Source organism: Heptranchias perlo, chromosome 12 (assembly GCF_035084215.1).
Source record: "Heptranchias perlo isolate sHepPer1 chromosome 12, sHepPer1.hap1, whole genome shotgun sequence".
Lineage (NCBI taxonomy): Eukaryota > Metazoa > Chordata > Chondrichthyes > Hexanchiformes > Hexanchidae > Heptranchias > Heptranchias perlo.
In genome coordinates, this window is record NC_090336.1 from 34,014,338 (window position 1) to 34,158,516 (window position 144,179).

Consider the following 144,179-nt stretch of genomic DNA (forward strand, 5'->3'; position numbering starts at 1 on the left):
CTGAGGTAAGGAGCGGACCTGTTTGGAGTCAGGGGCAGTGTGTCGGAGCGTCTGAGGTAAGGAGCGGACCTGTTTGGAGTTGGGGGCAGTGAGTCGGAGTGTCTGAGGTAAGGAGTGGACCTGTTTGGAGTCGGGGGCAGTGAGTCGGAGTGTCTGAGGTAAGGAGTGGACCTGTTTGGAGTCAGGGGCAGTGTGTCGGAGTGTCTGAGGTAAGGAGCGGACCTGTTTGGAGTCAGGGGCAGTGTGTCGGAGTGTCTGAGGTCAGGAGCGGACCTGTTTGGAGTCAGGGGCAGTGTGTCGGAGTGTCTGAGGTAAGGAGCGGACCTGTTTGGAGTCGGGGGCAGTGTGTCGGAGTGTCTGAGGTAAGGAGTGGACCTGTTTGGAGTCGGGGGCAGTGTGTCGGAGTGTCTGAGGTAAGGAGCGGACCTGTTTGGAGTCAGGGGCAGTGTGTCGGAGTGTCTGAGGTAAGGAGCGGACCTGTTTGGAGTCAGGGGCAGTGTGTCGGAGTGTCTGAGGTAAGGAGTGGACCTGTTTGGAGTCGGGGGCAGTGTGTCGGAGTGTCTGAGGTAAGAAGCGGACCTGTTTGGAGTCAGGGGCAGTGTGTCGGAGTGTCTGAGGTAAGGAGCGGACCTGTTTGGAGTCAGGGGCAGTGTGTCGGAGTGTCTGAGGTAAGGAGCGGACCTGTTTGGAGTCGGGGGCAGTGTGTCGGAGTGTCTGAGGTAAGGAGCGGACCTGTTTGGAGTCAGGGGCAGTGTGTCGGAGTGTCTGAGGTAAGGAGCGGACCTGTTTGGAGTCGGGGGCAGTGTGTCGGAGTGTCTGAGGTAAGGAGCGGACCTGTTTGGAGTCAGGGGCAGTGTGTCGGAGTGTCTGAGGTAAGGAGTGGACCTGTTTGGAGTCGGGGGCAGTGTGTCGGAGTGTCTGAGGTAAGGAGCGGACCTGTTTGGAGTCGGGGGCAGTGTGTCGGAGTGTCTGAGGTAAGGAGCGGACCTGTTTGGAGTCGGGGGCAGTGTGTCGGAGTGTCTGAGGTAAGAAGCGGACCTGTTTGGAGTCGGGGGCAGTGTGTCGGAGTGTCTGAGGTAAGGAGTGGACCTGTTTGGAGTCGGGGGCAGTGTGTCGGAGCGTCTGAGGTAAGGAGTGGACCTGTTTGGAGTCGGGGGCAGTGTGTCGGAGTGTCTGAGGTAAGGAGTGGACCTGTTTGGAGTCAGGGGCAGTGTGTCGGAGTGTCTGAGGTAAGGAGTGGACCTGTTTGGAGTCGGGGGCAGTGTGTCGGAGTGTCTGAGGTAAGGAGTGGACCTGTTTGGAGTCAGGGGCAGTGTGTCGGAGCGTCTGAGGTAAGGAGCGGACCTGTTTGGAGTCAGGGGCAGTGTGTCGGAGTGTCTGAGGTAAGGAGCGGACCTGTTTGGAGTCAGGGGCAGTGTGTCGGAGCGTCTGAGGTAAGGAGCGGACCTGTTTGGAGTCGGGGGCAGTGTGTCGGAGTGTCTGAGGTAAGGAGCGGACCTGTTTGGAGTCGGGGGCAGTGTGTCGGAGTGTCTGAGGTAAGGAGCGGACCTGTTTGGAGTCAGGGGCAGTGTGTCGGAGTGTCTGAGGTAAGGAGCGGACCTGTTTGGAGTCGGGGGCAGTGTGTCGGAGTGTCTGAGGTAAGGAGCGGACCTGTTTGGAGTCGGGGGCAGTGTGTCGGAGTGTCTGAGGTAAGGAGCGGACCTGTTTGGAGTCAGGGGCAGTGTGTCGGAGTGTCTGAGGTAAGGAGTGGACCTGTTTGGAGTCGGGGGCAGTGTGTCGGAGTGTCTGAGGTAAGGAGCGGACCTGTTTGGAGTCGGGGGCAGTGTGTCGGAGTGTCTGAGGTAAGAAGCGGACCTGTTTGGAGTCGGGGGCAGTGTGTCGGAGCGTCTGAGGTAAGGAGTGGACCTGTTTGGAGTCAGGGGCAGTGTGTCGGAGTGTCTGAGGTCAGGAGCGGACCTGTTTGGAGTCAGGGGCAGTGTGTCGGAGCGTCTGAGGTAAGGAGCGGACCTGTTTGGAGTCGGGGGCAGTGTGTCGGAGTGTCTGAGGTAAGGAGTGGACCTGTTTGGAGTCAGGGGCAGTGTGTCGGAGTGTCTGAGGTAAGGAGCGGACCTGTTTGGAGTCGGGGGCAGTGTGTCGGAGTGTCTGAGGTAAGGAGCGGACCTGTTTGGAGTCAGGGGCAGTGTGTCGGAGTGTCTGAGGTAAGGAGCGGACCTGTTTGGAGTCGGGGGCAGTGTGTCGGAGTGTCTGAGGTAAGGAGTGGACCTGTTTGGAGTCAGGGGCAGTGTGTCGGAGCGTCTGAGGTAAGGAGTGGACCTGTTTGGAGTCAGGGGCAGTGTGTCGGAGTGTCTGAGGTAAGGAGCGGACCTGTTTGGAGTCGGGGGCAGTGTGTCGGAGTGTCTGAGGTAAGGAGTGGACCTGTTTGGAGTCGGGGGCAGTGTGTCGGAGTGTCTGAGGTAAGGAGCGGACCTGTTTGGAGTCGGGGGCAGTGTGTCGGAGTGTCTGAGGTAAGGAGCGGACCTGTTTGGAGTCAGGGGCAGTGTGTCGGAGTGTCTGAGGTAAGGAGTGGACCTGTTTGGAGTCGGGGGCAGTGTGTCGGAGTGTCTGAGGTAAGGAGTGGACCTGTTTGGAGTCAGGGGCAGTGTGTCGGAGCGTCTGAGGTAAGGAGCGGACCTGTTTGGAGTCGGGGGCAGTGTGTCGGAGCGTCTGAGGTAAGGAGCGGACCTGTTTGGAGTCGGGGGCAGTGTGTCGGAGTGTCTGAGGTAAGGAGTGGACCTGTTTGGAGTCGGGGGCAGTGTGTCGGAGTGTCTGAGGTAAGGAGCGGACCTGTTTGGAGTCAGGGGCAGTGTGTCGGAGCGTCTGAGGTAAGGAGTGGACCTGTTTGGAGTCAGGGGCAGTGTGTCGGAGTGTCTGAGGTAAGGAGCGGACCTGTTTGGAGTCGGGGGCAGTGTGTCGGAGCGTCTGAGGTAAGGAGTGGACCTGTTTGGAGTCAGGGGCAGTGTGTCGGAGTGTCTGAGGTAAGGAGCGGACCTGTTTGGAGTCGGGGGCAGTGTGTCGGAGTGTCTGAGGTAAGGAGCGGACCTGTTTGGAGTCAGGGGCAGTGTGTCGGAGTGTCTGAGGTAAGGAGTGGACCTGTTTGGAGTCAGGGGCAGTGTGTCGGAGTGTCTGAGGTAAGGAGTGGACCTGTTTGGAGTCGGGGGCAGTGTGTCGGAGTGTCTGAGGTAAGGAGCGGACCTGTTTGGAGTCGGGGGCAGTGTGTCGGAGTGTCTGAGGTAAGGAGCGGACCTGTTTGGAGTCAGGGGCAGTGTGTCGGAGTGTCTGAGGTAAGGAGTGGACCTGTTTGGAGTCAGGGGCAGTGTGTCGGAGCGTCTGAGGTAAGGAGCGGACCTGTTTGGAGTCGGGGGCAGTGTGTCGGAGTGTCTGAGGTAAGGAGTGGACCTGTTTGGAGTCAGGGGCAGTGTGTCGGAGTGTCTGAGGTAAGGAGCGGACCTGTTTGGAGTCAGGGGCAGTGTGTCGGAGTGTCTGAGGTAAGGAGTGGACCTGTTTGGAGTCGGGGGCAGTGTGTCGGAGTGTCTGAGGTAAGGAGCGGACCTGTTTGGAGTCGGGGGCAGTGTGTCGGAGTGTCTGAGGTAAGGAGTGGACCTGTTTGGAGTCGGGGGCAGTGTGTCGGAGTGTCTGAGGTAAGGAGTGGACCTGTTTGGAGTCAGGGGCAGTGTGTCGGAGTGTCTGAGGTCAGGAGCGGACCTGTTTGGAGTCAGGGGCAGTGTGTCGGAGTGTCTGAGGTAAGGAGTGGACCTGTTTGGAGTCGGGGGCAGTGTGTCGGAGTGTCTGAGGTAAGGAGCGGACCTGTTTGGAGTCGGGGGCAGTGTGTCGGAGTGTCTGAGGTAAGGAGCGGACCTGTTTGGAGTCGGGGGCAGTGTGTCGGAGCGTCTGAGGTAAGGAGCGGACCTGTTTGGAGTCGGGGGCAGTGTGTCGGAGTGTCTGAGGTAAGGAGTGGACCTGTTTGGAGTCGGGGGCAGTGTGTCGGAGCGTCTGAGGTAAGGAGCGGACCTGTTTGGAGTCAGGGGCAGTGTGTCGGAGTGTCTGAGGTAAGGAGCGGACCTGTTTGGAGTCAGGGGCAGTGTGTCGGAGTGTCTGAGGTAAGGAGTGGACCTGTTTGGAGTCGGGGGCAGTGTGTCGGAGCGTCTGAGGTAAGGAGTGGACCTGTTTGGAGTCAGGGGCAGTGTGTCGGAGAGTCTGAGGTAAGGAGCGGACCTGTTTGGAGTCAGGGGCAGTGTGTCGGAGTGTCTGAGGTAAGGAGTGGACCTGTTTGGAGTCGGGGGCAGTGTGTCGGAGTGTCTGAGGTAAGGAGCGGACCTGTTTGGAGTCGGGGGCAGTGTGTCGGAGTGTCTGAGGTAAGGAGTGGACCTGTTTGGAGTCGGGGGCAGTGTGTCGGAGCGTCTGAGGTAAGGAGCGGACCTGTTTGGAGTCGGGGGCAGTGTGTCGGAGTGTCTGAGGTAAGGAGCGGACCTGTTTGGAGTCGGGGGCAGTGTGTCGGAGCGTCTGAGGTAAGGAGCGGACCTGTTTGGAGTCGGGGGCAGTGTGTCGGAGTGTCTGAGGTAAGGAGTGGACCTGTTTGGAGTCAGGGGCAGTGTGTCGGAGTGTCTGAGGTAAGGAGCGGACCTGTTTGGAGTCAGGGGCAGTGTGTCGGAGTGTCTGAGGTCAGGAGTGGACCTGTTTGGAGTCAGGGGCAGTGTGTCGGAGCGTCTGAGGTAAGGAGCGGACCTGTTTGGAGTCAGGGGCAGTGTGTCGGAGCGTCTGAGGTAAGGAGCGGACCTGTTTGGAGTCAGGGGCAGTGTGTCGGAGTGTCTGAGGTAAGGAGCGGACCTGTTTGGAGTCGGGGGCAGTGTGTCGGAGTGTCTGAGGTAAGGAGCGGACCTGTTTGGAGTCGGGGGCAGTGTGTCGGAGTGTCTGAGGTAAGGAGCGGACCTGTTTGGAGTCAGGGGCAGTGTGTCGGAGTGTCTGAGGTCAGGAGTGGACCTGTTTGGAGTCAGGGGCAGTGTGTCGGAGTGTCTGAGGTAAGGAGCGGACCTGTTTGGAGTCGGGGGCAGTGTGTCGGAGTGTCTGAGGTAAGGAGCGGACCTGTTTGGAGTCGGGGGCAGTGTGTCGGAGTGTCTGAGGTAAGGAGCGGACCTGTTTGGAGTCGGGGGCAGTGTGTCGGAGTGTCTGAGGTAAGGAGCGGACCTGTTTGGAGTCGGGGGCAGTGTGTCGGAGCGTCTGAGGTAAGGAGCGGACCTGTTTGGAGTCGGGGGCAGTGTGTCGGAGTGTCTGAGGTAAGGAGCGGACCTGTTTGGAGTCGGGGGCAGTGTGTCGGAGTGTCTGAGGTAAGGAGTGGACCTGTTTGGAGTTGGGGGCAGTGTGTCGGAGTGTCTGAGGTAAGGAGTGGACCTGTTTGGAGTCGGGGGCAGTGTGTCGGAGTGTCTGAGGTAAGGAGTGGACCTGTTTGGAGTCGGGGGCAGTGTGTCGGAGTGTCTGAGGTAAGGAGCGGACCTGTTTGGAGTCGGGGGCAGTGTGTCGGAGTGTCTGAGGTAAGGAGCGGACCTGTTTGGAGTCAGGGGCAGTGTGTCGGAGTGTCTGAGGTAAGGAGTGGACCTGTTTGGAGTCAGGGGCAGTGTGTCGGAGTGTCTGAGGTAAGGAGCGGACCTGTTTGGAGTCGGGGGCAGTGTGTCGGAGAGTCTGAGGTAAGGAGCGGACCTGTTTGGAGTCAGGGGCAGTGTGTCGGAGTGTCTGAGGTAAGGAGTGGACCTGTTTGGAGTCGGGGGCAGTGTGTCGGAGTGTCTGAGGTAAGGAGCGGACCTGTTTGGAGTCAGGGGCAGTGTGTCGGAGTGTCTGAGGTAAGGAGCGGACCTGTTTGGAGTCAGGGGCAGTGTGTCGGAGTGTCTGAGGTAAGGAGTGGACCTGTTTGGAGTTGGGGGCAGTGAGTCGGAGCGTCTGAGGTAAGGAGCGGTCCTGTTTGGAGTCGGGGGCAGTGTGTCGGAGTGTCTGAGGTAAGGAGCGGACCTGTTTGGAGTCAGGGGCAGTGTGTCGGAGTGTCTGAGGTAAGGAGTGGACCTGTTTGGAGTCGGGGGCAGTGTGTCGGAGTGTCTGAGGTAAGGAGCGGACCTGTTTGGAGTCAGGGGCAGTGTGTCGGAGCGTCTGAGGTAAGGAGCGGACCTGTTTGGAGTCAGGGGCAGTGAGTCGGAGTGTCTGAGGTCAGGAGTGGACCTGTTTGGAGTCAGGGGCAGTGTGTCGGAGTGTCTGAGGTAAGGAGCGGACCTGTTTGGAGTCGGGGGCAGTGTGTCGGAGCGTCTGAGGTAAGGAGTGGACCTGTTTGGAGTCAGGGGCAGTGTGTCGGAGCGTCTGAGGTAAGGAGCGGACCTGTTTGGAGTCGGGGGCAGTGTGTCGGAGCGTCTGAGGTAAGGAGCGGACCTGTTTGGAGTCAGGGGCAGTGTGTCGGAGCGTCTGAGGTAAGGAGCGGACCTGTTTGGAGTCGGGGGCAGTGTGTCGGAGCGTCTGAGGTAAGGAGCGGACCTGTTTGGAGTCGGGGGCAGTGTGTCGGAGTGTCTGAGGTAAGGAGTGGACCTGTTTGGAGTCGGGGGCAGTGTGTCGGAGTGTCTGAGGTAAGGAGTGGACCTGTTTGGAGTCAGGGGCAGTGTGTCGGAGTGTCTGAGGTAAGGAGCGGACCTGTTTGGAGTCAGGGGCAGTGTGTCGGAGTGTCTGAGGTAAGGAGTGGACCTGTTTGGAGTCGGGGGCAGTGTGTCGGAGTGTCTGAGGTAAGGAGTGGACCTGTTTGGAGTCAGGGGCAGTGTGTCGGAGCGTCTGAGGTAAGGAGCGGACCTGTTTGGAGTCAGGGGCAGTGTGTCGGAGTGTCTGAGGTAAGGAGCGGACCTGTTTGGAGTCGGGGGCAGTGTGTCGGAGCGTCTGAGGTAAGGAGCGGACCTGTTTGGAGTCGGGGGCAGTGTGTCGGAGAGTCTGAGGTAAGGAGCGGACCTGTTTGGAGTCAGGGGCAGTGTGTCGGAGTGTCTGAGGTAAGGAGTGGACCTGTTTGGAGTCAGGGGCAGTGTGTCGGAGCGTCTGAGGTAAGGAGTGGACCTGTTTGGAGTCAGGGGCAGTGTGTCGGAGTGTCTGAGGTAAGGAGCGGACCTGTTTGGAGTCGGGGGCAGTGTGTCGGAGTGTCTGAGGTAAGGAGCGGACCTGTTTGGAGTTGGGGGCAGTGTGTCGGAGTGTCTGAGGTAAGGAGCGGACCTGTTTGGAGTCAGGGGCAGTGTGTCGGAGTGTCTGAGGTAAGGAGTGGACCTGTTTGGAGTCAGGGGCAGTGTGTCGGAGTGTCTGAGGTAAGGAGCGGACCTGTTTGGAGTCGGGGGCAGTGAGTCGGAGTGTCTGAGGTAAGGAGCGGACCTGTTTGGAGTCGGGGGCAGTGTGTCGGAGCGTCTGAGGTAAGGAGCGGACCTGTTTGGAGTCGGGGGCAGTGTGTCGGAGTGTCTGAGGTAAGGAGTGGACCTGTTTGGAGTCGGGGGCAGTGTGTCGGAGTGTCTGAGGTAAGGAGCGGACCTGTTTGGAGTCGGGGGCAGTGTGTCGGAGCGTCTGAGGTAAGGAGTGGACCTGTTTGGAGTCGGGGGCAGTGTGTCGGAGTGTCTGAGGTAAGGAGCGGACCTGTTTGGAGTCGGGGGCAGTGTGTCGGAGCGTCTGAGGTAAGGAGTGGACCTGTTTGGAGTCGGGGGCAGTGTGTCGGAGTGTCTGAGGTCAGGAGTGGACCTGTTTGGAGTCAGGGGCAGTGTGTCGGAGTGTCTGAGGTAAGGAGCGGACCTGTTTGGAGTCAGGGGCAGTGTGTCGGAGCGTCTGAGGTAAGGAGCGGACCTGTTTGGAGTCAGGGGCAGTGTGTCGGAGCGTCTGAGGTCAGGAGTGGACCTGTTTGGAGTCAGGGGCAGTGTGTCGGAGTGTCTGAGGTCAGGAGTGGACCTGTTTGGAGTCGGGGGCAGTGTGTCGGAGTGTCTGAGGTCAGGAGTGGACCTGTTTGGAGTCGGGGGCAGTGTGTCGGAGTGTCTGAGGTAAGGAGCGGACCTGTTTGGAGTCGGGGGCAGTGTGTCGGAGCGTCTGAGGTAAGGAGTGGACCTGTTTGGAGTCAGGGGCAGTGTGTCGGAGTGTCTGAGGTAAGGAGCGGACCTGTTTGGAGTCGGGGGCAGTGTGTCGGAGTGTCTGAGGTAAGGAGTGGACCTGTTTGGAGTCGGGGGCAGTGTGTCGGAGTGTCTGAGGTAAGGAGCGGACCTGTTTGGAGTCGGGGGCAGTGTGTCGGAGTGTCTGAGGTAAGGAGTGGACCTGTTTGGAGTCGGGGGCAGTGTGTCGGAGTGTCTGAGGTAAGGAGTGGACCTGTTTGGAGTCGGGGGCAGTGTGTCGGAGTGTCTGAGGTAAGGAGCGGACCTGTTTGGAGTCGGGGGCAGTGTGTCGGAGTGTCTGAGGTAAGGAGTGGACCTGTTTGGAGTCGGGGGCAGTGTGTCGGAGTGTCTGAGGTAAGGAGTGGACCTGTTTGGAGTCGGGGGCAGTGTGTCGGAGCGTCTGAGGTAAGGAGTGGACCTGTTTGGAGTCGGGGGCAGTGTGTCGGAGCGTCTGAGGTAAGGAGCGGACCTGTTTGGAGTCGGGGGCAGTGTGTCGGAGTGTCTGAGGTAAGGAGCGGACCTGTTTGGAGTCAGGGGCAGTGTGTCGGAGTGTCTGAGGTAAGGAGTGGACCTGTTTGGAGTCGGGGGCAGTGTGTCGGAGTGTCTGAGGTAAGGAGTGGACCTGTTTGGAGTTGGGGGCAGTGTGTCGGAGTGTCTGAGGTAAGGAGCGGACCTGTTTGGAGTCGGGGGCAGTGTGTCGGAGTGTCTGAGGTAAGGAGTGGACCTGTTTGGAGTCGGGGGCAGTGTGTCGGAGCGTCTGAGGTAAGGAGCGGACCTGTTTGGAGTCGGGGGCAGTGTGTCGGAGTGTCTGAGGTAAGGAGCGGACCTGTTTGGAGTCGGGGGCAGTGTGTCGGAGTGTCTGAGGTAAGGAGTGGACCTGTTTGGAGTCGGGGGCAGTGTGTCGGAGTGTCTGAGGTAAGGAGTGGACCTGTTTGGAGTCGGGGGCAGTGTGTCGGAGTGTCTGAGGTAAGGAGTGGACCTGTTTGGAGTCGGGGGCAGTGTGTCGGAGCGTCTGAGGTAAGGAGTGGACCTGTTTGGAGTCGGGGGCAGTGTGTCGGAGTGTCTGAGGTAAGGAGTGGACCTGTTTGGAGTCGGGGGCAGTGTGTCGGAGTGTCTGAGGTAAGGAGTGGACCTGTTTGGAGTCGGGGGCAGTGTGTCGGAGTGTCTGAGGTAAGGAGTGGACCTGTTTGGAGTCGGGGGCAGTGTGTCGGAGCGTTGGACTAAATGAAGAGTTTGGGGCTTCAAGGAGCGAGGTAAGAGAATCAAGAGTGATGTCAGCACAAGGGAAGGAGCTGATTGGATGCTCGCTGGTGAGGGTTTCTTTTTCTGGTGAGTGTCTTTTTTTTTAAGTCTTTCGTTTATTTCCAGTTAAGTTTAGTTAATCCAATAAATAGAAGCATGGCAGGGCAGCTCACACCCATGGAATGTGCATCCTGTGCCATGTGGGAACTCCAGGATACTTCCAGTGTTATGGTCAACCATACGTGCAGGAAGTGTCGTCAGCTGGAGGAGCTCGAGCTCTGGGTTTTGGAGCTTGAGCAACAGCTGGCGTAACTGCCCTGCATCCGCGAGGCTGAGAGCTACGTGGATAGCACGTTTCAGGAGGTGGTTACCCCACAGCTTAAGAGAGTGCAGGCAGAGAGGGACTGGGTGACTGCCAGACACACAATGAGGACCATGCAGGAGTCCCCTGAGTGCATCTCACTCTCTAACCAATACTTGTGGGGGAGAGGGTTCCTCTGCGGAGTGCAGCCAGAGCCAAGACCAAAGCACCATTGGTGGCTCAGCTGTACAGCAGGGGAGGAGAAAGGTCAGGAGAGCAATAGTGATAGGGGATTCCATAGTTAGGGGAGCAGACAGGCGTTTCTGCGGCCGCAGACGTGATTCCAGGATGATATGTTGCCTCCCTGGTTCCAGGGTCAAGGGTATCACTGAGCGGCTGCAGAACATTCTGGAGGGGGAGGGTAAGCAGCCAGAGGTCGTGGTCCATATCGGTACCAATGACATAGGTGGAAAGTGGGATGAGGTCCTACAGGCAGAGTTTAAGGAGTTAGGAACGAGATTAACAAGCAGGACCTCAAAGGTAGTAATCTCCGAATTACTCCTGGTGCCACACGCTAGGAAGTGTAGAAATAGCAGGATAGGGCAGATGAATGCATGGCTGGAGAGATGGTGCAGGGGGGAGGGCTTCAGATTCCTGGGGCATTGGGACCAGTTCTGGGGGAGGTGGGACCTGTGCAGGCCGGACGGATTGCACCTCAACGGAGCTGGGACCAATGTCCTCGCGGGGGGGGTTTGCTCGTACCGGGGTGGGGGGGGGGAATAAAATAATTTGGCAGGGGGATGGGCACCAGGATGTAGTATTGGAAAGGGGAAACCAGGAGCACAAAGGATCAGGAGAGAAGGATAGCCCTAGAGTAAGAAATAGTAAGGTATTAAGTGGGGTCAGAACAAGAGAGCGTACAAGAAAGTCTAAGACGGGTTTGCGGTGCATGTGTGTAAATGCACGAAGCGTGGTAAATAAGGTTGGTGAGCTGCAGGCACAAGTAGCCACATGGGAATATGATGTTGTAGCAATAACGGAGACCTGGCTCAAAAAAGGGCAGGATTAGGTACTAAATATTCCTGGATACAAGGTGTTCAGGAAAGACAGGGAAGGAAAGAAGTTTGGCCGGGGGGTGGAGGTTGGCAGTATTGATTAAGGAGAGTGTTGCAGTGCTGGAGAGAGAGGATGTCCTGGAGGGGAAAAGGACAGAATCTATTTGGTTAGAGTTAAGGAACAATAGAGGTGCTATCACACTACTGGGGGTATTCTATAGGCCACCAACTAGTGGGAAGGATATAGAGGAGCAAATTTGCAGGGAAATTACAGAGAGGTGAAAAAGCCATAGAATCGCGCTAACGGGGGATTTCAACTACCCTAATATAGTCTGGGATAACAATAATATAAGGGGCAAAGAAGGGGAGGAATTTTTGAAATGTGTTCAGGATAACTTTCTCAACCAGTACGTTTCTGGCCCAATGAGGAAGGAGGCATTGCTGGACTTGGTTCTAGGGAATGAGACAGGCCAAGTGGAGCAAGTGTCAGTGGGGAGCAGCAACCATAATATCATAAGGTTTAGAATAGCTATGGAAAAGGACTCTGACAACTCTAAAGTGAAAATACTCAATTGGAGGAGGGCTAATTTCAGTGAGATGAGAACAGATCTGGTCCGGGTAAATTGGAATCAAAGATTGGCAGGCAAAACTGTAATTGAACAGTGGGCGGCTTTAAAGAGGAGATGATTCGGGTACAGACAGGGTACATTCCAATAAGGGAGAAAGGTAGGGCACCTAAAGCCAGAGCTCCCTGGATGACAAAGGAGATAGAGAATAAGATGAAGCAGAATAAAGCAGTGTATGACAGATGTCAGGTTGATAATACAAGTGAGAACCAGGCAGAATATAGAAAGTTCAGAGGGGAAGTGTAAAAGGAAATAAGAGGGGCTAAGAGAGAGTATGAGAATAGACTGGCGGCCAACATAAAAGGGAATACAAAAGTCTTCTACAGACATGTTAACAGTAAACGGGTAGTAAGAGGAGGGATGGGGCCGATTAGGGACCATAAAGGAGATCTACTCATGGAGGCAGTGGGCATGGCTGAGGTACTAAATGAATACTTTGCATCGGTCTTTACCAAGGAGGAAGATGATGCCAGAGTCTTGGGAAAGGAAGATATACTTAAGATACTAGATGGGCTAAAAATTGAGGAAGAGGCTAGCTGTACTTAAAATAGATAAGTCACCCAGTCCGGATGGGATGCACCCTAGGATGTTGAAGGAAGTAACAGGGGAAATCGCGCAGGTGCTGGCCACAATCTTCCAGACATCCGTAGATACAGGGATGGTGCCAAAGGACTGGAGAATTGCAAATGTTACAACCTTGTTCAAAAAAGGGCGCAAGGGTAAACCCAGCAACTATAGTCGTCAGTTTAACCAGGACAGAATTAGCAGTCACTTGGACAAGTGTGGATTGATTAGGGAAAGCCAGCACGGATTTGTTAAAGGCAAATCATGTTTAACCAACTTGATAGAGTTTTTTTATGAGGTAACAGAGAGGGTAGATGAGGGCAATGCAGTTGATGTGGTGTATATGGACTTTCAAAAAGAGCCATATGGTAGGCTTGTCATCAAGGTTGTGGTACATGGAATAAAGGGGGCAACAGCAACATGGATACAGAATTGGCTAAATGACAGGAAATAGAGAGTAGTGGTGAACGGTTGTTTTTCGGACTGGAGGGAGGTGTACAGTGGTGTTCCCCAGGGGTCGGTGCTGGGACCACTGCTTTTCTTGATATATATTAATGACTTGGACTTGGGAGTACAGGGCACAATTTCAAAATTTACAGATGACACAAAACTTGGAAGGGTAGTGAACAGTGAGGAGGATAGTGATAGACTTCAAAAGGATACAGACACTCTGCTGGCATGGGCGGACACTTGGCAGATAAAGTTTAACGCAGAAAAATGCGAGGTGATGCATTTCGGTACGAAAAATGAGGAGAAGCAATATAAACTAGAGGGCACAATTCTAAAAGGGGTAGAGGAACAGAGGGATCTGCGGGTATATGTGCAAAAATCATTGAAGGTGGCAGGGCAGGTTGAGAAAGCGGTTAAAAAAGCATACAGGGCTTTATAAATAGAGGCAACCTGGGCTTTATAAATAGAGGCATAGAGTACAAAAGCGAGTAAGTCATGATGAACCTTTATAAAACACTGGTTTGGCCACAACTGGAGAATTGCATCCAGTTCTGGGCACCGCACTTTAGGAAGGATGTGAAGGCCTTAAAGAGGGTGCAGAGGAGATTTACTAGAATGATTCCAGGGATGAGGGACTATAGTTACGTGGATAGACTGGAGAAGTTGGGATTGTTCTCCTTTCAACAGAGATGGTTGCGAGGAGATTTGATAGAGGTATTCAAAATCATGAAGGGTCTAGACAGAGTAGATAGAGAGAAACTGTTCCCATTGGCGGAAGGGTCAAGAACCAGAGGGCATAGATTTAAGGTGATTGGCAAAGGAACCAAAGGTGACATGAGAAAAATCTTTTTTTACACAGTGAGTGGTTATGATCTGGAATGCACTGCCCGAGGGGGTGGTGGAAGCAGATTCAATCATGGCCTTCAAAAGGGAACTGGATAAGTACTTGAAATGAAAGAATGTGCAGACGATGGGGATAGGGCGGGGCAGTGGGACTAGCTGGATTACTCGTGCATAGAGCCGGCACGGACTCGATGGGCCAAATGGCCTCCATCCGTGCTGTAACCTTCTATGATTCTATGATCTAGCGCCTTTAATGTAAAAAGAGTCCCAAGGCGCTTCATAGAAAGCGTAATCAGACAAAACTTAACATCAAAGAAGAAGATATTAGGTGGGATGACTGAAAGCTTGGTCAGAGGTGGGTCTTAAAAGAGGAGAGGGGGATGGAGAGGCAGAGAGGTGTAGGGAGGGAATTCCAGAGCTTAAGGCCTGGATGGCTGAAGGCAGGATCACTATTGGTGTGGTAAAGGGATTTTGGGATGCACAAGAGGCCAGAGTTGGAGAAGTGCAGAGTTCTCGGAAGGTTGTTGGTTTGGAGAAGGTTACAGGCATAGGGAGGGGCGAGGCTGCGAAGGGGTTTGATCACGAGGATAAGAATTTTTCAAGTAGGAGGCATTGGTGAACCCGGAGCTAATGCAGGTCAGCAAGGACAATGGTAATGGGCAAGGAGGACTCCGTGCGGGATAGGATGTGAGCAGCAGAATTTTGCATGAGATGAAGTTGATGGAGGGTGGAGGATGGGAGACTGGCCAGGAGAGCATTGGAATAGTTGAATATGGAGGTGACTCTTCCTGCTAGTGTGACATTTACTTCATGTAACATTTTTATATTCTGTTTTTTCTATCATGTCTGTCTGTCAAAGTTTTGTGACATGGTAAATTTACTATTACACAGCTCTATGTTCTATTTTATAGTTCTATTTGCTACACTTGCAGCCATGTGACTGACTCCCAGGTTGGAGCTTTGCTGCCTTGGTTCATTTCTCAACATCAACACAACATCCAGTCCGGCTGACCAACTCACAAGATTGAGAAGTATTTTGATAATTTTACATATATTCATCTGTTAATTCTCTTTTTCCATCATAAAATTCAACAGTGAAAAATATACTCCCATTCCCAATGGCCATCCTGCTCCCCCCCAGTGTTTTGGTGGCCTTGGCTACATCCTTCCACTTCCACTGCTTCTATTTAACCGCACACTCTCCAGAACAAGAGACACAGAGACAAAGAGAGAAAGTGAAAAGAATAGAGAGAGCGAGATAAACAAAGAGGAGTGAGAACCAGAAAAGGAAAAAGAAATAGAAGAGGAGGAAGAGACAAAAGAGAAGGAGCAGAGAGAGAAGGAAAGAAGGAGAAAGAAGGAGAGGGGGCAAAGGGGAAAAGATGAGAGGGAAAAATAGAGAGACAAAAAAAATGGAGAAACAGGAAAAGAACATGAAAGAGAGCAGACGCAAGAGGGGGTGAAAGAGAGAGATGGAAAGAGAGACAGAGTATATATATGAGTATGCAGAAAAAGAGAGACAGAGACAGATAGAGAGAATGTGAGAAAGAGTGCACAAGAGTATGAGAGCAGGTGACCTGTCGCTAACCCCCTACCTTTCCCCTCGGACCATTCCCAGCCTATTATTACTTTACTGCCATGTCATCTGGCCCACCCCTGACTGTAAACACCCCCTCTCCAACCCACCTCCGACTGTTATCGATTTCCCCAATTCATAATTTTCCTGTTCCCAGTCATCAGGTTCCACCCCCCACAAAGATTCGGTACCACCAGCACAGATCATGCTGTGCTGGTGGTATAATTATAAAAAGCACTTTAAATATTCTATTTGTTGATTGAGTGCCCATAGGTAAAGATAATAGCAGTGGATTTTTGCACAAAACCCTGTTTCAGGCCAGGATTCAAGCTGATGACTGGGAACAGATGAGGGCAGATTGGGCCTCATTTTCCTGGGCCTGTCTTCTCCCATTACTGTTGTACACCTGCACACACCTCACACTCCCAGACCCCGGGATCCCTTTTGCAGTACTGATAACCCTGTCCACCCCATCCCAGTGTCATCAGCCTGTCACACCCATCCCCTGTGATGACAGACCCTAGGGCCCTGTGTCCGCAATACTCCCAGACACTGGTACCTCCCCCAATGCTTCCAGTTCATGGGACCACAGTCGCCTGTGGTTCCAGACCATGGGATCCCTATTCCCAGGTCCCCAATGCTTCCAGAGCCTGAGGCCTTCCCCCTGTGCAGCCAGACTCCTGCTCTTTCACCAGTATAGACGCCAACACTCTCCCAATGCTGCCAGAATCTGCACCCACTATTGCCTTTGTTCCCAGACCCCTCTTTCCCACAGTGCTGCCACATTCTGGTCTCCTTCCCATTTCTACCAGGCCGCAGGAATCAACGAGTAAACTACCATCCACCTCCCAAGTGTTACCAAATTTCAGACTTTCCCTCCACAGTACTGCCATATCTCAGAACCACCCCTCAATTCAACCAAAGCGCAGTTATTCACATATCTAATGCTAAATCTCACCCTGTTCCATCCCCACTACTGCTAAACCCCACATAATTACATCCAATCTGCTACATGTTGCCTACCATTGTCCTCTGTGTCTTGGCTTTAGAAAAGCGAAGAGATAAAAATTGGATACATAAGATAAAGGAACCTACAACAGAAATCAAGGCCATTCATAGAAAAGTGGCCAAGATTCTTGGAATTCAATCCCTAAAACACCAGTAAAAATGTTGGCATCCCATATAATAAAAACAGAATTTGATCTCTCCGGGTTTCGCGCCTGGCAGCCAGCCTGATTGACAGGCTGGCTGCTGTCAGGAGCTGCAACACAAGATCGGGGGGTAAGGGGAAGATCCGGGGGGTGGGGGGGGGGGGGAAGAGAATGGAAGATCGGGGAGGTGAGGGGAAGATTGGGAGGACATGGGTGGGGTGAAGAGGGGGACATTGGGGGGGTGAAGAGGGGGACATCGGACATCGGAGCAGGGTGCAAAGATAGGTTCATTTTGTGATTTCCGCGATTTTCAGAGCCGCCCACCCCCAAACGCACCTGCAATTGTCCCCTAAGATTGGGCCCACCGTGTGCAACATCTGCTATTATAAAAATAAACACTAAAAAACATTTCAATTAAAAAGAAATTACTTCGTCTACCCCTTTCACTAATCTTTTATTATTTTACTTTTACTTCTATATAACACTTCTGCTAAAGCAGCAAGTTATTCCTAACGTCGATTCTAACTGCAAAATGTAGTCTTTAATGCCTGTGAACCCCATTTTCCCTTGCTAATTCAATTCTGCGATTAAAACTGTCCAATTTTTATTTTATTATATTCCCTGGCAATATTGCCAGACTACCAAGGAAGCCAGAACCTTTAGTTTCTGCAAGTACATAAGTGCACTCCAGCTTGTTACACCCTCAGCAAAGTCCCATTCGACCACTGGACACTGTACACAAAATCTGTCGCTATTTTAGACTATTCTCTCCACAAGTTTGAAGCATTTGATGCCAATTTCTGAAATGCATGAACAGACATTGAATGGCTGTGATTGCTTACTGTATTTTAAGTCACATTATCAAGGAAGTTCAATAAGACAGATTTTCAAGTATTCAGTTATCCAGAAAATCGATGTCAGATTTCTCTATTTTTCACCAATAAACTTGAATCCACAATAACAATGTGTAAGTAGAAATCTATGATCTCTAGAAATTTACTGCTTAACTACTTTCACTTTATGCAGTTGTTCTCTAAAAATATATTGTAAAACACAAAGGGACTGGATGGGGCTGAGCATGCATTCTGTTCACTGCTGTGACTGGGATTAGGATCCACCTCAAACCGATGGATGAAAACCACCTCTCTCACTTGGCTGCAAGAGCCCTGTGTGAAATGAATTTGGACAGTCTCAATCCAGCTCCAAACAAACATAAAGTGACCAGAATTTGGCACTTATTGGCAGCCTCATTCAGAAAGGCCACAGGGTGGTTGGGGTAGGAAATGGCAAATGTCATAGAATAGAATCATAGAAAGTTTACAGCATGGAATGATGCCATTCGGCCCATCAAGTCCACGCCGGCTCAATGCAAGAGCAATCCAGCTAGTCCCGCTCCCCCGCCCAGGCAGTAGGCAATAAGGTATATTGTTGGGGGAGAATAGAGGGAACTTTAATCTGCATCATACTGTACTTAGTGATTGGCTGGACAATCATATTGGCAAGGGTCCTATGAGGTCTACCTGCCCTCTCAGCCACAGGAAATACAGGGCCCCATACAGGGGGAATAATAGAAACAACACAAGTTTTATTGCAGCCCAAAAAAACAAATACGGTCAATATGGTACTTACTTTTCATAGCAAAAAATGCATAAGAAAGACTAAGCACTGAACCCGACATGCATCCCAAATTTTAGGCTAATTCTTTAATAATGAAATTTGGCCGTGTTTGGACCACTGTCAGGTTATCTGTCTCTTTATGATGCACATGTGCAGAAAGATCAAACATGTGACCATGTTCAGCCACTTTGTTGAGTGGGTGACTTGTATTCCAGTCCAGGTCAGAGATAGCACTGGTTAGACACAATGTAAAGTTTCCTGTGCGCACTTACAACTGTGTGCCATATTTTGTTTGCAATTTCCATGTCTCACAATGCTGATTTAATACCAATTAGCACCAAATTATGGGCAGTTTTTCCTATGAAGTTCCTGTTCACTGGCAACTGCGTCAAGACTGGCCAAGCTCATTTCACTTAGATCCTAGACAGCCAAAGAAACAAGACTTTTATTCCATCTGTTTGGGCTGAGAATGTTGCTGCTACATGGGGCTCATCTTTGAAATGGTGGCGAGTTGGCAGCGGGTGTGTGTGTGGGGGGGTGGGGGGGGTGGTGAAGGTGTGCTGGGCAAACCCAAATAAAAAAAAATTATCTTTTCCAACGCGATCGCATTGTAATTGGTGGTTGTTTCCGGGTTTTGTGCCCGGCAGCCAGCCAACAGGAGCTGCAACACTGAAGGTCGGGGTGGGGGGGTGCAGGGCGCGGGAGAAAGAGAGAGAGAGCGAGCGACGTCATCCGCGCTGGAACAGAGAGTGGGGGGCGCTGAAGATCGGGGGGGGGGTGGAGAGGAAGATCGGGGGAGAGGGGGAGATTGGGGCAGGGGGAGATCGGGGAGAGATATCGGTGGGGGCAGAGGGGGGCATCGGAGAGGGAGACATCGGCGGCTGGGAGGGGCATCGGAGAGGGAGACATCGGACATCGAAGCAGGGTAGAAAGGTTTCACCAGGCGTGAATCGGAAGCCGTGGGCAAGCCGCCCAGGTAGGTTTAAAATCATTTTAACTATCGACTATGTCAGAAATAAAGTACCTTAAGTACCTCAATGGTTCATTAATTATCATCCTGCCGGCTTTAATTGCCGGTGAGACTTCTGCATTCGTGAGGCGTGCACACACACAGACACATCTGTGGGGAACCTGGAAGTCAGCGGGTTGGAGCCGTGTTCCTCACCCGCTCGGGATTTCCCCAATTTTCACAGCCCCCACCCTCCGCCCCCAACTTCCTTTGAAAATCGGGGCCATGATGTCAAAACCTGCTTTTCACAATATGCAACCGTGAACTTGGTCAGACTGCAGGGTCACAGGTAGACAACTCTTATCTGGCCATGCAGAATAATATGTTTGTATTTAACGGAAACATATTGGCCATGTATATGGAATAATACATTTTTTAATAAGCTGATACCAACATCTACAGACCACAATTATTGCATTGCAAAAATCCATTACTGCGTAGTTACTACAACAATCCTGAATGTATAATCGAATTGCTCGGCCTTAACAGGAAATGATCAATAATCATACCAATGAGTGTGTTATTATATGCTGTGACGGTGGTGGCTAAGCCTTTGTGCCATTAATTTTATCGTAACTCATTTCTTCTGGTTGAACATATCAGGATTTAATGTTCCCATTCCCGTTCCTGTTCTGCATGACAAATTGTTTTAATAAACATATACCAGGTAATAATAAAGTAATAATAATCCAAGCAGTCACCTTATATCAATGCTGTTTAATCTCCCACGAGCCAACTGTTTACAGTGACAATTACAATACAGCAAAATTTTAACACACTAAACACAACAGACAGATTTAATATTGTTTTTGCAAATGTGATTAGTGTCCTCTCATGTTATTGTACTCTGGTGTTTACATTTCTCTCAAGGGTCGTAACTGGGTGTGCAGAATGTTTCCATCAGCCTTCTCTCCCTATCTTCAATACATAAAGCTACTTAATAAAATAAAACAGCACCGATTGTTAATATTCTGTGTATCAATCAACAATTTTAATTTTGAAAACAAATGTTCCATTCGTACAATCCCCCAAACCCCTCCCTTCTGAAGAACTCACATAAAAATGTTGAAAGTAATGAATGTCTGTTGTTTACAGCAGTAATTTCATGCTGCATTTCAATTATTGCTTATATTTATTTAAGCTGCTCCAGCTCCCAAGCCTATTCCAGTTGACTTAAAAGAATAGGATCAATTTCCACACCAGCCTTTGATGGGAAACACTGCTCATTCTGATGAACTGCAAAGCTCCCCGATGTTCTATGGCTCAAGTTTATGAAACTTTCATCTTTTGCATACATGCAATAAAATTGTTATTAAAAAAATATGTCTTCGTTTACAAAATAATTTGAATTACTGAATTAGCCATAAATAAAATCCAGAGTGTAAAGATGTTTATAGACTGTTAGACTATCACACTCAGGCAGTAATGAACTCAAAAGATGCGCATTTTGTGTGAATTCAGACTATCGCTTGATATTATAGCTCACAGCAAAGCCCGTGGAGAAATGAATAGTATTAGAATGAAATTGATGATAGGTGTACACTTCTGAGTTCATTATTGTCATTACCCAACCTCACATTCAATGATCAGTTAAAAGCAACGGTTGAGACTTGAAAGTGCTGCCCTTTGTTTTTTTTCTCCTTCTCTAATTCTCTCCCTGCCCCATTTTCTTTTCCATTGAAGTCAAACGGGCTGCCGATTTGCTATTGCCCATTTTGTGCTACAGCCCAAAACCAATTTCATCCCCTTGTCTCCTCTCCTCTCGGTACAGACTCACGCTGGGGTGCATGGAGCCGTTTATAGCTTTCGTCCCTGATCCTTTTTACATGTGTACCTGAACATTGAAACTCAGTGGGTTATTTTCCATGCTTGCATCACAGCCAAGACCGACATGCTGCTCACTCAACTTGGGGAGGGGAAGGGGAAATTTCCTCCATGTGTCATTTGTAGTGAAATCATAAAACACATTTAATAAAGAACACATTTATAATTTAGCTACAGTCAGAGAACAGAGAAAATCTTTCCTCATAGTTTCACATCAGCTGGAATGTTAGACATGATTGAGAGTTTATTACATCTATCACTGGCCCATGGGCAAGCTGTGAAACAAGGCCAGAATGAAGGTGTACAGGAGCACCCGTCAATAGATTTTTGTTAGGTAAGGGTATCAAGGGATATGGAACTAAGGCGGGTAAATGGAGTTGAGGTACAGATCAGCCATGATCTAATTGAACATAAGAACATAAGAAATAGGAGCAGGAGTAGGCCAATCGGCCCCTCGAGCCTGCTCCGCCATTCAATAAGATCATGGCTGATCTGATCCCAACCTCAAATCTAAATTCATGTCCAATTTCCTGCCCGCTCCCCATAACCCCTAATTCCCTTTACTTCTAGGAAACTGTCTATTTCTGTTTTAAATTTATTTAATGATGTAGCTTCCACAGCTTCCTGGGAAGGATTGAATGGCGGAACAGGCTCGAGGGGCTGAATGGCCTACTCCTGTTCCTTTGAACAGCACTCTGCTCAGCCCAACCTGACACTCTGGTAATGTAGCAAGAGTGGCCCTTCATTTGAAATTACTTTATAGCCCTGAAATTCCAAAAGACCTAAAAGGATAGATCAGAGTACTTTCTAAATGGTGAAAAGCTAGAAACAGTGGAGGTCCAAAGAGACTATGGGGTCCATGTACATAGATCATTAAAATGTCATGGACAGGTACAGAAAATAATCAAAAAGGCTAATAGAATAGGATTAGAATACAAGGGGGTAGAAGTTATATTACAGCTATACAAAGCTCTAGTTAGACCACACATGGAGTACTGTGTTCATATATTGACCTTGGAGAGAGTGCAGCGTAGATTTACTAGAATGATACCTGGACTCCAAGGCTTAAATTATGAGGAGAGATTATACAAATTAGGGTTGTATTCCCTGGAATTTAGAAGATTAAGGGGTGATTTGATCGAAGTTTTCAAGATATTAAGGGGAACTGATAGGGTAAATAGAGAGAAACTATTTCCGCTGGTTGGGGAGTCTAGGAATGGGGGACATAGCCTATATATTGGAGCCAGGACTTTCAGGAGTGAAGTTAGGAAACACTTCTACACGCAAAGGGTGGGAGAAGTTTGGAACTCTCTTCTGCAAACAGCAGTTTGATGCTAGCTCAATAGTTAATATTATATCTGAGATTGATTGATTTTTGTTAACTAAAGGTATTAAGGGATATGGGGCTAGGGCGAGTATATGGAGTTAGGTCACAGATCAGCCATGATCTCACTGAATGGTGGAACAGGCTCAAGGGGCTAAACGGCCTACTCCTGTCCCTATGTTCCTAGGACGATCCACCAGGCTCATGTTGGAACTCCGGTGGGAGTTCCCGGAAGAAACCCTTAAGAAACGGCACAAACAGTTTGTTTTCAGCTGCTTACGCCATCCCTTTGAGTGTATGCCGATCTCCTCTCAGAGCTCCAATGGGAGCTCAGTGGTATCCCTGTGGAATTTCCGGGCCTACAGATTTTTTATTGCTAATGTTGGTGAGAGCATAAAAATTTTAGCAATTTAAATACCGATTAAAAACTACAGCTTCCTTATGCAATACATATTCATTCAGATTTGTTCTTTCTAACAGAAATGGTTAGGCATCTCTCAGTTTAATTGTAATTATAACCAAATACTGATAGCATTATATCAGGGGGATAAGATGAAATTGTGAATCATATATTTACTAGATTTGATCGGTTTTAATCCAGCTATCACACCACCCCTCTCGCATATCAATGACCAGATTGGAAATATAAAACAAATTTGAAGAAATGAGTCCACTATATGGTTTTCATTATCTTTACCTCAATTTACTCCCCCTTCAGCTCCACCTTGCCACACACCATTTACCTTCTGAGAGGATGGAAAGCCAGATGCTGTCACACTAACTCTGGCTACTGCACAGTGTGCAAGAGGGGCTTGGGTGAGCTTGCAGCTCCCTCTTCCATTGACAGGCACAAGATTAGGAGCCTGCATTGGGATCGTGCCAACCTATTTTCATTTTATTGCAGCTCAAAAAAAATGCATGAGAAGGTTGCAAAATGCATGACTTGAGAATCAATGGTGATTGGTTTAAACAGAGTAAATTTATTAGCCTGGTACAAACCGGTTCTGATTTTTCTCTCTCTTTGATTCCAGTGTAAATTCTGGAACTAAGCCACCCTGCATCCACCAGTGCCCAGCACACATTCCTCCATGGCTTCAGTCAAAAATGCCACCTCAATGGAGTATATTTTCATGTGTGTAAAATTAAAGGTGATACTTTTAATAACACACCTGAAATTCTACCATTGGTTTATAATGACAGTTTAATAAAGAAATATTCTTTAACTTTACAAATTGTAGAAAATATATATCGCTAACCAGAGGACACAGGTAATTGGCAAAACAGTTAAAGGGGAGAGGAGGAGAATTTTTTTTACGCAAGTTGTTATGATCTGGAATGCACTGCCTGAAAGAGTGGTGGAAGCAGATTCAAAAGGGAAGTGGATTATATACTTGAAAAGGAAAATTTTGTAGGGCTATGGGAAAAGATCAGGGGAGTGACATTAATTGGATAGTTCTTTCAAAGAGTCAGTACAGGCACAATGGGCCGAATGGCCTCCTTCTGTGCTGTATGATTCTATATTCCAATGTTTCAAAGGACAAATGAGTGTTGACGGGAGGCGTATGGAAATAAATTAGCTAGATGGTTAGATTTTCCCTAGATACAAGCTAGAAATACTGCACTAACTGAACACGGAGAAGGAATAAGATGGGTGGATTTGAGTGCCATGCATGAGGATTGAACATACATGGTTGATGGTTCCTCACTATAACACTCACAAATAATATGTGTTGTTCCTAGCCTGCTCATTAATAAAGGGGCTGTCTAAAGCACTCTGTACACAGCCCAACTTTCTGTAGTGCTTCCAATTAGCGTTATAAAGAGATTTAACTCTACTGCAAGATCATATTGAGCTCAGGTAAGAATGATCCAAACTAAATGAAATCTCAGTCTAATGCAGTTCATGTGCTAATGGGTATTAAACACAAATCCTAATTGATACACTGGGACCAAAATTCGATAGCACCTTATAGTGGGCGTGAAATGGTCGTCACACTGGACTCGTGTGCCAGTAGAGAGACTTTAGGACAGTTGTCATTGGAATAAATCCATTGAGCTGAGTGTGCCAATGGGACGCCCCAACACAGCTCGCCGGTTCAGGCCTTTCAATTTCGAATATCGATTTGGCCCGCAAGTAAATCCAAGGGGGGAGGGGGGAGGCAACAGAAGGCAGGGAGAGGCGACTGTGGTACCACCAGCGGTCTACAGTATTAATGTGGAGGCAGGAGGAGCACTCCTACTCCTGGTTCCACGTTAAGGTAAGTTAAAAAAAATCCTGCTTGCCAGTTTCTTTGAAGGCCTCCAACAGTCACTTTAAGGGCAAGCTGTGAATACATTAAACGAATTTAGCAAACAAGTACCGAAATGGCCGCAGGAGTCACATTTCAATATAGAAATGAGGCCTGCGCTCATTTCAGGTGGGCACCAGGGCAGCCGAAAAAAAGGCCGAAACAAATTCGGTGACGGCCCAAGCATACATGCCAAACGGGCACAGGCCGTTGGTCTGCTAAATTCATCATCGTTGTGCCTGCTTTACACTTGCAAAATGGGCGCAACGATGACGAATTGATGCCCCACTGTCTTCTTAGTCACTGATAAACAGTAACAAGAGTCATTTTAAATTACTGATAAATTAATTTGTCATTTACACCAGCCTGATGCAAATCTCCTACTCTGTAGTTCAGATCAAATAAAGATTAGACTAAATAACTCTCCATCACATATCTGGGACATCTGTAGCAAAACTATCTAAATTCACAATAAATTTTGGCAGTTACACCACCAAGCACCCATGTTCCATGCAGAATAACTTGACCAGTACCATCAAACCTTATCGTAAACAAACCTTTCACCAGTCCAAAAATGAATAGAAATTCATATGTGTATGCCTTTAAAAAAAAATCTTGATGAGATGAAGCTTGATAAGGAAAACTACTGTTGATTCTCATAAGTTTGTGTAATGAGGTAAGCAAACCCTTTAACAAATTGTAGCATGTTTAAAATTTTATCCACTACAGGTCGAAGAAAAAGGATTTCTTTCCAGAGCAAAGTCTGCACTTGTTCAATATATTTATTATGCAATTACATTGACTCCTTACTCTCAAACTCTCTGATCCACATAACCTGTAATACAACACACATTGCTTATATCTCCCTCTCCAGCAGAGAAATGATGCACAACATCCATTTCGTGAAATGTCATGCAAAGCAACAGTTTTAATAGACAAGATCTGAGTTGGCTGATCTCACCCATGGTAGCAATTGGGATGCCACTATTGGATTCAGTACCGCTCGACTAAAGAGGGGGAAAAGTAGTGAGCGTTCCTCCTCCTGATCACTATCCAGGCATTCCTACTGGAACATGTGTTTGTCTGTGAACAGATGTGATGCAACAACAGAATCAGGCTTGGTTCCCGTGTCCCCCATGGTCAAATAGGCTGCTGACATTCGTTGTCCGGGCTCGCACATGAAGAATGGGCACTGGAGAGTTGTTGGCATCCACACCCAGCATGAGTCAGGGAGGAGAGAAAGCTGAAGGTGGTAAAATCTTCCCACCATAAAATACACGAACTTGGAGATACTGCACATTGTTATTGAGTGGCTGTGCAAGATATAAACCATGTAAAATACCTACCTGGTAACAAACCTTTTTCTGTATGGCTCCCAAATGCAGCTGTATAGAAAGGGTGCTAAATTTTATTATCCCAGACAATGTATGTAGATTCGTGGATTAATATCCAGTAGTTGAATGATGGGAAATGCGATAGCCACCCATTAAGTGCGGTATAATTACTTCACATCTGCATTCTTAACCATTATTATATATAAATATCCATTCAATCTATGTTTTCATACATATATATACCACTGAAGTTTTAATGGATGCCTGGTTGGCTGTTTTATTTTTGTTGTCACTTTACTTAATTTAAATGAAAATTAGGGCCTAGAAAATGTTTCGTTTTAATTGCTTATTATAGATGTGAATAACATTGATTTTGGCTGTGACCTCATTATAAGTCAGTCCTGTATCTTTTTGCTCCGCTCATAATTAGGTAATAGAGCCATTTTGTTGCACATTGCCACCTCCCCTCTTACTCAAAACATTCACACTATATGAAGCTGCTTCATACATCTGCACAACACTTCGAAAGAACCACACACTAACTCACTCCCACACTTCTTGCAGGACGTTGGCGAGCAACAACAGGGAGAGGACCAGAACTGGGGAAGGGCCAGCCAACATACAAAACCTGAGTGAAATGGAGGAAGCAGCCTTGGTGATAAATGGTGCAGGGAGGCCGCACAGCATCGGAGATAGCAGGGCTGGTGATCAAGTGCAGAGGGTGTTTGGCTATTTCTGTACCAACTCTTTTTCCTCAAACAATCACACATAGAGGCAGTGTTGGCATCGGGTGCTGCATTGCACTGCCACTCATCTGCTGCTGTTTACCCTTCCCATTACATGCCGATCCGTGTCCCCCTACCATTATTCCAGGTCCAGCTGAAGACTCGGGCCTTGCAGCTGTGGAGACAGAGGAAAACCACCCTCGTGAAGATGCAATGTCACTTGCTCCACCTTTCCAAGCACCAGCACAGAAAGTGGAACCCGGGGTGCTATAGATAGTCAGTTAGAGGGATCTGCACAGGATGATTCACACAGCACAGGGAAATAAGAGCTAGTGACAGTGGAAAGGAGACCAGGAGATGCCTTCTGCATCCTCCCCTTCCAACTGTTTTCTTCTTCCCCCTCTTCTCCCCCTCTTCTCCCCATCTCTACCGTCTATTCCTACCTCTCTACCTCTTCTCCACTCTTGTCCCCCTCCCCATTCCTCCTCTCCTATCCTCCTTTCCTTCCTCCCTCTTTCCTCTATTCCTTTGTCTCCTCTTCTCTCCTCCTCCAAAAGAGGAATTTCCTCTCTGCCACCCATCGATCTGGATGAGCCCGGTGTACAGGTCGCTGAACCAGTGGAAGTGGGGCCTTCTAGGCTTTCCAGGCTGGGGTTATGGTCTGACAGACATCCTTCACTGCACTACATGGATCGGCTGGCCCTGATAGAAAGGTGGCTGATCTACTTGTCTGCCCACATTTCTGGGGAAAAGTCTGCCAGTCGTTGTGCCAGGTAGCCAACCGGTAGCACATTTCCTGCACCCTCTCCTGTACTACGCACCTACGGCTGGTCCAGTTAAGCATCTGATCAAGACTGACCCCTCAAGATGTTGATGGTAGGGGGCTTGTCGATGATAATGTCATTGAAGTTCAGGGAGAAATGGCTGGGCTTTCTCTAGTTCGAAATGATCATTACCTGGTACTTATATGGCTCAAATGCTACCTGCCCAAGTCTGAATGTTATCCAGGCCCTGCTGTGGGCTGCCAAGGGTTCCATTATTGGAGGACTTATGACTGGACTTGAATACTGTGGGGTCATCAGTGAACAACCCCACACCAGGCCTTATGAGGGAAGGAAGGTCACTGATGAAGCAGCTGAAAATGGTTGGGCCCAGGATGCATCCTCAAGGAATTCCTGCAGCGATATCCTGGGGCTGGGATGACTGGCTTCCAACAACCACAACCATCTTCCTTTGTGTCAGGTATGACACTAGCCACTGGAGGATCTTCCCTTTGACCCCCATTTTGCTACTCAGTTAAATGCTGCTTCGATGTCAAGGGAAGCTACTCTCGCCTCTCCTCTGGCATTAAGCTCTTGCATCCCTGTCTAGACCAAAACTGTGAGGAATTCTGGAGCTGAGTAGTTCTGCCAGAGCCCGAGCTCTGCATCGGTGAGCAGATTGTTGGTAAAAGGTGTCACTTGATGGCATGTTGATGACTTTTTCCATCACTTTATTGATGATTGGAACGAGGCTGACAGGGTGGTAATTGGCCGGGTTAGATTTTTCCTGTTTTTGTGGCTAGGACATACCTGAGGGGTGACAGGCGTCACTACAGTGCATACGGGGAGCTGAGAGTTTCGTGAATAGCACGTTTCAGGAGGTGGTCACTCCGCAGCTACGGAGAGTTCAGGCGGAGAGGGAGTGGGTGACCACCAGACAGACTTGGGGGAATAGGCAGGCAGTACAGGAGTTCCCTGGGAGTGTGGCACTCACAAACCAGTATTCAATGTTGAATACCAGTGAGGGTGTTGACACCTCGGGGGAGTGCAGTCAGGAGCAAATCCACAGCATCGTGGGAGAGTCGGCAGTACAGGGGTGCAAAAGAAATGCAGTTTTTATCGGGAATTCGATAGTTAGGGGGATAAACAGACATTTCTGCAACCGTCGATGTGAATCCCGCATGGTGTGTTGCCTCCCTGGTGCCAGAGTGAAGGACGTCACAGAGAGTGCAGAACATTTTGAGGGGGTAATTGGAACAGCCAGGAGTCCATGTGGGAACCAATGACACGGGAAGGAAAAGGGTCGAAGTTCTGCAGTCAGAGTTTCAGGAGTTAGGGAGGAAGTTAAAAAGCAGGACCTCAAAGGTAGTAATCTCTGGATTACTCCCAGTGCCACACGCTAGTGAGAATAGGAATTGTAGGATAAGACAGGTTAATGCATAGCTGGAGCAATGGTGCAGGAGGGAGGGCTTTAGATTCCTGGGGCATTGGGGCCAGTTCTGGGGCAGGAGGGATCTGTTCAAGATGGACGGGTTGCACCTCAACAGAGCTGGGACCAATGTCCTCGCGGGGATGTTAACTAGTGCTGTGGGGGAGGGTTTAAACTAATTTGGCAGGAGGATGGACACCAGGATGAAAAGATTAGAGAGGGGAAAAAAGGTGCACAGAGGATTGATAGGGACAAGTAGCATTAGAGTAAAGAATAGTTCAGAAATAGGAGGGATCAGACAGGGGGCAAATGCGAGGCAATCTAAGATGAGTTCAGAGTGCGTTTGTATAAACGCACTTGGCGTGGTAAATAAGGTTGGTGAGCTGCAGGCTCAAGTCACCACATGGGACTATGATATAGTGGCAATAACAGAGACCTGGCTCAAAGAAGTGGAGGATTGGGTACTTAATATTCCTGGCTACAAGATATTCAGGAAAGATAGGGAAGGAAACAAAGGAGGGGGGGTGGGTAGCAGTATTTATCAAAAAAAGGGATGATGTAGTTGAGGGGTCAAAGCCAGAATCTATTTGGTTAGAATTAAGGAACGATAGAGGAGCTATTACACTACTGGATGTATTCTATAGGCCACCAAATGGTGGAAAGGAGATGGAGGAGAAAATTTGCAGGCAAATTATAGAAAGATGCAAGAACTTTAGAGTATTGATAATGGGGGACTTCAATTATCCCAATATAGACTGGGACAGTAACAGTGTAAAGGGCAAAGAGGGGGAGGAATTCCTGAAATGTGTTCAAGAGAACTTTCTGGAACAGTGTGTTTCCAGCCCAACCAGGAAGGAAACAGTGCTGGATCTACTTTAGGGGAATAAAGTGGGGCAGGTGGAGCATGTTTCAGTGGGGGCGCAATTGGGGAACGGTGATCATAATATCATTAGGTTTCGGATAGTTATGGAAAAGGATAAGGAACAATCAAATGTGAAAATGCTAAACTGCAGGAGGGCAAATTAAGTTAAAAAGGGATCTTTCCCAGGTGGATTGGAACCAAAAATTGGTAGGCAAAACAGGAATTGAACAATGGGAGGCCTTCAAGGAGGAGTTGGTTCGGGTACAGAGTAGACACATCCCTACGAGGGGGAAAGGAAGGCCATCCAAAGTTAGAACTCCCTGGATAACTAAAGATAGAGATTAAAATGAAACAGAGAAAGGAGGCTTATGACATAAGAACATAAGAAATGGGAGCAGAAGTAGGCCCTCGAGATTGTTCTGGATTCATTAAGATCATGGCTGATCTTCTACCTCAACAAATGTAAGGTTCATAAAACAGTAGAGAATCAGGCTGAATACAGAAAGTACAGAGGGAGAGTATGAGAATAGATTACCAGCTAACATAAAAGGGAACCCAAAAGTCTTTTATAAACATATAAATAGTAAAAGGGTAGTCAAAGGAAGGGTGGGACCGATTAGGGACAATAAACGAGATCTTCTTGTGCAGGCTGAGGTACAAAATGAATACTTCGCATCGGTCTTCACTAGAGAAGAGGATGCTGCCTTTGTAGCAGTAAAGGAGGAGGTAGCAGTGTTATTGGATAGGATAAAAATAGATAATGAGGAAGTACTTAATAGATTGGCAGAACTCAAAGTAAAAAGTCACCTGGTCCAGATGGGATGCATCCTAGGTTACTGAGGGAAGTAAGGGTAGAAATTGCGGAGGCTCTGGCCACAATCTTCCAATCCTCCTTAGATATGGGGATGGTGTCGGAGGACTGGAGCATTGCAAATATTACACCCTGTTCAAAAAAGGGGAGAGGGATAAACCCAACAATTACAGGCCAGTCAGCCTAACGTCAGAGGTGGGGAAATTTTAAAGACAATAATTTGGGACAAAATTAATTGGCACTTGGAAAAGTATGGGCTAATAAATAAAAGTCAGCATGGATTTTTTTTAAAGGAAAATCGTGTTTGACTAACTTGATTGAGTTCTTTGATGAAGTATCGGCGAGGGTTGATGAGGGTAGTGCGGTTGATGTGTAAATGGACTTTCAAAAAGTGTTTGATAAAGTACCACATAATAGACTTGTTAGCAACATTAAAGCCCATGGGATTAAAGGGACAGTGGCAGCATGGATACAAAATTGGCTAATGGACAGAAAGCAGAGAGTAGTGGTGAACGGTTGTTTTTCAGACTGGAGGGAATTATACAGTGGTATTAGGACCACCGGTCTTTTTGATGTATATTAATGACCTGAACTTGAGTATAGAGGGTATAATTTCAAAGTTTGCTGGTGACACGAAACTCGGAAATGTAGTAAAAAATGTGAAGGATAGTAACAGACTTCAGGAGGACATAGACAGACTGGTGAAATGGGCAGACACATAGCAGATTAAATTTAACGCAGAAATGTGTGAAGTGATGCATTTTGGTAGGAAGAATGAGGAGAGGTAATATAAACTAAATGGTACAATTTTAAAGGGGGTGCAGGAACAGAGAGACCTGGGGGTACACCTACACAAATCTTTGAAGGTGGCAGGACAAGTTGAGAAGGCTGTTAAAGAAAGCAAATGGGATCCTGGGCTTTATTAACAGAGGCATAGAGAACAAAAGCAAGGACGTTCTGCTAAACCTTTATAAGACACTGGTTAGGCCTCAGCTGGAGTATTGTGTTCAAATCTGGGCTTTACACACTTTAGGAAGGATGTCAAGGCCTTAGAGAGGGTGCAGAAGAGATTTACTAGAATGGTACCAGGGATGAGGGACTTCAGTTATGTGGAGAGACTGGAGAAGCTGGGGTTGTTCTCCTTAGAACAGAGAAGGTTAAGGGGAGATTTGATAGAGGTGTTCAAAATCATGAACGGTTTTGATAGAGTAAATAAGGAGAAACTGCTATGGGGAAAGAGCAGGGGATTGGGACTAATTGGATAGCTCTTTCAAAGAACCAGAACAGGTATGATGGGCCAAATGGCCTCCTCCTGTGCTGTACCTACTATGATACTATGAACATTGTTGGGTAGATGCTAGTCTTATAGCTGTATTGGAACAGCTCAGCTAGGGGAGCAGCTAGCTCTGGCACTCAGGTCTTCAGCACTATAGCCAGGATGCTGTCGGGGCTCATTGCCTTAGCTGTGCCCTGTGTTTTATGAGCTTATTTATAAATAAATATACCAGAGTGTTTGCAAATTACTTACCATTGCTGGTAAGTACTATTTCTTTAAATTTGGAAGTATAGCTTGGGCTTTTCTTTTAAACTACATCATAGAAACATAGATTTCTATTGCCAAAGATTTAATGTATGATATGTGCCAAGCCTGCTGCAGTATTTTAATTCAGAAGCCAATACATATTCATTTTTGTCCATGTTACAGCTTTACTGAAGTTTACTTCTCACATAGGAATTTGCATAATGAATGAAATTAGCTTACAAGGATAAGTGATAACTTTGCCAAAGTGATAAAGAAAACCGGGGGATAATAATTCACTTTGCTATGGCTCAGCAAATAGCTCACAAAAAATATGCCATTTGACCAGGCAGTGGGTTATACGCTGGTCCATGGGATTTAGGAGTCCGTGACTCGGAGCTATACCAAGGAGATAATAAAGATACAGCATTCAGAGTGCTGATAATTTCAGAAACAGCAGTGTTTAAAACTACAAAACAGTTAAAAATGTCACAAATAATGCCATCACAACCCTGAAAACTTCAAATTGATAATAACAGTCAAGAGATTCTTTTGTTTAGGTATTATAACTATTACTGGCTCCGAGGGCCTCATTAGGATGAGTCTGGTAATAAGCACCTCAGGGTTGGTAATGACCATAATGCCCTCCTAAATTATGCTATTGTAATAATAGTCTTTTGTGAACTTTGAGCTCTTCTGAAAAATAGGATAGACAATAAACCTCTTGTAGATAATCCTCTTTTAAATGCATTGTTTTCTCACTACTTTCCACTCAGTTCTCTTCAATAAAACCTTTTTTTTAGGTGGGGGAGCATAGTACTGTTAGGACCCCCAATTGCTTTTTACTAGTTTGAACCTTTTCCCGAATTTACAGATACAGAAATATTACAGATTTACCTTTTGCATGCCATTTACTATCTTCTTCACTTGATAAGATCACCTCTTAGTTTCTGCCTTTCAAGAATGAAAAAGTATAAAGCCTGGATTTGAACTCCCAGAGCGAGAGTGGAGACCGAGGCAAGTGGAGAACCATCTAGACCCCGACAGAGTGAGATTTTAACTCCCACAGGAAGGCAGCAGGATCAGAGGGGTAAGTCGCTACCCCACCAGGGCAGGGTTAAAATCAGGCTTCAAATTTCTCCAATATTTCCTCATACTTCACTGGGGATCAGCCTGTGGCTCGTCTCTGAACTGTCTCCAGAATTTCAATGCCTCATTTGTGTCTGGTTCTAGAACTGGACACAGTACTCAAGGTGCGGTCTGATTCGAGCAGTATATAATTCGAGGATGACTTCCTCTGACTTGAACTCTACTATATAGTCTAGCATTCAATTTTCTTAGTTGATTGCTGCAAATGTGACCAATTTGCACTGAATCTATGTTGATGTAAATTAGAAATGGTGATGGTCCCAATATCGATCCTTGCGACACCTCACTTTGCACTGCCTTCCCTTCCACCCTAGCAACTTCTCGAGCAAGTATCTGCATTTTCCTACCCTTCAGGCAATGGGGTATAAATTGGATAAGGGCCATTATTGGGCGTACGTAAGCGTGATGTGCTATTACCCCGCGCCCAATGACCCCTGCGCAGGCAGGACGCAGGTTTTGGCCGGCCCGAGGACTCACCTGCAATCAGCTTTCCATTCCAGGCCTTAACGTGGAATCAATGCAATTCGCACTTCTCACCACCAGGGGGAGCTCAATCTCTTAAAGAGAGGATGTTTCTTCAAAATCTCTTAAGGATAGCTGGTACCTGTTATTTGCTGAAAATAACAGTCTACTATATGCACGGAGTCTGAATGGAGATCAAACATTGTACATGTAAAACACTGATGCAGGTCCCATCCCTACGTTTACACACTGATGAGTTATGTTAAAACATTGAATAAAGGTTGCACACTACTAAATCCCACATCCTCCAATCTGCATGCTAGACCTCACCAATCTGCTGATCTGAGTTGGTACCAGGCCTGCTGATGCACTAGAGACCTTGGTGCAAGAGGTGGACAGAAGGAGGAACATCATATATCCGCAGTGGTGGGGGGGGGGGGGGGGGGGGGAGGGTGCAAGAGGCCCTCCGGACATATACCCAAAAGGCAGAAGGAGGCAGCATCATGAACATGGATGCAGTGCAGGAAGAAGTTCAATGATTTGACATGAGTGGTCAAGGCGCGTGAGGTCAACTGTCAAGTGGTGTCTCCCACCAACTGCACCGCGCACTACACCCACCATCCCCCACATACCAATGAACTCTTTCCATCAGTACTCAACTCTTCCAACCAGATACTTTCTCTCACCTTTACACATTACCACTGTTTCAAGCCGCCCACCCACAACTCACAGGCCACACACACTAGCTATTCAAACATGACAGGCACATCACCCAGACACACGTCCTGCTTTCTTGCAGGAGAAGGTGGTGCATATCAGGAGGCAGCAAGTGGCAGTGGCATTTAGTCCCTCGAGCCTGTTCTGCCATTCAATGAGATCATGGTGGACCTGTGACTTAACTCCATATACCCGTCTTCATCCCATATCCATTGGTTCACAGAAATCTATCAATCTCAGATTTAACATTCACAAGTGAGCTAGCATCAACTGCCGTCTGCAGAAGGGCGGTCCAAACGTCTCCCATCCTTTGCGTGTAGATGAATTTCCTAACTTCACTTGTGCACGTCCTGGCTCGAAATGTTAGGCTATGTCCCGGCGTCCTAGTATAGGAGACCTCCAAAAACAATTACAAATGTCTCGGCAGCCAGAAGCAATAATCCAGCCACTGACCTGTAAATCCTTCATGGTCCCTTTAAATAGTGCTGGTGGAGGGTCCTCTAGGCATTCTAAGACACATTCAGATGGTCGGGGTTAAGACTGTGCGTTGAGTTGAGCGTTAGGCACCATTTTGGGACTTATGACTTTAAATTACCGTTGCACACTGATTGAAGCCATTTTCTCCCTACTTTACATGATTTCAGTGTTCATTATCTGCACCTGCGCAAACTCCTATACCAAGATGGCCTCGGGCCTCGGATGTCAGAGAGGCCGTGTAGCGCCGAAACAATGGGCGCTACACGGCCCAATTTAGCGCCCAATGCCTTATCCATTCCCTGATTTACCCTGAATTCCCACAACTTTGAGCTAAAAGAATTGCCTTTCATGCAGACCCTTTATCACATACTTTTTGGAAGTCCATGTATACCGCATCATAGGACTTTCAACAGTTCACTTGGGATATCTTTTCCCCAAAACTCAGGGAGGCTGGTCTTTCAGGATCTTCTCCTTCAGGCCCCATATTGACAGCTGTTTATTCAGTTATTATTATACAGATTAACCTTTACTTTTCCTCCTGAAAATCCATTCCATTATTTTACATGCTACTGAAGTAAGACCATTCTTAGAGCATTTCTCATACACTCTCCACCATTCTCTCAATCCTTCAATTATCTCATTGCTGTCAGACTACTTGCTCAACATCCTCTTATTTGAGTCACAAATTCCTCCAGCTCAACATTGGGAAGACCAAAGCCATTTTGTTTGGCCCTTGCAACTAACTCTGCTCCCTTGCCACTGATTCCACCCCCCGCCCAGCCACACTGTTAAGTTGAACCTGACCATTCGCAATGTTGGCATTCTGTTCATATCTGTACTGAGCTTTAAATCCAGTCCTATCCATCAACAAACCGCTTATTTCCATCTCCACAACGTTGCTCGTCTCTACCCCTGCCTCAACACACCTACCACTGAAACCTTAATACATGCATATGTCACCTCCAGACTCAACTATTCTAATGTTGTCCTTGTTAGTCTCCATCCACCCTCTTAAGAACTCCAACTTGTCCAAACTCTGCGTGTGTATCATGTCCTGCACTAAGTTCCACTTGCCCATCACCTTCACCTCCGCTGACCTAAACCAGCTTCTAGTCTTCCAATTAATTCATTTCAAAATCCTTGTTCTTGTCTTTAAATCCCTACACAGCCTTGCCCAACCATAGCTCTCACTATCTCCTTATATCCCCTCCCAAATGCTTCCTTCCTCTGACTTTAGCTGTCCTTGCAAACCCCTTTCCCTTGACCCCACCAATGGTGGCAGAGTTTTCAGCCACTTCAATCCTACTCTTTTGACCTCCCACCTTAACCATCTCCACCTCTCTCTCCACCTTCAAAAACCCACCTCTTTGACCAAGTTTCTGGCCACTCCATCTAATCTCTCTCTTCCTGACTCAGTGTCCATTTTCCTTATGCCCATTTGTGAAGCACTTTGGGATATTTCTTTATGTTAAAGGAATTATATAAATGCAAGTTGTTGTTGTTACTTTCTATGGCTGCCTGGGATCTTCAAGCTCATGAATTCTTGAAACACATTGGACTCTAAACTCTGAATCCCTACTGACTACACCAGTACAAATTGTGTTAGGATCATTTGTAACAGTGTGCATACATCAAGTTTGAAATGCATGCAGCTTGTATGTATTTGAAGATGGCTACAACAAGAACAATTGCCCAATTACAGTAGCGATGTTGGAAACGTCTTAGTTTGGGATTTTTATACAACCACCATCTTTCTTAACAGCTTAACAATTCTCATTGATAGTTCTCATTGCTTATGATCTGAAACTTGTAGCTTTTCTGTATCCTGTCTCTGCAGAGGTGCAAACTGGAGTAACAAGTATTCCCTACTCTATGTTACCAAATTCTTTTGAAAATGGCCCATATTACCATCCAGACCAAAGGTTTACAGATGAAAGCAACAAAATTAAATAGCAATTATACAGTAATACAAAATATAAAAATAAGGTCAATACTAAAAGTATAATATATATAATCACATATTCAATGAGAAGATCCCTAAGGGGTGATGTCTGTGAGCTGATTAGCAGAGACTCTTTAGATTCTACAAACAAAGTACTATTTTCTGGCATGGTGATGTTCGTTGGTTTTGCCTTCTTTTAAAATTTTCTATCTCAGTGTGTTGTATCACATCACAACATAATACCTTCCTTGAGCAGGGAGACAGACTGAGCCTTTCATTTGATCAACTACTAGAATTCAGAACCTGTTTCAAACTCTAGTATTTAACCGCTTAGGTCAAAGTCAATACTTGCATTATCATCTTTTGAAAGTGGTGTTTTCCGGTCATACTCCATAATACTTCAAGTGCACACACAATTGACAACGGGGAAACCAATGTCACAAATACAATGATATATGTCATGACATACTTTCTGCATGACTATGTCAAACATGCAAATCCTTACAATGGAACAAAATACTCTCTTTCACATCAAAGGAACCAGACTACTAATTAAATCAAGGAAACTATCCCATTTGATCTTTTGATCAAAGGACATATTCTGATCTTTAAGAGAATGAAACAATCAATTAAAACTTAATTACACATTTCTATAGGGTGACTGTTAGGCCACCAAAATTCTTCAGTGCCTGATAACAGCAGGCTGTGGGACACAGATTTCACATTTTAATTTTTATTAACCTACAGCAGACACATGCAGTCACACAAATACATTACCACTTACATACTTGGATGCCCCAAGTAGTTTGAGAATCAAAGGGGGCGAAGTTGGCCTTCGCCAGTAGTGCAAAACGGGTGATAACAAATCGGAAGCCCGTTTTACACCACGCCCATTTTCCTTTCCTTTGATGTCAATGGGAAAAAAAATTCAGACGCAGTGTAAAACGTGCTGCCAATCCACTATCGCCCATTTCGTGTTATTGGAGAAGACCAAGACCAATTTCACCCCCACAGGATTAGGTAGAATAAGAGAGTGTATAGATTGGTGGAAGTTTGAACTTATGAATCAGTATGGTAACATAAAAATCAGCTCAGATAATGTGTCAATTCATTAACCAGAAATAAGATGCTCAGTAGTGTGCTTCCAGCTCAGTGTTTACTTCCCTGCCTCACGACTGTCATCGTTTCTTACTGGCCTCCTACTTATTTCAATGGAAGTTCTTTTTTTCAGCTTTGGGGTCAAAGTTTGTGCTTATGAAGATAAGCAATGTTAGTGCTGATGAACAGAACACTTTACTGTTCCAGACATCAAGGAGTAAATTTTTGTTTGAGTGTCACCGATGCAAAGTTTTGCACGCTGGGAGCGCACGAGATGGAAACTTACTCCCGAGTGTCAATATCAGTCATTCATGGGCCAGGTACAGCTCACAACCAACCACCAAATAAAACTCCTTATACTTGGTCTCAGCAATGTCAGTTAGCCTCGACCTCAGAAGAGTATCCCTACTGTACCAGTGCGGCACTTCTATTTCCACATCAGCCATCTACGTGGCCTCTCTGAGTGTGTTTTCAAATTAGAATTAGAAGCAGTTTTGTGCTGTGGGTCACTAGGGACTGAGTAGAGTCTCCCCAGAGTAATTTCAAATATTTTAGGGTTCTGTGTGTTGCATACCTCATTGTATGGACAGAGGAGCAGAGGGATCTTGGGTTACAGATACACAAATCACTAAAAGTTGCGACACAGGTTAATAAGGCCATGAAAAAAAGCAAACCAAGCACTGGGGTTCATTTCTAGAGGAATAGAATTGAAAAGCAGAGAAGTTATGTTAAACTTATATAGAATCTTGGTTCGACCACACTTGGAGTACTGTGAACAGTTCTGGTCTCCATATTGTAAAAAGGATATAGAGGCACTGGAGAAGGTGCAAAAAAAATTCACAAGGATGATGCCAGAACTGAGAGGATATATTTATCAGGAAAGGTTGAACAGGCTGGGGCTCTTTTCACTAGAAAAGGGACGGCTGAGGGGTGATCTGATAGAAGTCTTTAAGATACTGTGGAATTTGCTGCCCCAGGAAGCTGTGGAAGCTACATCATTAAATAAATTTAAAACAGAAATAGACGGTTTCCTAGAAGTAAAGGGAATTAGGGGTTACGGGGAGCAGGCAGGAAATTGGACATGAATTTAGATTTGAGGTTAGGATCAGATCAGCCATGATCGTATTGAATGGCGGAGCAGGCTCTAGGGTCCGATTGGCCTACTCCTGCTCCTATTTCTTATGTTCTTATGTTGGGCTCGATGTTACCAGGGCTGCGGGTTCGCGGCGGGGGGGCTATCGGGCACGTGGGTAACGCGCCCGGTTAAATTAGTCAGCCACCCGCGCGATCGCAGCCCAATTGGATCCACTTACCTGGTCTTCCGGGTTCCCCACTGCTGATCTGCGCGTCGGGCGGGCTGCGCATGCGCAGTAAGATCTGTCAGCTGGAGGAGCTCTATTTAAAGGGGCAGTCCTCCACTGACAGATGCTGCAACAAATAGAAAAAATTACAGCATGGAGCAGCCCAGGGGGAAGGCTGCTCCCAGTTTAATGATGCCTCACTCCAGGTATCAATACATGGGGTGAGGAGGAGGGGAGGACAGAGAACTTCCCCCCGGCGGGCGGGAGGAAGTGGCCTGCCTCTGCCACCAGGAAGGCCTGGCTCGAGGTGTCAGAGGAGGTCACCTGCACCATCAACATATCGCCCACCTGCATACAATGCAGGAGGCGCTCCAATGACCTCAGTAGGTCAGCCAAAGTGAGTACACTTACTCATTCCCCTACACTCCATCTGCCACATAACCGCCCCCACCCCACATCTCCTTCTGCACTGTCAACACTACTCTGTCACATCACTCCTCATACCCAGTCAAACCTCATCCTCATCTTACCTGCACTTACTCACCTCGCCAGTACTCATCCCGCCACTACCACTCAACCCAATCCTCATACAATCTCATGGCTCTATCTCATACTCACCCTCTCGTGCATCTCTTTCACAGTCAGCCTCATTCAACCTGCCACTACCTGTGCTGCAGCCACAGGGCATGCATCACATATGTGCAGTAGGCAGCGTAAGGCAAACGTGTCGTGAGCATGAAGGGGATGCACAAGGGTGTTTGAGGGTTTGCCATGGTTGTTACTTATATTGAATTTCTGACCAACTCACATTACATATTATATTGGCACCACTACTGCCACGTCTTTGCGAATCTTGTCTGGTTTGTGCAATAATGCCCTTTCCTGAGGATCATTGAAGACCCACAACTGATGCCACCCATTGTGTCACTGCAGAGTGGGTGTAGGTGTATTTGCAGGGCTCTTTTGTGCAGACGGCTGAGAGACGTGGGGATGTCCCCGGTGGCACCCTGGAAGGATGCGGAGGAGAAGTTGTTAAGGGCAGTGGTGACTTTGACTGCGACAGGTAAGAAGATGGTGCTCGGGCCAGCCAGGAGCAGCTTGGCATGAAGGAGGCTGCAGATGTCCACGACTACATGTCGAGTGACTCTGAGCCTCCGTGTGCACTGCTGCTCAGAGAGGTCCAGGAAGCTGAGCCTCGGTCTGTGGACCCTGTGGCGAGGGTAGTGCCCCCTGCGACGCATCTCTCTCTGCGGTAGCCCTCCCTCCTGCTGTACAGGTGGATGTGTCACAGCACTCTGTTGTGGAGCTCCACATGTCAGAGGTGGACGGCGTGGATGGCGAGGCTGGTGATGCTGTTCGCCCTCCGAGGAGGTCATGACTGCAGCTACGGCGGCCCCTATCCGGAAGATGTACATCTGAGGGGGTCCGCAAGGTAGGTACATGTCTCTGGACACTGGGGTAAGTGTGCAAGTTGGTGACTTTGATTGTCAGGAGGAGGGTGCTGGAGGCCAAACTTTGTCCCAAGTGACAGAGTGGCCTCCTGCAATGAGTGAGGGTTTCCCTCCCCCCCCCCCCCACCTGTCAAATGGACCTTTGCAGCTGCCACAGGCTGACAGCTGCAACAGGTCCATTTGAACTGGGAGTGTTTCCCCCAGTATGGGAAACGGTCCCAGTTTGCTATAAAATCCCACCTCTCCTCGCATAATCCCTTAATCAGGTCAGTTAATGACCTGAACAAGCAAAGTAAATACTGTCAAGTGGAACCCCGCTGGCTTTAATTGCCTGCGGGATTCCCACCAGCGCTCACGCTGGCGCATCAGTGGGGAACCCGGAAGTGGACGGGTTGGAGCTGGGCTCCGGTCCTGCTCCGGGATTCTCCGATTTTCGGAGCCCCCCGCCAGGAACGCACCCGATAGCGGGTGCTAAAATGATGCCCAATAAAAGGGTTTGATAGGGTAGACATAGACAAAATGTTGCCACTTGTGTGGGAGTCCAAAACTGGAAGTCATAAATATAAGATAGTCACTAATAAATCCAATAGGGTTAGGGTTAGGGTTACGCTGCAGAATGTGCTACAGAAGAATATAAGAACATAAGAAATTGGAGCAAGAGTAGGCCATACAGCCCCTCGAGCCTGCTCCACCATTTAATAAGATCAACTCCACTTTCCTGTCCTATTTCCATATCCCTGATGTCCAAAAATCTATCGATCTCAGTCTTGAATATATTCAATGACTGAGCATCCACATCCCTCTGGGGTAGAGAATTCCAAAGGTTCACAACCCTCTGAGTGAAGAAATTTTTCCTCATCTCGGTCCTAAATGGCCGACCCCTTATCTTAAGACTATGACCCCTCGTTCTAGACTCTCCAGCCAGGGGAATCAGCCTCTCAGCCTATACACTGTCAAACCCTCTAAGAATTTTATACATTTCAATGAGATCAACTCTCATTCTTCTAAACTCCAGAGAATATAGGCCCATTCTACTTAATCTCTCCTCACTGGACAATCCTCTCACCTCAGGAATCAATCTAGTGAACCTTCGTCGCACCTCCTCCAAAACAAATATATCCTTCCCGAGGTAAGGAGACCAAAACTGTACACAGTACTCTGGGCGTGGTCTCACTGGAGCCCTATATAATTGCAGCAAGACCTCCTTACTCTTATACTCCAATCCCCTTGCAATAAAGCTAACATACCATTTGCCTTCCTAATTGCTTGCTGTACCTGCATGTTAACTTTCTGTGATTCATGTACAAGGACACCCAAATCCCTCTGACTACCAACATTTCTTAATCCCAACCTTTGTCACCCTGCAACCACGTCTCAGTAATAGCTACTAGATCAAACCCATTTATCTCTCTCTGTGGCATTAATTCATCTATCTTGTTATGAATGCTTCATGCATTCAGATATAGCACCTTTAATTTTAACTTTTTACTATTTTTCCCTGATGCAACCTTAGTCACTAATGCTTTATTATCTTTGTTAAACTCTCTGTCCCTTCCTGACACACTGCTTGTTTTTATCCAAATCACTACTCTGCTCTACAGCCTTGACTTTTCTCTTTAGACTTATAAATTTACTCTTACCTGAACCCTCTCCACCTCTTATTAGTTTAAAGCCCTATCTGCCACCCTAGTTATTCGATTCGCCAGGACACTGGTCCCAGCCTGGTTTAAGTGGAGCCCGTCCCAATGGAACTGCTCTCTCTTTCCCCAGTACTGGTGCCAGTGCCCCATGAATTGAATTCCCTGCTTCCCACACCACTCTTTCAGCCACCCATGTAACCATCTAATCTGTTTGTCCCTATGCCAATTTGCGTGTGGCTCAGGTAGTAATCCAGAGATTATTACCTTTAAGGTTCTGCTTTTTAATTTGGACCCTCAAACTCGCTCAGCAGAGCCTCATTCCTAGTTCTACCTATGTTGTTTGTTCCTACATGGACCACGACAACTGGATCCTTTCCCTCTTACTTGAAGTGCTTTTCCAGTAGCGAGGAGATACGCTTAACCCAAGCACTCGGCAGGCAACACAGCCCGGTCGTGACTGCGGAGAACAGTATCTATGCCCCTGACTATACTATCCCTAACACTACCACATTCCTTTTTACTCCCTCCACTTGAATGGCCTCCTGCACCATGGTGCTGTGGTCAGTTTGCCCATCCTCCCTGCAGTCTTTGTTCTCATTCACACAGGTAGCAAGTACCTCGTACCTGTTGGACAAGGGCAAAGGCTCCTCCACCTCTGCATCTGGGGTCCCCTTACCTGCCTGACTCGCAGTCACATCCTCCTGTCTGTGACCACAAGGAGTAGTTAAGGCAAATAGCATAAATGCATTTAAGGGGAAGCTAGATAAGTACACGAGGGAGAAAGAAATAGAAGGATATGCTGATTGAGTTAGATGAAGTAGGGAGGGAGGAGGCCCGTGGGGGGCATAAACAGCAGCACAGACCAGTTGGCCTGTTTCTGTGCTGAAGACTCAATGTATTTTGATGTAAAGTCAGAAATGGTGGTGGCTTAAAGTTGGAAGGCACATGTTACAGCTTCCTGACCTCGGACAACAAACTTCCTGCCACAAAAATCAGCAGCAGGCTTGCTTTTAGGGATTTTAAGATTTGCCTTCTAAGGAGATATTGCTTACTCTTCTGGACTGCATTGGTGCTAAGAGATACCTAGTAGAGTTGCAGAACTAGGGACTCAGTCCCTAGAGAGTCTTGTCGATTACAATGGATGCATAATGTGTTCAGGGAAAAGATAAATCCCAATGCATAAAAGTACAAATCAAACAATATTGGAAGTAAAGTATAGAACTACTTAACTAGCTGTTAATCCCCATAATACCACCAAACCAATTAGATAGGATACAAGCCGGCCACAGGTCATCATGGGTCCAAGTTATGTTTGTTGATATACTTAAGTAACTGCATCCTACGTTCAGCTTGTGATGGGATGAGCTGGTGTGGGCAGGCGGAATAAGGCAATATTGTGATGATTTTATATCAGCAGGATAACATTTACAGTGATACAGAATTATTGTAAATGTTGTTGACTACCTTCAATTTCATCCACCTTTTTCAAGCCTTATGTTGGGTAATTCATACCATTGTTGAATGTACCATTACCACATTAGCATCTAGATAAACAATATTTTTAGTAATCAAATCATGATTTATAAAGTAACTGGAAAATACTGAAGACAAGTATTCTGGTAATTCCTCCTGTTAAAAAATTTTTGGCCACCGTTCCAACTTAAAGCTCCTTTATAAGGATGCTTTCACTATCTCATGTTTTTTCCTTTCCATATTTCTATATTTCATGTTTTATTCATGAGTTATTTCACAACCATTAATATTCTAAATATTTAGCTTACTTATTCCTTTAATTTTAATTTTTCTTCTTGTTTTATTCTTTTATATGTCCATTAATCTATCTTTTTTGCTATTTTTGTTTTTAATTTTTATCCCACTTGTATGTTTTGATTTTGTTTCTATTTTTTAATGTATTTCTTGTACACTGCAAATCAGCCTTTAAAGCATCACAGCATTTATGGTACTAACCACATTGGCTCCAGATTAATCAGCAGGTTACAGTTTTGTTTCCTCACATTTTATTTCCATTACTTTTTGATTTGTACTTTTCAACGTACGATTATTTCCATTTAATTTTCCTTTATTCTCCTAGTTTGTGAAATCACCAACTCCAACGGCGTTTTATCATGATGCTATTCTCCGGATATTTTAATGGACCAGTTACAGTGCAGATTCTGTGTCGATTTGACACAGAATCTGCAATGTGACTGTAGCAATCTCTCTGGGAATCGGCTCAACAGGAGTGTTGTGAGACCACTTCAAGGAGATGGTATCGCACCCATCCAGCTTCACACCTGCTGCAATCTAACTACAACCGCTGCAAAGCAAATGTCAAAAGAATTCCCAAGCCATCCAACTTTATTTATTTAACTGTATTTAGTTTTCAACATTTTAATGTTAGCAAATATTCACCTGTCATGTCAATTCTTTACTAACATGAAAAATGTTGGTGAGTGGGACTCTGTGCTGCATATAAGTATGTATGCCCTGAGCTCTGCTTTTCCTAAATAAACAACAGTATTTATGGTACAAAACCAGCAGTATAACTCTTTAAGCTGTGCAAATCAGCAGCACAATCAGATATTTGTCTCAAATCATTACCGACAGTAAAACTGGGGCATAGCTGCTTCTTGGCTCCCTTAATGTCTTCTTTGTATTTTCTGCTTGTAACTTTGTGAAACTGGTCATAGTTTTACTTATTCAATTAGTTTGAGTTTCTTTTTATCGATATTTTAAATCTTAATAGTTTTGGCTTTTTCGCACTGTTGCTCATCCCCATCATCTACTTAGAGCATGCAAACTAGGGTACAATATTTCAAGGGATAAACTTGACTAGGTCTCAGTGTGGGTGACACTGGGTTTAACTAGGAGGGGCCAAGCAAGATGATGGCATCTTCCACACCAGAGTTTCTGAAACGTCTCTTTCCTTAGCTGAGGATGTCTCTCTGCCATGGTAGACACGACCCTCAGCTGAGCCCATCCCATTTCCAGTGCTTCTGCTCTCACCCCTTCCCCTTTCACAACTGTGATACGATTCCCATTGTCCTCACCTTCCATCCCATCAGCCTTTGCATTTGCCAGATCATCATCTGCCATTTGTGCCACCTCCAACATGATCCCACCACCAAATGCATCTTCCCTTCCTTTCCTCTGCTTTCCGACGGAACCATTCCCTCTTTTCCATTACCCCACCCACTTTCATGCAAATGCAGGAGATTCAACAGTTGTCGATTCACTTCCTCCCACACCATTATCCAGGTCTCAGACACTCCTTCCGGGTGAGACAGCAATTTATGTGTACTACCTCCAATCTAGGATATTGTATTCACTACTCATGATGCAGTCTCTCCTACAATGGGGAGATGAAACATAGATTAGGTGACTGATTTACCAAGCACCGCCATTCAGACCACAAGTGCAACGCTGAGCTTGCTGTCATTTCAATTCCCCATCCCACTCCCACTCTGACCTTTGTCTTCGGCCTTCTACACTTTTCCAATGAAGCTCGAGAAACTGCACTTTATCTCTTTCTATGAGGCACTTTGCAGCCCTCTGGCCTTAATATTGACTTTAAGAACTTCAGACCTTGACTTTACCCACTTTGCCAGTTTTTTCTGTTTCCATTTCAGACTCGCTTAATTCCCTACCGCCTCAGCTAATCACATGTTCTCTGTGTCTTTTAAATGTCTTTAATTTCCTTTATTATGTTGTTTCCTATTGTCTCGTGTTAATATCATTTCAGCCATTTAACCATCTCCTATTTTCCATTTAAGGTCATTCTACTTCCTCTCTCATACGTGTGTATGCTTTTTTTCCTCTCTCCTTTTGTTCTGTTCCTTTTGAATGCTGTTCAGCTGTAATTTTTCCCAGTTCTGATGAAGTTATATATCTGAAACATTAACTTGTCTACTCTCTCCACAGATGCTAACTGACCTGATGAGCATTTGTAGCATTTTCAGTTTTTATTTCAGAACTAAACAATGTTGCTAAGTTCTGTACGTTTCTTTAATTCTGCTTTTAACATTCAACAAGCAGGAGAGTATTTCTTGTTTAATGCAGACAAATGTAAATCCGCTACACATACCCTGTTTCATAGAAGTGTTTAAAATTATGAAAGGATGGGACAGGGTAGATAGGAGTGATTGAAGGGTCTAGAATGAGGGGCCATAGATACAAGATTAAATGTAAGAAGTTTGGAACAGAGGGCAGGAGAAACTTCTTCACACAGAGAGTTGTGAGGCTGTGGAATTAATTTCTAGGGTTAGTGGTTGATGCAAAAACTATGTCACCATTCAAAATTGGATTGGATATATAAAAGGAAGGTGGGCTGCTTACCGATTTACAGGCCTACCTGAATATTGCATCAGGCAAGTCTTGGATGTCAAAGGGAGGCCCCCCCCCCACCCGCCCCTGATTTTCAACTGCTGGCCACCCATTTTGCAGGACCTTTCCTCAAGAAATAAAATGCGTAGAGCTCAAGAAAAGTAGATTGTATATGGTGTGTGACAGGAACAGCTTGGTGGGCTGAGTGTTTTTTTTTCCTCGTTTCATGCTTTCCCATGTTCATAGTTTGAAAGCTCCAAAGACCTTTCAGTATCTCTAACGAGAAGTCATCCTGGGACCAGGGGACTGGTTCTAAGTTTTAGATGCTCCCTGAAATTACCCAGCGGAGTGGTCACTTTAGGTCCAGATTTCTTGCAGTGTATTTTGGTAATTTTGGGACAGTTGATCATGGGGGAAGGCTTCCCCTGTGTACTGTGCATGGACAAATTGTAAACATATTTATAAAGAACGGATTTATGCTTTCACTACAACTAGTAGATTCTCCAGGTGTGGCAGAGCATGTTTATGTTTGTGCGCTGCCATCAATTATGTCCTTTATAAAGCATCAATATTGTGGAATAGACAAGCAGCACATTCCAAATAGCAAAGAATATACACTGCTGTACATGTTGCAATTTTATTACCTCAGGTAGAGGGACCCACTTTTGAGCAGGTCTGGAGAATAGTGTTGGTTAAGTGGTGGGAAGAGTGACAGTAATACCCAGTGATGACAAGGACTTGAACTACCATCGGATCAGTTAAAGAGTTAACACCTAGTTCACAAGCTCAGCAGCAAAATCTGCTAAGAGCTGATGCTAAAATACAGCAGTTTGCTGGTACTAAGCAGCTTTAGTGTCTCCTACAACAACCATGCTTTAAAATTCATGAATGCTAATCCCCTCATAATTTACAGTTTAAGCAGCAGTCCCACTCACACACCCTGTGGCTAGAGCTCTGTCAGAGTAATTATACAGTGAAGCTGAAGACTGTGACTGCTAACTGTGACTTTAAAGGTGACAGGAAATCCTTCACACCGGCAAACTGCCAAATATGTCCATCCTAACAAAGATACACATTATCAAGTAGTTTTACAATTTAATCTAGTTAGAAAGTTACAGTTTTGTGTTTTAACCATTCTTGATTGTAGGAAGAGACGAATGAGCAGCTCAATCATTTTTATGTTCCCATAATTGTTGGTTATATTACTGCTCATACTAAAATGCTCCAATCTACTACACTTTGCACATAGGGCTCCTTCTTGCTAAATTTGCTCCTTTCATTTCAAAGGCACTGATTCATGATGGGGTACAGTTCTATGGGCGATGTCTGTAATGATAAATCAGCTGCAGTATGGGAATTTGTAGATATCCCCTTAATATCTGTGAGTGTTGATGTTTCAATTTGGGTATGATAATTTGTAGATATTCCTTTAATGTCTAAATTAAGCACAATCTGGAAATCTGAAACAAAAACAGAAAATGCTGGAAACACTCAGGAGATCAGAAAACATCTGTGGAGAGAACAGATGAGTTAATATTTCAGGTCTAGGCCCTCCACAGATGTTGTCTGACCTGTAGAGTGTTTCCAACATTTTCTGTTTTTGTCTTGGAAAAGTAAATTGCCTGTAAGTTGTAGTTTGTAAACACAAACTAAGCTGCTGAATGTTAAGTCAACTATAATCAATTGAATTGATATTCCTTTGTATTTGATGCTGCATCATTAGGAACCCTAAAACATAAGAACACACAGGAGGCCTCTGGCATCTTGCACAAGTGCCCATTCGAGATGTATGAGCTCTCCCTCCCACAATTTTTTTTTATAGCCTCTCCCTTCATTCTTTTAGTTTCAATGTTAAATTTATGTTCTCTAGTTATTGACTCACTGACCAGTGAAAATAGTTTTTCCCCATTTACAAAATCATGAAGGGTTTTCATAGAGTAAGTAAGGATAAACTGTTTCCACTGTCAGGAGGGTCGGTAATCAGAGGGCACAGGTTTAAGGTAATTGGCAAAAGAACCAGAGGGAAGATGAGAAGAACTTTTTTTTATGCAGCAAGTTGTTATGATCTGGAATGCACTGCCTAAAAGGGTGATGCAAGCAGAATCAATAATAACTTTCAAAAGGGAATTGGATAAATACTTGAAAAATCTGCAAGGCTGTGGGGAAAGGGTAGGGTAATGGGACTAATTGGATAGCTCTTTCAAAGAGTGGGCAGAGGCACGATGGTCCGAATGGCTGTAGTGCTGTAAAATTCTATGATTTACCTTATAAAAATCATTTATAACTTTGAACACCTCAGTCAAATCTCATCTCAACATCCTCTGTTCTAGTGAAAACAACCCCAGTTTCTCCAGTCTCTCCTCATAACTAAAGCCTCTAATACCTGGTATCATCTCAGTAAATCACTTCTTTGTCCTCTCCATGGGCTTGACATCCTCCCTAAAGTAGGGTGCTCAAAACTGAACACAATATTTTACATGTGACCCAACTGATGATTTGTATAGATTTAGTATAACCTCTTTGCTGTTGTACTGAATGTGCCTATTCATAAAATTTAGGATCCATGTCATTTTTTTTACAGCTTTATCAACTTGTCCTCAAATATTAAAAGACTGACTATTGATCTCCTGCATCATTGCACATGAGGAGTGAAGACCAAGTGTAATCTTTAGGTAAAGCAGGATTTGAGGATGTATTATAATTCAACCAGGGCACGAAGACATTATTCAATACCCATTTTAAAGTTATACACTCCGTCCTTATTTTTATATAATTCTTTGATTTGACTTTTTTTTGCTAATAGACAGAAAAACTTATGAAATTTGGGAAGGAGTGAAGTAGAGTCGGTTGGTGCACAGGCGTTTCTCTGAAGTACAGGCTCAGAAGCGGGGAAATGCAAAACTGAGGTGCTACAGTGGCACTACTGGTGGGAGGGTGTAATTACAGTGTGACATAGGGAATTTCCATTATAAATGTGGACTTGTAAATTTATCATAGAATTGTGGGCAGATATAAGCATTTTAGAAAATTAAATATATATGCATTGCACATGGGGAATAAAAGCTAAGTGTAGTCTTCAGGTGGAAGGGCATTGGGAGGGTGGAGGATAATTTGACCAGGGCTCACAGATGTAATTTAGTCCTCATTTAAAAGTCATAAATTCTGTCCTTATTTTATATAATACTTTGAAAAGGTAGAATTGGTTACAGCGTAGGAGCAGTTCTTTTCACCGTTAACCATGCTCGTTATGTTTGTATCATCTGCATTATGCAATAAGCAATACCGTCCAAGTCTGATCCTTGATCTGTGCTGAATGACTCAACTCAGCATTCTTGGGCTAAGGATACGAACATCAGTCAAGACACCTGCTATTTAACACTGCAAGTGTGCATAATATGGTCAGTGGGTAAAGGCAGGTCAGCCTCATGTATTGCCTTGCATGAGCTAAATGGCTTGCTGTCCATACTTGGGCTGTTTGGTAAAAGGGCTGCTGGTACTTGTACTGTGTTCCAGCTTGAATCATTAGGATAGATTTTCTGATTCATGGGGACAACTGATCAGAAAAAATGACAGCTCTATTACACCAGTTTCCCACTTGTTCAACGCCCAATTTAGTTTTCCAGTTGGGTTTTCTACCAAAGCTGCTTGCTGATTTGCAGTTAACTATATTCCAAAGATACTATTTGGATGTCTGCATAATTTCCCTGTTTTTATGTGGGTATAGCACTTAGTTGTCCACCCATCCATATAAACCCAGGGCTGCTAGGTTGTGCTGTTGCTGTAAGTGCATTTGAAGAGCCCTATGATAAGATTTACAGTAGCATTTTGAGGCTATTTCTGAACTTTACTTATTGTTTTTTCCCCCTGTCTCCACTTAGTTGGTCAGGAAGTTCTATGCAAAATATTCTGGCAATGCCATTTTTTTGGTATGTCCATGATATTAGGCCAATGGGTTTCAAAATGGGCATCCCATTTTGTTTACATTGTTTGGAGGAAGAAGAGGAGGATCAGAGGAGGATCAGTGGAGAGATACAAGGCAGAACAGGCTGTACCAGACACAGCCTGTGTCCACCTGCTGGTACCCACCCACCCACATTTACAGCCAGAGATGGACCTACCTGGCAATGATAATGATCATTTGGCTACACAACCTCCAGGCCAGCAAACAGCCAGATGCAGAGCTGTGCCACCTGCTGCAAGGACACTGTGCTAACATGCACAATATGGTGGTCTTACCAGTGGTTATAATGGTCAGCCTTACCCTCACATCCTCATCCTCTGCCTCCTTCCATCATGACGCAATGCTGTCCTATGGGAAGAATGCCTTTGAATGGAAAGCAGGTCATCCTCCTAGCCTCCACCTCATTCTCGATTATTTCTACCTTGCCAGCCATCAAGTGGGGTTGGAGTGCTGCACTGCTCCATCACTTGGCCACAGACTTGGTTTCCTGCCTCCATATTTATTGTCAGTCTTTGGGTTTTGCTAGATATTACCCAAACAACCTTTGTCAAGGCTGAAATGGACATTTCAAACTTTCCCTCAACTTTAAGTGGCCACTTAAATTTACTCATCACTCGTCGTAAGCAGCCCAATGAGATTTCAACCTCCCTCTGCTGAGCTCCCAACAATGAGCACAGCACAGGCCAGGAGCATGCCCGCACCGTGGAAATGAAGCTGACTTTGCAAAATCAGGCATGGACAGCAGAGAAATAGTCAGTCAGGTACTAACTGCACACTGTCTAATTAATGTGCAATCAAAAATCTGCCCTTTTGCCTTTAGCAGACAAAGTGGGAAAAGTGGGAGAGAAAGGAAAATTATTATTATAATACAAAATCCAGATTTTTTTTTTATTATTGAGCAACTAGAAAGTCCCAAGCACACATAATACATGGCACTTCAAGCTTGAAAAAATAAAACAGGAGCCAAGACAAATCAGGAAGTAGATTATATATTATTAATAATAATTATTATTATTTTGGGTTTTAAAAGCCTGAAGAGTGTAGGAGGAAGGAAAGGTTTTTACACAAGATAACGGCTCATAGGATTGGGGGTAATATATTAGCACGGACAGAAAACAGAGAGTAGGAACAAACGGGTCATTCTCAGGTTGGCAGGTTGTAACTAGTGGGGTGCCGCAAGGATCAGTGCTTGGGCCTCAGCTATTTACAATCTATATTAATGACTTAGATGAAGGGACCGAGTGTAATGTATCCAAGTTTGCTGATGATACAAAGCTAGGTAGGAAAGTAAGCTATGAAGAGCCTGCAAAGGGATATGGTCAGGTTAAGTGAGTGGGCGAGAAGGTGGCAGATAGTGTACAATGTGGGGAAATGTGAGGTTATTCACTTTGGTAGGAAAAATAGAAAAACAGAATATCTTTTAAATGATAAGAAACTATTAAATGTTGGTGTTCAGAAAGATTTGGGTGTCCATCTATACGAAGCACAGAAAGTTAATATGCATGTACAGCAAGCAATTAGGAAGGCAAATGGTATGTTGGCACTTATTGCAAGGGGGTTGGAGTACAAGAGTAAGGAAGTCTTGCTGCAATTCTACAGGGCTTTGGTGGACCACACCTGGAGTACTGTGTACAGTTTTGGTCTCCTTACCTAAGGAAGGATATATTTGCCTTAGAGGCAGTGCAATGAAGGTTCACTAGATTGATTCCTGAGATGAGAGAGTTGTCCTATGAGGAGAGATTGAGTAGAATGGGCCTTTACTCTCTGGCGTTTAGAAGAATGAGAGGTGATCTTATTGAAAACATAAGATTCTGAGAGGGCTTGACAGGGTAGATGCTGAGAGGCTGTTTCCCCTGGCTGGAGTGTCTAGAATTAGGGAACATAGTCTCAGGATAAGGGGTCGGCCATTTAGGACTGAGATGAGGAGAAATTTCTTCACTCAGAGGGTTGTGAATCTTTGGAATTCTCTGCCCGAGGGCTGTGGATGCTCAGTCGTTGAGGATATTCAAGGCTGAGATTGATAGATTTTTGGACTCTAAGGGAATCAAGGGATATGGGGATTGGATGGGAAAGTGGAGTTAAGGTCGAAAATCAGCCATGATCTTATTGAATGGCAAAGCAGGCTTGTGGGGCCGTATGGCCTACTCCTGCTCCTATTGCTTACGTTCTTAAGATTGAGGGGAGGTAAGTTGTTTGACAGTTTTGAAGTCTTGGGAAAGCATGACTTAGGGGAGGACAGAGTGATTCGTCTTCATTAGAACATAGTGGGGATGACATATTTTGAGTTTAGAAGATGTTGCAATTTGTTTTTTTTTTAAATCTTCTTTACTCTAGATTGTTCATCTCTCATATCTTCAATCATCTCATAGGTGAATCCCAGCTGACTAGGTCTTGAGAATTTTTTCACAAGCCTTACTATCTAGTTAAACATTTGGTAATGTGCCAGCGAAGATGAACAGAAAACTCTAGACTGTTAATTATTTCAAGCTCCTGGAATTATTGCTATCTCCACAGCATTCATCTCCAGTCCTCAATAAGTAATAGGGCATATAGTTGGAGGCAGCTTTAGCAATAAAGGAGAAGTGGAAATTCCACAGGAGATCAGAGAAGATAGTGAGCTTGACAGGTCAATAGATGAGGAAGTGCTAAGGATGGAGCCATTAAACATAAGAGATGATAGCTATTGGTTAGACTTGAGAGAAATGAAGAAACTGTTTGAGGAATTGAAATAAGCAAGATTTCACTGCCTCATTTAACAGTGCAGAGGAAATTGAAATATAATGATTCAGCCATTGCACTGCAGGAGTACAGGAAGTTGTGAGCACTAAGAGATAAAAATGCTCAAAAGTTTAAAGAATTTAAAAGTAAGTTCCCTTGAGCACTATTCACTAATAAAATAAGGGCTTCATTTTGCTGCTTAAAAAAGCATATAAATTAGCCTGAAATTAGTTTAGTTTAGGCAAAGAAATTTACTGCTTTACTTCAGAGGAGCTGTACTGTTAATATGCAATTATTTGAGGATGGAAAAAAATCTATACTTCTGATACAGCAGCGAAATTTGTATTGAATTAAATAGTCCACGTGAGGTGGCAGGACTGAATTGCAGTGAGTGTTGCACTCACTGGTTTGCACAAAGGCCAGCCTGATGTGACCTTCTGAGGTTCTCCTAATTAAATATTCATAGCGAGTTCCTGGTCTGGATTGGGCCTGGTGCTGGGAGCTCGCTTAATGCAGAGGTGGGATTTCCTGTGCATCTCTGAATGCGATGCTGCTATAATGAAGGCAATTTACTCCTGGGCAGAAACTAGATCTGATATTTCAATCAATGACTTGGAGGAAAGACTAGGGAGAACTGCCCAATTTTCAGATGTAGCACTATTGGTGCTGAAGCAAGTGCAGGAAAGGAGAGTTGTTCTGTTTGGTGCATAAGGGCACTCTCCACGGAGTTATTTAAATTGGGCCCTGTAGCACCCGTTTTTTAGATGCTACGTGGCCATCTAAGATTTCAAAATGGTGTCCAAGATGCGCGTGCACACTTCGGATGGGAAGTGCGCAGGATGCCATTTTGGTAAACGGGTTTGAGCGCGTGTGCCTAACGACTGCCGGCAGCATGCAGAGCAGGCAGATCATGAGGTGAATCAGTGTGCAATGCTGATTTGAAACCACCGCTACCATTTTGCAAATCCAAATTCCAGCCAACGCCCGGTCTTAACCTCGCACAGCTGACCATGGCGTTAAACGAATGAAGGACCCTCCCTCCACCAGCGCTACTTAAAAAGATCATAAAGTACTTACAGGTTAGTTGCTGGATTATTTCTTCTGGCTGCTGGGGCAATTGTACACGTTTTTGGAGGATTCCTATACTTGGCTAAAGTTTAAGTAGTCTACAGGGAGTGGTCTGGCTGGTCTTGCTGTACTTTTTGTGTCATTTAAAATATTGTGCTGAAAGAAGTTGCTTCCAACCACGGGTGGCCTGGTAGGGCTTCCTCTGGGAATTGAATATGACTGGGAGAATGAAGAGAGGTCGCACAGAGCAGGACAAGCTGCTAGAAGAGGGAGGAGGAGGACCACCAGCAGGGCACTCAGCAGGAGGCCATGTCCGCAGAGGGTCTTCAGGGAGCAATTCTCTTATCTCAACTTCAGTGACAACCAGTGCATGAGATGTCTTCAGTTCACAAAAGAGGTTGTGACTGAAAACTGCTTCAGCCATAACTGCAGCCTCGAAACAGGGCAACGACAGCATTGCCTGTAGCTGTCAAGGTGACTGTGGCACTTAAATTTTATGCCTCTGGCTCCTCTCAGGCTGCTGCTGTAGATATAAGTAATATCTTGCAGTTTGCAGTGCACTGTAAATTAAAGGAGGTCACTGAGGCTCTCAGTAAATGAGGAACACATTCATCTCATTCCCTCTTGCCAGAGAGAAGCAGGAAGAGCCAGCATGAGGTTTTGCACGGATTGCAGGCTTCCCCATGGTGCAGGGTGCCCCATGGTGCAGGGTGCCATTGATTGCATATACATTGCCTTACGTGCTCCTCATCTGAACTTGGCCATATTCATCAACAGAAAGGGATTCTACTCCCTCATTGTGCAGATGGTGTGCGACCACAGGCAGCACATCATGCAGGTGAATGCCCGTTATCCTGGCAGCAATCATGATTCTTTCATTCTGCGGCAGTTCTCTGTTCCACCTATCTTTCAAGCGGCACGGCAAGTCAAAGGCTGGCTCCTGGGCAACAAGGATTATCCCCTCATGATATGGCTCATGTCTCCAGTCAGGAACCTGTGCACACCTACACAGCAGGCCTACATTGAGAGCTATGCTGCCACAAGGAACATTATAAGTGCACACCATCGCCATCCTCAAGCAACGTTCTCACTGCCTGGAGGAGCTCTGCAGTACTCAGCTCAGCGGGTATCGAGATTTGTGGTAGTATGCTGCATGCTGCACAACCTGGCCATTATAAGGGAATAACCCTGGTCACTGCTTGTCAGGCGAGAAGCTGAGGAACAGGAGCACGAGGAAGAGAAGGAGTAGGAAGTGGAGGAGGAAGTGAAGGAAGTGGAAGAGGAAGGGAGGCTATAACTTAGACAGTCCCCTTCTGCCAGGGCTCTACATGATCAGATTATTCATGAGTGTTACCAGTAACCTCAACTACACCTCCCCATTCACCAACAGTCCCACACTCCTTACCTATCTTCTACCACTGACCATCACATTGTGCTCTTTCTTAAAACACTTATTGGTTCCTCCCTCAGAAATAAAAACTACCGTCAGATGCAAATTCAAATCCAAATTTATCAATTCACTCATTAACTAATGCATACAAAATGAGACTATTCACCCTTGTGCATTCCCTTAGTGCCTGTCTTCTGTGTGCCTTTACCTTTCCTGGTGCTCCTATGAGGTGCTTCCCCAGTGGCTGAAGTATAGGAGGTGAAAGGCTGCTGACCTTCAATTGAGGAGATTGCAGATGGCCTTGGAGGACAGCCTCGAGCAGCTTTGGGCCGGGAGGACCTGGCTTCAGACTGCACCATCTCGGCCTGAGTTGCAGCAGTCTGGACTGTCTGGCTGACAGGCAATAGCAAGGGCACTGGTGGAGTGGCAGGGGTGGGAGTAGGAATGCTGTCATCCTGAGAGAGGACATCAGGTTCCTGCTCCATGACGCCACAGACACTCTCCCGGTGCGGTGCCTCAGCAATCCTGATGATCTGTCGGAGAACTGATTGCTGGACTGCTGTGATGCCCTGGAAGCCCCTTTCAACAGTAGTATCCAGAGCCACGATGGCAGCATTCTGAGCTTGCAAGGCAGCAGTCTGAGATTCCAATGCAGTGGTCAGACCTTTGATGGAAGCTGTTTGTACTGCAATGGAAGCTGTGACATTGGTCATCAGGTGCTGCATCATAGTGGGTCCCACAGGTGTGCTGATGGAGGTGACCACCCATTCCATGTGGGAAAGGATGGGCGCAAAGCCCTGTGCCAAGTTGGAGAAGGACTCCTCCATGCTCCTTGACATTGGAAAGCCTGCCAGAAAACATGCGCACAATGTACCAAGCATTTGGTTGTGTACGTCCATCAGCCTTCTTCTGTAACCTGGGCCACCGATATCCTCATCTGACTCCTCTGCAGCAGAACTAGTGAGCGACTTCACCTCCGGCGAGCTGGCACCTGCAATGTCCTTTCCCCGCCCCGGCTCCTGTGCCCGGTGTTACACGTGCAGATCCCTCCTCTATCCTATCCTCTAAAGTACACACAGTGTCAGTCTCTGAGCTGGTAGCTGCGAGTGTAAGATCGAGTGACAGTGGCTCATCATCATCACTGTCTTCTTCCTATTCATCCTCTGGCTGCGAAGGTTCTAGTTCTTGGGTATCTGAAATTAAAAGGGCCAAAGGTTGGGTTGTGGTGAGGGGAGAGGAGAAAGTAAGAGATGCGTGCTTACACCATCTGCAGCTTGTGAGTCAGAAGAGATTGTGGGAATGAGGGAGAAGTGGGAAGGGAGAAGAAGGATTAGGTATGCAGAGACTCTCATCATCGATACCAACATTGCCACCAGTGGCCATGGCCTCAGCAATGCCCCTTCCCATGTTGGCCAGTACTGTCTCCTCCATAGAGATTAAAATGTGTAGGAGCGCTTGTTGTCCTCCAGTTTTTTGTTGCTGTCTCCTGTTATGCACCACTTTATCCTGCAAGGAAGAGGGAAGTGTGTCAGTGAGTGTCGTGCAAAATGTTTGGGTGATGTGGCTGTCATGGTTGAATAGTTGCTAGTGTGTGAGAGCTGAGTTGTGGGTGTGAGGCTTGCTACAGTGCTAAGTATGTGAGGGTGAGGTAAAGCATATGAATTGAAGGGTTGAGTACTGATTGATAGAGGTTGTTGGTAGATGGGTGATGGGGGTGTAATGAATTGATTAGTGGCTGAGGCTAGTGGTGCAGTTGGTAGGATATTTGAAGATTGAACTCACACACCCTGACAACTCATGTCAGATCATTAAACTTCTTCCTGCATCCATGTTATACTCCTGGCATTGACCTCCGCCACTACTTTCTCCCACTGCCTCCTGATCATATGTTTTGAGGGTCTCCTGCCCCTCTGTGGATACAAGACGTATCTCCTTCTCTCCCGCTCTTGCACCAAGGCCTCCAGTGCATTATCAGAAATCCTTGGTGCACACTCTCTCACAGGTTCAACCACTTGACAAAATTCTTCAAAATCAATTCATTTCCTGACACCATTTCCAGCAACCACAAAGCACCTCCCCTTTAAGAGATGCAGGCTACCTTTAAGTAGCGCTGACCATTTGCGATATTGGGCCCCCTGCTGCTGCATGCAGCCAATGAATGGTGCAGGTAGCGTTGGCTGCACGCAGCAATCATGGAAACCAGCAGGCAGCACAAATTTAATGTCCTGCCTGCAGCGCAATGAACAGGCGCAGGTTAATCACGGACCGTGATCCCCACACCCGTTTTCAGGGCTTATCCAATTTATACAGGAACTGGAAATGTATGCGGTAAAAGTTTGCCAGCACCAGGAAAACTACCACGGTAAAACTACCCGGCATTGGCCTAGACAAGATAAATGGGCAAAGTATGTGTGCGACAAACAGTTTCCTCTCAATCTGCCTTAAGGCTTGACTGAGACAAAATGCAAAGCACTTGGACAACCTTTCAGCTCTTTCATAGATTCACATTCATACCTATATTGCTGAAGGGCAAACTTTGTAGCCTCCAATGAAATCTGAAACTCTTGTCACATTTACATCTGTAAAGTTGCACCCCTAGAACAAGCATCCAAGAAAGTCTAGGAGCATGATGCATGTTCATTGACTCATACACAATTGAGAAGCAGGGCACTTGCACATCAATATCTCTGGTCTTTAAACTTCCAACATCGCAAACAATATTTATCTCCTTGCAAGACAAGATAACACAGAACAGGAAAAAGCAAAAGTCTATGGAAGGAGGGCTTGCAACTTAAGGCTCTTAAGCAGATCTTCAACAAGAGGTAATAGAGGGAGTGAAGGAAGGTGAATCCAGAGGCCTTCCCCAAGCTTAAAACTAGTACCATTCTTTTCTTATTATTCTTTCTCCCTTTACTCACTTGAATGAGTGAGTAAATCATTTACTGTCACACAAACATATAGTGCAGCACAACAGCAAGACACATAGTATACTGCTATGCAATTTCTGTTTGGATGGGTGTCTTGCAGCCAGCCAAATAATGTATTTTCCCCTTCTGTTCCTATAGGCATCCCACAAATACCAGCTGCAGCCCCCAGTGCCACAGATTAAGCACTTACTGTACCTTGCGTCACTTCGTCTACCTACCACGTACCAGCACAGTTACATTCTTTCTGGGGGATTTAAATAGGCAGTTTGAGAAGGGAGCGCAGGGTGCAACACCAAGCACAAGTGAGAAGGAATGAGGGGGGGAACAAGTGAAGGAGCAGGAAATGGTTGGCTGGAAGGCCAGCTCACGTCATATCCCTGCTGAGGACAGGGGTTGGGACCACATGGGGGTCCCAACCCCTGTCATGTAAAAGAAAGCTGCTATTGGGGCAATAATGCTTATTTGAGGGTGTACAAAGCCTGGTGGAGATTGTGGAGGAGTCTACTTCACCATGTATGAAGTGGTACATGCTTATATGAACTGTGGTCCAGAGTGGAGTTCATGTCAAGTCCAGAGACAGCTTCAAAAGAACCCTCACTGACAGGGATTCTAAATCTAGTTGGAGTGTCTCCCGTGAATTCTCATACTACTGCTATAGATGTTTAAGGCTCTAATCTACGACATGTTTTCTTGTATAGCTTCAGCATGCTGGGGGATTGACCGGAAGGAGTCATCGAGCAGGGCTTTACTGACTTCATTTCTATCCTCAGGTCTGCTCCCTTGCAGATCAGTGGGCCTACTGAGGAAATACTCCACAGCAGGGGCACAATTAAGGTAGGCCCGAAAGACACGACTGCCTCTCAGGGCAATGCCACATCCATCCCACCCAATCACGTCACTCAAACAACACTGGATGTGCCAAGAAGTGGTGAGGACCAGACAGCCACCACAGTATTGGACATGGCGCGTGCACTTGCAAGACCATCACATGAACCAACACGAGGAGTTTAAAGGTCACCTCCACCGCAATCCTGTCAAACAAAACCAAAAACAGTTTAACCTATCAGGCAGATCATTATTGTTGTGGAATCTTGCTGTGTGCCAATTAGAGGCTGCATTTGCATTTCAAAAGGAACTTGTGTGAAGCCCTTTGAGACATTTCTGAGAGCTGAGAGACGCAAGTCTGTCTGTCTTCTTCTGAAGGTGAGGCTGATATATGGCTTCACAGATGTCAGCAGCCCTCAGTCACTTTTCGTGTGTGAACATGGACAGTGATGCTTAGATTTTCTGATCAGCATAAATCAGGCGAACCCAATCGGAAAATTCAGTGACGATCCATAATGGTACATTTCTGCTCAGTTTGCACACCACATACACGTTTCTAAGGGCGGGGAAAATGGGAGCAAGCATTGGCCATCTGAAATTTTATTAAAATATTTAAAAGAGGCACTGAACATCCGGAATGCTATTTCCCGACATCTGTGCATGCACAATGCTCAATGATGTATACATCCATGAATAATAGGCAGCTAAGGTTGCTAGGGAATCAACTGTGAGCATCAGTTCATTTCAAGAGTATAATAAGTAAATTGATTCGACAGTTTTAAAGCCATTTCTGGACCGTTTTTCCTCTTTTGTTTTTTTGCTGGCACTTAAGGTCTTACGAGCCTTTGCGCCAATTGTTGTAAATTATTTATTTTTTGCCTCCAGCACCGTTACTTAAAGAAGCAGAAGAAGGAGAACTTACATTTATATAGCGCCTTTCACGACCTCAGGACGTCCCAAAGCGTTCTATGGCCAACGAAGTAGTTTTGAAGTGTCGTCACTGTTGGGTTTCCCAGAGGGAATCTTCCTATCTGAGCTATTTGGAAGAAGAGGACAGCTAACAGAGGGATGCCAGGCAAGTCTGTGCCCTGCCACCATTGCCCGCACACCTGCGTCTGCAGACATAGGTGAATATGCTTTACTATAGAGCACCCTGGATAGCAGTCAGGAGCAGGAACTCAGCTGACTTTGTTCTTTTCCACCTCCATTATAGCACCCTAACTGCTGCCCTGGTTGCGATCAGCTAACTGAGATTGAACCTAAAACCTTCTTATCTGTATGACTTAGTGCTGCACTGGGAAGTACATTTATACATTAGGCCTTTTGAGGAATTCAAAACTTATATTTTTATTTCACTTTTTTTTAAACCTTCCAACCCTTGAGGTAAATGTCTTACAAGTGTTGCACAGGAACTGCTATAACTACAGTACTGCATCTGGGATTAAATGAAATAACTGAAGTACACTGGGAATATTCATATCTCACTTGTGTGTTTCTGTTAGATAATTCAATTAAACTATTTTTGTACAATTCTCGGTGATTCTCATATGGGAAAAAATACTTATTAAATTTTCTGGAAAAGTAGAACGTACATATTATTAATAATGTGGGGTGGTGGAACAGGTAATTTCTTTTCTATCTTGGATAGAAATGACAGCTGATGATCCATTCCAGATCTTAACCTTTCAAAGGGCATTTCCTCACTTCCCTAGCCACTTGTGTTGAAATCTCTACCCAAACATCTCCCTGTGCCCTTCTTAAGGAAGCATCTTTGAGGTACAGGACAGCTACAAGTATTTGACTTATCTCTAATTTTATTCTATTCCCGCCCCCCGCCCCCCCAAATTTCAAGATTGTGTTAATTCCCTTTGTTTTAGTGAGGATGTCTCTAAACACTCGATCCTATTTTCTCTCTTCCCTTACCCTGCTCTTGATTTTCTCTGTCCATGTTCCATCCCTGTATGAGAAAGCAACATGTTCTCATGCCTCTGCCAATCCACTCAATCAGCCACTGAAAATGGAAAAGCAGCCTAATTGGACTTTCACACTTTGACATCTTTCTCTTGTGGAGTCACAACTGATCTCACTCAAACTGTTGTAAGGAAGAACTCAGGGCGTAGATGACTGTGGTCATAAGCCTACATCATAGTGCTCCATAGCATAACTTGATGGGCTGCAGTACACTCTATCACCTCTATCAGGTAAGGAAACAAAACCTATGAGTTGACTGCTAGAAAGTGAAGACTGGATGTTTTTCGATATAAGCTTGATTTTCATCCTTGAGCCATTCATGTTTGTCAGTATCATCGTGGAAATAAAAATCATAAGGAAAGATTAAGGGGGGGGGGTACTTCCTTGTCAAAGTAGTCTCCCATTTGTCTGAAAAATATAAGGATACTTATATATGTCACATGTTAAAAATACCATTGAATCTGTTGCCTCCATCTCAGGTCTCCTTCCCTTCTTAACCACCCTAGTGACATAAGGTACCAGGAAGAGCTTTGTTCATCACAGAAAAACTTCATTTGCTGCAATAGGAGCGAGCATTCTGGATTGGCCTGAAAGGACAACATGTCACCAGCCTGGGTACTTTGTATACTCAGACAGTCTGGATTCCGTAATGTGCATTGTAATCTGAGATGATATGCTGGAGTTCTCATTCAGTTACCTTTGGGAACTGGGGAGAAATTGTAAACTTTTTAGCTGGAAATTTTTTCTGTGCTGACTCGCTTTTCTTAAGAGATTAACTAAGTTGGAAAGAAAACATATGGTACAAATTGTACATGATCCATTGGAAACCCAATGGTCTGAATGGCCTTCTCATGTATGATACATTCTTCCGGACATTATTTGATTCCTTTTACATGAAATCTTCAGCTGTTGAGTGAAGATTAAGTATCTTTTCTATCTTTCAGAGGAAAGAGTATTGTAATAACCTTATTCCACTTAAATAAAGTGCAGCCTGACCTGCCTGATAACTTTCACATGCTTGCCTTAGGATCATTCACATCATTCATTTATTTCATTTCCAATTTTTATTTGCCTCCTCATAAAGCTCGTGCTCAACAGAATGAGGTGACAACCATCTTCCAGGCTTCTGACAATGCTGCATATAACAGTTTGTTCCTAGGTACATAGCAACAGCCCAAGAAGACTTGTCTTCCTATTCACCTTCTCTCATTTTGAGAAAGAGTATAATAAACATCTAATCGAGATTTTAGGGCTCTGCCAGCCAAGAAGCCACAGATGTAAGCCCATTTCCCACCATTCTGTGGTGGGCACACTGGTACACAAACCTGTGGCACAATGAGTAGTCCAACAAGCATTCATTTATAACTCATACAACTTAATGTGACACAATTTTAAAAAGTATTATTCACTTTCACTTCTTTTCACCCAGCTGATTTACCATAGCAAGGTTTAACTGGAAAATGGAAATTTTCTCAGAGAAACATTCAAGATGAATCACTGCAGAATAACATATTCACTGCTATTTTTATTATGTGGAGGCTGATTCTAATGCAAAACAAAACAGAGTCTATGTGCACAGGAAACATTTGTTGAGAAAACTGTCAGGAGATGAGAATCAAAAATGAAAAGTAACGTTATGGGAAAACAAGTGGGTGGCTGCAGTACTACACAAGCAGAAATAAACTAGCCCTGACCCCAATTGTAAGTGTCCCTTTACCCTGGTTAGTAGATAAATTAAAAACATGATACCTGTGAATAATCACTTGGTTACAAACTGTGATTACAATTTCCAAGTGATTATTCATGGGGTCATCAGAAGATCATATAAGCAATGAAGCTTTAAATTGATTGGCCTATTTGCCCACTATGAATTGGCAGTGAAAGAGGTATATCATTAAGATTGGGCAATGGAAATAGTCAATGTGTTTTAAACTCTTTTCAAAGGACACATATTTCAAGGAAGTCCATGTTTCTCATCAGTTTTGTAAATAAAACCATTATCAATATTATGGTGAAGTAATAGTAGATTTAATTAACTTAAAGGAGGCATGTGATTACAGGATGCTTAGGCCCAGCATGTTCATGAGTGGTGCAGCACATACAGATCCCAAATCAATCACACATCTGTAATGTATTCCCAAATAATCTATTAATTTTGTATTAAAGATGTCAGCTATAGCTTAGTGTTAGCACTCTTGCCTCTGCATCAGAAGGTTATGGCTTCAGGCATTACTCCAGAGACTAGGGCACATAATCTAAGCTGACACTCCAGTGATGTACTGAGGGGGCGCAACACTATCAGATGAGATGTTAAACCGTGGCCCCGTCTGCCCTTTCAGGCGGAGGTGGATGTAAAAGACCCCATGCCACTAATCAAAGAAGAGCAGGGAGTTCTCCTGGTGTCCTGGCCAGCATTTATCCCTCAACCAACATCCCTAAAACAAATTATCTGGTCACTTATCGCATTGGTATTTGTGGGAACCTGCTGTGTGCAAATTGTCTGCCACATTTCCCTACAATATAACAGTGACTGTACTTCAAAAGTAATTCATTGGCTATGTAGTGCTTTCGGATATCCTGAGGTCATGAAAAGCTAGTTCTTTCTTTTCTTTATAATGCGCAAAAGATACTTTTTTTCATTGTTTCTAATCATAAAATATTATCAGAGAAACTTTAAGGAAGTGAGAGAGGATCATGAAGAACAATGAGTGTACGATATCCATCTACAGAGTGATTATCAGGGGGTGTATAAATATGTTATCTATAAGTACATTGTTTATGGAGATAAAACTAGAGTGTGGGCTGCAGGTTCACTCAGCTAATAGCCCAAAATGTGAATTCTTAACCTTGGTGTTCCTAAATGGAAGTCAAGGTCTTCACAACTGGGGAAAGGTGAGAGACAAAAGTTGGAAGATCAGTTTTTGATGGCAGCTAAGCTCTGTCCTGGTGCAAATTATAAAGTTGTGGTATTGTATACTTTTTAATACATCTTTATGTATAGCGAAATGCAAATGATTTTGAACTAACAGGTTAAAATGGGAACTATTTTTCTTCATAAGACCAGCATCTGAGAGCACGGTCCATAAGAAAACAAAACAGATTATTTGATCTGCTAATTACTTAGGTGAGGGGAAAACCATGTTGCATAAAGGGCCAGTTGATACATTATCGACGGCAGGTTGTCCAATCTTTTGGAGGAGGGGACTAGATACATGTCACTATCAGTGACGGTGCTGCATTTGGTTACACAAACTGTGAGCCCCCATACACAAAATTTTAACTCCCATACAGAAAACAAATCTAAACCCACCAAGCATAAAAAATTCCAATGCCTGTACACAAAATGTGCAGCTCCCCTGCACAAGAAATCCAAGAACCCTGTACACAAAATATCTAAACCACTCTTACAGAAGTTGACTGTCTGTACCTCACTTGGCTTTTTGCTCTTCATTTCCCTGCTTGGTCTGGTCTGCCCCACTCCTGTATACTGTCCTCCTTCTTCTGCCTGACTTGGTCTGGTCCATTGCCATCTGCTGTCTTCCTCAGTTTCTTGATCCCCACTGTGATCTTCTCCATTGCTGTCTCTGTGTCTGCTGCCACCCAAGGTTTGAACATTTGGAAGTTTCATCCTCATCTCTTTGGACTTCCTCCTGGGCTTGAAGAACTGGTAATGGTTGATCCCTGAAAAGGTTGCTCATTCCTTGGTCCAAATCCCCCAACCAGGAAGCAGCCTATTCTAATCCTCAAGGCCCAAGAATTTTGAAAAACATTAGAGTTGAGCACAAGCACACAAAGGAAGGAAGAATCTGCTTACCTGGATAAAGGGAGCATGTGGGCTGTCACGTCTTGGACATTTCTGGTCTACAGCATTTAGCAGCTCAAGGGTATAGTCTGTGCACAGTCCTCATCAAGCCAAAATTGATTTGAATATTATCTCAGACAATGTACGTAAGGATGCCACTGCAAGAAGGAGACAACCGTTATCTATATCCTGCTAGGAAGCAGTTATCTCAAAATCAATAGTGTGACATAAAATGTTCCTTTTGGTATAAAAACCTTGAGGCAGCTGTTCATCGTCAGCTCGCTTACTTTAACCAATAAGCAGTGAGATGGAACTCTGCCCAAATCGCAATTAAAGAACTTTGTAATAAACGACTCTTAAGAATTTTGAAATGCTTCGTTATGTTGGCCTTTAAAATATCAGAGATAATTAAGCACAGTATCTCCATTTTATCAGCATTTCTATATAGTTTTATGTTCCACAATAATTTTTTTTCAGTGGTTTTAACCGGTTATATATTACTGGACTAATAATCCAGAGGCCTAGACTAATAACACAGAGAACTCGAGTTCAAATCCCACCATAGTAATATGAGAATTTGAATTCCGTTTTAAAAATATGGAAATTAAAAATCTGATATCAGTAAAAGTGACCATGAAAGTATAAGATTGTCATTAAAATTCAACTGGTTCATTAATGTCCTTTAGGGAAGGAAACCTGCCATCCTTACCTGGTCTGGCCTTTATATGACCCCAGTCCTCACCAATGTGGTTGACTCTTAGCTGCTTTCGAAAGCGACCTAGCAAGACACTCAATTGTATTAAGTTGCTCACAGACTGCAGCGGTTCCAGAAGGCAGCTCCCACCACCAGGGATGGGCAATAAATGGTGGATTTGCAGGGACACCCACATCCCAAAGATGAATATTTTTTTAAATCAGCAAGATTTATTTCCATTTATTGCAGAGGTTAGGAATATACAGTGGGCATCCTGTGTTATTTCTCTTGCAACCCAACAGCAAAAGGATAGATTGTTAGCATGGAGATACGTGATATACCACTCACTATCTGCATTAGATTAGATTTTGTTCTTGAGGAGGAGTGGGCCTGCCTATGGAAGCTGTTTTTTGTCGAGTTTTGGGAGAAGCCTCAAGATGTAACACTGTAACTCCAGGTTGCTCTTGTGCATCCCTTACTTATAGAGGGCTCGGAGCTAACATAAAAGGCGGAAATCATTTTTTAAAAATAAGAAAGAAATGAACTAAGTGATAAGTTCCTTGCTAATGAAATTGGTGGATTAAAAATCCTTGATAACTGTCCTGCAGAAGACTGCAGTTAAATAACAAATAAATGTGATTGTGGACTTTTCAGTGAGCTTCTTCAATAAAGAAGATTTACTTGTTTTGTCATGTGTGTGTCTATGTATACTATTATGGATAAATTAGTTCTTTTAAATAATAGCACAAAAATAGTTATTACCGTAACCTTTGATGGAGAATTTGAAGCATTTGCTTATGGCACTGGTGTGTTCAATGAAAAAGCAGGCCCACAGAAGTGAGTAGTGAAATCCATGGGCACAACTTCTGCAAGTCTCCGTTAGCCCCCACCTCCTGATGTGCACATGGGAAAGAGAATCAGCTGTGGCTGCTGACTTTTTAATGTCAGACTGACTGCTTGTTTTTCAGGTTTCAATTGAAAAAGTTTATGCCACTGCCTGTGGCATGGGCACAGAGGTGAAGATTTCCACTATGTAGTAGGTGTCATGAAATTGTAAACAGTACAAATGCTTTTACAATTTTGCTGCATCTAGTCCACAGAGGAACTTTTTCCCCACAGAGGGTGACTGAGAAAGACAGAGACAGCGGTCAGGATTACCCTTGTGGTCTGTAATATTAAGGTAAGTATATTTTAGTAATTTCTCAACTGTTTTCTTTGTTTTGTTCTTTTTTTAGTTTAGGTGCCAACTGTTTCATTTTTTTGCCCCCTGGCGTCTAGGTTTCCCAGTGGGAATCCCCCTATCTCAGGTGTTTGGAAAAAGAAGAGGAAGATGAATGGAGGGATGCCAGGCAGGTCAGTCTGCACAAAAAGCATTCTCAGCCTGCCCATTTGTACCCACAATCCCCTCATCTGCAGGAGTGAACATAACCCACCAAGGTGCCATCATACATACACACCTGCTGGTCCTGGCATAATTCTCCAGCAATGACCATAGAGAACTGATTGCATAGGGATTGGGTTATCAGAGCACCAAATGCAGAGCTGTGCGATCGGCAACTATACACCACAGGGCTAGCACATCTAGTGGCAGTAAAGGTCAACTGAGCCTCTCCATTGAATAGTGCAATAGAATAAGTTCCGTCCACCTGAACAGGTACTCATTTAACTTCTCATCTCAAAAGACAGCACCTCTGACAATGCTTTAACGCAATCCTTAATACTGCCCTGAAATGTCAGCCTAGGTTATGTGCTCAATTCTTGGACTGGGGCTCGAACCTATAACCTTCTACCTCAAAGGCAAGAGTGTTACCAACTGAGCCAAGCTGACACTACAGCTACTTTAATTTAGATGGAGACCTAACTGCAGTTAAGCCAAACACATTGCCTAAGTTTACACTGAGATACAACATGAGCCAAACCCACAACTTCAGCTGATTTATTACTCATGCCATCAAGGAGCATTTCACAGCGATTTCATAATTATCTGGAGTAGTATTATGCAAAAAAAGAAATTGAGTCTCACTTCAATAAAAGTATAGAGACTCTTTTTCTTATTTAAAAGTTCGCAGAACCTCACTACAAGGTTTATTTGCAACAAAAAATGCATAGTTATTATGCCTTGAAGGCTGTTATATTCCCTTATCTGCCAGTGACACATGTAAATGATGAAAGTTCATTTCATACAGGTTTGCAGTGATATATACATAACAGTCTTTGTAATTCTCTGATCCCACTGCACACTTAAAATGGGATTCAATTCTTGTATAACAGTTAACACCAGTGACCAGTGACTGAGGAAATGAATGAAAGGGTATGGTCTTCAATAAAGTTTTAAGCTTTTCCCTGATTGCACTGCAGCCTTGAATTTTAACTTTAAAAGCAATAAGAATAAAACAAAAACCCTTCTATATTGTTTCACATATTTTAATAAAAGTTTAAATTCTGCAGTTTGTTCAAAGAAGGCTATAAAAAAAATCAATCCATTATTTTGCATCCTTTATTCTCATTCATGTTCAGCAAACCGCTAAGGAAATTAGGACAGTAGCAGTACGTAAAGAGATAATGCATTACTTAGAACTATCCAATGACCCAGGCACTAACATTGAAATAAATGTGTCTTGTCTACGTGACAAAAAACATGGATTTTTAAATTTATCAACAGACACAAATAATCAATAATCAATCAGTACACATTTTCTTTGTTTTTTTAACATTTATTTTCCACAAAGCTAGACAATTTTGGTGATAAACTAGTGAAATGATCAAAGTGAACATTTTGAATTCTGGTATGTTTCCCAGTATTTTTTTTTGATTCCTTAGTTTAAATATCAAGCTATTGCCATCAGCCATGGCATTTTGCTTCAATTTGCCTTCCCTTCGTTTAACATTATGCTGCAGTTCCTCTGCTTTTATGTTTAGATTGCTGTTCACTATCAAATAATTAGTATAGGCTGAATTCTTGCTTTTCACCGATTATTACAGACAATTTCCCAGGAAAAAATTAACATAATATTTCACCGAACAACTTAACAGTCCTTATGGGAAAGAATTTTATTGCATTATGTTTTGTTCTGTGTAAAAAAATAATGATAACATAATGCAATATCAAGGTGTTTGCTCTCCAGGAGCAAATGCATATCTAATGACAAACAAATACAAACAAGGGAGGACTAAAACACAGCTAAGACTTTCTAACAATGACTGCTGATATGATGTTATTAAAAAAATGCAAAATAAAATTGAAAGGTTATTTTTTTTTAATGTTATTCCAAAATGCTTCTGCAATGAGACAGAAAACAATGGACATTAGGTAATAATTACAATGCAGTAATCTAATTGAGCGATGCAGTTGGTTATATAGAGATAATGAATACCTGGGCTGACTATGAAGCAATAAGTTTATTGAGGGGGTCAGATTGTTTACATAGAGAATAATGCGTACTGGGGAAAGACTGGGGAAAGACTGCAATGCAGTAATCCAATTAATGGGTTCAGATATATAGAGAATAATACAGACCTCGGAGTGACTGCATTGTGTAAGGCAGGGGTAATGTCCCTCCCCCCTCTTTTATTAATGTGTATTTAGTTTATCTCCCAATGTTTAGAATGTTTGCAGTTTAGTAGTAAATTCTATTAAATGTTAAAGTTGTTAAGGCTGGAACAGGGTATTCCCTCCTGTGCTTTGAAACAATGTCGCATGCTTTCCACAGCAATACAACCAATCTTCCCTCCCTCAGGAAGCGAGAAGCTATTCGTAAAAAGCTTCTAGGTGTGTTCGGCTCTAGGGTTCAGGCAGCGGAATTGTTCCATTGGCTCGAACTGTTAGTGGGGAGAATTATGCTAATTCCTTTCTTACAATTGGAGGACCCTTTGCAGGGATGGTGCAGAGGGATATAAAAAAACACTCATATGTTTACAGGCAGGAAAGTCTGTGGGTTTTACATGCAGAAGCAAATTTGTGAGACAGTTGTTAACTGGGTCTACTGAAAGAAGCTTTTCTCTCTACCCTTGAGTTTGCAATGAGCCTTTGCAATTCTTCTCTGTAGCAGGACTGAAGTATGTTAGGAAAGGGAATACCAGTGTGGTTGTTATAAATAATCCTTGTTCAATTGTTTTTATAAAATCCACATCTGACTGTTGTTATTTGCTTTGTATCATCTTAAATCAGCACCTAGGGTGAAGTCGGTCCTAACTTTATCCCTTATTAATAGATTTCCTCCCCTTACAATTGCAGCAACTTACTAACTGCCTGCATTGCTACACATGAATGTTCCTTTTCTGAACTAGAAACCACAGAGTTATTGATGAATGTTGAAGAGATGATCTACAATCATGAGATGGTGAATAGGTAATTCATCTACGTGACATTTTTAATGTATAGTATATGCTATCCCTTACATAAACTCCTCAATCCAATGAATCCACACCATTTTTGGTACAGTAGGACATCATCACCATCATCATTCTTCATATGCCGATGAGGCCTATAAGGCAGTAACCAACTGACACAATCCAATTCTGTCTTGGGCTTTTGACTCTAGCTTCTGTTGTTGCAAGTGCACTTCAGCTGCATCTATTGTTATTGTGTTGTGCAGAGTTCATCTTGGTCGACATCCAGCTCTTTTCCCTCATGACTTCCAATTCCGTGTTTGCTCAGAGATTCTTGTGTCAGGCATTCTCAGATTGTGGCCAATGTAGGCCCATCTTCTCTCCTGGACTGTTATGGTCAGTGGTGGCATCTGTGCTCTCTGAATTGCACTTTCATTTGTCACTTTGTTAAATCAGCTGATATTAAAGCGTCATTGCCGACATCTACACTGGAAACTGTTGAGCTTCTTTTGGATGGCTTTATTGGAGTGCCACAACAATGCAGCAGCTTCACAGTTAATTTTATTGATACTTTTTATTTCCAGATTTTTAAAATTGAACTCAAATTCTCAATGCTATCTGCAAAGTCTAGGTCCCCAGTTATCCACTAGTCCATGATATGCCCGATTTGATGCTAGCTGAATGTCTCATCACAAAATCAATCACAATGCTAAAAAGTAGAGGGGAAAAGCTGCCTTGTCTGACACCAGTTGTTATATTGAATCAGTCGGATATCTCATTGACTGTTCTCACTGCACTTTGTGCTTCATGATACAGAATCTTGAGAGGTAACCCATACACTTCGAGAATCTACTATAGTGAGTTTCTGTCGACACTATCAAATGCATTCTGAAATTCAACAAAATTCACTATCACTGGTAACTGCCATTCTTTGCTTAATGATGTAACAAAGAGCAAAGATCTAGTCAAGGCGAGATCTGTTCTGGTGAAAACCAGTGTGCTCTTCTTGGAGTCTACCATCAATGGCTTCTCTAATTCTGTTGAGGATGATGATCCAGAAGAGTTTGCCAGCCATTGACAGCAATACCGCACCAGTTATTACAATCAATTCTGTCCCACTTCTTGGGAAGCTTGACAATGATTTGTTTTGTCTAAGCTTTTGGTGTTATTTCATCACTAAATTAAATAGATGTAGGATGGTAGTCAAGTATTTATTTTGTCTTTCTTTGAGTCAGTCCACACAAATTTGATCCTCTCTGGGTGACTTGTTCTTTAAGTTAGTTTATGGTAGATCTCAGCTCATGTATTGTAATTTCACCGCAATTGAGATCCAGTTCATCCATGTTTGGAGTGGAGTTGAAGTCAATCTTACTGTCTGGAGGTGCTCTGTTGAGGATTTGATGAAAGAGCTCTGCCTGCCTCCACTTTATATCTTCTGGTTTGGTGACAAGCATACCATGCTTGTTTTTGACGGGACCTTCACTGTGGTGTTTAAAGTCTCTTGTAAGTTTCTTTTTGATCTAATAGTGAGTCCTTCTATCTCTCCTTGCTGCAACCATTTCTGCCTCTTGAGATGGTTGTCGATGTAGTTCCTTTTGTCTTTACGTGCTGAGTGTTTAACTGCCTTCTCTTTTTCTTTAAATTCTTCTTTCTTCCACGTTATATCATCTGGTTCAGGTGTAGATTGAACTTGAATCTTTTATGTTCAGCGATTGCAGGCCAAAACCCTTCTTGTTTTTGCCTTTGATGTGGCCCAGTACTAATTTAGCACTCTCGATGTTGTCTTTCTCAATAGCAGTCCATGCATCTTCCACATTGTCAAGCATGTTTTCCATATCATCCAAAGTATCAAACCTGATTGATAGCTGCAGTTTAAATTCCGCATTGAAAACCGAGTCTTTCAGACCAGCAATCTTGATTCTCTGTGCTGCTTGCTTCTTTTTTGTTAGCTTCTTCAATTTGATTTCCATAGTAACAATGCACAGTTGGAGATCACTGGCAACATCAGCACCAACAAACATTGTGTAAAGAGGATTTGAACTTTTTACGGAGGCAGAAATGATCAATTTGATTGTTGTTATCTGCTGATGTCCATGTTGCCTTACGGATGCCTTTATGAGTAAAGAGGGTGCCTCTTATAACCAAGCATTTGAGTTGACATAGTTCTATGAGTCTTTCATTATTTTTGTTTCTCATGCCAATTCCATGTTGTAGGAAAAGTGCCCCATGAAAAAACCATGATTGATAGGAAAAGGGGTGAATCCATCTGGCACACGTGTCACTCAGATTGGTCAAGTGAATATAAGAAGACTCCCTTTAAAATTAAGGTAAAAAAAAAAAGAGGGCTTTGCATCCCTCCAGTCAGTCTTTCTTTGTCTCTTGTAGAAGTAGTAACAGAAGCAAAGTCTTTCTTAGCCTCTCAAGTTTACCATCACAATTAGAATCTCAGTCAATTATGTCCTGCAATGCATTGTAAAAGCTGTCTTTATTTTCATCATTGTGTTTGTTTGTGGGTACATAGCACTGCACAATAGTCATTTTGAAGGTGATTGGCACCCCATCCACCCTAAACATTCACTCCCTTCACCACCGGCGCACATTGGCTGCAGTGTGTACCATCCACAGGATGCACTGCAGCAACTCGCCAAGGCTTCTTCGACAGCACCTCCCAAACCCGCGACCTCTACCATCTAGAAGGACAAGGGCAGCAGATACATGGGAACAACACCACCTGCACGTTCCCCTCCAAGTCACACACCATCCCAACTTGGAAATATAATCGCCGTTCCTTCATCGTCGCTGGGTCAAAATCCTGGAACTCCCTTCTTAACAGCACTGTGGGAGAACCTTCACCACACAGACTGCAGTGGCTCAAGAAGGCGGCTCACCACCACCTTCTCATGGGCAATTAGGGATGGGCAATAAATGCCGGCCTCGCCAGCGACACCCACATCCCATGAATGAATAAAAAAAAAACCAAAGATGACATGGGGAAAAAACTTTTTATGCAGCAAGTGGTTTGGATCTGGAATGCATTACCAGTGGAGGTAGATTCAGTCAAGGCCTTCAAAAGGGAACTGGATAAGTACTTGAAAGGAAAAAATTTGCAGGGCTATGGGGATAGGGCGGGAGAGGGGGACTAGCTGGATTGCTCTTGCATAGAGCCGGCATGGACTCGATGGCCTCCTTCCGTGCTGTGACCTTTCTATAATTCTATGATTCTAAGTAACGCTAAGTAATCTGTCACTTTGCACAAAGCAGTCTGCTGTTGAGGCCATTTGAGCTGCCTCACCAAGGATGAGGGCAGCACCTTCCACCTTCCTTGTTTTCTTTACCATTGCAATTTTCATGGAGTCGGCTTCTGGCCAACAACATTCACTATGGCCCAACATGTTGAAAGAGTAGTTGTTCAAGTAGTTGATAACTTGTGCCAGGTGACCATTTTAAAGCACAATTTGCACATCACAAAACCAATCTGAAGCTTTGAGTGACCCTTGAGCAGGGCACCAGATTCCTGTTGTTGCAGGGTTTGGCTGTTGTCCATTATACGATTCTCTAGGGAACTTCCAACAACTCCATGGTTCTGGTTATAAGATTGACTTCTTCTAATTTCCACTTCTGTAGCAAGCAGAGTTTTATATGTCGGAGTTCTAGCCCTGTACACCATGTCCTCCTTTACCCAAGCTTTGGGCTGTAGTTAACGTCACATAGGTGGAGTTGGTAGAGTAGGACAATTCCTAAATGAGGAGGCATGCATGGGAGAATGTGACAGATGGTGAACTGTGATCACTCTATTGAAATCAATGGACAGAAAAACACGGGCATGGATTTTCCAAAATGCACTGGCTGCATGTGAGGCCTTGCGAACAGCGCTAGGTCAGACAAAATTTACCCTCTGGTGGCTGCATGTGCCTCATTGTACCTTCACTCAGCTGGTGTTCATGGCTGTTGCAATGGGGTCATGAGCCAGGACTGAAGATGGTATCTTAGTATCATAAGCACCTTCTAAGTTTGCCTTCTCCTTTAAGTAAAGATAATTGCCTTAAATTGAAGGATTCAATACTTCTGCCTGGAAGACAGGCATTCACCAGCATGGTCCTGTGTTGCTGGTCACTGCTCACCTACATATTGATTGATACCCTTGTGATCGCTGTGTGTAGTGGCTCAGCTGACCACATTTAAAATCCTGTACTGTGGGGAATTCTGCAAAGAAAGTTGCCTCGTGTTCCATGGTCAACCAACAGGAGCCATGATTTGAGCCGGGAGAGTTGAACAGTGCCAGTGTCCCCTGAGATGCAGCACTTCACTCCGACTTAGTTTCTGCTTCCAACCCCTCAAAGATCAGATTAATTTACCAAACGGTAGGAAAGAGTTCAACTATTTGGGCTGCCTATAGTGTTCCTTCTGGTCAGTTCTCATCATTTGTTTCATTCCGCTATTCTTCACCCACAGATGAAACTAAGGGGTGTTTCTATATTAATATATTCCTGATAAGGTTTATGTTAGTTTTTATGACCTGAAAACCTGAGAGTTTGACTTTAGCACTGAGCTGAATAGTTATTTGCTCATCAGCTGCGTGGTGTAAAAGTTATGAATGTGACTTTTACACAGAACGTACTTAAATATTATTTTTACTGGAATTTTAAAGAACCTGGGGGGGTTAAATTGGTTAACCACCGAAAACGGGCGTGATTAACCCGTGCCTGGTCGTCGAGATGCAGGCAGTACGTAACATTCATGCTGCCTGCTGTTTTACATGATTGCTGCGTGCAGCCAGTGCTACCTGCACTGTTGAGTGGCTGCTCACCAGCAGGGGGCCCAGATATCGTGAGTGGCTAGCACCACTTAAAGGCAGCCTGCACCTCTCAAAGGGAAGGTGCACAGTGGCTGCAGGAAATGGCAGAAGTCACTGGTGAAGTGAATCTGTGCTGCAATATAGTGAGGCATCATGATGATGGGAACTCTGGAATTTTTAAGGAGCAACAACTTGTATGCTCAAAGTTTGCGGGACTCTAATATTTTCAAAATATATGGGTCTGAACAGAGATCAGAAATTGTATGCGTAAAACAGAGATGCAGGTCCCGTCCTTATGTTTACAAACTGTTGAGTTCGTTCAAAACATTGAATAAAGGTTGCTCACAACTACATCCCACATCCTCCAATCTGCTCGCCAGACCTCACTAATCTACCGATCTGAGTTTGTACCAAGCCTGTGAGAGTCCGTGCACCAAGGTTCTCTGATGATGCACTAGAGGCCTTGGTGCAAGAGGTGGACTGAAGGAGGGGCATCCTATATCCACACGGGGGGCAAGAAGCCCTCCAGACATATGCTCCTGAGGCAGTGGGAGGCAGTAGGGAATTAGGTCAATGCCAGGAGCATCGCACCACAAACATGGATGCAGTGCAGGAAGAAGTGCAATGATTTGACACGAGTGGTCAAGGTTTGTGAGTTCAACTGTCACATGGCACATCCTACCAACTGCACCACTAGCCTCATCCACTGCTCCACGCACTACACCCCCTGTCACCCACTTACCAACAAACTCTTTCAATCAATACCCAACTCTTCCAATCAGATACTACATCTCACCCTCACACATTACCACTTTTGCAAGCCGCACACCGAGAATTCAGAGGTCACACACACCGGTAGCTATTCAACCATGACAGCTACATCACCCAAACATTTTGCAGGTCACTCACCGACACATGTCCCGCTTTCTTGCAGGAGAAGGTGGCGCATAACAGAAGGCAACAAGCGGCAGTGGCTCCTTGGAACATGAACCTGCTGTCCTCTCTCAGGATGACAGCATTCCTGTCCCACCTCTGCCACTCTTCCAGTGCCCTTCCAGTGTCAGCTAGCCAGCCCACTCCCTGTAGAGTATTGAAACTTTATTATAGGAACATAGGAACTGGAGTAGGCCAATCAGCCCCTCGAGCCTGTTCCGCCATTCAATGAGATCATGGCTGATCTGTGATCTAACTCCATATACCCGCCTTAGCCCCATATCCCTTAGTACCTTTGGTTAACAAAAATCTATCAATCTCAGGTTTAAAATTAACTATTGAGCTAGCGTCAACTGCCATCTGCGGAAGAGAGTTCCAAACTTCTACCACCCTTTGTGTGTAGAAGTGTTTCCTAACTTCACTCTTGAAAGTCCTGGCTCTAATTGTTAGGCTATGTCCCCTAGTCCTAGTATTCAAGTATAGGAGACCTCCAAAAACAGGTACAAATGCATCAGCAGCCAGAAGCAAAAATCCAGCAGCGAACCTGTAACTCCTGCATGATCCCTTTAAATAGCGCTGGTGGGGGTCCTCCACGAACTGTTCAGCTGTGCGAGGTTAAGACAGTGCATTGGCTGGAGCGTTGTGTTCAAAAATTGCATCTGTTCCTTTAAATCAACATTGCACACTGATCTACCGTATAATCTCCCTACTTTATATGCTGCGGGCATTCGTTACGTGCACGTGCGCAAACGCCTTTACCAGTATGGCGTCCTGCGCACGTCACGCCGGAAGTATGCTCGCTCATCTCAGATGCCATTTTGGGTCCTCAAGAGTCGACATAGTGCCTATACAATGGGCGCTAGTCGGCCCAATTTAGCACCCGTGGTATATTTTTCTTGCACGCCACCTTATGGAAATGAAGGCCAGTTTGGCAGAAATATCGGGAATTATACACTGGCTGTGCATATTTACAGTAATCTTCAACTTTTAGAACCATAGAAAAGATACAGCACAGAAGGGGGCCATTCAGCCCATCGTGTCCACGCCGGCTCGAACAACCAGGTGCCCATTCTAATCCCACCTTCCAGCACCCAGTCTGTAGCCCTTTAGGTGCAGGTCCAGGTACTTTGTAAGAAGAGTTGAGGGTCCCTGTCTCTACCACCAATTCGGGCAGCGAATTCCATACACCCACCACCCTTTGGGTAAAAAAGTTTTTCCTCATGTCCCCTCTAATCCTTCCATCAATCTGCTTAAATCAATGCCCTCTAGTTCTTGAACTCTCCGCTAGGGGAAACAGGTACTTCCTGTCTACTCTATCTGGGCCCCTCATAATTTTGTACACCTCAATCAAGTCACCCCTCAGCCTTCACTGCTCCAAGGAAAACAATCCCAGCCTATCCAATCTCTCCTCGTAGCTGCAATTTTCAAGCCCTGGCAACATTCTTGTAAATCTTCTCTGCACCCTCTCGAGAGCAATTACGACCTTCCTGTAATGTGATGACCAGAACTGCGCACAATACTCCAGCTGTGGCCTTACCAGCATTTTATACAGTTCCATCATTACATCCTTGCTTTTGTATTCTATACCTCGGCTAACAACGGAGAGCATTCCGTATGCCTTCTTCACAACCTTATCTACCTGCACTGCCACCTTCAGGGACCTGTGCACATGCACTCCAAGGTCTCTCACTTCCTCTACCCCTCTCAATATATTCCCGTTTACTGCGTATTCCCTTTTACTGTTTGACCTCCCTAAGTGCATTACCTCACACTTCTCCGGGTTGAACTCCATTTGCCACTTTTCCGCCCACTCCACCAACTCATTGATATCTTCTTGGAGTCTACAGCTATCCTCTTCACTATCACTACACGGCCAATTTTTGTGTCGTCTGCAAATTTGCCAATCATGCCCCCTACATTCAAGTCCAAATCATTAATATATACCACAAACAGCAAGGGACCCAACGCTGAGCCCTGTGGCACACCATTGGAAACGGATTTCCATTCGCAAAGACTTTTACCCTTTGTTTCAGAGATGCAACATAAATCATATCATTATGAAAATAACAGCAGATTCTCCAGTCTGCTCCTATTATTGCTAACTGCCACTCCCACCAAATGTCTAGAGTAATTTCAGGTTTTCAGGTTTACACAAATTTGACAGAATCCTTTTAAACAGGGACATTAGATAAGAGTATACATCACGTCAATCTTTCTCACCATCAATAACTGGGAGTTGGAGGATTTATACAACATGGATGCCAATTCCCCAAAATGGCAAACCAGTATTAGAATAAGGTTGCACATAGAATGATCAGATTTTATTAACAGTTCACTTGCATGTGACCAAAAAATTGATCACGTTTGTGGTTTAGAATCCTGCCTGTCAACAGATCCTGACAAACCACCTGGACAGGGGAACTGAAGTCACTTTTGCATAGTTCATTTCTGATCTTTTCAATAAACCAAATTTGCACTTGTTTTACTGTGATCATTAGGGGACTCTGAGACCTTCCTTTTAGTTCTTTGTGGAGCAGAAGCAGCCTTATCAGTGATCAAATTACCTAAGAAAGCAGTTAGCAGAACAATGAAATGCATTGTAGTTGTCACCAGGTAAAAGCAGAAGGGTGTTTGTGCCAGTTCTGAGGGCAGCAGCAGCAGGTGGTGAGTGCATGATTAGAATCAGAAGGCGGGTTGGCACAGTGTCCCGTTATGATTGGAGGAAAAGCATGTATAGTGGGCGAGGGAAGAATTGGGAGTGCGGGGGGAGGGTGGGACTGTACTGTGGCAAGGCATCATTCAGAGAAAAAGAGATAAGAAATCATTCTCACCTTTGCTGTCTGGCTATGGTCAACAAACTTTTCTTGGAACTGCGCCCAGGTCCTCGGGATAGTACAGTAGGCATTCCCATTCTCTGCAATTTTCTTCATGGCTGCTGGAATGCCTGCCTAGGCACCCGTCTACCATCGGGTGGGCGGAGCACTTGTCTCCAGGCCCTCACCTGCCCTACCCTCACAGCATCACTACAACAGGGTGTCCTGGCAGCAGACATTCAGAAATCGCGCCTTAGAAACGCCACCAATGAAAAATCACCTGTCTTACACAATACAGTCACTCCCAAGGTGTTCCGCCCTCCCAATCACCGAGTGGCCAATCAGCACCGGAAATGCATGGGCAGCTATTCTTTCAGATTGAAATGATTCAGGCCTCTTACTGGTGCCATCGGGTGGGCATTCTGATTGCTCTGCCTGGTGCCCGATCGATGTGCGCCATGAAATTGCATGTGTTCAAAGTTGCAGACACAAGGTAAAGTAAATCATTCTGACGACCAAAGGAAGCTGCAAGGGGATATTGATAAGATCATGGATTGGGCAAAAAAGTGGCAGATGGAATTCAATGTCAGTAAATGTGAGGGGATGCATTTTGGTCGAAAAAAGTAATAATTGTACTTCTGATGGGAATGGTTGAGTGATGTGGAAGAGCGAAGAGATTTGGTGGTTCAGGTTCACAAGACATTAAAAGCAGCACCTGAAGTGGATAAGGCCATAAAAACAGTCAATGCAATACTGGGTTTTATTGTAAGACGTATAGAATATAAAATCCAAGAGGTAATGGTGAAATGATATAAAACCTTAGTAAGTCCACAGGTAGAGTACTGTGTACAATTTTGGACTATATAATATAGGAAGGATGTTGAGGCAATAGAGAGGGTACAGCACAGATTCACTAGGTTGGTGCCTGGTATAAGGAAATACAAATATGAATAAAGACTTGAAAAATTGGGGCTGTTTTTGTTAGAGCAGTGATGGGGTGATTTGACAAATATATTTAAAATTATGAAGGGATAGGACAGAGTAGATAGAAGCAGATGGTGGGTAAGGGGTCTGGAACATGGGGACATGGACAAAGATCAAATGTAAGTGAGTAGAACAAAGAGCAGGAGAAGCTTTTTCACATAGAGGGTTGTGAGGCTGTGAAATGCATTACCACAGTTAGTGATTGAAGCAAAGACAATGTCAAATTTTATGAATAGGTTAGATAAATGGTTGCAGGAAAGGGAGAAAAAGGGAAAGGCTGGGAACATGGGATTAGGACTACTGCTTGTGTGGAGGATAAACACCAAATGGACTAGTTGGCCTGAACAATCTGATTCCATGTTGTAAGTTCCATAAATTCTACGTAAATACATCATTGTCTAGGACTATGCAATGCAAGACAGTACAAGTATCGCAAATACATTCGTCAGGTACGAATGTTGCAATATTTACGCACTCTTCAATGCCTGGAAGAAATTATTGTTTACTTTATCCCTAAAGCCATCAGCTTGTTACTATTTACTGAGCAGCTTTAAGAAGAATGGTGCGGTGGGCCCAATCCTTCCATCCCCACGAAAAAGTTTAAGAACCCCTCAAAATTATTTTAGACAATACAGTGACCAGGGTCACTGGCTTTTGGTGACTGAATAAGTAAAATTATATTTTTGTTACATAGGATCATAGAATGGTTACAGCACAGAAGGAGGCCATTCAGCCCATTGAGCCCATGCCGGCTCTTTGTAAGAGCAATCCAGTTAGTCCCATTCCCCCGCAGCCCTGCAAAGTTTTTCCCTTCGAGTATTTATCCAATTCCTTTTTGAAAGACACGATTGAATCTGCTTCCACCACCCTTTCAGGCAGCGCTTTCCAGATCATAACTACTCGCTGCGTAAAAAAAGTTTACCCTCATCTTGCCTTTGGTTCTTTTGCCAATCACCTCAAATCTGTGTCCTCTGATTCGCGACCTGTCCACCAATGGGAACAGTTTCTCTTTATTTACTTTATCTAAACCCTTCATGATTTTGAACACTTCTATCAAATTTCCTCTCAACCTTCTCTGCTCTAAGGAGCACAACCCCAGCTTCTCCAGTCTATCCACAAAACTGAAGTCCCTCATCCCTGGAACCATTCTAGTAAATCTTTTCTGCACCCTCTCTAAGGCCTTCACATCCTTCCTAAAGTGCCATGTCCAGAATTGGACACAATAATCCCGTTGTGGCCGAACCAGTGTTTTAAAGGTTCAACATAACTTACTTGGTTTTGTACTCTGTGCCTCTATTTTTAAAGCCCAGGATCCTGTTTGCTTTTTTAACCACTTTCTCAACCTGTCCTGCCACCTTCAAAGATTTGTGCACATATACTCCCACGTCTCTTTGTTCTTGCACCCCCTTAGAATTGTACCATTTAGTTTGTATTGCCTCTCCTCATTCTTCCTGCCAAAATGCATCACTTCGCTCTTCTCTGCGTTAAATTTCATCTGCCATGTGTCTGCCCATTCCACCAGCCTGTCTATGTTCTCTTGAAGTCTATTACTATCCTCCTCACTGTTTACTACACTTTCAAGTTTTGTGTCATCTGCAAATTTTGAAATTGTGCCCTGTACACCCAAGTCCAAGTCATTAATATATATCAAAAAAAGCAGTGGTCCTAGTACCGACCCCTGGGGAACACCACTGTATACCTTCCTCCAGTCCAAAAAACAACCGTTCACCACTACTCTCTGTTTCCTGTCACTTAGCCAATTTTATATCCATGCTGCCATTGCCCCTTTTATTCCAGGGGCTTCAATTTTGCTGACAGGCCAATTATGTGGCACTTTATCAAACGCCTTTTGAAAGTCCGTATATACATCAACTGCATTGCCCTCATCAACCCTTTCTGTTGCCTCATCAAAAAACTCAATCAAGTTAGTTAAACACGATTCACCTTTAACAAATCTATGCTGGCTTTCTTTTATTAACCTTTCTTTTATTAATCCACACTTGTCCAAGTGACTATTCATTTTGTCCCGGATTATCGTTTCCAAAAGCTTCCCCACCACCGAGGTTAAACTGACTGGCCTGTAGTTGCCGGGTTTACCTTTATACCCTTTTTTGAACAATGATATAACATTTGCAATTCTCCAGTCCTCTGGCACCACCCCCATATCTAAGGAGGATTAGAAGATTATGGCCAGCACCTCTGCAATTTCCACCCTCACTTCCCTCAGCAACCTAGGATGCATCTCATCCAGACCGGGTGACTTATCCACTTTAAGAACAGCCAGCCTTTCTAGTACCTCCTCTTTATCAATTTTAGCCCATCCAGTATCTCAACTATCTGCTCTTTTATTGTGACTTTGGCAGCATCTTCTTCCTTGGTAAAGACAGATGCAAAGTACTCATTTAGTATCTCAGCCATGCCCTCTGCCTCCATGCGTAGATCACTTTTTTGGCCCCTCATCAGCCCCACCCCTCTTCTTACTACCCGTTTACTATATATGCCTATAGGAGACATTTGGATTCCCTTTTATGTTAGCCGCTATTCTATTCTCATACTATCTCTTTGCCCCTCTTATTTCCTTTTTCACTTTTCCTCTGTACGTTCTATATTCAGCCAGGTTCTCACTTCTATTATAATCCTAACATCTGTCATACACCCCCTTTTTCTGCTTCATCTTACTCTCTATCCCTTTCATCATCCAGGGAGCTCTGGCTTTGGTTGCCCCTCCTTTCCCCCTCGTAGGAATGTACCTAGACTGTACCCGAACCATCTCCTCTTTAAAGGCCGCCCATTGTTCGATTACAGTTTTGCCGACCAATCTTTGATTCCAATTTACCCGGGCCAGATCCGTTCTCATCCCATTGCAATTGGCCCTCCTCCAATTAAATATTTTTACTTTAGATTGCTCCTTATCCTTTTTCATAACTAATCTAAACCTTATGATACTATGATCACTGTTACTTGCTCCACTTGACCAAATTCATTCCCCAGAACTAGATCCAGCAATGCCCCCTTCCTCGTTGGGCCGGAAACATACTGATCAAAAAAGTTCTCCTGAACACACTTCAGAAATTCCTCCCCATCTTTGCCCTTTACACTATTACTATCCCAGTCTATATTAGGCTAGTTGATGTCCCCTATTATTACTACTCTATAGTTCTTGCACCTCTCTATAACTTCCCTGCAAATTTGCTCCTCTATATCCTTCCCACTAATTGGTGGCTTATAGAATACATCCAGTAGTGTAATGGCACCTTTCTTAACTCTAACCAAATAGATTCTGTCTTTGACCCCTCAAGAACGTCCTCTCTCACCAGCACTGCAATATTCGCCTTAATCCCCCCCTCCCCACTCCTTTTTTTCCTTCCCTATCTTTCCTGAACACCTTGTATCCAGGAATATTTAATTCCCAATCCTGCCCTTTTTTGAGCCAGGTCTCCGTTATCACCACTACATCATGTTTCCATGCGGCTATTTGTACCTGCAGCTCACCAACCTTATTTACCACCCTTCGTGCGTTTACACACATGCACTCTAAACCTATCTTAGACCTTCTCATATTCTCTCTTAGTCTGATCCCACCTAATACTGTACTATTTCTACCCCAGTGCTATCTGTCTCTCCCAATCCTTTGTGCACCTTGTTTCTCCTTTCTAATGCTACATCCTGGTGCCCATCCTTCTGCCATGGGAGTCTATCATTTTAACTGATGTTTTGGGGCTAGCATTCCACAATTCCATCCATGTTTCTGTGAAAACAGAAAACCAGTGGCTATAGCTATCACATACAAAGGAGTTGCTGTTCCCTAAAATTGAGGCTACCGCTTTAAATCAAATTCTATTTTATTACATAGGAATCTGGGATTTTTTTACTAGCATTTTGTGGAGCACATTCCATCCATTTTTCTTCGAAAAGTGAAAACCGGTAGCCTTGCAAATGAACATTGATACCTGCAGTATGGAGATATGCTCCAGTGAACTGTATTGGAAGTGTCATTATCACATCAACTCTATCTTGCCCCACAGTGACTCAGACATTTGCTATACTCAATGAAAGAAGGCTGTATCTTTTCAAACATGCCTTAGTTGCAGAAGGAAAAAGTGTGAAATCCTCTCTGACCTCTTTGCATCCACCACTATCTGAAATAGTACTACTTGGTCAACAAAGCATTTTCCTTCAGGAAAGTGTCATATATTTCCTTGTCACAAAGGGAAGTAAACCAATAAGTCTGGATATGTTCCAACTCAGCAGATTATTCAGAGGTAATGCAATCAAGCATCATTAGGGATGGCTGTAACCTCCAGCCTTGTTATGTATTTTATATCTGCCAAAACACTAACCACAAAAGAGTTTAGTCCCAAGACATTGCAGGACCACATGCATTAGGGAACCAATCTGTCCAGAACTCATCAAACAGTTCCCTGTGATTTGTGTGTCTAATGGCCTGTATTATATCCTGCACAGGATTTTAAAGTGAAATTCCTTTATTCCATAGAAAGCAAATTTAGACCGACATATTCCTGTTATCCATTTCAATTGAACCTGCAACGTCTTGCTGCTATATCCTTGGAGGGTTTCTTATGCCCTCTTATGACATTATGATAAAGAAATTGCAAATTAACGATATTAAATTAAAATTGAACTGCTCTTCTGAAGTCGGGAGATGAAGAGGAACTTTGGGGGGACCTGGAGCTATCCAGGAGCAGAGCAAGCCACCATTTCCTTTCTATTTCCCCTATTTATGGGATTACATGGAAGTGGGATGCAAGGGTGCAATTGACAGTAAATTAGAATATTCAAACATGCTTTTTGACACATGTTCTACATGCTGGTCTGGATACCAGTCACTGTTTATATAGTAACTGTTTCGTTTTTGCAGCTTGTGGCTCAAACTGAAATTAACAAAATGTTATTACTAAAAAATAAATGAATTTAATGTTCACTGCATAAGGTTTTATCAGGGTTTACAATGGAATGAAATTCTCTGTAACATGGACTGCCTCAGCCCCCGCCTCAGCTGCTTTGTCACTTCTAGACTCGATGATTCCAATGTTCTCCTGGCCGGCCTCCCATCCTCCACAGTCTGTAAACTTCAGCTCATCCAAAGCTCTGCTGCCTTGTATCCTATTCTGCACCAAGTCCTGCTCACCCATCACTCCTGACCTTGCTGACTTACATTGGCTCCTGGTACCCCACTACCTCCAAGTTAAAATTATGTTTAAATCCTTTCATGACTTTGCCCCTCCTTATCTCTGTAACCTCCTCTAGCCCTACAACCACCACCCACCCCCCCCTGAACTCTCCGTTCCTCTTGTGCATTCCCCGTTCCTCTTGTGCATTCCCCCTTTGCTTGCTTCATCATTGGTGGCCGTGCCTTCAGCTGTCTAGTCCCCAATCCCTGGAATTCCCTCACTAATCCCCTCTGCCTCATCACCTCCTTCTCCTCCTTAAAGACACTTCTTAAAACCCATCTTTTTGACCAAGGTTTTTGTCACCCCTCCTAATAACTCCTTTTTTGGCTTAGTGTCCATTTTTTTGATTATGTCTCTGTGAAGCACCTTGGAATGTTTTTCTATGTTAAAAGCACTATAAAAATACAAGTTGTTGTGGGAATAAGTGTGTGTAACAGACATGTGCTATTAGGAAGGGTGAATTTGGAGACTGTGGAAGAAGTCAAATCAATTCAATTAGAAATCCACCTATAAGCTACGTCAAATTAACCAAAAGATTTTAAGTAACATGCTTTCTGTGCACTGGTGTAGACCAAAACCCTGGTGACCAAATCTGTACGTTTTTCTTTTTGACTAAATTTTCTTGCTTCGCTTCTGCCAGTCCGCCTTCATCATGAAACATTTGTGGTTGAGAAGCCAATGGCGCTGGCCAAGGCACCGTCATTGGGTGCATTGCATTGTTCAAGTAGTCTCTGTATTACTTAATCCCAAGGCAAATCTACCATATGATTACACAACATCAATATACCACATTATTGTCAAGATATCTGCAATGTTTCTCAACCCTAACCTTCTTGCTTAAAAGCAGTAAAACTGACAACATATCGGGCTGGAAATTGCTGTGAATGGCAAACACACATCACCCGCCGCTGTACGTGACTAACTCACCCACAAACTTTTTGCATGTTTCTGGACTCCAACTTGCTTTGATTGAGAGCTGCAAGAGGAGCAGCGGTCGTTCCCGGGCTTCTCTGAGCTGTGAGAGGAGGAAAGGAGCTCTGTGTCCCCTCCACCAACCAGCTTGAAGCAAGCCACCCTGCATGTACCAGGAAGTGGAGCTCATTCGCAAAACGCATGGACGAAGAACCAGGAAGTGTCAGATAAGATTATTAAATGTACTACAAAATCAGATAGAGAAAGCAAAATAAGAGAGTAAGATTAAAAGACATTAAAAGAGACAGAAAGAAAAAGTAAAAAATTTTAAATTTTAAATTTTTTAATTTAAAAAAGTTTCTTTTTTAAATATCCAAAAACTATTAAAATCAGGAGTAATGAGGCTCTACATTTATGAAAGTTAATTTTCAGTGCCAGAGAGATTAGTCATTAATACTTACCATGCTGTTAAAAGTTAGTTTAGACCTGATGCAACTCAACGTACCTTTTTTCTGGCGAGATTAGTTAGTTTTCAGCTGGGCAGGAGAGCAAGTTCACGCTGGTCCATTGAGTCCAGCTGGTGATATCTCTTTAACGCAAAGCTGTCAGATCAGCAGGGAATCAGGAAGAGCAAGTTCCAGATCTCTGCGTTTAACTGCGCGTGCGCGCTCGCTGGAACTTGCTCTTCCATTTGCCCTGAAATAACGATGAGCTCTGTTGGACTCGCCGTTATTTCTTGAGCAATTTCCGGGCCATTAGCTTTAATGTGATTCTATTTGGGTTTACAAAGAGGATGCTGCCTTCAGAAGTAATTGCAATGGATAGGGAGATCTGTTGTATTTCAAATCATGAGAAAGTCTCCATATTTTTAATATCCACTTGTTGGGTTTTGCTGGTCACTTTAAATGTTAACTGCAACAGACAATCTAGCTGGGGTATACTTGCAATTACCGGACAATATCTATGGCCTTTCGTACTCACTCAGGACATTCTTCTTATGCAAATACATTTTGATTGCAAAGCAAAGAGAAACCAATCAGCAGACAGTCTGCTAGCTTTGTCCTGTAGATAATCCCTCTCAGGTAAAGATGTTTGAAACCACATGAAAATGGATTTGTGTCCATCATCTGATTGAAATTCAGGAAACCATCACTTTCATTTGATAGAAAAATAGAAAATGCTGGAAACACTCAGCAGCTCAGGCAGCATCTGTGCTGAGAGGAAGGTAGGGTTAATGTTTCAGGTCGATGAACTTTCATCACTTTAATTTGATAGCTTTGTTCAACTGTGGAATACACCCTTTGATTTTCTGTATCAGTTTGAATTACAAAGCACACAAAAAGAGTATATCTTGGGCAACTTGTTGCAGCTCTACAGTTCCTCTTGTTACCCTGTACTACAGCTCATGAGGTGGTGAACGCATGAAGATTCCATGAGGAAATCTCATAAAAGTTTGGTATCACTATGAGACTTAATGAAGCGTAGCGTTTTTTATATTTTGCATATCTGGGGAGGTGTAAGTTAAAAGTTCTGCTATCAAATGCATTCTGCTGTACTGACTTTCTTTTACTGCTTAATTTTCACATTTAACAAACCTGAATTGTAATTTATAGCCTAAGTTCGATTACCTGATAGTGTGTTTATTCTGCTGCTATCAAAGGCTGGGAGAACATTTATGTCAATTCCAGTGAGAAATCACAGTAACATGGCTGTTCTCAGTTCAACCCCTGGTTAACGCTACATTAGCAAACATTGTGTGTATAAGATCACACTTCTGTTCATAGGGAGCAACGACTTGCTTACAAGAATGGTGATACAAGAACAGGAGTAATATTTGATGAAGCCCAAATATCATAGCAGTTATGAGCAGTAAACAGTTATATTCACAGAAAAGATCTTTCCTCTCATTTTTTTGACTGGTATGATTTAGGGATCAATTAAAGTTATATGACACACAAAGAGCTGAGCAAGATTTAAAAACCTCAAGTGCCCACTTCCAAAATGTAATGAATTTCTCACATTTGTTGAAGGAGAGCAGGGGTGAGGGTTTTGGTGGTGGTGAGAGGGGGTGTCATTCTAGGTTGGGTGGTCGGGCAGAAAGATGCTAGGTTGGGTTGTACGTGGCAGAGCAGGCCAGAGAGCCAACCTTAAAGAAAAGGAAGAGAGCTAAAAAGAAAAGTAGAAAATAGAGCTGTCATCGAATAAAAAATTAATTGTGGTTAATGTGGACAAATATTCATCAGAAAGCAATCGAAAGACTGAAGGTAAAGGTAAACTAAAGCATTATGGAGCGAAGAACTAAAAGTGAAGGATTTGTAAAGGGGATTTATCTTTTTAAACTTTCTGATGGTTCATTGGATAGAAAGACGTTAAGGTGTATCTACTGTCAAACGGAGTTCCAGTATCGCAGAAGTACATCTAGTGTGCTGTATCACCTGCGAGCTAAGCATTCCTTCACTTCTCAAAATAAACTTTCTAGCAGTTCTTCTACTATAGGCTACAGCGATGCAACAACTAATTAAATCCGTCAGTTTCGACAGAATACTCTTTCAGAAATTCAGAATTGCTGGAAGCCCATGAATCAAGCTAAGTACGATGATATAACCTATGCTGTTGCAAAGTGGATAGCTACTGACTGCAGATCCATTAACATTATACGCAATACAGGGCTAAGTGATGTTATATACCCTTGAATATACATACCCTCGAGGAATAAAAACTCCACAGGAAAAGTGATCCAACCTGACGAACTAGACAAGTTAAGGATAGTACAAGAATAAAAGAAGAAGCTTACAATGTTGCCAAAAAAAGAAGTAAGCCTGAGGATTTTAGAAATTAGTAAAGGATGACCAAGAAATCGATAAAGAGGGAGAAAATTGAATGAGAGTAAACTAGCAAGAGCGTCGACAAGTATATAAAAACGAAACGATTAGCAAAAATAAACAAGGGTCTCTTAGAGGCAGAGACAGGAGAAATTATAATGGGGAATAAGGAAATGGCAAAGATGTTAAACAAATATTTTGGGGTTGATTTTGCAATGGTGGCGGCTTGGCAGCGGTGGGGGGGGGGGGGGTGGGGGGGGTGAAGGTGCAGGAGCTGCAACGCGGGGTGGGGGGGGGAAGAGAAAGAGAGCGAGCGAGATGTCATCCAGCGCTGGACTGGAAGACCAGGGGAGGGGGGAGAGTGGAAGATCTGGGGGGAGGGGGGGGAGGAGAGAGGGGAAGATTGGGGGGGGGGGGAGGAGAGAGGGGAAGATCGGGGGGGGGGGGGGAAGAGGGGAAGATCTGGGGGGGAGAATGGAAGATCTGGGTGTGGGGAGAGGGGAAGATCGGAGGGGAGAGGGGAAGATCTGGGGGGGGGGAGATCGGGAGGACATTGGGGGGGTGAAGAGGGGGACATCGGAAGGGGTGAAGAGGGGGACATCGGAGAGGGAGACATCGGACATCGGAGTAGGATGCAAAGGTAGGTTAATTTTGTCTTTTCACTTCCATCTATGGTTTTTTATTTAATTTATTTAGTTTCTTGTTCCCTGATCCGGCCCTTCACGTCTGGTGTCAGGCGTGAATTAGAAGCGGTGGGTAAGCCGCCCAGGTAAGTTAAAAATCGTTCTAATCACTTACTCTGTCACAGGTAAAGTGCCTTAAGTACCTCAATGAGGTACATTTGGCTCTTTAACATTTTACCACAGTAGTTACCCTGTTCTATGTGATTTTACTACTGCTTCGGCGTTGCCTGCTCTGTGCACCAGGTTTATTTTCTAATGCCCTGTACAGAAACTAAGTTTTATATTGAATTCGGCATTGAATTATATTGAATTTATACAGGGCACTTAGAAAATCATAAAATGATTAGGTATAGTCAACTCAGTTTTATGAAAGGGAAATCATGTTTGACAAATCAATTAGAGTTTTTTTGAGGGTGTAACTAGCAGAGCAGATAAGGGGGAACCAGTGAATGTAGTATATTTAGATTTTCAATGGGCATTCGATAAAGTGCCAGACAAGAGGTTGTTACATAAGATTAGGGGTTGAGGGTAATATATTAGCATGGATTGAGGATTGGTTAACATACAGAAAACAGAGTGTAGGAATAAATGGGTCATTTTCGGGTTGGCAAGTTGTAACTAGTGGGGTGCCGCAGGGATCGATGCTTGGGCCTCAGCTATTTACCATCTATATTAATGACTTAGATGAAGGGATTGAGTGTTATGTATCCAAGTTTGCTGATGATACAAAGCTAGGTGGGAAAGTAAGCTGTGAGGAGGAACCAAAGGGTGTGCAAAGGGATATAAACAGGGTAAGTGAATGGGCAAGAAGTTGGCAGATGGAGTATAATGTGGGAAATGTGAAGTTATTCACTTTGGTAAGAAAAATAGAAAAATTGAATATTTTATAAATGGTGAGAAACTATTAAATGTTGGTGTCCAGAGAGATTTGAGTATCCTTGTAAACAAAACACAGAAAGTTAGCGTGCAGGTACAGCAAGCAAATGGTATGTTGGCCTTTATTACAAAGGGGTTGGGCTACTAGAGTAAGGAAGTTTTGCTGCCATTTTACAGGGCTTTGGTCTCCTTTCCTAAGGAAGGATATACTTGGAGGCAGTGCAACGAAGGTTCATGATTAATTCCTGGGATGAGAGGGTTGTTCTTTGAGGAGAGATTGAGTAGAATGGGCCTATACTCTCTGGACTTTAGAAGAATGAGAGGTGATCTCATTGAAACAAAGAAGATTCTGAGAGGACTCGACAGGGTAGATGCTCAAAGGATGATTCCCCTGGCTGGAGAGTCTAGAACTAGGGGACATAGGGGCCGATTTTCAAATGAAATTGCGGGCGCGTTGGGGACAGGAGGGGGTTGGTGGTGGGGGGCTGTGAAAATCAGGAAAAACCCAAACAGTTGAGGAAGCTGGCCTCAACCCGTCGACTTCCAGGTTTCCCACAGATGTGCCTGTGTACGCACGCGCTTCCCGAATGCGGAAGTCCCGCCGGCAATTAAAGCCGGATGGACGATGGTTAAAGAACCAAATGTAGCTCATTGAGGTATTTTATTTCTGACATAGTCGATAGTTAAACTGATTTTAAACTTACCTGGGTGGCTTTCCCATGGCTTCCGATTTACACCTGGTGAAACCGGAATCAGGGCCGGATCGGGCAAAAATAAAGTAAATTAAATAAGAAACCATTGCACAAAGTTAAAAAACAAAATAAACCTACCTTTCCACCAATGTAACCTGCACGCCCCTGCTCCAACGTCCGACGTTCCCCTCTCTGATGTCTCCCTCTCTGATGTCCCTCTCAGCCCCCGATGTCTCCCTCATCGATCTCCTCCTCTTCCCACCCCCCGATCTTCAGCGCCCTCCATTCTCTGTTCCAGCGCCGGATGACGTCTCTCTCTCTCTCTCTCTCTCCCCCCCACCCCTGTCGGCAGCCAGCCTGTCAATCAGGCTGGCTGCCGGGCGCAAAACCCGTAAACAACTTTAATCACCATCAATTCCATCGCGACTGCATCGGAAAAGGTACGTTTTTTAAAATTCAGATTTGCCATGCGCACCTTCCCCCCCCCCCCCGTCACCATTTCAAAATTGAGCCCATAGTCTCAGGATAAGGAGTCGGACATTTAGGACTGAGATGAGGAGGAATTTCTTCACTCAGAGGGTCGTGAATATTTGGAAATTCTCTACCCCAGAGGGCTGTGGGGATGCTGAATCGTTGAGTATATTCAAGGCTAAGATCAATAGATTTTTGGACTCTAAGGGACTCAAGGGATATGGGGATCGGGCGGGAAAGTGGAGTTGAAATGGAAGATCAGCCATGATCTTATTGAATGGCGGAGCAGGCTCGAGGGGCCGTATCGCCTACTCCTGCTCCTATTTCTTATGTTCTTATGTTATTCAAATAGCATCTTCGAATCGTACACCTTTGCCTTCCATAGGAACCATCATATCATGAATAAACAATCTATACAACAAAACGACTACAACACAGTGCGACTGAAGAATTGTTGATTACTAGACGCCCATAATCAATGACAGCTAGCTTGGAATCACTGCACACCTGATTGACACTGCTTGGACACCTCAGTATTTCGTGCTAACAGTAAAGCATACCGAAGAGAGGCACTATACATGTGCAGAACATTTCTTGGATGTTTTAAAAGAATGGGATATACAAGACAAAGTAACAACAATTGGTAATGACAAAGCACACAATATGGTAGCAGCAGCCAATCTTTTGGCATTTGAACACGTACCACGCATTGCTCATAGTCTACAGTGGTTGATCACAGTAACGTTTAATGCTGCCCGGTTCAAAAACGTACTAGCAAAATTAGAAAACCTGGGGCCATTTCAAAAATCGTCCAGCAAATAGTGCAGAACTATAAACACAACAGACCACAAATGGACAGAAACAAAAATCTCTTATACAAGATGTTTCAACTATTAGAACTCCACATTGCAGATAGTTCAGTGACTGCTTAGATAATAGATTCGTTATCCCAGCCACGTTAGCTCTTCAGAAGCACAATCTAGCAGTGACCACTCCTACTGAACCTGACAAGCTCCGAAAGATGGAAACTCTACCAGAGCCCTGAAGGTATGTGACCAGGCTCCTTGGGGGAGTGATGTATGTTTCCTGCTCTGTGTTTTTACCCACCTTGTGCCATTTATTTCATGATGTGGCTGCCTCAGATGAAGACTCAGCACATATTGTTTGGTTTAAGAACTCTTTCATTGCAGACTTAACTAAACGCAAAGAAAATACTTATCTCACATGGCTAAAGATAGCGACAGCACTAGTCCCAAGATTTAAGAATCTGAAGTGCCTTCCAAAATCCGAGTGGGATGAGGTGTGGAAGTTAATTCTTACTTTACTGTTGTCAGAAGTGTAACAAGACCAGTGGCCTGGTGCACAAACTACAGAAGCTGAACCACCAAAAAGGAGAATGAACCTCCTCTTGATGGCATCTGATTCAGAGGAATAAAGCCAACTAACACCACTTTGGTTTGTTAAAAGCAGAACTAGTTATCAGCATGGAAGATTGACCTCCTAAATGGTGGTCAAAGCATGTTGGTACCTATGAAAGTTTAGCATAGTTGAAACATAAATACTTAGCAACGCTGGCGACAATGGTGCTATGCGAACATTTTTTTGTAAATAAGAAGCAACCAGCATTATCTCCTGAAAACGTAAATAAACTTGTCTGTCTAAGCAAATGGCAGCAAGAAATAAAACTGAAGTTCTTTTTAGACTAGTAGGCTGCATTGCATTTTTTTTGCCTATAGCTATGTAAAGTCCACCAATTTTTCTTTTTAATTTGCACTTTTGGATATGATGACTCAAAAATTGTTGATGTTCTCTTTGCAATAAACAGTTCAGTTTATGAGTTTTTCCTTATAATTCAGTGTAATAATAATAAAACAAACTTGAATGAGATGGATGCAGTAATTGTATCAATTAAACATGCGATTAAAACCAAGATGAACTGAGATTAAAATTTTTAATCGAGAGATTAATCGCAATTATTTTTTTTAATCGTTTGATAGCTCTAATTACTTTAATTTCAAATAAACTGGATGAGTAGTTTTTAGGCTGTGTGCAGTGGTCCAATGGTGTATTATTTTCCTGCCTTCTGAAGTGATGGGAGAACATAGTGGGCACTTTACATATTCACCATTCATTGATTTAGAACAATTCAGGGTTCATTGTTGGACCTGGGCTAACATAACACGTACCTGGTACAGAAGAAAGATGGACATTCCAGACCATTAAAGGCCTGGGTTTGCTATGGAAACTGATCCAACTGTCTTGAAAAAGGCCTAACTTGTAACACCAATGTCTCCTGTGATGTATTTGATCATCTTAGTCTATACCTGTTTCTATAACCAGAACTCCTATTCCAATATGGCCTATTTCGTTAAGGCCATAAAGTGTATACCAATCTGCAAACTTCCCGTCACCAATCAAACACCGATTGACCACAGACTGTGATTACTGACAGACTTTGTGGCCTTAAAGACATCGGCCATTTAACAAACAGCTGCATTAAAGCAGCAGAATAATACACAACGGGTACGGAAGCATAGTGGTTATGTTACTGGGCTAGTAATCCAGAGGCCTGGACTAAAATCCAGAGTCATGAGTTCAAATCCCGCCACGGCAGCTGGCGAATTTAAATTCAATTAATTAATTAAATTCAATTAATTAAATAAAAATCTGGAATTAAAATACTAGTATCAGTGATGATGGCCATGAAACTGCCGGATTGTCGTAAAAACCCATCTGGTTCACTAATGTCCTTAAGGGAAGGAAAGCTGCCGTCCTTACCCGGTCTGGCCTATATGTGACTCCAGACCCACAGCAATGTGGTTGATTCTGAATTGCCCTCTGAAATGGCCTAGCAAGCCACTCAGTTGTAAAATCTCGCTACGAAAAGTCATAATAAGAATAAAACCGGACGGACCACCCGGCATCGGACACGACAACGGCAAAACACCAAGCCCAGTCGACCCTGCAAGGTCCTCCTTACTAACATCTGGGGACTTGTGCCAAAATTGGGAGAGCTGTCCCACAGACTAGTCAAGCAACAGCCTGACATAGCCATACTCACAGAATCATATCTTTCAGCCAACGTCCCAGACTCTTCCATCACCATTACTGGGTATGTCCTGTACCACCGGCAGGACAGACCCACCAGAGGTGGCGGTACAGTGGTATACAGTCAGGAGGGAGTGGCCCTGGGAGTCCTCAACATTGACTCTGGACCCCATGAAATCTCATGGCATCAGGTCAAACATGGGCAAGGAAACCTCCTGCTGATTACCACCTACCGTCCTCCCTCAGCTGATGAATCAGTCCTCCTCCATGTTGAACACCACTTGGAGGAAGCACTGAGGGTAGCAAGGGCACAAAATGTACTCTGGGTGGGGGACTTCAATGTCCATCACCAAGAGTGGCTCGGTAGCACCACTACTGACCGAGCTGGCCGAGTCCTGAAGGACATAGCTGCGAGACTGGGCCTGCGGCAGGTGGTGAGCGAACCAACACGAGGGAAAAACTTACTTGACCTCGTCCTCACCAATCTACCTGTCGCAAATGCATCTGTCCATGATAGTACTGGTAGGAGTGACCACCGCACAGTCCTCGTGGAGATGAAGTCCCGTCTTCGCACTGAGGACACCATCCAACGTGTTGTGTGGCACTACCACCGTGCTAAATGGGATAGATTCAGAACGGATCTAGCAGCTCAAAAATTGGGCATCCATGAGGCGCTGTGGGCCATCAGCAGCAGCAGAATTGTATTCCACCACAATCTGTAACCTCATGGCCCGGCATATTCCTCACTCTACCATTACCAACAAGCCAGGGGATCAACCATGGTTCAATGAGGAGTGTAGAAGAGCATGCCAGGAGCAGCACCAGGCGTACCTAAAAATGAGGTGCCAACCTGGTGAAGCTACAACTCAGGACTACATGCATGCTAAACAGCGGAAGCAACATGCTATAGACAGAGCTAAGCGATTCCACAACCAACGGATCAGATCAAAGCTCTGCAGTCCTGCCACATCCAGTCGTGAATGGTGGTGGACAATTAAACAACTAACGGGAGGAGGAGGCTCTGCAAACATCCCCATTCTCAATGATGGCGGAGTCCAGCACGTGAGTGCAAAAGACAAGGCTGAAGCGTTTGCAACCATCTTCAGCCAGAAGTGCCGAGTGGATGATCCATCTCAGCCTCCTCCCAATATCCACACCATCACGGAAGCCAGTCTTCGGCCAATTCGATTCACTCCACGTGATATCAAGAAACGGCTGAGTGCACTGGATACAGCAAAGGCTATGGGCCCCGACAACATCCCAGCTGTAGTGCTGAAGACTTGTGCTCCAGAACTAGCTGCGCCTCTAGCCAAGCTGTTCCAGTACAGCTACAACACTGGCATCTACCCGACCATGTGGAAAATTGCCCAGGTATGTCCTGTCCACAAAAAGCAGGACAAATCCAATCCGGCCAATTACCGCCCCATCAGTCTACTCTCAATCATCAGCAAAGTGATGGAAGGTGTCGTCGACAGTGCTATCAAGCGGCACTTACTCACCAATAACCTGCTCACCGATGCTCAGTTTGGGTTCCGCCAGGACCACTCGGCTCCAGACCTCATTACAGCCTTGGTCCAAACATGGACAAAAGAGCTGAATTCCAGAGGTGAGGTGAGAGTGACTGCCCTTGACATCAAGGCAGCATTTGACCAAATGTGGCACCAAGGAGCCCTAGTAAAATTGAAGTCCATGGGAATCGGGGGGAAAACTCTCCAGTGGCTGGAGTCATACCTAGCACAAAGGAAGATGGTAGTGGTTGTTGGAGGCCAATCATCTCAGCCCCAAGGCATTGCTGCAGGAGTTCCTCAGGGCAGTGTCCTAGGCCCAACCATCTTCAGCTGCTTCATCAATGACCTTCCCTCCATCATAAGGTCAGAAATGGGGATGTTCGCTGATGACTGCACAGTGTTCAGTTCCATTCGCAACCCCTCAGATAATGAAGCAGTCCGAGCCCGCATGCAGCAAGACCTGGACAACATCCAGGCTTGGGCTCATAAGTGGCAAGTAACATTCGCGCCAGATAAGTGCCAGGCAATGACCATCTCCAACAAGAGAGAGTCTAACCACCTCCCCTTGACATTCAACGGCATTACCATCGCCGAATCCCCCACCATCAACATCCTGGGGGTCACCATTGACCAGAAACTTAACTGGACCAGCCATATAAATACTGTGGCTACGAGAGCAGGTCAGAGGTTGGGTGTTCTGCGGCGAGTGACTCACCTCCTGACTCCCCAAAGCCTTTCCACCATCTACAAGGCACAAGTCAGGAGTGTGATGGAATACTCTCCACTTGCCTGGATGAGTGCAGCTCCAACAACACTCAAGAAGCTCGACACCATCCAAGATAAAGCAGCCCGCTTGATTGGCACCCCATCCACCACCGGCGCACTGTGGCTGCAGTGTGTACCATCCACAGGATGCACTGCAGCAACTCGCCAAGGCTTCTTCGACAGCACCTCCCAAACCCGCGACCTCTACCACCTAGAAGGACAAGAGCAGCAGGCGCATGGGAACAACACCACCTGCACGTTCCCCTCCAAGTCACACACCATCCCGACTTGGAAATATATCGCCGTTCCTTCATCGTCGCTGGGTCAAAATCCTGGAACTCCCTTCCTAACAGCACTGTGGGAGAACAGTCACCACACGGACTGCAGCGGTTCAAGAAGGCGGCTCACCACCACCTTCTCGAGGGCAATTAGGGATGGGCAATAAATGCTGGCCTCACCCACGACGCCCACATCCCGCGAACGAATTTAAAAAAACATTGTTAATTTCATGGTATAATGCTCCACGTTATTATAAAACAGCATATGATCCAAATTACATGAATGACCCGACGGAGATTTGCTGGTTCACTTCTAATTTGTAAGTTGTTGGTTTTTCAATTTTGTTCATAATTTTGAAAATTTCACAAGTCAGCTCAAAGATTTTATTTTTCCAATGACAATTGGTGGGCACCTGAGAATTTCAAGCTCATCAGAAAAAAAAACACAAAACAGGGTGATACTGAGGTTTTGGAGAGGGTGCAGAGGAGGACCACTAGACTAATTCTAAGTTTGAAGCATTTTCGTTATCAAGTTAGTCTCAAAGAACTGGGACACTATACTTTAGAGAAGCGTAGACTTAGGGGTGATTTAATCGACGGTCATAAGATGATTAGCGGTATAGGTTGTGTCGTGTCGATAGCTTGTTTCAATGAAATAGGTTAGGGAGGTCCAGGGGTCACAATTTCAAGATATATAGGGCCGGAACTAGGTTGTTCTTTTCCCAGAGAATAGTGGACTTCTGGAGCAGGATGCCAGCTCTGTGGTGGACGCTGATTCATTGAATTCCTTCAAGCAAGAGCTGGACCTGTTCCTGGCTGGGGCAGAGATCACCTCTTACAAAAGGACTCGTTGTCGTGGCCTAAGAGGAATTTCGCAGATTTTTCCCCCCCCAAATTGGCCTGGGTTTTTAATCTGGTTTTTCACCTCTCCCAGGAGATTGCATGGCTTTCAGGTGGGGTGGGGAGTGTATATTTTGTGATGCACAAGGCATCGCAGTTGTGCGGGACATGCTCGATGGACCAAAGGGTCTTTTCCTGTCCATTATTATTCATATGTTCGCATAACCCATTTATGATACTGCACTACCTGCTCTAATAGTATTCATCACAGGATCAAAACTGTTAGCTAAGAAAAATACAAGTCAATTCCACCCCAATATATTTATGCCGTAAACTCTTCTTTCAAAGTACCGAGGAAATGCAATGCAAGACAAAGGGGATATCAAAGCACCGTATTACTAGCTAGATCTCTTTCGAAAGCATCTGGCATAATCAAACAAAATATGGAAAAGAAAATTCTTAAATTAAAAACAGTAATGCAGGTGCAGTGGGCTGGAATGGAGGATAGGTTATTTGATTGAAAGATGAGACTAATAGGTCAAGGTCTTTAATCAAGCAGTCCATACCATTCCAGCTTCCTGTGTGACCACAAGTTTACTATTGCTATTCAATCATATTATCTTTAAAAAGCTTTGAAAATTTAATGTTCTCAGCAATTATGGAAAGGATTTTCTTTTATTGAAATCTGTTTCTTCCCTTTCCCTTACAGTTGAAGCACTATTCAGTACTTCTGCACAGTCCTATTGTGTTGTAGTTCAGGAATGTGTGGAATTTCATTAAAAAAAGGATTAGGAGATATTTTATGTGGAATTACTTAATAATCATTACATTCAGACAACTGATTTATTTGAAAGATCAATAAATAGATTTTAATTGTATTACAGTGGCATTGTACAACTGTCTTGTGTTTGCATATAGGGGAAAGAACAGACTCACTTGGAATTTTTCCCCAAGAAGAGACTATTTTTACTGGGAATGGTATTTTTCCCCTGTGGCAGTTAATGTTTGAGCCACATTTTCTCAACAAGCTCCAAGATCTCCATGTTCTACTCTTGCCTGGAAGGAGACAATGATGACCTCAAGACAATGATGGCAAGACTACGGTGGGTCAAGACAATGATGGCTCCATACTCCAGCGTGCCAATTTGATACTACTGGACTTTTAAGTTCAGTAGAGCAGACCCTACTTATGATGGAGTGAGGCTGGAATAGGGTACACTACAGATCCACTTATATTATCTTAGGGTAATATCACTGAAAGACAACTTGTTTTATAACTATTTAGACTACCCAGCTGGATATGAACCAGTATCTTTAATATTATTATACGGATTTAAATATGGATCTCATTGATTCGCCGCAGAATTTTACTGATAAACTATAACTAAGTTAGGAGGCACGGTAAGTCGTGTTGATGGGAGGGGACAGTTCCAAAGGGACATAGGCAGACTAAGTGAGTGGCCAAAACTATGGCAGATGGAGTTCATTGTGGGAAAGTGTGAGTTCATCCACTTTGGATCTGAGAAAGGCAAATCGGAATATTTTCTTAAAATGGTGAGAGACTAGGAGCTGTGGAGGAGCAAAGGGATTTGGGTGTCCATGTAGGCAAATCACTAAAAAATTAGTTCACAGGAATAAAAAGTAATCAAAAAGGCTAATCTTTATCTGAAGGGGATGGAATTCAAATGTAAAGAAGTGATGCTCAGTTGTACAGAGCCTTGGTCAGGCCCCATCTAGAATATTGCATTCAGTTTAGGGCACCGATTCTCATATATTGGCCTTGGAAGGCATACAGCGCAAATTTACCAGAATGAAATCAAGGTTTAAAGGGTTAAATTATGAGGACAAGATACATAAACTTGGCTTCTGTTTCCTCGAGTTTAGAAGGTTAAGGAGTGATTTAATCGAGGTCTTTAAAACAAATAAGGGATTCGATAGAGTAGATACAGAGAAACTATTTCCTTTGGTGGGAAAATTCAGAACAAGGGGTCATAATCTTAAAATAACACCTAGGCCATTTAAGAGTGAAATCAAGAATTTTTTCACACAAAGGGTAGTGGAAATGTAGGACTTGCTCCCCCAAAAGGTTATGGACGTTGGGTCATACATGCTTATAATCAGGGCTGTTTTTGAATTGTCAACTCTACTTTTTTGGAACAGCTTTTACTATTTTTTAGATTGGATTATGTTTCACATACAGGTAATTTGTCCTGTAAAATAATGGAATTCTAACAGATAAGGAAATAAATTGAACTGTTCGTGTGGAACCATTAGTGGTCCCATGAAATCAAAAGCAAAAGCCACTGTGCAGGACATGAACAGGATACTATCAACAAGCAATACAGCTCTGAGCACAGGACAGGACAGTCAATATTCCTCCCATCCAGGGGGAGGTATTCTGATAGCTGTCTTACAGGGATTCTGACTGTAAAAATATCTCTAATGAATCTTCAGCTCAAGTAAAACATTATTTAATGGTGAGTCCTGAACTCAGAATAGTAGGTTCAGAATAGCCGAGAGGTGTCCCATGATAATTTGTCACTCACTGGTAACCTGTGTTAATTTGGAATGCGTTTAAATGGAACAGAGAGATTCTTCCAACAGCTCAATGAGAAGCTATGCAGTGAATAACTGAGCAATAGTTTAGAAGTGTGTCAGGTTTGACCCCTTTGTTGAGTTAGCAGGGAGTAAATTTTAACCCCCAAGAACAGATGGGTTGAGATGTTGTGGAGATGCCGGTGATGGACTGGGGTTGACAATTGTAAACAATTTTACAACACCAAGTTATAGTCCAGCAATTTTATTTTAAATTCACAAGCTTTCGGAGGCTTCCTCCTTCCTCAGGTAAATGTTTGAGGGCAGGAGGACAGTGAAAGTACTAAGTTTTCGGAGCGGGGCCGCATCCCGGCTCCAACCCGCCCGCTTCTAGGTTTGACCCAGACTCGTTTGGATGCGCGTGCACTTCTGATACCCGGAAGTCCCACTGGCGCTTAAAGTCGGTGGACCTATATTTAAAGGGCATATTTAGGCATTTAAACCATTTAAGGCAATTAATGTTTTGTGCATTGACTTGCACAAATCATTTTAACTTCGCCTGAACGTGTCTCCCGTGGCCTCTGAAACACGCCATGGAAACGGAGGCAAGTTGCAGTGGACCCTCATTTGGACTTTTAAACCAGTGATTGACACACGTAAAGAAAAGGTGAATTTTTGCAGCGGGGAACCCAGTTCTCTCAGTCAAACCTCTGGCTGGGAGTTCTTTGTGTTTAGACTAGGATTTCTTTGTTCACACTGAGAATTCTTGTGTTCAGACATATTTACCTACATTTCGGACCCCCTCAAACTGACAACATTGGGATGGGGGGGTGCAACGGATTTATTCAACAGTACATCTGAGGAGGAGGCACATCACCATCTGCGGCAGGCATGGCGTGCAATTCTGGGAGTTGCAGGTGGACAAGGCAGAGGTGCACAACAAGGACCTGGAGAAGAGCAGAGAGAGCACCAACGGAGAGGCTGAGGTCACACGTAAGAGGGATTATAGGCAGAGGCTGAGCTTCCTGGACCTCTCTGAGATGCAGTGCCTACACAGGCTCAGACTGAGTCGCCAGGTGGTCGCAGATACTGCACACTCCTTCATGCAGAGTTGCCCCAGGCTGGGCCTAACAGCCACGCATTGCCCGTCGCATTCAAAGACATCACTGCTCTCAATTTCTTTGCCTCCAGATCCTTCCAGGGCACCACCGATGACATCTCCAGGGTCTCTCAGTCGTCTGCACTTAAATGCATATGACAGGTCACGGATGGCTTGTTTGCCAGGGCATCCGACTACGTCAACTTCCCCTGTGATGACGTCAGCCAGACTAAGAGGGCAGTGGGTTTCCACTCTCTGGCTGGCTTCCCACGGGTGCAGGGCACAATTGATTGCACACGCACATATCAATAGGAGGACTCGACATGAGACAGGACTGTTCATCAACCGAAAGGGATATCACTCCAAAATTGCACAGCTGGTTTGCGAACACCGGAGGAGGTTTCTGCAGGTGTGTGCCAAATTCCCTGCCAGCTGCCATGATTCCCTCATTTTGCATGAGTCCAACATCCCTGCCTTCTTCCACACACAAGACAGACTTAAGAACTGGCTCCTTGGAGACAAGGGATACCCCCTGCAGGTGTGGCTCATGACACCTGTGAGAAACCCCACCAACGAGGCACAACAGGGTACGACGACAGTCACACCACCACCAGGTCTGTAACTGAATAAGCCATAGGAATGCTGAAGATGCCTGGATCAATCTGGGGGAGCCCTTCAGTACTTGCCAGCGAGGGTGTGCAGAATAATAGTCGTGTGTTGCAACCTGTACAACATCGCTCAACAAAGAGGGTTACAGGTGGAGGAGCTCGAATGCGCTAATGAAGCATCCTCATTTGCCGGCAACATTGAAGAAGACAATGAGGAGGAGGAGGAGGAGGAGGAAAATGAAGATGGAGAAGCCATCACCAGAGCAATGAGTCACATTGCTGCCCGTGATTCCCTCATCTCTAACAGGTTCTCATAATCAAATGTGCAAACTGTAGACTTTGAAATACTCAGGCCACCTGGAACAACCACCACCACCACCACCACCCCCATCCCACTCCGTTTTCATAAAACAGTCCTCCAACCACGAAGCACCGGACACGACAAAGGCAAACCAAGCCCAGTCAACCCTGCAAAGTTCTCCTCACTAACATCTGGTGACTTGTGCCAAAATTGGGAGAGCTGTCCCACAGACTAGTCAAGCAACAGCCTGACATAGCCATACTCAAACAATCATACCTTTCAGCCAATGACCCAGACTCTTCCATCACCATCCCTGGGTATGTCCTGTCCCACCAGCAGGACAGACCCACCAGAGGTGGCGGTACAGTGGTATACAGTCAGCAGGGAGTGGCCCTGGGAGTCCTCAACATTGACTCTGGACCCCATGAAATCTCATGGCATCAGGTCAAACATGGGCAAGGAAACCTCCTGCTGATTACCACCTACTGCCCTCCCTCAGCTGATGAATCAGTCCTCCTCCATGTTGAACATCACTTGGAGGAGGGTAGCAAGGGCACAGAATGTACTCTGGGTGGGGGACTTCAATGTCCATCACCAAGAGTGGCTCGGTAGCACCACTACTGACCGAGCTGGCCGAGTCCTGAAGGACATAGCTGCCAGACTGGGCCTGCGGCAGGTGGTGAGCGAACCAACACGAGGGAAAAACTTACTTGACCTCGTCCTCACCAATCTACCTGTCACAAATGCATCTGTCCATGACAGTATTGGTAGGAGTGACCACCGCACAGTCCTCGTGGAGATGAAATCCTGTCTTCGCACTGAGGACACCATCCAACGTGTTGTGTGGCACTACCACCGTGCTAAATGGGGTAGATTCAGAACCAATTTAGCAGCTCAAAACTGGGCATCCATGAGGCGCTGTGGGCCATCAGCAGCAGAATTGTATTCGAGCACAATCTGTAATCTCATGGCCCGGCATATTCCTCACTCTACCATTACCAACAAGCCAGGGGATCAACTCTGGTTCAATGAGGAGTGTAGAATAGCATGCCAGGAGCAGCACCAGGTGTACCTAAAAATGAGGTGCCAACCTGGTGAAGCTACAACTCAGGACTACATGCATGCTAAACAGCAGAAGCAACATGCTATAGACAGAGCTAAGCGATTCCACAACCAACGGATCAGATCAAAGCTCTGCAGTCCTGCCACATCCAGTCGTGAATGGTGGTGGACAATTAAACAACTAACGGGAGGAGGAGGCTCTGCAAACATCCCCATTCTCAACGATGGCGGAGTCCAGCACGTGAGTGCAAAAGACAAGGCTGAAGCGTTTGCAACCATCTTCAGCCACAAGTGCCGAGTGGATGATCCATCTCGGCCTCCTCCCGATATCCCCACCATCACAGAAGCCAGTCTTCAGCCAATTCGATTCACTCCACGTGATATCAAGAAACGGCTGAGTGCACTGGATACAGCAAAGGCTATGGGCCCTGACAGCATCCCGGCTGTAGTGCTGAAGTCTTGTGCTCCAGAGCTAGCTGCGCCTCTAGCCAAGCTGTTCCAGTACAGCTACAACACTGGCATCTAACCGACAATGTGGAAAATTGCCCAGGTATGTCCTGTCCACAAAAAGCAGGACAAATCCAATTTGGCCAATTACCGCCCCATCAGTCTACTCTCAATCATCAGCAAAGTGATGGAAGGTGTCGTTGACAGTGCTATCAAGCGGCACTTACTCACCAATAACCTGCTCACCGATGCTCAGTTTGGGTTCCGCCAGGACCACTCGGCTCCAGACCTCATTACAGCCTTGGTCCAAACATGGACAAAAGAGCTGAATTCCAGAGGTGAGGCGAGAGTGACTGCCCTTGACATCAAGGCAGCATTTGACCGAGTGTGGCACCAAGGAACCCTAGTAAAATTGAAATCAATGGGAATCACGGGGAAAACTCTCCAGTGGCTGGAGTCATACCTAGCACAAAGGAAGATGGTAGTGTTTGTTGGAGGCTAATCATCTCAGCCCCAGGGCATTGCTGTAGGAGTTCCTTAAGGGCAGTGTACTAGGCCCAACCATCTTCAGCTGCTTCATCAATGACCTTCCCTTCATTATAAGGTCAGAAATGGGGATGTTCGCTGATGATTGCACAGTGTTCAGTTCCATTCGCAACCCCTCAAATAATGAAGCAGTCCAAGCCTGCATGCAGCAAGACCTGGACAACATCCAGGCTTGGGCTCATAAGTGGCAAGTAACATTCGCGCCAGACAAGTGCCAGGCAATGACCATCTCCAACAAGAGAGTCTAACCACCTCCCCTTGACAATCAATGGCATTACCATTGCCGAATCCCCCACCATCAACATCCTGGGGGTCACCATTGACTAGAAACTTAACTGGACCAGCCATATAAATACTGTGGCTACAAGAGCAGGTCAGAGGCTGGGTATTCTGCGGCGAGTGACTCACCTCTTGACTCACCTCTTGACTCCCCAAAGCCTTTCCACCATCTGCAAGGCACAAGTCAGGAGTGTGATGGAATACTCTCCACTTGCCTGGATGAGTGCAGCTCCAACAACACTCAAGAAGCTCGACACCATCCAGGACAAAGCAGCCCGCTTGATTGGCACCCCTTGCACCACCCTAAACATTCACTCCCTTCACCACCGGCGCACTGTGGCTGCAGTGTGTACCATCCACAGGATGCATTGCAGCAACTCACCAAGGCTTCTTCGACAGCACCTCCCAAACCCGTGTCCTCTACCACCTAGAAGGAGAAGAGCAGCAGGCACATAGGAACAACACCACCTGCACGTTCCCCTCCAAGTCACACACCATTCCAACTTGGAAATATATCGCCGTTCCTTCATCGTCGCTGGATCAAAATCCTGGAACTCCCTTCCTAACAGCACAGTGGGAGAACCTTCACCAGATGGACTGCAGCGGTTCATGAAGGCGGCTCACCACCACCTTCTCAAGGGCAATTAGTGATGGGCAATAAATGCCGGCCTCGCCAGTGACGCCCAAATCCCATGAACGAATAAAAAAAAATACACCCATTCCACAAGCACCCAATGGATGGCATCATGTCTTGGCATTCATGAAGCAGCACATGAAAGGGCTAATTCACAAGGGACTCAATTATGGCCAATTCATGACAATGGTGGTGATAATTATTAAATTTTATGTACCATAACAAATAAAATATATAAATTAACTACATAAGAGCTCGGCAAACACCCTTGTGCTTGCCCTTGGTGAATTAGAATTGCTTAGCCTTTCTCTTCCTCCCACTTTTACGTGGTGTATCCCCTGTGGCTTCAGCAGAGGTAGTGGCAGGTTGCTCAGGTCCCTGCCCTGACTGCTGAGATGCTCTCAGCCCACAGTCACTGGGTTTTGGAGCCCCTGAGGGCCCAGCCAAAGATTGCTCCACCTGCACCTACACAGGGGCATACTCAGCCATTGAGAGAGGAGGTGGCATTGCAGGTGCTGGTTGAGGGGTAGGCAACGGGTGATACATGGGAGCACTTTGAGTGGAGTCCCCACTTCCACGTCCCCTTTCGCCATCATCCTGGGCCAGGGCCCATCACTCCTACCACTCTGCGGACAGCAGCTTGGAGCAGATCTGTGACACGTTCTAAGGCCATGGCTAAAGTATCTGTCTGCCCGTTTAAGGTGGCAGACAGGTTGACATCCAATGTCCACATGGTCATTGTCATGGCCTGAATGGACTCATTTGAGAGCCATGCTTGAGGCTCAATGGAGGCTTCCATTCTCTCCATCGTAGACATTCCCACACTTACCTGCGCCACCAACCCATTAATGCTGGAGTTGGACTCCTTCATCCTCTCCGCTATTGTGGAGATTGTACGCGGCACATTTTCCAGTACCTCGCAAAAGGTGCAGCTGTCCCTCTATCATTCTTATTCTCAATGATGACCCCCGGGGTTCAGCTGAGCAGATTGCACCCCCCGACGCAGACTCTCCACAGCCCCTGCCACCAGCGCCTGCTCGTGCACACTTGAGAGTGGTGAATCACTAGGTGACAACCCAACTATCTGCCTAACAGGACCCACTGAAGTGCCAATATCTGTGCTAGTGCATGACTGGATGTCATGTGACGGTGCGCCCTTACAGGAATTGAGCTCCTCTGAGGAATCGCCTTCTTCCATGGCACCTGCCTCCTTCTTCATCAATCCTTGAAGGCCCTGGAAGAGAACATAAAGCAATATTAACAATCACTGCAGAAGTTAGTTTGCAATGAACATACTGTGGTGTGCAACAGGTCAATTATTGATAACATTAATTCTTGATGTTTGTGAAGAATGTTAAAGTTCTGTCACCAGCCTTCTGCGGGTTGTCAGTCTTGCCATCTCCGATGGCCAGGCATACAACCGTGCGGCTGAGAGCCAACCCCTCCTCCTCCGCATCTGTCAGGGGCACTATTTGTGGTGGGCCCCCTCCAGTCCTACTCCTCTCCCGTGCATTTTGAGCTCTCTTCTCCTACAAGGGAGAAAGAACAGATGTGTGAGTGAGTGAAGGTGAAGCGGTCACCCGATGGATGCATTGCTTTGGGTGAGGCTGACAATGAAACAGATGCAGCAGAGGGTGACTGTCAGACAGATGCATCACATTGCATCAGGATTGGGATGAGTGGGAGTGATGGGTTCACAAATGCGGAGGTGAGGAAGTGCACAGAAAGTAAATGCAAGTTGATAATGAGACTTAAGTGGGTGTGAGGAGTGATGTGATGGAGTCGGCTTGGCAGGACAGAGTGGGGGTGGGGGGGGGTGAGGAGGGGGTAACGTACACCACAGGATGTAGGTGAGTCAGTAACTGTACTCATTTTTCCTGACCTGGTTTGATCATTAAAGTGCTTCCTGTACTGCACCCACAACCTTGCCACCATGCTCCTGCTGCTCAGCTCCTCTGCCACCTCCAACCACGCCTTCTTGGCGGCAGAAGCAGGGCTCTTCCTCCAATCAGCCGGGTACAGTATCTCCCACCTGCTCCTCATACCAGGCAGTAGCAACTCAAGAGAAGGGTCTTTAAAGCGGAGTGCTGTCTTACTCCTTTGATGCTGCATCTCTGCACATTTCCCCTTTCTCCCTCAAAATCCATTTTTGCAATGGCCCTTTAAATACTCCAGTTCACAGCACGTCATTCGGGTGCGCAGTACGCCTGCTGCGCACTTGGAGACGCAAAACCTCAAAGTTACATTAAGGGCCTTCAATTTAGTCGTGATTGCTCGAGCTGACGTGCAGAAAATTTTTCTGGGTTTCCCACGTGACTATTCACCCCCTTCCCCTCCCCCCCCCCACCCCGGGGCTCAGTTCCTGTCACCATGTTAAAATTATGCCCCAGTTCTCAGCAGCGGTAGTGATAGAGGTGCTACAACCAACTTAACGCCTGGGTTAGGGAGGGGAACTAAATTGGCCAGAATTCTATTCCTAATTGCCATCCGGAAATCCCTGCTGGAAACGTGTACCCGTATGCACATCAGGTGAGATTAGGGCTAGGTTTGCCTGTGTTGCCCCTGCAGTTGAAGAGTGTACTGAGACTTACCACATGAACGATAGCTACGTGGGTGAGGTACTGGAGAAGATGCTAGTGCCAGTGGAACTGTAGCTCAGCAGCAGTCACCAATTTCAGGAGAGGAAGGGAGAAAATGAGTGAGAACGGAGGAAGGAGATCGAAGAACAATTAAGTTGACTCGCAAATAGATTTCAGCCTTTATATTTGTGCTATCCTGCGTCTGTCATTTTTCATCAATGTAAAGTTGCATCCTTGCTGCCCTGCAATTACCCAGGTTGGCTGAGATGCAATATCTGCCATTGCATTTATCGGGCCAATTATGCGATTTCATTGCAGTGCTGGTGGGACTGGAATGCATTGCTCACATGGTGTGTAATTTCACAAAGTCAGCTCAGTTTAATAATGATCAAATACAGAGAACGTTCCAGGTGCATGAGCAGGATATCTGGCAAGTCAGCCTTATTTAAAAAGCTGTTACTCACTGTTAAAGCAGAACCGCAGAGTGAAAAATACAAAAGCTTGATGCTAGCACTTGAAGAGGTCTGAAGATCAGGAGCAGCACTTCACCTTTCGAGGATACTGCTGCAAAATCTTACACCAGGATGTACACAAAGGAGTGATGCTCTCTTTAGACCTAAAGGGCACCCTCCAATCACCAGTGGTGTTAGCGTGAAGGTGGCTGACTGAGTGAACGCAATCTACATCATCCATAGGTTATGGGAACAGATAAGCAAGACATTTTCTGGACTCAAAGATTGCCGTGGTATGCGTACTTACAATTTGGTTACGGTGAATACCAACAGGAGTTGATGCTGCTTCACTAAGGCTGCAAGCAAAGCACTCAGGCAGCCTTTCAGCTCTTTGACACATGCACACGCTAACGCTGCTGCAGGACACAGTTTGTTGCTGGCACAGAAACACGCTTCTAATATATCTTATAAATCTTGTACGTTAGGACCATCAAGCATGCCGCAACAGATATCACTTTTATGCCGCATGTTCATGGACTCATAAGATGCTATATAGACTGGGCACATGTCTCTGGTCTTCCAAATTCCAATGCTGTGCTGGTAATAGAAGATGGCTGTACCAGAGCCACTGGGAGTGGAGGTGGTGTGGGCTGGTGCTTTGGATGGAATTCCCCTATCGGTACACTGCCAGTGGGGTGGTCTGCACATCCGAGGTCTACCCACCTTTCATCCACCACATTCCCACAGGAGCCTTCTCCACTTTGCCAGATTTTCCATGCTTCCCTCCTCTTCTGCTATAACTATTTCCACCTCCTCCATACCCATCTTTTATCTCTTTAGTTGTCCCATCACCACCCGCTTTTGCCTCACACCATCATCCCTTTTGTCATATAATCACCCCTGCCCTCCACCCTAACCACAGACCTCTCCCCATTGTTCTTTACTCCCCCTACCTTTTCCATGACTCTGCACTTGGTTAAAAACTGTTAATCTGTAACATCTTCCAGTTCTGATGAAAGGTCATCGACCCGAAACGTTAACACTGTTTCTCTCTCCACAAATGTTGCCTGACCCGCTGAGTATGTTCCAGCATTTTCTGTTTTTATTCCAATACAGGTATCATTTGTATTTGCTAACAAAAAAAGGTTGAACATAACAGCGGCAAACTGGAGGAAGCCCCACTATCACCATTTGATTACTCATGAGGAGAGTGCCCTCCAGGGAGGGCATTTATGAAGCACTGACAATCATTATGAGGGAATCAATGGACATTGTGGAGGAACCAGTAGATAAGAAACAGACTAATGTGGTTCCCATGTTTAAAAAGGGTGACAAAACAGACACCGACAACTACTGAACTATTAGTCTCATTTCCATTCTATTTCAAATCATGAAATCAGAAGAGAAACTACAAAATTGAAATAGCGAGGACAGAAAAAGAAATAGTAAAGTATTCTACAGACACATCCATAACAAAAGAAAAATCAGGATAGGGATAGGGCCAATAAGGGATATACACAATAAACTCACTGGTAATGAGAGCAAAATGGCAGAAATATTAAATAATTACTTTGCCTCGGTATTTACCATGGAGACTATCAAGGTGGGCATGACATTAGAAGAAGAGATTGAAAAAGATATAAAGACATTTAAGATAGAAAGGGGAGAGATAATTGATAAACTAATCAAACTTAGAGAAGACCCCTGGTCCGGATGGATTGTATCCATACATATTAAAAGAAGTTGGGGAGAGGCACTACTACATATATATAAAAATTCATTGGAAAAGGGAGTAGTTCCAGAGGACTGGTGGACAGCTAATGTGATTCCTATATTTAAAAAAGGAGATAGAACCAGTTCAGGGAACTATAGACCAATCAGCTCAACATCGGTGATAGGAAAGATAATGGAATCTTTACTCAAAGATGTAATAGAAAAACATCTAGAATTTGAAAATATAATAAAGAATAGTAAGCATGGATTTCAAAAGGGAAGGTCATGCTTGACCAACCTTTAAAATTCTTTGAAGAAGTAACAGAAAGGGTAGATAAGGGTAAAGTAGTAGATGTAATATATTTGGATTTTCAAAAGGCCTTCAATAAGGTTCCCCATTGTATACTCATGACTAAGGTCAGAGCATGTAGTGTCAGGGTACAAATAGCAGAATGGATAGCGAGCTAGCTACAAAGCAGAAAACAGGGAGTAAGGGTTAAAGGTAGTTACTCAGACTGGCAAAAGGTGGGAAGTGGTGTTCCACGAGGATCGGTGCTGGGACCACTGTTGTTCACTATTTACATAAAGGTATTACATTTTGGTAGGAAGAATAAAGGGGCCACATACTGCTTGGATATTAAGAGTCTAAATGGGGTAGAGGTGCAGAGGGATCTGAGGGTACAGATACACAAATCACTAAAAGTAGCAACACAGGTTAATAAGGCCATCAAAAAAGCCAACCAAGCACTGAGGTTCATTTATAGAGGGATAGAATTGAAAAGCAGGGAAGTTATGTTAAACATGTATAGAACCTTGGTTAGACCACATTTGGAGTACGGTGAACAGTTCTGGTCTCCATATTATAAAAAGGATATAGAGGCACTGGAGAAGGTGCAAAAAAGATTTACTAGGATGATATCAGAATTGAGAGGTTATACCTATCAGGAAAGATTGAACAGGCTGGGGCTTTTTTCTCTAAAAAAGAGAAGACTGACAGGTGACCTGATAGAGGTCTTTAAGATTATGAAAGGGTTTGATAGGGTAGATGTAGAGAAGATATTTCCACTTGCAGGGGAGACCAGAACTAGGGTCCATAAATACAAGAGAGTCCCTAAATCCAATAGGGAATTCAGGAGAAACTTCTTTACCCAGAGAGTGGTTAGAATGTGGAACTCGCAACTGCAAGGAGTAATTGAGGCAACCAGCATTGATGCATTTAAGGGGACGCTAAATAAACATGCCGGAGAAAGGAATGGAAGGATATGTTGATAGGGTTAGGTGAACCGGGGAGGGAGGAGGCTCATGTGGAGCATAAACACTGGCATGGACCAGTTGGGCTGAATGGCCTGTTTCTGTGCTGTACATTCTAGGTAATTCTTTGTAAACTTTGGGATAATTTGTACAGCAAAAACCTAATTATCAAGAGTCAGCATGGATTCAGAAGAGGAAGATCCTGCCTGACCAGCCTCCTTGACTTCGTTGAGAAAGTAATGACCCCAGTGAATTGTGGTAAGCCCTATGACATGGTGTATCTTGACTTCCAAAAGACTTGTGACAAAGTTCCACATGAAAGACTATTAATTAAACTCAAAGCTGTGGCAATTCAAGATAAATCATTGGAATAGATAAAAAAACTCGCTGAAAGGTGGGAAACAACGAACACTCGCTAGAAGAGTTGTGCGGTGGAAAGTACTGAGCGATGTGCCTCGAGGCTGGGACCACTACTGTTTCTAATTTACATAAATGACTGTAAGCATGAAACTTAATGCAAAGTGGTCAAATTTTCAGATGGTATCAAGCCAGAAAGGGCAGTGGAATCGGAAGAGACAGTTCAGAAATTACAGCATGAGTTGGACAAAATAAATAAGTGGGCAGAACAATGGCAAATTAAATTTAATGCAGACAAGAGTAAAGTGCTACATGTAGGAAGGAAAAAATTGATGACACATGTACTTCGTGAATGGTGTTCAAATAGCTAAGGATAAAATTCAAAGAGACCCTGGAGTCATAGTAGATTTGACGCTAAACATGTCCAACCAAAGAAAAGCCGCAATCAACAAAGCTAATGTTGAACTACATAGCCAAAGTAGAATAATATAAGTCAGAGAAGGTAATCATCAAACTGCATAGTGCTCATGTTAGACTTCACTTTGAATATCGTGACCAGTTCTGGTCACCAAGAAGTAAGAGAGACATTCATGCATTAGAGGCAGTGCAGAGAAGAATTACAAGGCATATCCCCAGTATCAAGGATCTGGAATACAAGGAAAGACTGGAGAAACTTGAACATTTCAGTTTGAATAGGAAGCATCAAGACGTGATTTTATAGAGGTCTACAAGATTTTTTTTTTTAAAGAGTATAGGAAAAGTTAACCCAGAAATTTAGTTTAAATTAAACTGCAGAAACAGAACTATCGGGCACAGCTTCAAACTAGTAAATGGTTATTTTAGGACCAATTTCAGGAAATTGTTCTTCACACAAAAACTCTGATTTTAACTCGGGGTGGGAATTGGGTGGGCAGGCACCAAGGTGGGCAGCAAACCGTTCTGACCCCGGCAGCGTGAGGCCTGGGTCATGTTTTTTTCAGCAGCAAAACTGCGACCTCCACCACCTAGAAGGACAGGGAAATCATCATCTCCAAGTTCCCCTCCAAGTCAGACACCATCCCAACTTGGGCATATATCACCGTTACTTCACGGTCACTGGGTCAAAGTCATGAAACTCCCTACAGCATTGTGGGAGTACCCTCTACACATGAAGTGCAGTTGTTAAAGGAGAAGGCTCACCACCATCGAGGGCTTCAACATGTCTGATGGGCTCAGCATAACCCAAAGTGGGCACTTGGTGTGGAGGGTGTTGGGAGCCAGGGACAAACCATAAGCAAGTCTCTTTCGTGCTGTGAAAGTTATTCAAATTAGTGGGGGGGTTCCTCCTCATAAGATAACTGGTGCGCTCGAGTTATCCATTGACAATGGGCAATGCCCCATTAAAAAAAAAATTCCTGGTTGGCCCTTTTTTCATCCCCTGGCTGTGGAACCTGGAATTGCAGCCCTGGTGCTCCTGACACATCAGGAGTGATGTGCTGAAAGCACCAGAAAAATAGATCAGCTGACCTTGAATTATCGGACAAGGTCAGCTCAATTGTGCACAGACCTGAACTGCACTGTCAGCATTGGTGCTGCATGGACACTGCATTATCAACCTCATTACCATGTGACTATCGACAATGTAGGTGAAAAAAAAATATTTGATTTCATCTGTGTCTTGCGATCTCACTTTGGGTGGAGTGGATTAAGACAGCAACAAGGAATGGATAGGGATCCACGGTAATCGAGATCGGGCAGAAGGAATGGTGGAGATATTGTATTCGTCCACCTTATTGGGCATATGTTGAAATGATTATTTGTGGATTAGGCAGAATAGTCACTTAAGTGAAGATCTCATTGATTAGAGAGCCTGCCTTAAGACAAATCGGGGGCAATTTTAACCCCCAAGAACGGGTGGGTGGGCAGGCAGCGAAAATACTAAGTTTTTGGATTGGGACCGCATCTCGGCTCCAACGCGCCCTCGTCCGGGTTTGGCCCAGGCACGCAAGGATGCGTGCACGGAAAAGACACCCAGAAGTCCCACCAGCACTTAAAGCCGACAGGCCGATATTTAAAGGGCCAATTTGGGTACTTCAAACACACTATAGGGGATTAAATTTTTGTGAGTTCTGCGATGGAATCAAATTGAACTTATACTGAATGTGTCTCCTGTGGTTTCTGAAACATGCCATGGAAATGGAGGTGAGTTGCAGTCGAACCTCATTTGGACCTTTAAACCAGTGACTGACACGTGAATAAAAGGAGAGGTTTTTTTTATTTGTTCATGGGATGTGGGCGTCGCTGGCGAGGCCAGCATTTATTGCCCATCCCTAATTGCTCTTGAGAAGGTGGTGGTGAGCCGCCTTCTTGAACCGCTGCAGTCCGTGTGGTGAAGGTTCTCCCACAGTGCTGTTAGGAAGGGAGTTCCAGGATTTTGACCCAGCGACGACGATGGAACGGCGATATATTTCCAAGTCGGGATGGTGTGTGACTTGGAGGGGAACATGCAGGTGGTGTTGTTCCCATGTGCCTGCTGCTCTTCTCCTTCTAGGTGGTAGAGGTCATGGGTTTGGGAGGTGCTGTCGAAGAAGCCTTGGCGAGTTGCTGCAATGCATCCCGTGGATGGTACACACTGCAGCCACAGTGCGCCGGTGGTGAAGGGAGTGAATGTTTAGGGTGGTGGATGGGGTGCCAATCAAGCGGGCTGCTTTGTCCTGGATGGTGTCGAGCTTCTTGAGTGTTGTTGGAGCTGCACTCATCCAGGCAAGTGGAGAGTATTCCATCACACTCCTGACTTGTGCCTTGTAGATGGTGGGAAGGCTTTGGGGAGTCAGGGGGTGAGTCACTCGCTGCAGAATACCCAGCCTCTGACCTGCTCTTGTAGCCATAGTATTTATATGGCTGGTCCAGTTAAGTTTCTAGTCAATGGTGACCCCCAGGATGTTGATGGTGGGGGATTCGGCGATGGTAATGCCGTTGAATGTCAAGGGGAGGTGGTTAGACTCACTCTTGTTGGAGATGGTCATTGCCTGGCACTTGTCTGGCGCAAATGTTACTTGCCACTTATCAGCCCAAGCCTGGATGTTGTCCAGGTCTTGCTGCATGCAGGCTCAGACTGCTTCATTATCTGAGGGGTTGCAAATGGAACTGAACACTCTGCAATCATCAGCAAACATCCCCATTTCTGACCTTATGATGGAGGGAAGGTCATTGATGAAGCAGCTGAAGATGGTTGGGCCTAGGACACTGCCCTGAGGAACTCCTGCAGCAATGTCCTGGGGCTGAGATGATTGGCCTCCAACAACCACTACCATCTTCCTTTGTGCTAAGTATGACTCCAGCCACTGATTTCCCCCTGATTCCCATTGACTTCAATTTTACAAGGGCTCCTTGGTGCCACAATCGGTCAAATGCTGCCTTGATGTCAAGGGCAGTCACTCTCACCTCACCTCTGGAATTCAGTTCTTTTGTCCATGTTTGGACCAAGGCTGTAATGAGGTCTGGAGCAGAGTGGTCCTGGCGGAACCCAAACGGAGCATCGGTGAGCAGGTTATTGGTGAGTAAGTGCTGCTTGATAGCACTGTCGACAACACCTTCCATCACTTTGCTGATGATTGAGAGTAGGCTGATGGGGCATTAATTGACCGGATTGGATTTGTCCTGCTTCTTGTGGACAGGACATACCTGGGCAATTTTCCACATTGTCGGGTAGATGCCAGTGTTGTAGCTGTACTGGAACAGCTTGGCTAGAGGTGCAGCTAGTTCTTGAGCACAAGTCTTCAGCACTACAGCCGGGATGTTGTCGGGGCCCATAGCCTTTGCTGTATCCAGTGCACTCATCCGTTTCTTGGTATCACGTGGAGTGAATCGAATTGGCTGAAGACTGGCTTCTGTGATGGTGGGGATATCGGGAGGAGGCCGAGATGGATCATCCACTCGGCACTTCTGGCTGAAGATGGTTGCAAATGCTTCAGCCTTGTCTTTTGCACTCACGTGCTGAACTCCGCCATCATTGAGAATGGGGATGTTTACAGAGCCTCCTCCTCCTGTTAGTTGTTTAATTGTCCACCACCATTCACGACTGGATGTGGCAGGACTGCAGAGCTTTGATCTGATCCGTTGGTTGTAGAATCGCTTAGCTCTGGGCACTCAGTTCTCTCGGACAAACCTTTGGCTGGGAAATCTTTGCGTTAGATTGAGATTTGTTTGTTCACACAGAGCATTCTTGTGTTCAGATAAATTTACCTACATTTTGGACCCCCTCAAACTGACAAGATTAGGTTGGGGGGGGTGGGGGGGTGGGGGTGCAATCGATTTATTCCACAGTACATCTGAGGAGGAGGCACATCACCATCCGCAGCAGGCACGGTGTGTAGTTCTGGGAACTGCAGGTGCACAAGGCAGAGGTGCACCACAAGGACCTGGAGAAGAGCAGAAAGAGGACCAACGGAGAGGCCGAGGTCGCAGGAGGCACTACCCAGGTGAAAGGGTGCACAGGCAGAGGCTGAGCTTCCTGGACCTCTCCGAGAAGCAGTGCCTACACAGGCTCAGACTGAGTCGGCAGATATCTGCACACTCCTTCATGCAGAGCTGCTCCCAGCTGGGTCTAGTGGCCACGCATTGCGCGATGCAGTTAAAGTCACCACTATCCTCAATTTCTTCACCTCCGGATTCTTCCAGGGTGCCACCGGTGAGATCTCGAGGGTCTCTCAGTCATCTGCACATAAGCCAAAGTCCCTGGCAGCTGCCATAATTCCTTCATTTTGTGTGAATCCAACATCCTCTTCCACACACAAGACAGACTTAAGGGCTGGCTCCTTGGGTACCCCCTGCAGATGTGGCTCATGACACCTGTGAGAAACCCCACCTACGAGGCACAGTAGAGCCACATCACCACCTGGTCGGTCATTGATCAAGCCATAGAAATGCTGAAGATGTACTTCAGGTGCCTGGATCGATCTGGGGGAGCCCTTCAGTATTCGTCAACAAGATTGAGCAGAATAATACTCGTGTGTTACGTCCTGTACAACATCGCTCAGCAGCGAGGGTTACAGGTGGAGGAGCTCGAATGCTCGCATGAAGACTCCTCATCTGCCGGCAACATTGAAGAAGAGGATGAGGATGAGAAAGAAAATGAAGATGCGGAACCCATCGCCAGAGTAACAGCGCACGTGGCTGGCCGTGATGCGAGGGATTCACTCATATCTAACAACGTCTCAATGAGGTCTGCAAATTGAAGAATTTGAACTACTCCAGCCGCCTGGAACAAACACCACCACCAGCTCCCACATAAAATTACTCTGTAAAGGATTATAAATTGTTTAATTACTGTAGCTCATCTTTGTGACATAGAATTTTAATTTTAACCAGTCAATTGACTGGATTGCTGAGTACATGGCATAAATTAACTAAATTAAGCTGGGTTTTGCTTTGTTTGAATTGTGCTGTCTGTTGCCATTTTGATTTTGTTGCGTGGAATGGTGAGTCTTGAGTTTTATGCCATTACGGTGGCCATGAACCATTAACTGACATCAGCTGTATGTGGGGTTATGTGGACCCTGACATCACACCAGAGCAATGACACCTGTCTGACTCCATTTCCTGCCATTGTTCTACCTCGATGGAAGTGAGTGCTAAAGGAAAATAGTTCAAATCATAACAATAAAACAATAAAATACAGAATCAGATTTACCCTTTAGATTTTTGGTCTTATTGGACTCTGCATCCATACTCATATATATATATGTGGTTGAAAAATATTAAATATCAATCTAAGCTCCTTTACCATTGACTAACTCACTGAAAAATGGACTATTACCACTAATGTACAGCATTGGAAAGTTAGATATCAGGTGGTATATTTAGTGGCACAGAAACCTGTGAGTGATGAAAGAACTATAGAGCTATCAACATCAAGGACATTTAAGAGTGAAACTGATAATCACAAATAGTGAGAGGTTGCAAACCCATTTAATCAAATGGGACTGTGTTTATTCTTAAGAGTGAATAGTCTCAAAATAGGATACATTTTTAAACCAAAATGAGCGATTGTCACTTCCAATGAATGACACTTGATAGATCTACACATAATGTACACCAGCACCAAACAATATTAAATTAGTCTCATTGTATTGACAAAGCAATACACTTTGGGGCAACTACAAATCAGGATGTGTTATAAAAAGATCATTGATTCATATGTTAGAGTATTAGAAACTCGAGCATAGTAAAGGTGGATTGAATGGAAAGCTGCCAAACCCCTTGCATCTAAATATGCTGCTCTGGCCAATAATCCTAACATAACAATGCAAGTCATCGCTATTAAATGAATAAGCTGTTTGCTGCCACATTTTATGGAGTTATCATTTTACTGTAAAATTTCTGTGACTAAAAGGATTTATATAAAGAGTAATGGAAACCTGGGACTGATTACAAGGCAGTAATCTAATTGAAGGGTTCAGATGACATCATAAACCGCAAGAATGAAGCTTGAGCAGTTTATAACAGTCATCTGAACTTGAAGGTTAAATTACTGACTTAAATCACTCCATAGTTTTTAATATATATGTACAGTGAACGCTATTCAATAGTTTTATTTGGGTCTGATTTTCATGCCACCAATGGCTGATATGGCACCAATTCACTGATGTACAATGGGATTCACACTGAAGATGGAACAACTTGCAATTACTTTGAGAAGTTCAATGGCTAATACAGTTAATTTAAAATAAATAACTCTTTTCCACCCACGTAGTGCATTTGCAGCATCAGCCAAGGTCATCTTGGAGGTGCCAAATAAAGGTGAAGAGCTTTTTCTGAGGGAATGAATGAAGAACTGCACAGCCTAAGTCAGTATTACCCACTGACTTCTTGTCCAGTGCCATAATTCCAGTCTCTGGCTCAAGGGTCATTCTCAAGAATCTTGCACACATTGCATCACAATGTAATGGATGCAGGTATGTGCCTGCAATTTCTTTACACAGTGAACTCTTTATTTCAATCATGCAGCTGTGGGTAATGTGAGAATTATATTATAGAACCAACAGTTCTACTTATAGAAGGAGCCTCACACTTGCTGTTTGGATCTTGGGATAGCCCTGCCTATTAATGTTCCCTTGCCTTGGCTGAAAAGCAAGAGAAAGTGCGAGGACAATACCAAATCACAGTTTGATTAACACCCCACAGCAGAACATGTTATGGATGAAAACTCGGAGGGACATGGGGAAAGAAGCAGGTCTGCTGAGGGTCACAGGTGAAAAGGAGGCAAGCCGTAAATGACCCTTTGGCTGTATTATCAATACCGCTTCAAATCACTTACCTTCTAACAAGTTACAGAACACCATTAATGGGGCCAGAGACATGGGGCATGATACAGGGAAGACATAAAATGGTGACAATACAAAAATAAAAGTTACAAACCCTCTCATGAAACACTTGTAGTATCAGAATTTTACCTGGGGAGGATGGTTCGTAGAACCTATGTAGGTCATGATGGAGATCACAGATGTTTATCCTAAACAAAGTGCATTCCTGGCAAAAAAAAAAACAATTCCCTTAACAAAACCGTACAAACAAAAGCTTTCAACAAATAGGCACAAATACAATGGATATTGATTAGAATTGTTTAGCTTTTACATTTACTAATTACTCACAGTAAAAAATAACAAGTGTAAATCTGATGAAAAATTATGGTAGGAATTTTTTTTTAAAAACATTCTTGTTTAAAAAAAGTGAAGCTAATTAATTTTTATGTTTAATTATTGAATGTTGTAAAACACAGATATATATGTTACTTAACCTGTTGAGTCAAAAGTTCTTTCAGATAAAAAATATAAGTAGAGAAAGCTCTGAGCTTTGATTGGTTTCTTTTTATATTTTTAGGTCAGTCTTTAAATCATTTCTTTATGTAGTTGTGCTTTTTTAAATTTTGATTAATTGTCTTCCTTCATCACCTCCCCTGTTTTGCTTATTCTGCTGTTGCTGTGTCAGAAAGTCCTTCCACCTCTACCATCCTACTGCTACTGTTTTAATCACTTTTACTCATTACTGATCCTCCATTCTTCACAGCATCCCAACCGCCACGTTTATGTTGCGGCCCTGAGGGACTTTGGTAGCTCAGTCAAGGTGCCAGTCTATGGTGCCACAAATCTTAGCTTTTTGAAACACATGGGGTAAAGCAGCAGTGTGATGACCAATTCACACTGAAAGAGAGTCCATTTTGGATTTAGAAACGCTAAAATTGATCAGCCAAATAGCAGAATAAGTTCCTTACTGACGAATCACTTGGTCCCTCAATCGTGGATTCCAAGGCAGAACACTTTCATAGGTTCTCCAGTAAGTTTTTAATTGCCTCTCCCCATTCTGCCCACAAGTGTATTCTCCTGCTGCCCAAGCCCTACCACATTTGTCCAAGGTATGAAGTCTGGTCTTGCAATGTACCATTTCCTCGTTACATCACAACCACCATTGTAGATGCAGATAAGGATTAACATCGAGATTAATTTCAGCTTTAAATTTCGCACCAAGACTATCAAATTCATGTTATTTGTGGGTCTGCTATTCTACAGTTGGGTTAAGAGAGCCGTATTTAATAGTGTAAACACCACCCAGGCCCCACCTCACGGATGCTAGCTCACGGACATTAGTTACCCAGAATCAAACTTACACAGGTACCAGTATAACAGTAGCTCTACACTGGCGGAGACCTTTGATGGAGGCCCTTACTTCCACAACACAATTGGACTGCCTGCATTACCATTCCAACACTCACTTACCAGATAAAAGGGTCAAATTAAAATAAATAAAATCTTTTATACTACTTAACAATACAATTGTCTGAGTCACTGTGAAAGGCCAGAACTGATACGTTACCCACCTGCGGATGTTAACAGCTATTTAGAATCGAGGATAGGTTAATTCTGCATGCACGGTACATACTGCAGTTAGCCAAAGACCAATTTGCAAATGTTTCACAAATTTAATACAGTTTTTTGAAGAAGTGATTGATTAGATAGATATAAGACTGTAGATATGGTTTATATGGATTTTCTGAAGGTGTTCGATGAGATTTCTCATAGCAGGCTTGTTACAAAAAATAAGTTGTGTGATAAGAGGAAATGTAGCAGCATTGATAGAGAGTTGAAGGAAAGGAAACAGAAAAATAGGGTTAATGGGTGTTACCTGGATTGGAGAAGGTTTGGAAGTGTGAGCGCAAGTAGACAATTCCACAAAAAAAGTCAAGAGCATTTTTGGGTTTCATAAATTCCGGCTCAGAGTACAAGAGTAAAGAGGTTGTGGTAAATTTGTACAAGGAAATGGTAAGCCACAATTAGACAACTATGTGCATTTTTAGCAACCCCATAAGATAAGGCATTAAAGCCATGGACAGCATACCGCATGGATCCTCCAGATGATACCAGATGTTAGAATATACAGTTACAAGGAGACACTTGAAATACTTGGACAAATGGAGCAGAAAAGGCAAAGAGGAGATGTAATAAAGGTTTTTAAAATTATGAAGGTTTTGGTAGGGCGAATAGGAAGGGGCTATTTCCTCTGGTTGGGGAGACAGTGATGAGTCCATTTAAAATTGTCACTGAAAAAGTGAGGAGGAGTGGTTAGGAGAAATTTCTTTATGCAGAGAATTGTGGAGGATGGAATGCTTTGACACAGGGAGTGATTGAGGCAGAGACAACTGTATCCTTCAAGAGAAAATTGGATAAACATCTGAAGGAGAGGAAGAGACAGGGCTATGGGTTGAGAGCAGGGCAGTGGAATTAGTTTTGGAGTGCTCGAGCAAAGAGCCAGCATAAGCACAATGGGCTGATTGCCTCCTTTTGTGCTGTAAACATCACTGGATGTTTGCTGATCAGCGCAACATCTTGCACCCTTTGAAGTTCATATCTGTGAGGTAGGACACCAGCAACTATACAAATAGTTAGGAACTGTGAAGGAGCAAAGAGATTTAGGGATCCAAGTACAGAAATCACTAAAAGCTAGTGAACACGTACAAAAGATAATTAAAAAGGCTAATGGAATGTTGGCCTTTATCTCAAGGGGCCTGGAACATAAAGGGGTGGAAGTTATGTTAGTTATATAAAGCTCTGGTTAGATCCCATTTAGAGTATTGCATTCAGTTCTGGGCACCGCATCTCAGGAAGGATATGTTGGCCTTGGAGGGGATTCAGCGCTGATTCAACAGAATGATACTGGGACTAAAAGGGTTAAAATATGGGGACAGGTTGCATAGACTCGGCTTGTATTTCCTTGAGTATAGAAGATTAACGGGTGATCTAATTGAGGTGATTAAAGAATTTGATAGGGCAGATAGAGAGAAATTATTTCCTCTGGTGGGAGAGTCCAGAACAAGGGGGCATAATCTTAAAATTAGAGCTAGACCATTCTGGTTTTTTCAGAAAGCATTTCTTCACACAAAGGATAGTGGAAATCTCCCCCAAAAAGCTGTTGAGGCTAGGTCGATTGCAAATTTCAAAATTGAGATTGATAGATTTTTGTTAGACAAGGATATTAAGGGTTATGGAACCAAGGAACATAGATGGAGTTAAGATACAGATCAACCATGATCTAATTGAATGGCGGAACAGGCTCGAGGGGCTGAATGGCCTACTCCTGTTGCTATGTTCCTATGTTCCTAAATACATATCAAGGACTCTTCTGGACAGAGCAATGCTAATAGTTTTGCACTTAACAGGAATTAACATTTCAAAACTACATTTTGATTTACTGTAGCAACCAACATGCTCTGTTCCTGTACTGATGTGTATCGTAAGATTACAAGATAATTACAGATATTGTTTGCTCATTTCCCAAGTCCATTTCAATTGTATTTAAAACAAATAAGAATGGCCCCAACACAGATCCCCGTGGAACACCACTCACCACATCTTCCTGGTGGGAGAAATTTTACTTTAACCCCTACCCTTTGCTTTCTGGGCCCCAAATATTTCTCTATCCATATGCCACATTGCCCATAATTCGACGTGCCATTATCTTTACCATAAGTCTCTTATGTGGTACCTTATCAAATGCTTTTTGAAAATCCATATAAACTATATCCACTGCATTTTCATTATCTATTCTTCTTTATTTCTTTAAAGAACAATATAAAGTTGGTCAGACTGTTCTATGTTCATCTCTGCTGGTTCTACAATCTCAATTTCCACCTCCTGTGTGAAATCTGAGGCAAAGTACTTAATTAATATCTCTGCCATTCCCTCACTTTTCACTCCAAGCTTGCCTCCTTCATCTCTTTGCAAACCTACCTCTGCCTTGATTGCCCTCTTACTACTAATGTGCTCATTGTAAACTTTAATTGCCCTTTGTTTTTTTGCTAATTTTCTTTCCAGACCCTCTTAGCCTTTCCAATCTCTGTTTTTTGTAGCTTTCTTACATTTTTCTTATTTTTTGTCCTGGCTTTCTTTTCTCAGTGAGATTTCTGAAAATAACCTTGTGTTATCTGTTCTACAGCATTGCCCGTGCTCCGAGGAAACCTGCTCACAACTTCACTGCCATTCCAAACTATGGCTCTCAGAGGCAATCCTATGTGCAGGTAAGAGATGCTAAAACCTTCACAAACTTTTATATTTGGGTGAAAATGCAGCAACACATATGAAGAAAATGTTCAGCAACAAGTGAGTTATATGTAGAGTGGGTAGCAGTTTTTAGTTTATTCAGGCATCAATTATGCTGGGACAAAACAAAGGAAGTTATGTTTGTATGCACACTTGTGTGAAAAAAGAAAAAGGAAAGGCTCGCATTTAAATAATACCTTTCACGACCACAGTACGTCCCAAAGTGCTTTACAGCCAACGCAGTACTTTTGAAGTGTAGTCGCTGTTGTAATGTAGAAAACATGGCAACCCATTTGTGCACAGCAAGGTCCCACAAACGGCGATGAGATAATGACCAGATAATCTGTTTTAGCAATGTTGGTTGAATATTGGCCAGGGCACCAGAGAGAACTCCCCTGCTCTTCTTCGAAATAGTGCCACAGGATCTTTTCGGTCCACCTGAAAGGGAAGACATGGCCTCGGCTTAACATCTTGAAAGATGAAGGTAGCAGAAATACACATATACACTATGGCTTTTTATGAGCGGATCTCATTCTACAGTGGTCAGAACCAAATCAAATTCAAGCAGTTGAGAATATAGCAGAAATGGTAAAACAGACCTGCTTTGGACCATGTGACAATCAATTTATTTGCTCTTAACAGAAATGCTCACATAGTGTACGTTCTCTTCTGTGGATCTGACAGTACACCATCTAGGCTTTAAGGGTTAAGGTCTGTTTTGTCCACAAACAACTGACAGCTTCCTAATGCAGTTACATTAAAGTGCTTTTCTGAATGTGATGCAGCTTTAACTAGGTCCTGAGGGCATTGTTAGTTATCATTGCCTACCGCTGTTGAGAGTAAGAGCCTGGTAAAAGCAATTTTAGCTTTGGTCCCAATCAGCTACAATATACACTGAGAGTGGGCTTTAACGAACGAGTACTTGCAAAACACTTCCTCTGCTACAACCCCACTGATGATTTTATCTTGTTCTTTACTCCATTTAGGACAATCTAAAAGATTCGGTGATGCCCAAAAAAGAGACAAAATTTCACAAGGTCACATCTGTCATACATCAACACCAGAAAGCAAGGTAGAGTGCATTAGCTTTTAAGTGCTTTAAGTTGTACTGAGTGAGTGAGCGTGGAACAATAGCTCAGAAAAAAAACAATGATTTTCAAGTATTCTATAGAAGTGACTCATTTAAATGCCCACATTTGTTGGAAACAAATCCTGCTGGATTAACAATCAGCCTAACAGAACACACAAGGTGAGTTTATTTACAGTACCAGAAACATTGAGCTAGATTAACATATCAGAAAAAAAAAGCAAATGCACTGTATAATTTTTTTTAATGCTCCCAATGCTCACTAAAGTGAAAACCACATGAATTCATGGAGGCAATAGGACCTGACAGCCTCTAACATTTGTTATATTCCCCACTGCTAGATCCCTACAAACACAATAGTGTTTTAAAGCCCTAAACACCAGCTAAGGCAATACTTTAACAACTGCACATTTTACCAGTTCACTGGTACAAATTACAGAGTCACATTCTGTGCTCTGCCCTGTATGATGTGTGCTTCTTTCTTTAAGTTTCTAGAATGAGGTGTCCTGTAAGTCTATGAATCCCTCCCTCCAACGCCTATAGTCTCAAAGCTTTCACCTACCACAAAAGGATAGTTCATAAAGTTTTAGAGTAGGAGGAGATTTGAAAAAAAAAACAGAAAACATTACATGGCAGATGCATAAATGGGATATTTATTTTCTGAAACAAGAGCCTAAATCCATTCAATTGTACCACTGATTAACCATCAACGTTTTGAAAGATGAGATAGATAAGTTCAACTTCCCAAGTATCTCTTGTATACATTGTCGGTCAGCAATGGAATGCCAATCTTGCATTGCGTGTCAACTTTTGACAACCAAGTACATATATAGATGTATTAACTCATTCAGCTTGACAGCAAAGTAAATGATAATAAGCATTTAGGTAACATAATAGATGTGGTTTAGTCTAATACTATGTCATGCTCCTACAAGAATTATTTCACTGCAAGCCAGTCACATTTTGTAGATAGATTTGGTGTCAATTTTATAGAAACTTTAGTTACATTGCACATTTACAAGGTTCTGTGAATAAATTTACCTGCAACAATGAGGCAAAAATAATAAAATACGTTTCATACAAAATCACGACAAGAAGCATGCATTGACAAGAAAATATGACCTTTCCCAATAAATAATAAATGGGAATTTATTAAAAACAATTTTGACTTCCAAAAAGGCAAATAAAAGGAAGCGGCAATGAAAGAAAGCACTATATTTTAAATTTCACCTTTTCTTTATCTCAAGTCCAACTTCAAAAAGAACTGGAAGAATTCTCCAGTTGCTTCGCTGCAAAATTTAATGAAGATCCGCAAAATAACGCGAGTTATTTAACGAAGTCATCTTTGGCGGTTTGCAAAAATTATATTTTGCGTGAGTCTTACCCTAATATCTGCCATATCCTTAGATAAAGGAAATCAATTTTAAACTTGCCCATGTGTTATTTTAGTTTTAAATCCATAAACATCTGTCTTGTGTTTCGGGGTCATTGTGGCAATTAGATTATTTCCCTGCTCGCTGTCAGAGTGCTACGGTGCTTGAAAATGACACAGCATAAATTAGGAGTGCTGGACACCGAGACCACATTCCTGACTTCAGTGTTGACCTGAAATAAAATGTTATTACTGTAATAGTACACTGTCCTTCCAGTGGATAAGGCTTTTACATGTTTCATCTTGCGTCCACTTGGAGGACAGTTTACTGTTATAATAAAACTTTATTTCAGATCAGCTGCTAGCTCAGTGCTGAAGTCAAGGAAAGTGCAAACTAAAGTAAAACAGAGGCAAGTTTAAATTGATTTACTCAAGGAAGCTAACATACATATCAGAAATGTATTTTTTCCCCAATGAGTTCCTTTAATATTTATCTTTAAAGGTTAGAATATTTTTTGTTCCTTCTGCCCTCTGTCTACCCATAAGGTTCACCCATCCATGCTACTATTGTCAATTGGGAAGATAAGAGGACCCACATTACAGACTTAAATGGACACTGTTGATGCTCCTTTGTGGAAATCTGTCTATGAGGCACAAGTTAATAAAAGGGGCTGTCCTTCCTGGCCTGATTTTAAATGGAGGATTTTAAAAGGCTGCCTATTTCCACCTCCTTAGCATCACCTGTCTCCATGCCTGCCTCAGCCCATCCGCTGCTGAGACCGTCATTCATGCCGTTGTCACTTCTAGACTGGACTATTCCAATGCTCTCCTAGCCACCCTCCCATTTTCCACCCTCCATAAACTTGAGCTCATTTGAAACTTTGTTGCCCATATCTTAACCCACATGAAGTCCCGCTCACTCATTACCCCTGAGCTCGCTGACCTACATTAACTCCCAGTCCACCAACACCTCAAATTTAAAATTCTTATCCTCGTGTTAAATCTCTAAATGAACTGACCAAAGCTGATAACCTTATTCATAGCATGAATTTAAATACAAAGGTCAGTTAAAACTGAAGTTTCAATTGGAGCCTCTATTCCTTACAGCTAACAGAGTCCCATAACATAAAAAAGTTAAAATAAAAATTGAACTTTTTGCTTTTGTATGTCCTGACTTCCCTCCTCCATTCTCTTTCTCTCCTCTTATCACTTAAATATAACCTAAGCTAAAACGTAAAACTTACCCATGTTTCTTTGCATCCTGGGTTTGAGGTGGGAAAAACATCTAAAAGTTGGCCCTTGATCGTTTCAAATGCTGGCATTTCATTAAAAAGGTGCAGAAGTGTAAAGACTGAATTTCTTGTAGCAACCTTCCATTGAATTTTCACCATCAAATTGAAATCGGCCTCTGCTGAACAGAGTTATCTCATCTGCAGCACCAATAGTTTGATCATACCCAGACAATGTCTGTGCTGCTTTATGGGTTAAAATGATACCACCACATATCAGGAGCTTGAGAGTAGATGTTGGCAGGCGACTTAACCACCAGGCATCTCAGGCTGAACCAGCCTATTTGTCCCTGAGCTGAGCTTCAGACCCCATATCCTCCCCATCACAAAGGCCGCCTTTTTCCACCTCCGTAGCATCACCAGTCTCCATGCCTACCTCAGCCCATCCGCTGCTGAAATCTTCATTCATGCCGTTGTCACTTCTAGACTTGACTATTCCAATGCTCTCCTAGCCACCCTCCCATTTTCCACCCTCCATAAACTTGAGCTCATCTGAAACTTTGTTGTCCATATATTAACCCACACGAGGTCCCGCTCACCCATTACCCCTGAGCTCGCTGACCTACATTAACTCCCGGTCCACCAACACCTCAAATTTAAAATTCTTATCCTCGTGTTTAAATCTCTCCATTGCCTTACCCATCCCTATCTCTGTAACCGCCTCCAGCTCTACAACCGTCCAAGTCGTCTGCTTTCCTCTGAGTCTGGCTTCTAACACACCCCCCACTCCTTTCGTTCCATCATTTGTGACCATGCCTTTAGCCGCCTAGGCCCTAAGCTCTGGCATTTCCTCCCTAAACCTCTCCGCCTCTCTCTCTCCTCCTTTGAGACCCTTCTTATAAAACGTACCTTTTGACCAAGCTTTTAGTCACCACTTCTAATATCTCATTCTATGGCTCGGTGTCAATTTTTGTCTGATTATGCTCTTGCGAAGTGCCTTGGGACATTTTCCTACATTAAAGGTGCTATATAAATGCAAGTTTGATTCAATTCAAAGAAAGCAAAACATACATCATCTTGAAGCAGCAACATCATGAAGAGACAAGATTACCTTTGAACCAATGTCAGTGGAAGCTGAAGCAAGAGAGATGATTTTCTAGTTCAATGTTAATCAGTCATGCACGGTGAACATCTGACCCATATTGGGCCTAGGTGTTGTGAGCTCACCACATTAGGGCACTCTCCCCAGAGGACAGCAGTGCTACATGCCTGGTAGTAGGCAACGGCAAGGCTCAGTACCGCGTACACGGCTCACAAAACCTGGGAACAGGAAGATGAACACACTTTAAGGAAGCTGCTAAGATAATATTACCCAACACAACCACTTTACAAGACAGTGTTCCAAGTGGCACAGAATAACAGCAGCATTTCACAGCACCTTACATCTCTTTTCTCAGCATTTTCATGCACGAGTAGAGTTTCACGCATCCTGAACGATGCAGTTAGTGAGCCCGAGGAGGCAGCACTGGTTGAATCACAGTGCACAGGTGAAGAGAAGCAAAAACTGCTGCTTGAAGAGCACGTGGTTGCCATCAATCACGCCTCTAATTTGGGAAGTGGAGCAATTGGACGACCATGTGATGTTGCTGTTACTGTCCAGTAAGAAAGGAGAGGAAAGTGCTGACTGATGCACGAGTCACCCATTTGACACACGTGGGTAGTACATTGGCTGATATTGCAGTCGATTCCTATGAACATTTATATTGAAAGAGCTTCTTTGATATGTCTCCTTTTTTCAGGGCTCTTCCTGTTCTGCTATAGTTTAGTAAATGCTTCAGTATAGTCTGATTTCTGGTGGTTTAGCACACAACATTAAACTATGCTAGGTTCTACATAAACATCACATACTATTATGAGAAAAAATCCTCCAAAAAAATAAATTATGAAGATCTTTTTAATAAAAATGCCAAAAGAATGAAAACCCACACTAAACCAAAACTGTAAAACAGGAAAATAATAAATGATTAAAAAGCCATTATCTTTTTAATAGCTCCATTGTACTTAGAGCTTTCCTTAGGTCCACTCCAATGGGCAAACAGAGCAATAGCACAATCATTTCCTAAGCAGATGAAAATCCTGCTATGGTTAATTCAAATGTATTATAATATTTAAATTAAGCTCTCACCCGTTGTAGGCAACAGTACTTGAGGTCTGTCCAACAGACCAGCTGGAAGATAGTACTCAGTACAAAAATGTCTATGTGGAACTGTGGCCAATTTTCCAGTTCCCAATCGCCCATTCTGCTCCTGTGCCATTCACCGTGCAACTTAAAAATATGCCCCAAGGTGTTTATCCTTGCATTGGTCTGTAATTAACATGTTGATTAAGTTTCTAAACAAACAAAATAGCTTTCAGTACTACATGGGGTTAACTGTAGCTGCATTGGCTTTGCTTCTACTTAAAGAAAAATTGCTCTTAACAGAAATCTGATCTTACTGGGGATTATCTGAAAGGGAAAATAAATTGAACTTGTACTCAAAAGAATAGAGAGGCAGTGGGAAAGGTTTCAGAGAAGGGCAAAAAAGTTGATTGCGGGTTTTAGATGACTGAACCATGGAGAGAGGTTCAGGAAATTAAACATATTTTCACCGGTGTAGGATATTTAGTAAAGACATGATCCAAGCCTTTGCAATAATGAAGTGAATTGATATGGTGGATGTAGAGAAGTTTCTTTGTATAAAGCCCGTGATGGAAGAACACTAGAGGACATAATTATAGCCTAAAAGAGCCATGAACTAATCTTAGATTAAGAAATAACTTCTTTGGACTTAGATTTCTCAACTTGTACAATAGACTGCCATCCAGCTCAGTAAATATTGACTCAGTTGAAACATTCCACACAGAACTGAATTGTCTCCTGATTCATCAGGGAGTGGAGGAATATGGGATTAGGAGAGAGAAAGATAATAAATGGTTAGACTGAACCTTGGAACAGTAACGAGATGACAGAGTGAGCTGGATAGCCAATTCTCGTTCCGACATTTGGCATGTTCTTCAAAACCTTGCTACATAAATCACAGGCAAGGCCCTCTCTGACCACGTCCCTCATCATCCACATCTCTGTACCCCATTCCAACCCCTGGAAAAAACTGTTCCTCCAAGTCACTTACAATTGCACTTTCTAAATCCCAGCTGCCGAACCACAATACATCTGCAGCTGTTGATCTGCTCAACCATTCCCTCACCTACACCTTTGATGTTCTTGACCCCAGCAAAACCTTTACTCTCTCCCTTCTCAGTCAATCCCTCTGCTATGGGCCTCACTTTCACTCCCTCGAGTCCATGGGGTGCAGATTTGAGCATATTTGGTGCACAACTGGCTTAACCATCCATCACCAGATCTGGCTGGACCACATCAAGTGCTATCAGGCCTCACGTCTACTACTCCAGGACCATCCAACCCCACCTCCAAAACAATCGGCACAAAAGTTTGAGGAAATTTGGGCATAGCACACAAAACAGGAGTATGTCATTTACACCAAAATTTCCTCAATCTTTTGCACCAAAAATCGCCATTATACTTTACTTACGCCATTGCTTCAGTGCAAGTTTTTAGGAAATTCCAGGACCCAAACTCATTGGCACAGAATTTCCCCAAATGGCGTAACCGGCAAATTACATCGATTTTGCCAGTGACAACCTATATCAAAATTTCCTGAGACTCTCATTAGTATACGGTGGAATATAAAAACCACGTAAAGTAAGCAGAAATCAGCATAGACAACCAGAGCCTGAGAAAAGCGCAGAACTTACGCCATATTCTTTTATGTATGAAACCCCTCAATCTTAGGCGCAGTAGGACCCAAACCCTATTTCTGGTTTTTATGCCGATATATTAAGAGATTTTTTAAAATTTCTCCTCACTGAGACCTACACATGACCCATCTTAGTCAAGAGTAATACCTTTACCATGCTTTTATGGAGCTTGTTATGGGGTGCCAGGGTTGCTAGGCATATGTTGTTACCAAGGTTCTCAGGTGATTGAAACTGATGCTTATTTCCTTCAAGAGGTTATCCTGTGTGGACTCAGGAACACCTTTGTTTCCAAAATCCAATTCTTGGAAGTTCTTGGCACTTGGCTAGAAGCAATAGTGCCCATATCATCTGAGGTTTATTATTATAGAGTATTGATAAACATGCTCCCACAACCACTAACCATGGACTCTTTGATCAATATTTACTTCACAATAGATTGTCTGCATTCCTTCTATCCTCACTGAGCTGGGATTTTTCAGTTCCAATCATGAAAAAGTGATTTAATTGCGCTTGCAGCATCTACCATCCAGTCTAAATCCCATCTTTGAGGTTGAACAAGTGTAAGAAACCGTTCACAGAATCCTGTATACATCCTGCCAGATTGAAATCCATTTTCTGGGTCAATGCTGGACCCTCCTTTAGAGAACCCAATCCAACAGTTCACCATAAGGTAATATTTATAGTGTAATTATATAGAGAATAAAAGACAGAAGGGAATGTATTATAGGATGTGATACACTGAAGGGAGTTTGGATGAAGTCATAAAGTGCCAGAATGGTTCTACAGTCATTGGCAGCTTGAGATTGTGATATGATCTGTAACACACTTGTGCCCATTTTTTACAAACTGCACAATCTTTAATCTAATGCTACTCATTTTTCTAGGTAATGGAATTTATTATCAGTACAAAGTACTTCCCCATGTGTATTATTTTTTAAAAATGGAAGGAAGTACTTTCTCGTTGGTAGGATTCTTCATTTCACTTTTCTTTAAATCATTCTTTGTTATCTGGCCATCGCTGGCAAGGCCAGCATTTATTGCCCATCACTAGTTACCCTTGAGAAGGTGCTGGTGGGAAAAGACAGGATGGTGTGTGACTTGGAGCAGAACTTGGAGCTGATGGCGTTCCCATGAACCTGATGCCCTTGATCATCTAGGTGGTGGAGATCACGGGTCTTGGGAGCTGTTGCCAAAGAAGTTGTTGCTGCAGTGCATCCTGTAGCTTGTACACACTGTGACCATGGTACAGCGGTGGTGGAGTGAGTGGATATTTAAGCTAGTGAATGGGGTGCCAATCAAGTAGGCTGCTTTGTCCTGGATGGTGTCGAACTTCCTGAGTGTTGTTGAAGCTGCACTCATCCAGGCAAGTGGAGAGTATTCCATCACACTCCTGACTTGTACTGTATAGATGGTGGAGAGGCTTTGGGGAGTCAGGAGGTGAGCCATTCACTGCAGAATACCCAGCCCCTGACCTGCTTTAATAGCTAGGGCATTTATGTGGCTGTTCCAGTTGAGTTTCTGGTCAATGCTGGTCCCAGGATGTTGATGGTGGGGGATCATTAATGGTAATGCATTAAATGTCCAGGGGAGGTGGTTAAACTTTCTCTTGTTGGAGATAGTCATTGCCTGGCACTTCAATAGCGTGAATATTACTTGACACTTATCGGCCCAAACCTGAATGTTGTCCAGATCTTGCTGTATGCAGACACGGACTGGTTCATTATCTGAGGAATTGCCAATGGAGCTGAACACTGTAATAATCAGTGAACAACCCCACCTGATCTTTTGATGGCGGGATGATCATTACTGAAGCAGTTGAAGGTAGTTGGGTGTCGGACGCTGCCTTGAGGAACTCCTGCAACGATATCCTGGGGCTGAGTTGATTGGTCTCCAACAACCACTACCATCTTCCTTTTTGCTAGGTATGACCACAGCCACTGGAGAGTTTTCCCCCTGATTCCGATTGACTTCAATTTTACTGGGGCTCCTTGGTGCATTTCTCCTCCCATGGGGACCTGCCTCTTTGGCTTTCCACTTACATCCTGAAGCCAGACGGATGAAAAGTGTTATGGAGCTGCTCCATTCATTCATATAATATCAGCGCCTAGCCAGGAACATTTAGACCCTTGTTACAGGTGCTATAATTTTTAAACCTATTAATGTGCTCCTCCATTGAACACTGCAGCATATTTTCAGTTGAGCAGTTTTTCTCGCAGATTAATACTGACATTCTCTTGTTTTTTGTTGGGAGGTTAAATTCTCCTTTCTCCAATGAGTTGAGTTTAAATAACTGCCTTAAATGGTTTATTTTTCAGTCACATATCCTCTATTTATAATATTAATTGGTACACCTATCGTGTGTTATAAATACCAACAGAAATAAATAGAGCTCCCTGGTCCAACATCACAGCGGCAGTGACATCAAAGCGTAGTTTCAGACAACATTATTTGAGGTATAAAAATATTAATTTAAAGGGGCATTTTCTTCATGCAAGGTATTTGGCAAACTCATTTTTTTTGGGAGAGAGCATCTTTATCATCATAATGGCATCACGTGCAAGTTACACAATAGTGCATTTTGACTAGACTGAAGCTGCACTGTGCGTTTGTAAATGTACCAACAGATTTGTCAGACACTTTTTTTTGTTAATGAAGGCAATACTGCTTTAAAGAAACCCTACAAGTGTTATAGATAGAACATATCATGACTGGCCACATGACAACACCTCCATTCATCAGGTGACCATAGCTCACTTGTGAGTTACCAAGTAGGCCTCAGCTATGAAGAGACTTATCTTATCACAGTATGAGCCAGGATGAAGCTTTAGATAGAAGGCGGCATGGGTGTAGTCACACTGCATTTAACAGAAAGCCGTAAGAGCAGTTCTGTGGACATTTATGACCACCTTAACTGAACATGAGCCTGTTTGCTAAGGAACCCCCAGAACTCTCATTTCATGGTCTCCTGTCAAGTCTGGATACAATTTTGCAGCAACCAGGTTACTCAATTGGAGGAAATCAACTGCATTTGGAAACATTTGCCTGAGGAAGGAGAAAATCTCCGAAAGCTTGTGAATTTAAAATAAAATTGCTGGACTATAACTTGGTGTTGTAAAATTGTTTGCATTTAAAAAAGAGTAAGAAACATAATGGACTTTAAATGTCCTTGACAAATGTCTATTCCCAGGATGTGCACTGGCCAAACATTTGAGAGCTCACAACATACAACCTTAATTTTAATGTAATATTACTGTTCATGCAGACTGAGTGCTCTATGAAGTATGTATTGTGCACTCTGAAACTAGCTCAGGTTATGAAAATGTACTGTCTCCAGTAAATTAAAATAATAGTGGCAAAAACACATTGGCCTAGAAATTGCTTGATGCCAAGTCTGTTTTATAGGCGTAAATAGGGTCCCGACGTAGCCAATATGGCGGGCGGCTAGCGCACACACATTCCATACCACCTGCTTTATTGGTAAAGGCAGAAAAAGAGGTGTTCAGGGCCTGCGCCTGAAGCAGGCGTTATGTCCTTTGCATATGCAAATAGGGGGCCTAACAACTGCTTGAGGCCCCCTTTGCAAATGTGGTCTGCCCTGAATGAAGCTGGTGCCAGACTGGCTGGGTTCAGGAAACGTGGTTTACATGCGGCCTACTCGGCGGTCCTTAAAGTGACAGCTGCAGGCCACCGACAAAGATATAAGTTTGTTAGAAAATACTTACCTGAACGTGGAGCCCGGAGGAGCAGGAGTGGTCCTCCCACCCCCACTGCGGTGCCAAAGGACGTTGCCGGCTCCCACTTGGCCCCCTCGCTGATTCCCTACCCGAGGGCCTGGCCCAAAATCCAATGCCGATTCTCCCGCGAGTTGCCTGGGGACGCCCAGCATGTGTCCGCAGCTCGCCGGTCTCATTTAGATTGGCCCGAGGCCCAATATCGGGAGTGCCTTGGGCCTACCTGTTCCAGCACAGGGATTGTTACATAACACTAGAGGTGCAACCTGCAAGCAGGAACAGTATGTGATAAATCTGATAACTAAATGTGGCAGAAGCCAATTCATCATTAATTTAATACGTACCAGTGAAGCAAATACATTAATCTCAGAAACGCTCAAATCTTTTATGATACAGCCAACTAAGGTAAGATATTCAAACTTACTGCCGATATATTGGTCCTATTTACACGCATAAGGGCTGATTTTAAGTGGGGGATGGAAATCGGGGGTAATTGAGCCGAAGTGGGCAGCGAACCGTCTGGCACCCCCACCCCCCCTGCCCAACCCGAAGAATAAGGTCCAGGAGATTTTAACTCCCGGGGCTCATTTGCATGGCCGACTCTGAATGATGTCACTGCCGGCAGGTGGGAGTCCAAATTTGTATGTGTTGGGGGAACACCTGGAAATGGTCCCTGGCAAGGTAAGTACGGAATGGGGTAGGGGCAAAAACCTAAGGCAAGGAAAGCCCAAAGTATCCTATGGGGCCAGAAGGAGATTTTTTTTTTAAAAAAAGCAATTCCCTGGGCTTGGATTTTTGCTGCCGTCACCTTTTGTTGGCGGCCGGAGACTATGTGGGCCTTGGTTAAAATGGAGTGCATGCTCCGATGACACTATCGGGACGCAATGCTGCCATTTGAATTAGGTTCTCGTTCCTCTGGTGTGGATGGCAAGAACACGTCGGGAACGCTACACGAACCCCGCCCCGCCATTTCCACCCCCACCCGCACTGTTCCCGCCGGGCGAGTGGTTAAAGCCGGCCCTATGGTACCCTATGTTATATGGACTCACAGAATCATTAGCTCCTGTGCACTGGAGTGAGGCGTTCTATTTTATGTTATGTTTCAGTAAGCAATTCCCGCAACGCCAGTATTGTTGTCAAGGACTTCCAGGTAAGGTATAATATAATTAGGACCAGAATAAAGCTCTCTCTACTCTGCTCCAACAGTCTACTTTACACTCAACCTCAAAACAGTATACCACACCTGGGTGATATTTTTCATTACCTGCACTAGCCATCCTGTGATCATGCTGGTAGTTGACTCATTCTCCGCCAATGCTGCTTTTGTGTTTTTTTTAAAAAAGAGAATCATTTAATTCCCTTTTTATTTATTTATTTTTTTAATTGCATGGTCCCCTGAATACTTTATTCAGAGTTCCACATAGGTGTGAAATGCTATTAACTGCACAGAGCGAGGTTCAAACATAAATCCAGGTTAATGGCGTCTAGAAGGGATTTTGTTCAGACCTACAGAGATGATTGTGCTGCTGAAGAGCTCAAAGCTCCCCATGCAGATCAGAGGCAATTCAGATTAAATCTAAATTAAAAATTCCCAGGACCCTCTTGCAATTTGAAAGTGCATTTGCTTACACTGGACCTGTACAAGTGAGTAAGTCAAAATGAAGCTGCCTTTATCCCACAGTATCACGTCTCCCAAGTCTCACTGATCTTTTTGTTGAGTTTGATGTAGAGTTTTGCAAACAGACATGTGATTTGCATTCTAATTTGCTGAACCTAATGCATTTTGGAATACTAGAGCCGCGATTTTAACTGGGGTCACGAGTGCAGTGTGTGGGGGAGCTTGCAGGGACATGAGACCCAGGCAATTTTAACTTCCAGGCCTCATTACAATATCCCATGACCGACTCCCGCCCAAAACCAGTGGGAATTACATTGAGGGAGACGAGCGGGAGTGGGGAAACAATCCCCGGCAGTCAGGTAAGTGTGTTGGGGGAGGGGAGGGGTTTAGGGGGAGTGGTGTCACCATTTACTGATGATACCAAAGTAGGAGGTATAGTTAATTCTTTAGAAGACCAAAAGGAAACTGCAAAGAGATATTGATACAATGGGGAAATGGGCTAAAAAGGGGCAGATGTAATTAAATGTCAGTAAGTGTGAGGTGATGAACCCTGATAAATAAAATAACAGCAGTAATTATACTCTGAATGGAAGTGGGCTCAATGCTGTGGAAGAGAAGAGGGACTTCAGGGTATAGGTTCACAGAACATTAAAGGCAGCACCTCATGTTGTTAAGGCTGTAAATAAAGCTAATAGAATTCTAGGTATTATCTCAAGATGTATTGAATCATCCAAGAGGTGATGATGAGCCGATATAAACCTTAATAAAACCTCAGTTAGAGTACTGTGTGCAGTATTGGGCTCCACACAATCGGAAGGATATTGAGGCTATAGAGAGGGTACAAAGCAAATTCACTAGGATGCTGCCACAGTCCTTCTTCTATGTAAATGAGGCCCGACCTTAAAAATCGATCAGGCTTCTTGCTGACTCATCAGGAAGACGGAAGATTTGCCCGCCCAATCTGCGCTCCACATGAAAACCACCTCCCTGAAGTTTAAAAGAACCTCCATGAGTTTATAAGCATTAAAAAACATTTCACAAGGATAATTCCCTGATGCAGTATTTGGAGAGTGGTCACTCGCCAGCAGCACACAAGGCCTGAGGCTTTGGGAAAGTAGGTCTCAGTACACTCAGTGCTGAACTCCCGATTCTGTATGAGAATTCTACGTGCACGTGCTGACCTCATTAGACTTGTAAAAAATTATTTAAATTAATGCAAAGTGATCCCACAATGAAATCCCCATGCTGTTCTGCAACTAAGCTCAATTCGCTGAGTGCCAGCATAAAGCAGGCACTGAGGGGAGGGGCCTGCTCGCAGTTTGTTGAAAGCTCATCGAAACAATTACTTGAAGCTAGACTGTCATGATTGAGAGAATAGCATTTTGATTGCTGTATTTGCCTTTACAAGCTGAACTCGCTGCATTATAGGTCGTTGGCCACTAGAGTGCTCAGCATGGACACTACTCTGGGCCTGCCCATGGCTGTGCTGGATTGGGAGAAGGAAGAGGAATTCCTGCGGAGGGAGAAAAAGCAGATCCGGTGGCACATAAGGCACCTGGTGCCCATCCATAGGCTCCTCAGGAATTATGTGATACATCCCAGGTACAGCTACTAGTATGTTAGAAGAGACATCCCTTTGCCCCCTACCAGTGTGGAGGCTATGACTAAACTTATGCCATATACTGGAGCCTGAAATTCAGACAAGCTCCTGCACAGGGTCAGCCCTGCTATTTGCAATCAAAGTCATCACTACCCTGAATCTTTATACAGCAGGTCATTTCAAGCCAGTGCTGGGGCCATTTGTCAGTTCAGTCAGTCGTCTGTACACCGGCACATCAAGCAAGTGGCGTCAGCCTTGGTTGGCAGGGACAACAGATTTGTTGCTTTCCCCATGGAAAGGAGAGAACAACTTGAGAGGGTGCAGCACTTCTAAAAGGTGGCTGAGTTTCCACAAGGTTTCATTGATGGCACCATGTAACCACCAGGGCACCAAACAACAACCTCCTGCCCTTCCCATGGCAAATACGAATCACAAAGATTTCTATTCAATTGATTATGAGGTGGTCTCAGACCGCTATAGTAGAACAATGCAGGTGACTGCCACCCTCTTGCTTTGAGTGAGCACCAATTCCTTCCCCACCTTGGGAAAAACATGCTTGGAGCAAAAACAAATTACTTCAATTAGCTGACCTTCAGAATTTGGCAGAGGCAACCCACCATGTGACCAGCCTGGGCGTGCCATGAGCATGTCCCATTTTCTGGGCTAATCATGGTACCGGCCATAACATTTCTTTAGCGAGTTCCTGTACAGCAGCAAAGATACTTTGGGAGAAGTAAGCACGCGGGTACATGGATTTAAACCAGCTACAGGGAGGAAAGAAATCTGATGCTGTTTTATTATTAAACAAGGCACCAGTTTTCACTGAAAATATCCAAAGTCTCATCAATTGTTTTAAGAACCCATATATCTTGTACTCTTTTGTACCTCTACTCTTGCAATAGAACGCTGCATTTTCTAACTCAGCAAGGCCACAGCAAACATCTCTCCAGTGTAGCTCTTCAGAATCAAACTTAGCTCCCATCATCTTGACCATAAAGCGCTTTGGAATGTCCCGAGGCTGTGAAAGGCGCTACATAAATGCAATTTTTTTTCTCTATATCATCTACTGGGGTGGGAATGAGAAAGGGAATCTTGGAGTTTGGTCCAGTTTGAACCAATTAAAATCACTGAAAATTTATTTCTGCAACTTGGCATCTCTGTGATGCATTGTGCTGCATGCCATGTAGAGAATCAGTCTAGATGAAAGCCTTTGATCTCCATTGTAGACTCAGGTCCACTTCTTGAGTCATCAGATCAGCTGTTATTTTTTCCCCTAATTCTGGTAATGACATTGTGTGAGGGGGAGGGGGGGGGGAGGATTTTATAACGTTTTATACAAGGCATAGTTTGAAAATAATTTTTTAAATAGTTAACATATTTACTGAGTTCTTTAAACTTCCTCTCTGTCCTTTTAAAAAAAATGTTTTCTTCTCTTGAGGTCGCTGCCATGCTCTGCATCGCACTCCCCACCCCACCCCACCCCTCCTGTGTCTGACATCACTCCCAGATGAGAAGGTACCCTTGCCTTTTAGTAATGTCTCTCTCTCTCTAATAGCGAGGAGCAGCACAAGACTAGGAAGGGTGAACTACCCTCCTTTGAAGAGTTGAGGGGAGGAGAGAAACAATGGGCAGGAAGGGAGCGGCCGACCCGTCTGGGGGAGGGGCAGCAGGGAGGCTCGGCCAATTATAACGACCCGGCTTCATTAACCGAGCTCAGTTTGGTTGCCAACTTTCCAACCAAAGCGGCGGGGAAGGTGGTGGGAAGCAGTTGCCCGGGCTGTTAAAATTGGGCAGGAGGCCCTTGCTGGGCTCCCTGGGATGGTCCCCGGAACGAGGTAAGTGCTCTGGGAGGAAACAGTGGGGGAGGAGGGGTGGTGAAGCCCAGGGCAAGAATGGCCCAAGGTTTCCTTGTGGGGCCTGGAGAAGCACTCCTGGCCCACAAGGAATCAGAACTTTTTTTTTAAGAAAAACTTACCTTGCTTGGCCATTTCTGACCCTGGCTACTGTCCCCGGCAGGTTTTGACTGGCAGGGTAGCTACCACTGTCCCCCCCGCTCAGATCGCAGGTTAAAATAGCAGATTGGGTCCCAATGATGTCATCGGAGCCCAATCTTCATATTTGAAGAGGACCCCGCCAGCTTGGAGCAGGTGTCCTTGCTGCCCGCAATTTAAAATTGTAGTCGGTCAGATCGGGATGGGAAAGGAGTGAATAAGTCCCACACTTCATTTTAACTGGCCAAATGGAGGATGAGTTAAAGTTAAAATCAAACCCCGCCCCCCCGCCTCCTCCATCTTCACTCAGTGCTTTTGCCTCATGGACATTTGTGACTGGCAGCTCACTACATTGAGACAAATCCATAACCTGTCACTCTTCAGTTTGGCACAGCACATTGAACCTTCCTTTTATTTAATTACAACAGACCAGGCTTTATCCAATCTGGGGGGCGGGGGTGGCGAGGAGGGGTGGAGAAGAGCAGGGACAGGCAGTGATGGAGGGCTGGAGTCAGATTCTGTTTAAAATGAACACATTCATGTGTTTACCCCAAAATAGTGAACTGAGAGCAGACTTCAAGCACCAGTCCCCTAATGCCCACTGGCAGACAGATTGCCACATGCCTACTGAGCTGTGGCAATTGAGCTCTATCTAGGAATGCAGGCTTTCAGCATACATTATACAGCCTCTTTTTCAGCCAACAGGACCATCCAGAATTGAATAATCTATCTACAAACGGGTCATCAACCACAACTGCTTAATGGTCAATTTGTGGTTTTCACACCTCTCTACTTACAGGATTTCAAAGGGCCGTCCCATGATCATTTTTACCCTGCAGGAGGCAACAGCATCTGTCAAAAGCTGGGGAACCATTTTCTCTTAAGCTCCAAGAATTTAAATGGTCCGTGTTTCTGTTCAAAACCTAGGAAACAGGATCCAACCTACTCCTAAAAAACTCACTTTGTAGCATTAATAAAATCTGTCCTCGACTTAAAGATCGGTCACTTATAAAACTTTAAAAATAAGGGCACTATGCCTCAGGTGATATACAAAGAGTGGGTGAAAGCCCTAATAGTCTTATTCCAGGAGCCATTTTATATTATTTATCAATTTTTTTTTTGCAAAAGGAAATAGATTAGGGATTAGGTTTTCAACGACTGAAGGTATTATCATTGTTGATGAGAAATCCAGATACAGTGGTTTAGTTTAAATTGTTTGCCCCAGGATACAGCCCTCCTCAGTAAGTTAAAACCTGATCCACCACATGTTTTCTGGTTCAGTGTTAATGTGGTTCTAACACTTTCCCTGCCCCATTATTCCCTGCAAGAAACATCACGAACGAGGCCTATTGAATATTTATAAACCACAGAACTGTTTTCCCTGCAGTATTGTTTTATCTTAATTTTCTTACTTACAGATGAACTTCATTAGTAAGAACTCCACTGGGACCAGCTAAAATGGTTCTCATTATCGAGGTTGTACAATAATCCTTTAAAACATTCTGGGACTGATGGATTGAGCTCACATTAACACTGTGAGATCTGAAGGATATTTGTAGTTTTTTCTTATTTATTTTTTTACCTTTTTTTTTAGAAAAGGAATGTTGTGAGGCTCATAGCTACCAAACGCACTGAAAACATTTTGTTCTGCCAGATTCTGGCATTGACATGGCAACACTCCAGGGAATTAGTTTTAAAAAAAATACTACAAAATCTCAAGGGACTTTTCTATTAAAGGTCTTCAATCCAAACTTTAAAAGGAAAAGCTTGCTCCTTTCCAATACTGAACTGACTGAATTTGGATTTCTTCAGTGCTTTGTCCCTGGTTACCCTCTTCCCAATTAGCATTATCTAGGGAGAGAGATAGGCCCTGATTTTCTCAGAGATATTAGTTAATGGGCTGGAGTGTCACGTATCTTTGAGACTCAGATCTGTGTCTGTAACTGTGGTTAAGGAGAGCCCAGGCCATAAAGCTCTCAAGCCAAATGATTTCCAATGCAAGTTTCTGTGATCTGTTGAAGCCACTTGCCTCTATTTTAAAAGATTTATTCCAGCGGCTTCTTCCCAGAGTGAAGAATTCAAATATATTTTCTGAGTATTGTGCCTCATGGAAGAGGGATGAGTGAGCAGCACATGCTCAAAATGCCAGAACAATTCACTTGACCCACCATATAAAATTATTTCTTTATGACTGGACAGGGGAGAAAAGACACCAGATAGTGACTATTAGCATTAATTCTGGTTTGTTTTAAAAATCAATATTGTAGCAACAGATTTTCTGAACTGTATATTAACAGTCAAATATGCGTCATAGGCATGAAGACTCAAACTGGCAAGGTCTTTAGGCCCAATTTTACCCTTTCCTGCCCGGCTGGAATGGGGCAGTTAAAATGTAGTTAAAATGGCGGTCAGACGTGTCCCACCGGGTTTCCAACATGTTCGCGCTGTCATTTTAACTGCCAGGTTTTCGTCAACGACCGGGGGCTGCTTGCCATAGGCAGGCGGGGGCCTTATAGATATTTAAACGTCAGGGTCCGATGACATCATTCGGGCTCTAATGCAATTTTAACTGCCAATCATGGCAGTGACGTTCAGTGCTGGGCCCGCCAGTGAAACCTGGAGGCAGGCAGTATCGTGACCAGAAAAGGCCCAGGTAAATTTAAATTGTTCATCATTTATAGATTACCTTGTGGGCCAGGAGTTCTCCTTTGGGGCCCATTAGGAAATCTGGGGCCTTCCTTGCCCCGGGCTTCCCTTCCCCTCCTCTGATCATGATTTTCTCCGGACCCACCCCAAGAACTCATCTTGATGCCGGGAACTGTTCTCTCGGGTCAAAAGCAGAGCACCCCACTGAACTAAATGCCACTCCTGCCCGACAACTTCCTCATCCCGCTGGGTTTGGGTAGGAGTCCGTGCTGCAACATGGTAACAAAGCCCGGGAGTTAACATGGCCCGGGAGTCACACTGGCGCAGTCAAGGGCGCTTCCCTCCCACCCACCCCAGCTCACGCATGCAGAGTTAAAATCGGGCCTTCTGTGTGAACCAAAGTGCAAAACGCCATCTTGATGCTTTTAGGCAATGTCCCCTTGTTATCATGTTGTGGAGATGCCGGTGATGGACTGGGGTTGACAATTGTAAACAATTTTACAACACCAAGTTATAGTCCAGCAATTTTATTTTAAATTCACAAGCTTTCGGAGATTTTCTCCTTCCTCAGGCAAATGTTTCAAGATCTCCTTGAAGCCTATGCATTTATACATATTGAACAATACATGGTGTTTACAGACTGCCCCTGCAACTGCCCGTTGCCAAGGCAATCACCGTGTTCAGACAGAGAGGTGTTACCTGCAGAACCCCCGAATACACATTCAACAAAAAAACAAACAGGGAAAAAAAACAGAGAAAAAAAAAAACACAGAGAGAGGCAGAAACATCCGGAAGGCAGAGAGAGCCAGCAAATGACCCATTATATTAAAAACAGATAACATTTGTTCGCTGGTGGGGTAACGTGTGGCGTGACATGAACCCAAGATCCCGGTTGAGGCCGTCCTCATGGGTGCGGAACTTGGCTATCAATTTCTGCTCGACGATTTTGCGTTGTCGTGTGTCTCGAAGGCCGCCTTGGAGTACGCTTACCCGAAGGTCGGTGGATGAATGTCCATGACTGCTGAAGTGTTCCCCGACTGGGAGGGAACCCTCCTGTTTGGCGATTGTTGCGCGGTGTCCGTTCATCCGTTGTCGCAGCGTCTGCATGGTCTCGCCAATGTACCATGCTCTGGGGCATCCTTTCCTGCAACGTATGAGGTAGACAACGTTGGCTGAGTCACAGGAGTATGAACCATGCACCTGGTGGGTGGTGTCATCTCGTGTGATGGTGGTATCTGTGTCGATGATCTGGCATGTCTTGCAGAGGTTACCGTGGCAGGGTTGTGTGGCGTCGTGGACGCTGTTCTCTTGAAAGCTAGGTAGTTTGCTGCGAACGATGGTCTGTTTGAGGTTGGGTGGCTGTTTAAAGGCGAGTAGTGGAGGTGTGGGGATGGCCATAGCGAGGTGTTTGTCCTCATTGATGACATGTTGAAGGCTGCGGAGAACATGGCGTAGTTTCTCCGCTCCGGGGAAGTACTGGACGACAAAGGGTACTCTGTTGGTTGCGTCCCGTGTTAGTCTCCTGAGGAGGTCTATGCGATTTTTTGCTGTGGCCCGTCGGAACTGTCGATCGATGAGTCGAGCGTCATATCCCGTTCTTACTAGGGCGTCTTTCAGCGTCTGTAGGTGTCCATCGCGTTCCTCCTCGTCTGAGCAGACCCTGTGTATTCGCAGGGCCTGTCCATAGGGGATGGCCTCTTTGACGTGGTTAGGGTGGAAGCTGGAAAAGTGGAGCATCGTGAGGTTGTCCGTGGGCTTGCGGTAGAGTGAGGTGCTGAGGTGCCCGTCTTTGATGGAGATTCGTGTGTCCAAGAAAGAAACTGATTCTGAGGAGTAGTCCATGGTGAGCTTGATGGTGGGATGGAACTTGTTGATGTTATCGTGTAGTCTCTTTAGTGATTTGTGGTAGATTTGCTGGAGTTGAATTTTGGAATGTCTTATTGTTTAAATGAAGCAGTGATGTTCTCGTGCCCCCTTGAAAACAATGAGAATGCAATCCAAAGAAAAGCACAATTTTCTGGTCTTCCCATACTCCTGTTGTTAATGGAAGCCTTCAAACGCATGACAGGATGCGTAAATCGCAAATTCGCTGGGAATGTGAAACAAAAACAGAAAGTCCTGGAAACACACAGCGGGTCAGTCAGCTTCCGTGGAGATTGCCAACAAATTAATGTTTCTGATTTGGACCCTGCTTCAAAACTGTTTTGAAGAAGGGTTCACACATAAAGCATGTAAAGATGTTTTATGAAGGAAAAGTCCCCTTTCCCCATGACAAATATGCTTTTCACAAGTATGGGCCATCAAGGGATTGAAATATTGC